The 121,896-nt window shown below is 46.3% G+C and overlaps 1 protein-coding gene across 1 annotated transcript; it reads right to left on the bottom strand.

Annotated features, from left to right (window-relative positions):
• Nucleotides 1-41,487: 41,487 nt before the first annotated feature.
• LOC146829868 (zinc finger and SCAN domain-containing protein 26-like) lies at nucleotides 41,488-110,595 on the bottom strand. Its single transcript, XM_085608531.1, has 4 exons — nucleotides 110,463-110,595; nucleotides 99,563-100,347; nucleotides 86,209-86,325; nucleotides 41,488-44,327 (listed from the first exon to the last, which is right to left on the bottom strand). Exons 2-4 carry the CDS (start codon nucleotides 100,197-100,199, stop codon nucleotides 43,579-43,581), a joined length of 1,503 nt encoding a protein of 500 aa, XP_085464657.1. The 5' UTR covers nucleotides 100,200-100,347; nucleotides 110,463-110,595; the 3' UTR covers nucleotides 41,488-43,578.
• Nucleotides 110,596-121,896: the final 11,301 nt, after the last annotated feature.

Here is a 121,896-nt window from a genome sequence, read left to right on the forward strand (position 1 = left end):
GGTGCACTATGGAGTGGCCCATGAGCATTGTCTGGGGAGCGGCAGGAAGCGCTAAAGATGTAAATAAAAAGAGCAGAAGTAATGAAAAGAAAGGGTATCTATCAAAGAAACAAGCATTTGCAATGCAATCGGTCTCGCCTTTGGGACCTTATACGTATTTAGCTATGCAGCACATTAGCCTGGGCGCAGAAACATCTACTGTTCTTTAACATGGAGGGAAAGTAAGCACCAAACTGCATAACATGCCAGGTATGGGAACACATGGAGAGAAAGATTGCCTTTCAGCAGGAAATTGTTTTTAATACAAAATCAGGGCCTCCGATGGGTCACATCACGGAAAATACAAGATTTGTAAAAAATATTATTGTCTATGGGTGCTCGTGGAAGACAATTTCTATGGACTGGAATCTAGAAAATTCTAAAGTGATTTGGGCATTTTACTGACCTCTGCTGGCTGTTTTCTATCGAGAAAGTTAAATAGAGGCAGTGGCCAGAAAAATTTAAAAAAAGAAAGTCCCTCAACAGAAAGCAATTCTGGTATTTTACTGACCTCTACTGGTCGTTTTCCATAGAGACAGTTAAAAAGAGGCAGTTGAAAAGTTGATCGGTTTCCCTGACAGGATGGCCAGTGGGGCAGGAGCTGCCCCAAACTAGCCTTGAGTGAGTAAAGGGGAGGGTTTACTCATTTTCCTGGCCACACCTCCAGAGTGGACACAGGGGCTCTGCACAAGAGAAGAAAGGTTCTTCCATGCTGGATTCAGGTAGAGAGGGGCACTAAGGGATTGTCTGCAGTACGGCACAAAGGAGCTGCTGCCAAAATGGTAGTGTTAACACTTGGAACTTTTCCCTATTTGTTTTAGGGAAGGCCCAGAAGTCACCCTCTCCTGCAGACAGGCGCCAGGCATAAATGTGGCACCCTTGGGTACCTTCTTTAGAACACTACTGGACTGGCACAAGATAGAATAAGGATTGCACCTACTGTTGTGAACTGTGAGAACCCCTAAAGGCTGGACCTGCTCCCACTTCGACCCAGGACAAGGAAGTAGATTCCAAGAGTCAGGCTGACTGCCTGTTAAGCTACATGGACACAAAAGCTGCAAGAAGTCTATTTTCCTGAAGGAGCCAAGCTGACAAGTTTCAACTGGACCTGCACTGAACATGGTAGTGGCTTCTGTGGAATGAGTCCTGACCCAAAAGTGCTGTTGCGGAGGTCCTGGACCCTTGGCTGGTGTCAGAGTGTACCCCTGCTGCTTACTCCTAAAACCTGGGACTTAGAAACTGTTTTAAAGATTCTTGCCTGGAAACTGACAGAAGACTGGGACCAACCTGCCAATCCAATCTGCTGAGAGTGCATCGCCAGTGGGACTGACTTCGCCATAGCTCTCTGCAGAAAAATCCAATTCAGTGGCCCAATGGCAAGCAGCATCTCACTACATCATACTCTCTCCGGCTACAACCTGCTGCCTTGCCTCTCTGAAGGAATTCAACTTCCAGAAAAGAGTCTAAGTCCGAAGGTAGAAGGTAGAAATCTTCACCGGACCCGATGCTGAACAGCATGCGATCGAAGTAGATGGCTTCCTGGGTGGCACTCTGGACTTTTCCAGCTCTGAAATTTTACTGCCTTAGTCAGCTTCACCATCACCTTATCCTTAAACACCCCATAGCCATCGACCCCGTATTTGGATTCTGCTTGCTGCCTTGCTCCGCTGAGGATCAATCAATCAGAAGTTTGTAAAGAGCAACTACTCCCCCAAAAGGGTCTCAAGGCGCTGGGAGAAGCACAGCTTCCGGATGTTCATGGTGATTCGTCGGAGAGCCAGGTCTTGAGGTCCTTCAAGAACTTGGAGAGGGATGGTGTTTGTCGGAGGCAGAGAGGGCGGGTGTTCCATGCCTTGGCCGTGAGGAAGGAGAAGGAGCATCCTCCTGTTCTGGTCTTCCTGATGCGAGGCACAGATGCAAGGGTGAGCTGGGCTGAGTGGAAAGATCTTTGGTGTGCGTGGAACGAGGGGCGGTGGTTCATGTAGGCAGGTCCAGTGTTGTGGAGGTCTTTGTGGTCGTGGAAGAGAGGCTTGAAGGTGATGATCTTCTCGATGGGGAGCCAGTGTAGGGTCCGTAGGTGTTGGCTGATGTGGCAGTGGCGCTGTAGGCTGAGGATTAGTCTAGCAGTGGCGTTCGGGAGTTTGTGGGTGAGGTTCTTGTTGATCTCAGAGCAGAGTGCGTTGGCATAGTCAACTGCTGCTGATTAGGGCGTGGGTGACGGTTTTCCTGTGGTCGAGGGGATTCCAGTTGAAGGTCTTTTGGAGGAGGCAGAGGGTGTGGTAGGAGAAAGAGGTGACAATTCATCTGGCGGGCCATTTTGAGTTCAGAGTCCAGGATGAATCTGAGGTTGCATGAGTGGTCCGTGGGGGAGGGAGGTATCCCAAGGACCCTACCTTATCAGAAAACTTCTAGATCAGAAGGTAACTCTTTGACTGAGACCAACCTGGTCCTTATATTCAACACACGATCTATCGCGTTCGGCCGTAACTTTTGACTTTGACCTGACCTAGCCCAACTAGATACCTTCAGTTGGTGCTTTGCGCTTTTTGCAGCTTTTTTAACTGAAAATATTTAACATTTAGATCTCCTGCTCCCATTATTGGATGTTTGTGTTTTCTTGTAATTATGTTAAAGTGTTCTCTATTTTTATAAATATCAGTGGGATTTTGACTGCGTTGTGTTTTCTACCTGAAAGTTTTTGGTACTTCCAACTACTTAACAAGTTTTCATAAGTTACGCCGGTCTGCTCTGTGCCATAGTTATCAGAGGTTGAACTCTGGCTTACATGACTGAAACCTTTACTGGACCCAATAACCTTAGTGACTTTACTACTTGTGGTGGACGACCATCTATCTCAAATAATAATCCACTTTTTCACAACAATCCCATAGGAACAGGAAATGATAATAAAATTAATTCATTTATTTAAACCTTTTAAAAGAAATGTAATTGTATTTTAATGTTAAAAAATGAAATATAAATTAGAAATATAATTTTATCATACACTATTTTAATTACCATTTTCTTAAATTGAAAAATAAATGTAAATTATTTTTTTTTATAAATAATTAAACTAAATAACTAATGCTATACATACTTTTTAGTAATGTTTAATACATAATAAATACATAACATTTTTACTTTAAGTGATTTTTAAATACATCTTTTAAAATAATATGAATTTAATTTAATATAGTCAAATTAATTAAATATTGAATTGAAAACTAAGTGAATAGTGCTTGTGCCTTTTATATCAGCTGTTTTTAGAACATCTTTATGCGCGCCTAAGTTTTTTATTCCAAAATATGTATCTTATCTGTTGTTATGCATCTTATTAATGAAATGTTAGTATGTGCGTTTATTATTAGAACATAAATGAATAAAGACTATTTGACTGAATGAAGTAAATAGTGCTCAAGCATTTTTTTTAAATTTGTACTACTTTTAAAATAAATATGAATTCAACGTACATGAATATTTAACATAAAATAGATATATTTTTAAAATTAATAAATGTTACTAATTTTCGCTGTTCTTTACAATAGGGAGATTTCTACCCTGTCTGTGGAACATGAAACAAAATCCAGTCGTAAGTGTCTACTAGTAGTAACATGTCAGTTGTATATATATGATGTCTTACACCACAACATGGTACGGGAGGTGGGAAAATGTATGTCTACACTTTTGAGTATTACATAGAGTAACTTTATTCCATCTAAAAAAACTAGACTATAAAAGTACAATAAAGAAAAAGATTACAATACAATGAATATTCAACAGTGTCTCTTACAGTACATTATAAGAACAGTCCATAAAAAACACTATTATATCCTATCAAACCCCTGTCAGTGACCTCCAAATAACGATGTTACATTTTTTCCAATTGAAATCAAGGGTAAAGGAAGGAGGGCAAAAACCTCAACTGAGGGTCTGCTATGCACTCCCACCTACTTATGTGTCACTTCCAATTATCACAATGTACCAAGAGGAAAGCCAGTATCAATTCAGTTTTGATTACAAACTATAGAAGTACATTGACGTCTATACTTTTGAGTACATTTACACTTATAAATGGTGAACAGCCAAAAGGTATCACCATTATTTAGAGAGTAAAAGTACACATGTAAATTAACCCACACAAGTTTGCCTTTGTAAGTAGCCCCTTATCGCTCCAACAATGGTCTAGCACGGAGTATGATAGTCCAAATCTTCTGTCTCCACAGTTTGTCAGAGGGGGTGACTAACAACAAAACCCTCACTTACTAAACAGCTCATGAGATTCCATGTACACAACGCATCTCTGCAGGCTTCCATACACTGCAATGAGAATCCACCCTTAAATGCCCAGTGACGTTAGCATATGCTTTCCACAACAACTAAGTCAGGCCTACTGCCTCCAATGCATCTTTCACGAGTGACAGATCAGGTCTACAGACTTCAATGCATATTTTCACGAGGTTCAGATCAGGTCCACAGCCTTCAATGTATCTTTTCATGAGTGACAGATCAGGTCTACAGCCTCCAATGCATCTTTTCACAAGTGACAGATCAGGTCTACAGCCTCCAATGCATCTTTTCACGAGTGACAGATCAGGTCTACAGCCTTCAATGTATCTTTTCACGAGTGACAGATCAGGTCTACAGCCTTCAATTTATCTTTTCACCATAGACAGATCAGGTCTACAGCCCCCAATGTATCTTTTCACCATAGACAGATCAGGTCTACAGCCTCCAATGCATCTTTTCACGAGTGACAGATCAGGTCTACAGCCTTCAATGTATCTTTTCACGATACACAGATCAGGCCTACCGCCTTCAATGTATCTTTTCACGAGTGACAGATCAGGTATACAGCCTTCAATGTATCTTTTCACCATAGACAGATCAGATCTATAGCCTCCAATGCATCTTTTTACGAGAGACAGATCAGGTCTACAGCCTCCAATGCATCTTTTCACGAGTGACAGATCAGGTCTACAGCCTCCAATGCATCTTTTCACGAGTGACAGATCAGGTCTACAGCCTTCAATGTATCTTTTCACCATAGACAGATCAGGTCTACAGCCTTCAATGTATCTTTTTACCATAGACAGATCAGGTCTACAGCCTTCAATGTATCTTTTCACAAGTGACAGATCAGGTCTACAGCCCCCACTGTATCTTTTCACCATAGGCAGATCAGGTCTACAGCCCCCAATGAGAATCCACCCTTAAATGCCCGGTGACGTTAGCATATGCTTTCCACAACAACTAAGTCAGGCCTACTGCCTCCAATGCATCTTTCAGGAGTGACAGATCAGGTCTACGGCCTTCAATGCATCTTTTCACGAGGTTCAGATCAGGTCCACAGCCTTCAATGTATCTTTTCATGAGTGACAGATCAGGTCTACAGCCTCCAATGCATCTTTTCACGACTGACAGATCAGGTCTACAGCCTTCAATGTATCTTTTCACGAGTGACAGATCAGGTCTACAGCCTTCAATGTATCTTTTCACCATAGACAGATCAGGTCTACAGCCCCCAATGTATCTTTTCACCATAGACAGATCAGGTCTACAGCCTCCAATGCATCTTTTCACGAGTGACAGATCAGGTCTACAGCCTCCAATGTATCTTTTCACCATAGACAGATCAGGTCTACAGCCCCCAATGTATCTTTTCACCAAAGACACATCAGGTCTACAGCCTCCAATGCATCTTTTCACGAGTGACAGATCAGGTCTACAGCCTTCAATGCATCTTTTCACGAGTGACAGATCAGGTCTACCGCCTTCAATGCATCTTTTCACGAGTGACAGATCAGGTCTACAGCCTACAATGCATCTTTTCACAAGTGACAGATCAGGTCTACAGCCCCCAATGTATCTTTCACCATAGACAGATCAGGTCTACAGCCCCCAATGTATCTTTTCACCAAAGACAGATCAGGTCTACAGCCTCCAATGCATCTTTTCACGAGTGACAGATCAGGTCTACAGCCTTCAATGCATCTTTTCACGAGTGACAGATCAGGTCTACAGCCTACAATGCATCTTTTCACAAGTGACAGATCAGGTCTACAGCCCCCAATGTATCTTTTCACCATAGACAGATCAGGTCTACAGCCTCCAATGCATTTTTTCACGAGTGACAGATCAGGTCTACAGCATCCAATGCATCTTTTCACGAGTGACAGATCAGGTCTACAGCCTTCAATGTATCTTTTCACGAGTGACAGATCAGGTCTAGAGACTTAAATGTATCTTTTCACCATAGACAGATCAGGTCTACAGCCCCCAATGCATCTTTTCACGATAGACAGATCAGGTCTACAGCCTCCAATGCATCTTTTCACCATAGACAGATCAGGTCTACGGCCTTCAATGCATCTTTTCACGAGTGACAGATCAGGTCTACAGCCTCCAATGTATTTTTTAACCATAGGCAGATCAGGTGTACCGCCTCCAATGTATCTTTTCACGAGTGACAGATCAGGTCTACAGCCCCCAATGCATCTTTTCACCATAGACAGATCAGGTCTACAGCCTTCAATGTATCTTTTTACGAGTGACAGATCAGGTCTACGGTCTCCAATGTATCTTTTCACGAGTGACAGATCAGGTCCACAGCCTTCAATGCATCTTTTCATGATACACAGATCAGGTCTACAGCCTTCAATGTATAATTTCACGAGTGACAGATCAGGTCTACAGCCTTCAATGTATCTTTTCATGATAGACAGATCAGGTCTACAGCCTTCAATGTATCTTTTCACGAGTGACAGATCAGGTCTACAGCCTCCAATGTATCTTTTCATGATAGAGAGATCAGGTCCAAAGCCTTCAATGCATCTTTTCACGAGTGACAGATCAGGTCTACAGCCTTCAATGCATCTTTTCATGATAGAGAGATCAGGTCCAAAGCCTTCAATGTATCTTTTCACGAGTGACAGATCAGGTCTACGGTCTCCAATGTATCTTTTCACGAGTGACAGATCAGGTCCACAGCCTTCAATGCATCTTTTCATGATACACAGATCAGGTCTACAGCCTTCAATGTATAATTTCACGAGTGACAGATCAGGTCTACAGCCTTCAATGTATCTTTTGACGAGTGACAGATCAGGTCTACAGCCTTCAATGTATCTTTTCACGAGTGACAGATCAGGTCTACAGCCTTCAATGTATCTTTTCACGAGTGACAGATCAGGTCTACGGTCTCCAATGTATCTTTTCACGAGTAACAGATCAGGTCTACAGCCTCCAATGTATCTTTTCATGATAGACAGATCAGGTCTACGGTCTCCAATGTATCTTTTCACGAGTGACAGATCAGGTCTACGGTCTCCAATGTATCTTTTCACGAGTGACAGATCAGGTCTACAGCCTCCAATGTATCTTTTCATGATAGACAGATCAGGTCTACGGCCTTCAATGCATCTTTTCACGAGTGACAGATCAGGTCTACAGCCTTCAATGCATCTTTTCACGAGTGACAGATCAGGTCTACAGCAGCCAATGCATCTTTCACGAGTGACATCAGGTCTACAGCCTTCAATGCATCTTTTCACCAAAGACAGATCAGGTCTACAGCCTTCAATGTATCTTTTCACGAGTGACAGATCAGGTCTACAGCCTTCAATGTATCTTTTCACGAGTGACAGATCAGGTCTACAGCCTTCAATGCATCTTTTCACCAAAGACAGATCAGGTCTACAGCCTTCAATGTATCTTTTCACGAGTGACAGATCAGGTCTACAGCCTTCAATGTATCTTTTCACGAGTGACAGATCAGGTCTACAGACTTAAATGTATCTTTTCACCATAGACAGATCAGGTCTACAGCCTTCAATGTAGCTTTTCACGAGTGACAGATCAGGTCTACAGCCTTCAATGTATCTTTTCACGAGTGGCAGATCAGGTCTACGGCCTTCAATATATCTTTTCACCATAGACAGATCAGGGCTCCGGCCTTCAATGTATCTTTTCATGATAGACAGATCAGGTCTACAGCCTTCAATGCATCATTTCCACGAGTGACCGATCAGGTCTACAGCCTCCAGTGTATCTTTTCACGAGTGACCGATCAGGTCTACAGCCTTCAATGTAGCTTTTCACGAGTGCCAGATCAGGTATACAGCCTTTAATGTATCTTTTCACGATAAACAGATCAGGCCTACAGCCTCCAATGTTTTTTTTCACCATAGACAGATCAGGTTTACAGCCTTTAATGCATCTTTTCCCGATACACGGATCAGGTCTACAGCATTCAATGTATCTTTTCATGATACGTAGATCTGAAAGTGGAGCAAGTGTAACTCGATAACAGGCTTTAAAGGCATCTTTATTGCTCTCAAAGTGAAAGAGCAATAAAATTGCCTTTAAATCTTGGTATCTCGTCACATTTGCTGGTTTTCAGAGACAGATGTCGAAAGTCAGTTTGTCTTCCTATATTTACTTTTCTTTCTGTGACTGAAGTTAGAGGATTTTTTAAGGTGAACTGTGCGACAACAGAACTGTGGAAAGCAATTGAAATGAAAGGCTGTAAGACGTCCGGATTTTTTAACACAACACTGAAATAGCTGTTCGAACATTTCAAATTTATTTCACTAGTTATGAAGACCCATTTCATAATTCTGCGGTGAAAAAAATATTTTGATAGGATCAAAACAAACTAGAATTATTACTGCTCCTGCCCGATGTCAGTGCTATTAGTGAACTAAGAGGTAAGCCAGGGATCATGTGTACCCTGTATATGGGCTCAATTCTTGTGTTGTATGGAGCAAACATTTTGTCTAGTAAATAAAAATAGTTTTTTTGTAAAGCAGAAATAGTGAACTTGCATATTTGAAGGTGGTCTCTTGTGTGATAATAAAGACACAGGCGGCTCAATCAGACAACATATTTGCCTAGGATCACACAATTTGAGACGAGTTCACAGGTCAAGAACATTTTTTATGATTTTTCGAGCCCTGGTTAGGGCATACTTGAACCTACAAGCGGCCAATCCATATTGCCCCACCCACCAAGAACTAGCCACAAGAAAAAAAACCCGGTGTAAAACCAACATAAATTTAAATACAAAATAATGGATTTCAAATGCAAATGGCTACTTCAATCAAGCATTGGCTGCAATGGACAAGTTCTCAACCATAGCGAAATATACACTCAGCAAGTGCTCCTGGGAACCAAGGAACAACCTCACATGAGGCCAACCAACAGCAACTAGACTTAGGGGCTGGGACGAACACAGGAAGAAGCCCCCTCAACTTGAGCCACGACTTGCCCAGACAGAGGACAGAGGAAGGAACAAGCACAGAAATAAGCAGCAAAGAAAAACAAAGATACAAGCTCAGATCACAAGCGGATGCAGAGATCACCACTGAAGTAGAAGCTGATGCAGGAACCGAGTACTCAGACCTAAGACAGGATGAATGGGACACACTTCTGGCTTTCTACATGCCAGAGTTCGACCCAACTGAGGGCCCACCTGAAGGCACGAATGGCTCAGAGGAAACTGTCCCCACACCGAGGAGCCAGCTCCTCACAACTCCTGAAAAACAGCCGACCAAACGGACAACGGCACCTGGCCCTCCCTGATAAAGACCATTCAATCAATGGTCAGCGTACTAACTTATCACTCGCTCAAAATGGGCATGCAAATAGAAGTGCTGAACACCACTGCAACTCGTGTGTATGGGACTGACCATAAAATCGTGACTTAAATAAACTAATCAAAAGAGCACAAGATAAAACCATGGAAATTACCCCGAGTTGCACATGCACTCCCATCCTGGAAAAAGTAAGCTTCTACCTGAAGATCTGGGGGAGGACCTGGAGGATCTGAAAGCAACAAACAAGATAAAAAGGAGTACTGAGCAAATTATGAAGAGAGGACGAACATTGCCATGTAAAGATGCTTTGTCAATCCAAGCAGCAAACCTCAGAGCTGAAGACCCAGGACAGGTCCATACAGGATATTGGCCACCCTTCACAAACTGGGCAGCCCCCCCAGAGAAGACAAGGCAAGAAGGGCCTCGCTTGACACAAACAGCAGCAAAGCCAACATCGGGGAACAAGTAACACAGCAACCCCCTCGCAAAATCAACCGCCTACAAACGAGGACAACCAACACATCGACACAATAGCATACAGGACAAAATTTAGAAAAAAGCCCAAAAAGGACATCTCTTAACAAAAACATCTCAAAAACAACATGGCTGAGGAATTATGTCTCCCAAACACAACTTGGCACAAGATCAGGGGACTCTAGTAGAGACACTTTGTCAGTGAGCAAGGTGTCTGCAGTACAGTACTTCAATAGCAACCAAGATCAAAAGACACCAAATCCAGGCACAAAGAGCCAAGGGGCAAAAACTACGATGAATGCAACAATGGTGAACCAGTCACTAAAGACAGACACGAAAAACCTCCCCACGGAGGGCACTCTATGTCAAACAAGGAGCACGGTTGACCGAAAATGGGATGAGGGTAGCGCTATGGCCATCCGTATTAAGGGCCAAGGAAAGACACGCCCCACTACAGCTGCACACAAGGGTAATGTCATTCACGAAACAAAGACATGCCCCCCCATCACCCCTGAGACTAGCCACGCCTCGATTCACCCCTCCCCTAACAAGGACGGTCAGAAACAGTAGGGCAGAGACCGACCTTCATCAAGCGCCTCCCGACCACGGTGAATTCTACAACCCACATTCGGAGAAGAATGAAGAATGCAGGAGGGGGTTACCTGGCTTTGTGAGGACGTTCACAAACAGCAGGGCTGAGATTGCCCTTTCTCAAATCCCCCAGGACCAAGGTTCATCCTATTAGCCACACACCATGGAAGAGCTCAAAAGCTATGGGTCGGGGTCACCCGCCCCAGAAAGAAATACTCTAGGGTCCCCACCCTCCATCGTCCTCAAAGCTTGTTTGGTTCCAATCCATACAATGTCAGTGGGGGGAAGCCTGAGAAAATTACCCTAGTAGGTCGCTCCTGGGGACATGAAGACGTCTTAAACCGAGGGAACTCACTCAAACTCCTGAGGCAGATCCCCACTCGAGCTGGGGTCCCACCAGTGAAAATAGAATCAGTCCGGTTCATTAACCCTATTCCTGGGCATTACAGTGATTCAACCAAGGCCGAAAGAGCTAAAAAAATACTTAATGAAAGAAAGGATTCATGAACTATAGTATCTCAGTGGAAATGTACTTGGAACATGGGTACTGGCACCCCTCGCAAGGCCAGAGGGCACTCAGCAAAACAGACATCCTCATTCGCACCTTACTTGGTCCTCAGGATCACCATAGGCACTCCTCTTAGGTGGGCCACCGTGGACAAAGGACCTGACCTACAAATCTGTCCACAGAATCAACCACGAGGGCAGCCTACAAGGAACTAATGGTGATGGGTTGCGGGTTCAATCAATCAACGACCAACAACAGATTGACCCGAAGACCAGAGACTGGACTGCATCAGACGGTATCCAACTGAAGACTCTGCTCGCGTAACGTTCAAAGTCTGAAGAACAAGATCGGAGACCCCAAACACTGAGTTATCTCCAAATGTTCTCAATAAATGCACTCCAGGAAATTTGGGCATCGGAACCAATATCAATCCTGGAATTCACTTACACTTTTATCTCGGCCACGAAAGATGCAAAATCCAGACAATGGAAAGGTGGCTTAGGAGTACATGCATCAACAGCCCTTAAAATGAGGAGCAAAATCAAGCCCCAACACGACAGACTGCCGACACTGCAGCTATCTCTTGCAATCGAGGGAAAGGAACAGGGCCTCATGCTGATAAATATCGACGTGCCACCAAGACGGAAAGATCAGAAGGAGCTATCAAAAAAGATAATAGATCACATAATCAACTTAGAAGGGCAACACCCAGGCACCTCACTAATAGTGACGGGGGACTTCAACAGACGCCGAATATCCCCTAACACACTCATCCGAGCACAGGAAGAAAGGACCAAATGGGCGTATCGCTGGTCCGGACACTAGAGCACCTGGGCCTACGCGTTCTTAATGGCCGCGCCAATGGAGATACCACCAGCCCTCTCAGTTCACTCTAAATCTGGCTGCTTACTAATAGACTACACCTTGGTGTCTCCTCCCCTACTGCACTTGGTTCTCTCATATAAAATGGGCTGAAGACCGGAAAGTGAGCACCTACCCCAGAAGTTGGATCTCGCCATACCTCCCATGGGGAAACAGTGCAGAGCAGAAGTAGCTGGGTCCATTTACTCAATTAATCTCAAAAGAATTAAATGGTTTCCTGCCACAATAGGGAGCCCGGCACTGGAGGCTGTTCGCCATCTGCAAAATTCAAACAGGGCCATGGCACAGCCAGACAACGGGAGAAATTTACAAACACCTACACAAAACAGTTTCCACAAAATTCAAATCAGCTAAAGTGCAGCACAGACAAACAATTCTAAATAGTCAAAAGCTATATAAGACGGACAAACAAACAACTAAAGAGGAAAATTAACAAAGCCCTATGAACAGTCCAATGCCACCCACTAAACGAATCAAATGCAGCAAACCTGAAGGCTGCAAAACTGGACTTTAAGCGAGCAATCTGGGCCATTAAGAGGCAAAAAAGAAAGAGGCCTTCTGGGCAATGCTCATCTGGAACCTTAAACACAACAATTCAAGCACGTTCTGGCACACAGTAAACATCTTGGAAAACCCCACCGACGGCAAGCTTGGCTCAGATATCCTGGAAGTCGCCGGGGTCACTTTCCTACAAGCTCACTTCAACCTACAAACAGGTCCAAACACAATCATGCACCACTGCGAGTCAGACCACCCAGGATCGGACCTCAGATCAGTCTTGACGTGGGAACCAGAGAAGTATGGCACCTTTACAATCACGCCCGAGGAGGTGCAGCGGCAATAACCAAGGGGGCCCTTGCCCTGGCCCAAATGGCATCCCCCAGGCAATACACACAACAAACTCGACACAATGGGCAGAAGCCATGGTGCCACTTTTCAATCACACCTTAGCGTGGGGATCAATTCCACCCTCCTGGAGAGGATACATAATTTCTCCCTTTTTTAAAGGAGGCAACAAACCTGAACCAGGCAACTACAGGATGATTACACCGGGTGCTACTTGAGCACCTTAGTGATTAGGCCAACTCAAACTCTATTATCCCATACAATCAAACAGGCTTCACCAGAAAACCAGGCACCACAACAAACATGATGACTCGGTCTCTCATATTCGACTCCTCCAAAATCCCAACGCTCCCCTTTATCTCTGCTACATTGATTATCAGGCCACCTTCGACCGAGCGGACCATCACTAGCTCTGGGAAAAACTGAAGAATTGGCAAATCCCCTCCTCATCTCCAGAACGCAATAGGAACCCTACACACCAACATCTGGGTCAGAATCAAACTGGGGAGGGGAGGCAACCTTTCAAGGGTGATTCCAACAACAAGCGGGCTCAAACAAGGGTGCGTGCTGGCACAAATGCTATTCAATTTATGTCTTGCGTACCCCCCCCCCCCACCCCCAACACTCTTCCATCAACTAGCATGCCCTCAAATTAGGGTCGATTCAGCAGTCCAATGTTCTGTATACTGATGATCTGGTGCTACCAAGTAGAACAGGAGTCGGGATGCAGCGCCGTATGGAAGCGACCGAGGCCTATGATGAGGCAAACGGCCTGAAAATAAATAGCAAAATAAACAAACTCAGATCTTTGTTGTGAAGTCTCTCAAGGGGAAAGTTAGTTGGTGCCTCGATGGGAGCAGGAGCGAAGAAACAAACTGCTATATGTACCATGGCCTCCTACTTGACAGCAGTGGCTCCTTCAAGTCAAAAAGAAAGGGATCGCTCCTGCCGCTGGCCTGGCGGCAATATTCAAGAACCTGAACGGACACGCAAATTGCCCGATCCCCTAAATCGCTAAAGCGAAAGTGGTCCACACCTGGCCTACAGCAGCGAGGTACTTTGAGGCAGAAACATACTGGTTTTGGCGAAGACAGTAGTCCGCATATATAGGCACATCTTGAAGCTACCTCAAAACACCTCACCAGCCCAGATCGGCCTTGAGTTTGGGCTAACAAAGCAGCCCCATGCCAGACGCGCAGTCTATCAACTTTTGGTAAAAATCTCAGACATCAACGCCATCAATCATTACATCTGGGAGGAGATTATAAAGAAACCAAGCTCACCTGCCTGTATACACCTCAACAACACCACGGACTTGCTGATCTCTGGATGGCGACTGTAAGCCACAAGCAATAAAAAAAACATAGCATCAAAATCATTCAAAATATTAGCATCGCTAGATGACAGGGCAGCCCTAGCAAAACGCTCACATGTCTGGGTCATACTAAACAGCTATAAAACCTTGAGACCCCAGCAGCACCTGGGAAACGTCTAAACCCTAGGACAAAAAGCTCATTTCTGTGTTGCTGCTTGTGCAGTTTCCACTTGCAACCGCATAACTGACCCTGGTTGAGGTCAGGAGGAGACACGACCTGCCGGCTTTGTGGTCTCGCAACTGAAAACCTGGCCCACACCATCTACCTATGCGAGACCACCCTAGACATATGGCGTAAACGACTGCGCTCGTAATGGAACCAGCAAGGGGTGCACGCCCACAGCGAAGCCATGCTGACCTGCTTGAACTCATCAGACCACAGAGCAGTTGCCAGAACTGTTAAGTACATTGAAGGCATAGCAAACGCTTTTAAAAAGGCAGCTGGTGCATAAATACTCCCGGGCACAATACAATGCTCTGCTTCAGCAACTAACCCTCAGCCTTTTCATGAAAAAAACAGACTATTTCCTAATTGGGGCCAGTACTAGCAAATACCATAACTTTAAACAGCCCCTCCCTCACTTGCACTTTGGGCTACTGCTGTTTTCATGATGCACAAAATCCTTTTTACAACAGCGTTCTGCACACTATTAACCCAAGGAAAGCGGTGATCTTTTCAATGATTTACAGGTGGTATGAGCAGGAAGAGATCACCGAGAGGGTGTGAGATCATTATCAATCTTTACTCCCAGACTTTTTACATGGTGACCTGGGGAGGGGATCTCACCTAACTCTGAAGAAGGCCAATAGGATTCAGAGATAAAGATCGAAACGTCCATCAGTGACCAGAGTCGTATGATTAATCATTTAACTGTTCACCTTTTCATGCAGTTAAAGATGTTGGTTAAAGACGGATGGCTAACTTTCCTTTATCACTTGACAGGACACATTGCATGCGTGGAGACGCTTTCGGGCAGATTTATGGTAGAATTGTGTCGCCCTTGCATCACGCATGGTGTCGCCAGGGCAATGCAAACCTTGTCAGATTTCCCAAGCCATGCAAAGCTCCCTTGCTTGGCCGTGCGCGGCTTGGTAAATCCAGAGCAACACAAGGCAGTGCAAGTCGTTGCCATGCATTACCGGGAAGGTGTTACATGGGTGGAGCATAGGTGGAGCGTGGGTGTTCCCACGCATCCATCGATGGATTTTGGCGCATTCTCAGATTTACATGGACTGGTAAACTTCAGAATGTGTCAAAAGTGCACGCCTTCCCGATAGAGGGGGTAGAGTAAAAATATCTTTATTACTCCTTTTTGTTTCCTCTTTGCATTCAGCAGCACACTTCCAAAGAGGAAAACACCTCTAAGCGTTGTTTTTGTGCAAGAAGCTATCCCTTTCTTCACAAAAACAATCCTGCCTGCAAACAAAGACACATAAGCACCATGATGCAAGGGTGCCTGCATTGGCGCTAGGCAGCACACGTCAGTGCAAGGAGAGAGCAGGGATGCACCATATCTTGATATATATAGTGCATTCCTGCCCTCTCCATTTCACGCAGCACACCAAGTTGTTTTACTGCGTTGCACTGCTTCAAATTTTGATAGATTTGGGCACCAGTGTGTGCAGAGACATCAGAAGATCTTTGTTGGGTGGGGGGGGGGGGGGGCAGGGTAACAATGCACATTGTTGGGGTTCACGCCATAACCCCTTTTGTCAAATGTAACTCAGACAGATGTTGATCTTATAGGGTACGATTACACAGGACACAAATAAAAGATCACCCTATAACATTGTGGCCTTCTACAGCTACCAAAAGTAGACGGATGAGATGTACCATTTCTTTAAAAGAAGAGAATGCAGGATTGCCTCTTCCATGCACGGTCCTGGATCGATCTACCAGAACATGCTACTTACTCTGGGAATTCTCTTTCCGGTGGATAATCTATATAACCACAGAATCGTCACCTTAGAATATTCCCCAGGTGTTAAACTGGATCCGGAAACCTTTCTTCAGCAGTGCTCTTGTGTGCCACTAGGTGGCGCTGTGCAGCTCCATGTGGGCTCTGTACTTCCCTGAATGTGACGGCGATGAGACACATAAATGAGCCGCCCATGCTCGCTGACGTCAGTTTTTTTATTTTTCCATTTCCACGCCTTCAGACTCGGAGAATGAACAAATTGGGTAACAGTGTGCTGAATACTAACTTAACTTGGGAACTTTTTAGATGTTAAAACGAGGCTACCCCACAGAACGAAGATGTGGGAGGGCTGCGCTGAATCACCATTTAGAGCATTAGCCAGTAGGAGCATTACCATAGGTAAGTAAGTTGTTCTTCAGATGGATACTTCTAACTGCAGATTCCTCACCTGAGAATAGATTCCAAAGCAGGACTTCTACGGGTGAAACATCTGTGGAGTGCACTTAGACCACAAAATCCAGCATGACTAAGCAGGCAATGGAGAAGCACTCCAAGAAGGTATGCAACGACGCCCACGCCACAACCCGGCAGAGGACAAGGACAGGCACTCCTGGAGCCTGTGCAGTGGTAGCAGCCTGAGCTCTGGTAGATTCAGCTCTCACACCCTGCAAGGGTCTGCTTCTTGGCCTCAGATCTTGTTGGCGTGCACAGTCTCCCTTAGCCGGGTCCTCTCCAGGGCAGCCTTCACTTTGTTTGCCTGGACAACACACAAAAAGCTGATCGTTAACACACTTCCTTAGTACGTTCAAAGTCCTCTTAGGGTTCATCCGGTGGCGGCTCTCCTACTCTTTTGAGGGGCGGGTGGGAGCAAAGAACGCAGGTCAAGTGATGCACGCCCAATAACTAAAGGAATAATGACTTTTGGTAAGACCTCCAACAGAGTCATAAACAACAATTTGTCAAGGAAAATGAGGTGAATGGTGGTTGCACTGAAAGCGTCTGGAATACACTTGCTCAACGAACAGACATATTCTCCATGAGGAAAGGAGTCTTCAAGGTCAGGAGACGCAGCACAGCGTACACATGAGAAATGCCAAGACCAAGTTAGGATCCCACTGTGGCATCACAAACGGCTTGGGAGGGAACATGTGTGTCAAAATTTTAATAAACCTTTTTCCAACCTGTGGTTAATCCACAGAGCAGTCGAAAGGGCAGATAAATAACCTTTAGTGATGCCTACTGCAAGCCCTGCTCAGTCAAAGATAAACAACAGACATTTGCCAACTTTGGTTGCTAGAGATCAGTCTAACAAGCACCACACACCGCCAGAAATGTGTCTGCACATTCATGAATTTTGTAGAATGGTGCTTGGTGGCAAAGAGGACATCCACCACTTCAGGTGGGAGATCAAATTAGTCAGTTGCTGCCACTCAATGTCACACCCAACAATGCAGGATGTCACACCCAACAATTTATGAACTCACACCCAACAATGCGTGAACTCACACCCAACAATGGATGAACTCACACCCAACAATGCATTAACTCACACCCAACAATGCATTAACTCACACCCAACAATGCATGAACTCACGCCCAACAATGCATGAACTCACGCTCAACAATGCATGATGTCACGCCCAACAATGCATGAACTCAAACCCAACAATGCATGAACTCACACCCCACAAAGGATGAACCCACACCCAACAATGCATGAACTGACACCCAACAATGCATGAACTGACACCCAACAATGGATGAACTCACACCCAACAATGCATGAACTCACACCCAACAATGCATGAACTCACACCCAACAATGCATGAACTCACACCCAACAATGCATGAACTCACGCCCAACAATGCAGGATGTCACACCCTACAATGGATGAACTCACACCCAACAATGCGTGCACTCACACCCAACAATGCATGAACTCACGCCGAACAATGCATGATGTCACACCCAACAATGGATGAACTCACACCCAACAATGGATGAACTCACACCCAACAATGCGTGAACTCACACCCAACAATGCATGAACTCACACCCAACAATGCATGAACTCTCACCCAACAATGCATGAACTCACACCCAACAATGCATGAACTCACGCCGAACAATGCATGATGTCACACCCAACAATGGATGAACTCACACCCAACAATGGATGAACTCACACCCAACAATGCGTTAACTCACACCCAACAATGCATGAACTCACACCCAACAATGCATGAACTCACACCCAACAATGCATGAACTCACACCCAACAATGCATGAACTCACACCCAACAATGCATGAACTCACACCCAACAATGCATGAACTCACACCCAACAATGCATGAACTCACACCCAACAATGCATGAACTCACACCCAACAATGCATGAACTCACACCCAACAATGCATGATGTCACACCCAACAATGCATGAACTCACGCCGAACAATGGATGAACTCACACCCAACAATGGATGAACTCACACCCAACAATGCGTTAACTCACACCCAACAATGCGTTAACTCACACCCAACAATGCATGAACTCACACCCAACAATGCATGAACTCACACCCAACAATGCATGAACTCACACCCAACAATGCATGAACTCACACCCAACAATGCATGAACTCACACCCAACAATGCATGAACTCACACCCAACAATGCATGAACTCACACCCAACAATGCATGAACTCACACCCAACAATGCATGAACTCACACCCAACAATGCATGAACTCACACCCAACAATGCATGAACTCACGCCGAACAATGCATGAAGTCACACCCAACAATGCATGAACTTAAACCCAACAATGCATGAACTCACACCCCACAAAGGATGAACCCAAACCCAACAATGCATGAACTCACACCCAACATGCATGATGTCACACCCACCAATGCATGAACTCACACCCAACAATGCATGAACTCACACCCAACAAAGGATGAACTCACACCCAACAATGCATGAACTCACACCCAGCAAAGGATGAACTCACACCCAAAGGATGAACTCACACCCAAAGGATGAACTCACACCCACCAAAGGATGAACTTACACCCACCAAAGGATGAACTTACACCCACCAAAGGATGAACTCACACCCACCAAAGGATGAACTCACACCCACCAAAGGATGAACTCACACCCACCAAAGGATGAACTTACACCCACCAAAGGATGAACTTACACCCACCAAAGGATGAACTCACACCCACCAATGCATGAACTCACACCCAACAACTGATGGACTCACACCCAACAATGCATGAACTCACACCCAACAATGCATGATGTCACACCCAACAATGCATGAACTCACACCCACCAAAGAATCAACTCACACCCAAAGGATGAACTCACACCCACCAAAGGATGAACTCACACCAAACAATGGATGAACTCACACCAAACAATGGATGAACTCACACACAACAATGCATGATGTCACACCCTACAAAGCGTGAACTCAAACCCAACAATGCATGACTCACACCCAACAATGCATGATGTCACACCCAACAATGCATGAACTCAAACCCAACAATGCAGGATGTCACAGCCAACAATGCATGAACTCAAACCCAAAAACCGATGAACTCACACCCAACAATGCATGATGTCACACCCAACAATGCATGAAATTGATGGAGCAGGTAAAATAAAATGTTGTATACCTCCTCTAATTTGCATGATAAAATTAATTTACATAACCTGTTTGAAGTGGAAGTGATGCTAATCAATGTTTGCACCTTGATAAACACCGATACACGAGGGACTAAATTGCGAATAGCATGGCAAAATTAATTAATAATGGTACGCAAACTAACCTTAGATTGTGGTGAAATAGTAAAATTGCATAATTTATATTGCTTTGTGATTGTAATATGGCTTAAAGTTATCGTATGGTAAGTATTATTGCTTTAAATGTCGCTGCAGCTAGGAAAATACTAACATAGAACGGGTTTAGTTCGGATTTGAACATTAGAATCTTCATTTCTATATTTTAAGTACTGTTATGTCTATTTTCGCTTAGTTAAAGTTCGGGCCCACTAGGCCGCAGAACCCAAGGATAGCGTTCTCTGAAGCAGATGCCTCCATGTGCGTGCGATGATTTCTGCGCATGCCCAGATGGCTCTTGAGATCACAAGGTGATTTGAACTCCTGACATCGTGTTCCTTGCCAAGGTCGATTTGTTGAGAACTTGACCGCGAGCCAGAAGATGAACGAATGAGACACTTGGGAGAACACAAAGGATGAACCTGTCAATAGGACCCTTTCGCCTTGAAGAGATACATTTGCCGTTTCCGCCTGAGAAACGGAAAAATAACTTTCAATTTGTGACCCCTTGTGCCAAGTCACCATGAAGAACCATTTTGCGCTGGGAAAAAGTGCAATGAACTATTGATAACCCCGAACTGTCCAATCAGAACATTTGGTCTGCCCCTAAAGTTGCCATATCTTGTATGAAGTAAGGGGGGGGGGGAAGGATATAAGAACCCTTCATCAGTCATTATTGAAGGGAGTTGTTGTTGGTGGCGTTGGAGTTGTGGTTGCGTTTGTCTTTGGGTTAATTTTTCCTTGAGAAGTTCTTGTTGGGTGGTTGTTCTTTAACAAAAATCTAAAATGTATTCTATGCTGTCAGCCTGAGTGTGGGATTGATCCATGCTCCGGATTGATGTATGGACTTTGCTGAGAACTTTTTTTACGCTGCATCCTGTAATTTGCACAATGGTTTGATCCTTTGATGAGGGTCAGGCTGTTTTTCCAGAGGGAGTCTTCACCTGAGAATACAGATAACTCCCTATCTGATCTGAAGCTATAATCATCTGTCTATTGGTAAATGATTTACTGCATTTTTCTTAAGTCTATGTCTAAGAGTAATTTCTAAATGTTTATTTTCTCTTTAATAAATCTAAATTTTAAATAATGAGCTGTAATCAGTAAATGCAAGATTTAAAAGTTTGATTAATGTTTAGATAAACAAAATTGAAATAATAAGAAATGAGTTTGTGGTTCTTAAATTAATTACTGAAAATATCAAATGTTTTCTAGGCTTTAATTGTGTTTTAGCTGGTTCTAATTCACCATCAACCAGTCCAACTAGTTGGTCCATCGACCAAACAGTGGAGTGCCTTGATGATAAAGTCAGGATTGAGAAGACTGTATATAGAATGTATATATAATTTAGTAGAAAATTAGTCCTGATAGATAATAAGGTACCCACTTGGTCCAGCAGCCTTTCTCCTGTGTACAGATTCGAGTGAGTTGTGTGGATGAGAAGCGTGTTGGTGTTATGGGCCCTGCCAATGGATGAATGTATGAATTAACTGTTGTGATTGAGAATCTGTGACAGAAGGAGATTATGTAAATGTTGTCCTCCGCGCTGGATCAGTATTTCGTGGTAGCAGAGATGATGGTTTCTATTGTATTGGTTTGGTGATTATTTATTTATGATTAACACTATATGTTGAGTATTGTTTATGTTCAGTGTAGTCGGAAAATTTAAAGCTGCCGGGAAGTAGGGATTGGATTTATGTGGCAAGAGAAGTCACATGGAATTGAATTAACATTGTCTGGTTTCAAGAATTGTGATAACACGGAATTGTGTTATGTTAGGGAAATCTCCGTATGAATGTGTATGAGTGAAATAGCAATAGGTTTTCTTGTGAAACTCTGGCCTTAATTCTCAGGAGCATTGTAGTCTCAACATGTGTTTTATCCCCAAAGAAACGTGCTTGCCTTTTTGCTTGATAGAAGGGTAAGGTAGAGGGAAGTGCTACTTTATCAGAAAAAACTGAAAATTCTGTGGTAGTGTAGAGGTAAGCGCTGCCTACTGGGAAGACCGAATCCTTGTGTAAATGAGCAAAGCTATCTCTTTGGTTTAGTGAAACAGGCAATGGAGATGTGTTTATGTAGTTACTAACAGATTTTTTTTAGAAAGGAAAACTTAAGAAAAGTTTGCCGATAAATTTTGTAAAGGAGGGGTCAGCGAGAGCAGGAGTAGTGGGAAAGGCGGACGACAGAAAGACCGCGCTGGGATTGGTCAGCTGCGAACGAACAAAGTTTTCACTGATTGGTGCGTTAGTCTGAGACGCGCTAGGATTGGAGTATTACAAGAGTGACGTGGATGCTCTGGATTGGTGCGTTAGTGTGAGCCGCGCTAGGATTGGTCGGAAAACTGAGAAGCCGTGAAAAAGTGAATCGCGGAGCTTCATTGATTAAGAGATTGAAAATTAAAACAAGATGTATTACGATCCACCTGAAAAGGAGAAAAAGTCATGGGTTGGGAAAATCAAAGACCTATTTAGGAAAGATAAGCCGATTGTAAATAGAGAAAACGCCTTCATCCTTTATGGTGGCGAAATATGGTTATCATACACATATCTGGTTGGCTAGCGTTTTAGGAAAATGGTTCATTTAGCTTAGCTGTACTACGAAATTTAATTGATCGAATGATGAGATTAGAACCGAAACCCAGACCTACCCAATTTGAGGCTTTGACTGAATGGGAAGAAGAGATGTATGAAAGAGAAAGGCATTAGAGTGGTAGAAAGTAGAATTATGTATTTGGTAGACATTATGGTCAAGAAAGTCATGATCACAGAATGAGAAGATGGCGAAATGCGAGCATGAATGAAGGCATGTTTCCTCTGAGAAGTGCTGGAGATACATGTGGTAGAAAATGTACGGAGAAGAGAAATAATACAGAGTCAGAAGGTTGTAGATATGGAGTGAGTGAATCTGAGGATGAAGTGCTGGAGAACATATTTTATTAAAAAAACACCTCCATATCAACAGGATTCTTTGATGGTGATGCCAAGTGCACCGCCAAAGGAAACTGTTACAAATAAAAGTTTTGAAGAAATGCCGAATAAATTTGGGAAAAATAATCCATTTAATGATTCAGAAATGTCACAAACGATAAGATCTGAAAATGAAAAGTCAGTAGAGTTAGCTAGAACAACACAGGAATTAACTGAAAAGATTAGAGCATAAGCAAGGAATATGGAAGCAGTGACTGTGCCTGTAACTATAATGAAATGAAAAATATTTATATAGCGCGTAACTACCCGGAGGCCTCGCAGCGCTTTAATTGATCACTGTGGCGGGCCGCAGGGTGAGACTAACACGCTTTTGTGAACAGGTGGGTTTTCAAAGCCTTCCTAAATGCCAACCGGTTATTATTTTCTCTGAGAGGTAAGGGGAGGGAGGGAATTCCAGAGTCTCGCGGCGGTATGGGAGAAGGACCGGCCACCCCATCAGGCTTTGTTGATTTTTATTGTAGTTGCTAGGTGCAGTGAACCAGAGCGAAGGGCTCTAGATGGAGCGTAAGGCATAACTAAGGGGAACAGAATGGCAGGGCCTGTACGATGGAAGGATTTGTGCACAATGCACATAGCCTTAAACTGAGCTCTGGCGGCCATTGGGAGCCAGTGCAGTTCTTTTAGAGCTTTCTTAGCTGACTGCCAACGGGGGATGTTAAATAGTAATCGAGCGGCACAGTTTTGTGTGATTTGAAGCCTATTGGTCACTGATGCCGGAGCACCTAGGTATAGAACATTTCCATAGTCCAGGCGGGAGAGTATCAGGGCCTGAACCATGATTCTCCTCGCCTGGAAAGGAAGCAGAGGGAGGACTTTACGGAGCATTTTCATTAGACCGACGCACGTAGAGGCAGTTTTGGTAGCCTGGATCGAAAAGTCCAACGCTTTATCGAGCCAGATTCCAAGGCTCTTTATCTGAGGTTTAGGAGGAGGAGGAGCACCGAGGCAAGTGGGCCAAATGGAAGCCAGCGTGGACGGGGGAGAGTTGCCCAGTAACATAATCTCCGTCTTCTCCCCATTAAGTTTGAGACAGGAGGACTGCATCCACTTAGCAACGGCCTCCAGACAGAGGCCCAGGGTGTTGGACGACTCCTCGGTGTGGTCCAGAGAGACCACCAGTTGGGTGTCGTCCGCGTAGGTGACAATACGCACACCAAAAGACTGGACTATCTCCGCTAGAGGTCGCATATAGACATTAAAAAGGGTGGGGCTCAGGGACGAGCCCTGGGGAACCCCACAGCTAAGTGGTTGCTTAGGGGAGACTACCTCACCCTCAAACACCTGGAAGAAATGCTCGTCCAGGAAGGAGGTCAGCCATTCCAGGGCCGCGCCCGACACGCCCACGCCTTTCAAACGATGTAGTAGTGTGGCATGGTTAACAGTGTCGAACGCGGCACTGAGGTCGAGTAATATGATGGCTGCTTTTCCTCCCCGATCCAGCACCGATCTAGTTTCTTCCGTCACCGCTAGGAGAGCAGTTTCAGTTCCATGCTGAGGGCGGAAACCTGTCTGAGAGGCACATAGCAGATTACTTGATTCTAAGTAGTCTACTAAGATATTATTGATGTGCCTTTCAAGCAGTTTGCTCATCCAGGGCAGTAAGGAGATTGGGCAAAAGTTGGCCAAGTTGTTCTGGTCCAAGGTGGGCTTTTTCAAAAGGGCCCTAACCATCGCACACTTCCAGGGTACTGGGACAGATTTAGAGGAGATGGAGGCATTAAGGACATCCAAGATGACTGGGCGGATGACATCCATCACCTTATTGAGAGTCTGCGGAGGTGCTGGGTCATTACGAGATCCCGAGGTGACATTAAGAAGCATTCTATCTAAAGTGACGGGATCTAGGAGGGCGAATTTGTCCAGTGAGCTGGGAACCAAGAGGTCAGAATCTGTAATGGTGGTGCACATCGTGTCACCATTGCCAGTAGAAAATGAAGAATAAATGGCCTGGATCTTCTGAGAGAAGAAGGTGGCTAAATTATTACAAAGGGTTTGCGCGCCGTCGGATGACAGACACTCAGGAGGAGGGGGGGAGATTAAAGATTTGGCTATTTTGAAGATTTCTTTAGGGGAGTTTGCAGCTAGGTTGATTTTGGCTTCATAGAAATGGGCTTGTGCAGATTTTATTTGGTTTTTGTAGAGCTTTATTGCGGCTCTGTACTCAGCTTTCTTTGATTGTGAGTATTCTTGTCTCCAGGCTCTCTCTAATGTGGAAATATGGATTTTTCTGATCAGTTATGTCCCCTATCTTGGACCCCAACGGTTTCATGTATGAATCACAAGTACATGTATGTTCCCTCCAGTTCCAGTTATGAAGACGCAAACACATGTGCGTCCACCGTCAACATGTCCTCTTTCAGATCCGCCATGAATAGGCCGGATATTCCATTCCTAAGTATGAAAGGCCACCGGCTTTATATGGTTCACTTATGCCATTTTACAGTCCAGGCAAGTAGGCCCTGATTCTGTCATCAAGCTTTTCTTTCTTTCTGCCTCTGAAGCTCCAGTCTGAGCCTGCATCTGTGACCATGAACTTTGTCTCATTCCCTGCGCGGCTCACGAAGCCTGACATCAGCCTGTTGCCTGCCAAGAAACTGTATTTCACCTTCGAAATTATCTGCTCCGCTCCCTGCCCAATGCATTCCTGTCTAGTAGTTTCAGTAAACATTCTTCCAGCTACCGAGCAAAGGCCCGGCTTCTCTCCGTCTTTATGCAAGTAATTCATAGCCTTATTATTATGGAAGACTTCTGCCCTCGCATCTAGTGTAGACACTTAGACGCTTGTACACGCACTAACAGTCAGTATAGTCAGTATAGAATAAGATTCTACTCTAAGAGACCTCTCTTTTGGATAACATAGTTCTTTAAACATAGGATGTTAGATATGATTTGGGGATTAGGTTGACTTGACCCTCCAGACTTCTGTCGCCACATGTAGAGCTAAATGTCAAGTCCCCTTCACCCCCTAGTCGCACGTCAATCATACGTCATGCTGCTGCGCGCGCATCTCTGCCAAGTATTTCTGCTGACATTGCGAAATTATTTCATAGGTCCACCCATATGTGACATCACAACCAATGACGTTTCCTTGTTACTCCCAATTACGCCTCCTTCAGCTACGCATGTGAAATGTTATCTTTGCTATCAATTGTTACGCCTCTTGCATTTGCTTCACTGTAATGCCTATTGTATAAAAGTGATTAATTATCAATAATGTATGTACTTCACTTCCTGAACCTTCGTGGTGATGGAACTTGGAGCAACCGATTCGAATCGTCCATTGGAATAAAGCCCATTCCGAACCTCTAATACCACGGATTCTGCCTCTTATTTACTGAGCTATTTTTATTATGTTTCTGTACCAAATTAAGTCCCGGTAATTAAATTATTTACCACATGAATGGCGCCCGAACAGGGACACTTTCTCATCTCACGCGCCGGCGGTGCGTTGCAGGCCCGGTCTCCTGCCACAGCTGGACGGACAACAACGCGTACCAGCAGGATTTCCTGTATCTCCCTCCGGTTAAGCGGGGGCGACTGAGGCTGCGATCAACACCCAGACGAGGCGTTGAGAAGTGCGAAGTATCCCGACCAGAGCCTAGCTGAGAGAGCAAGATCCGAGGTATACAGAGGCCCACCAGGTTTCCGAAGCTCAGAAGTGTCCGAAGTTTTCGAGTCGAGTCCAGTCCGGTCCAGTTCAGTTCAGTTCCGTTCCGAGGCCTTCCGTTCCGAGCTACCCGGTGAGTACCATTACTGGGGAGGCGTTCTGGCGTGCACATAAGTTGTGCCGGTCCAGACGGGTTTGGGTACACAAATCCGGTCTGCACTGTTTCAGCAGTGTATCTGTACTGTTTAGCAGTATATCTAGTATATCAAGTATATAAATTCAGAATAACCCAGATAATGCCGAGTATTTTGTTTAGTGATTAAGTTTTCCTTAGATCGTCATCATCATTGTTTGCTCATTTAAATGTTAAATGTTAAATGTGTTTATACGTTCTGCATATTGTGGTATGAATGACTGTTCATTATCGTGTTTATTGTATTAAGTTTGTTCAAGATCAAGTATCAGATCAGTTCTCAATATGCCGCTCTTTTCGAAATTAAGACAGATCACAACTAGAAAAGGGGTACTCGAAGAAGCTGTTCCTATTCCTCCTAGGGACACTCCAGGGTACTTCATGTATCATAAACACGGCTTAGACGCTATATTATTTCTTGATTTATGGGTAGACTACACCAAGGAATTACCAGAAAGTCAGAGGTGGCCCGCAGCTGGGACCTGGGATGCAGAGTGCATCATGAAAGTAGAGGAAGAGTTATGGAAAAGGAAAGTCAGACAGTCACAGAAAGACGCCGTTGAGTTATGGCGTAAAGAATCTCATAGACGTACAGAAAAAGCACTCAGACAGGAAGAGAAAAATAAGGAGAATTCAAATAAAGTCCGAGAAAATCTATTAATTGAAGAAGGTACACGAGTGAAATTAGAACAAGTAGACAGACAAAGAAATGCCCTTATGAAGGGTATGTATCCCCTTCTGGCCGAGGGATTACCTAAGGCTACTCCGGGGATACCAAAAGACTTGCCACCCCCATTATTTCCAATAAAAGTACATCCTAAGGGGCATCCTAGAACCGCAGAAGATGTTTTTCTTTCCTCATATTTAGATGACGCAGCTCCCGAGTATGCTAACCCCGCCCCACATAGACCGTCGGCCGGGGAGGTTCAACGCCAAGATCCTGTATCTGTATCTCTACAACAACAAATCCTGACACAAGTTCCGGCAAGCACATCTGTTTCCACATCTGTTCCTACAGCTACTTCTATAGCTGTGTCCACACCTATAGTTGCTGTATCGCGTTCAACGAATCCTTTCACGCCCGATACCCCAGACGGGGCTACCGGAGGTGCTACCAATATTTTTTCTACGCCACCCAGAATAAATAAACTTACCTTTCAAGAATCAGCACATCCACGTACCCCCAAACTCATAAATGCCCGTACGCTTAAGGAACTGCTTATAGATTGTAGATATGACCCTGTGCCCGGCAAAGAGGACGAAATGATCATGGCATCATTACGTATCAGACGAGCCGCGGTGTATTTAGGGAAGTTACCAGGAATGACTGTGCATCTAGATAATATATATCATTTTGTCCAAACAGGGCGAGATTCTGAATGTATTAACAGAGCTATGGAATACCAGAAAGTGGAGATACAAGGGGAACTGTTACGTTTCCTTATAAATTGTGTGATCAGAAATCAAGACCGACCGGGGGTAGACCCGGAAGCAATGCAAACTCTTACCAGATGGAGCCAGAATATATCAGAAGGGAGACATGATAAGCAAAATTGTATAATAGCCATGTGCCGAAAGATCCGTAAAGAAATAGAACGCCTACACGAAGAGAGATTAGCGGTAGACCAGTTCGAACAAAACGAGGAGGAGGAAGGATCAGGACTGTCCACAGGACAGTCAGAAACCATAGCCTATGTAGGTAGAGGAAGATCTTGTAATAGTACTAGATGTTTTACTGACCCGATACGTCCGATATGTCCAGATAATAACAGAAATTTCCAAACACCTATAATAAATATAAGGTCCCCCGAGCATTCGTTCCAAGCCGCTGACAAAATACTGCGAGAACGAAGGGGTTATCATTTTCTCGATTCTATGGATGAACAAGAATTAGCCAGGTCAGCCGTTCATTGGGTTGACAGTCCCGGAAAGTATGATGATGATACAGTAGCCCACACATTTTTGAATCTCACCCCAGATGAACAGCGTTTAGCTGGGATTTATATGATTCAACAACTTCTTATACTATATAAAAGCCAACATTCAGATCCTGGTCCTTTACCTGATATATTGACTGAATTACTCACGAATAGATGGAGAGGTTCAGGTACTAAGCTAATTAAAGAAATACTAGAATCAAGAAAGCAGTACATTCTTTTTGTATGTCCAGAACATGTCCCACTGCCCATCAAGGAAAGACCGATGTATTACATGGACAGACAGAATCCCTTACGAGAAGTACACCCAATAAAGGGCGAGGACAATCAGTTTAAACGTGTATTTGTATATACGCCCATATCGAAAATAGAATTGTTAGAAATGAAGAAAGTGGTACCCAGTCATGACAAAGACCCAGCGGGTTTCCACCGAGAAATTAAAGACATGTTACTCATGGGAGAGTATACCTATCCCGACATTATGACAATATTAAAGGTATTGATGCCTGCTGGCATTTATGAAAAACTCAAGGAAAAAGAGTGGGAGGTGGGAGACCAAAAGATAGACTGGACAGCATTAGAAAATGAAGAAAAGGCCCGAGGTCCAGGTTCGGGGCTTGGGGACAAAACTAAAGCACTACCAGGTTTACTAGTACAGGTACTGCCACGTTTATTAACTACGAAAAAGGAAGACTGGGGTGCAATTTCAGCCTGTAAACAAAAGCAAGATGAAGACACTAGTGATTTCTATGCACGATTTGAAAAATGCTTTGGTATAAATAGTGGCATAAAAGCAAGTAGCGAATCATACCCACATCTGTTTGTGACAAAATTAGTTGAAAATTCCTTGCCCCAGGTGAAGAATAGAGTATTAAAATTCGAGAGTACCTGGCAAGGTAACACCCCATCACAAATGTTACAAATGTTACAGTATCATCACAATAGAATTAGAGAGGAACAAGATCATGAACAAAGACGCATGAAAGACACGAAAATGAAAATGCTAGTCTCCCAGACAGTTCCAGCTGAAGGACATAAAAAGGGTACGACACATTCCGGTGATTCAGCAGGACCTGTAAAAGGGACATGCAACTACTGTAAACAACCAGGTCATTATATACACGATTGCCCAGTCCTGAAGCGTAATATCGCCACAGGTATTACAAAAGAAAGACCACGGCCACTTAGACAGGATCAGAATGAACAAGGAGCACCGCAGCATGCACAGGCCATGCCAGCTCCACAACAGTCTATACAGTTTGTGCCAGCTGCACCAGCGCTGCCTGTTGCTGCCACACAAACCACGACACGACAGCTGTACCAGACCGCACAGTACGACTATCCTGATTATCAACGATATGCATGAACCAGCCTAGAGAGGGAAGTTGACTTACCCCTTATCGAGGTCCCTGTGGACCAAGAAGGACCTTATGTACATAGTGAATTATTAGGCCAAGATAGAAAATTTTTACTCGATACAGGGGCAAGTCGAACAACCATAAAACGTAGTGAAGTTCCAGGGGCACCCCTCTCAGGCTCACAGAATATTTCCCTTGGTTTTTCAGGAAAACCTATTGTTAATGAAGTATCACCGCCTCTTCCACTTACGATAGGACCCTTGACCAGAACTACAGATTTATTGCTTACTAAATCATGTCCAGAAAACTTGTTAGGTATAAAAACACTGAAAGCTCTAGGAGCTATAATATGTTGTTCTCCGGAAGGAGTAAGATTGTTTTTACGTGATTTCAAAGGTCACTATGTGTCTAGAGACATGGATCCCCGACTGCAGACTTTACCTACACATCTATGGGCACAAGGCCCTACTGATGTTGGTTGCATGAATATTACACCATATCGAGTTACACTAAAGGCAGGAGTGGTACTACCACGAATGCGACAATACAAGTTACCACCAGATGCTGTAGTGGCTTTACTACAAATCATTGACGAGCTCATTGCCCAAGGAGTGGTTGTAGAAACAGACTCCAATGTATGTAATTCACCGATAATTCCGATTCTTAAACGAACAGATCCGAAGGCCCCGCCAGTATATCGATTGGTTATTGATCTGCGCGAATTAAATAAGTGCATTGTGCCACAATTCCCTGTGGTCCCAGATATCTCGTCATTACTGACAGCTATTGATTCTGAAGCAACATTCTTTACTGTAATTGATCTCAAGAATGCCTTTTTCAGCGTCCCTATAGATCCGGAAAGCCAATACTTGTTCGGATTTAGTTTAAATGGACGTAGCTTTAAATTCTCACGCGCACCTCAAGGATTTACAGAAAGCCCCAGCATCTATAGCCAAGCACTGAAACGAGAACTCGACAGTATCCACATGCCAGTAAACACTGCCCTGCTTCAATATGTCGATGATCTGCTGATCACCGCTAGAAGCGAACCTGAATGTGAGAAAGCATCACTGACAGTTTTACAATTTCTAGCCGAAAAGGGGCACAAGGTGTCCCCTTCTAAGCTGCAATTCTGTGTCCAGCGAGTTGTTTATCTTGGACACTCGCTGTCCAAGGAGGGAAGGCAGCTTACACCCGACCGCATTCAGTTAATAGCTAACATGCCAATACCCAAGACACAAAAGGAGGTGCGGGCTTTTATAGGCCTCACTTCATATTGTAGGCAGTGGATCCCTCAGTATGCATTTCTAGCAAAACCACTCATTCAATTGACAACACAGGAGGCAGCCACATCGACTGTTCTCCCTTGGACTCAGGAACATACACAAGCTTTTGAAAGTTTAAAGAAAGCCTTATGTCAAGCACCGGTTTTAGCAACACCATGTTACAATAAACAGTTTACACTCTTTGTTACAGAACGCGAAGGTACTGCCTTGTCAGTACTCACACAGGAACAGGCAGGATCCCACAAACCATGTGCTTATTTTTCTAGTACATTAGATCCCGTAGCTCAGGCTTTGCCTGCATGCCTGAAATCAGTGGCAGCAACAGCTTTAGCAATAAGACAAAGCGATGCCATAGTGTTAGGACATCCATTGACAGTTCAAGTACCACATGCAGTAGAAGTTCTTGTGAATAGAACGCAAACACAACACTTGACTATAGCGCGACTTACGGGGTATGAATTAACATTGTTCCAGCCACATATAGAAATCAGACGTTGTAACACATTGAATCCTGCCACACTCTTACCCGTAATCGGAACAGACCCACTAGCTCATGACTGTATTGACGTTATTACAATCACGACTAAACCCAGACAAGACTTGACAGATGTCCCATTGTCAGATCCAGACCTGACGTTGTATGTAGATGGTTCATGTATGAGAACAAGTACAGGAGAGTTAGTGGCCGCTTACGCAGTCACAACAGACACTGAAATCATTGAAACAAATTGCATAAATACCTTGTCAGCTCAAGCCGCAGAGCTCATCGCTCTGACACAAGCCTGTATTCAAGCCACAAATAAAAGAGTCAACATATACACTGATTCACGTTATGCATTCGGAGTTGTACATGACTTCGGCGTGCTGTGGCGAGAGAGAGGTTATTTAACTTCTCACGGTGCCCACATTCAGCACGGACCCCTCATTCATGCCTTATTAGATGCAATACATCTACCCACTGCAATATCAATTATGAAATGTAAAGCTCATACGAAAGTTACTGATATCATTTCTCAAGGCAATGATCTAGCTGACAGAACAGCTAAACAGACTGCTCAAACTCAAACATCCGACATGACAAAGACAATAGTCCCGACGCCAACACATTGTATGACGATTAAAGATCCCGCTCTTGATGTAATTGACATACAGACACATGCTACACCAGACGAAATAAAGAAATGGACTGAATTAGGAGGGATCCAAACGGATCAAGGATGGATGACGAAGGAAAAATCTGTATGGTTCCTTCCTGATTCAATGGTCCAAGTTATTATTAACACTATACATAGTCCAGCGCATCTAGGAGAAAAAGCTATGCTAGACAGCATCCAACACATTTGGTTCAATAAACATTTACGAGCAGCAGCCAAGCAAAAAGTTCGTACCTGTATGATCTGTTGTCAGTTTAACCCAGGAAAAAGCGTTCCCGTAGAACAGGGTGGATTTCAGTCTCCTGATCACCCTTTTGAAGTGCTCCAGATGGATTATATCCAGATGGAACGATGTCGAGGATTCAAATATGTTCTCGTAGTTGTCTGTGCTCTTTCCCGTTGGACAGAGGCATACCCGGTTTCAGATTACACTGCCCCGACTACTGCCAAACAGTTAGTTCGAGAATTCTTCCCACGATACGGTTTACCACGTGCTGTCTACTCAGATAACGGCCAGCCGTTCTCATCCGAACTAATGAAACACGTTTCATTTTTGTTAGGCTATCAGTGGAAATTCCACTGTGTCCGACACCCCGAGGCAGCAGGTCTCGTAGAAAGACATAATCAGATCCTGAAAATCAGATTGTCCAAAATATGCAGAGAGAAAGGTGTCGACTGGGTAGTAGCCTTACCAGTTGCACTCTTTTACATGAGAATGGTAGCACACTCTCGAACAGGGCTATCCCCGTATGAGGTGATCTTTGGCAGACCACCAAATATGTGGGGGACGCCTATACCACGTAAAATAACTGATATTGACTGTAATATGCTGACAGATTATTTGGCTTCCTTGATGTCTGCACTACAATCTTGTCGTTCACAGGTAGCTGCAGCTTTTCCTGACAACACTGAGGTGAAACCCCATGACATAGTTCCGGGGGATCTGGTCCTCGTGAGGAACTTTGATCGAAAGACTCAGCTGGATCCTAGGTGGAAGTCACCGCAACTGGTCTTGCTCACCACAAGGACAGCCGTGAAGATCGAAGGCAGAAAAGGCTGGATACATTCAAGCCATATCAAGAAATTTCATGGACTACCATCGGATGTAAACGCCACACCTCGTGTGTCTTCACCCATTGACTCAAAACTTCCTTTTGTTGAATCAAGTAGTCACGAACAATATAAACTAAAACTCAGATCTAACCGGTCGGGAAATTTGATTGTTTAAGTCCTCTCCAAGGTGAAGCGGTTGAATTTGTCCCTGACATGTATCCCTTAGATCTGAATAGAGAAAACACCCGAAAAATGTTGAAACGACATGCATACTGTAAATCACTGCGTAGTCATTGCACAGTGACGTTATTAATTTTGTTTTTCTTAAGTCTTTTAATAATTACTGCAAGTATATTGTTGCACATATATTATCCTATTTCTAGACATGTTTATAATGTTACTGCTGAACATTCTTTTAGTGAATTACCTCCGCATGAGTTGTCTTATAGATTTGCGCTGCGCAATAACACGTTTATTAGTATGTTACATCATTCCCATCAGGTTAGCAATGCTACAAATTGTTGGATATGTGGCCGACTCCCTCCCTATCAGAATTATAAAGGAATTCTACCTCTCTTTCCATACCCATTCACACACAACGGCTCCTGTGGAGCATGGTTTAGTTTAATTAATCCCCTAGATTCAAATTCTGCAGTTTATCAAGACAACTGGGTATGGGGAAATTTAAACTTAGTTTTACTTAAAGTCTGCTACCCTAACAAGGAGGGACTTCCCAAGAGAACAGGAACTGATCTAGAAAATGAAGTATATGGATTAGGTAATTTTACGCTTAATCTTATGATCCTAAATGTCGAATCCGAAGCTACTCCAATTTTGCCCACCATGTCAGTATTTCCAGTAAAAGGTGAATTATGTGTAAGAAAGAATGGTTCCATACATATGGGCCATAGTAGATGCACCACTGTAATAGAATTCAGTGATCAAGGCAAGTCGACATTTAGAGCTTCCCGCCATTCCTATTTCATATGTGGTCAGACGGCATATGTACGCCTACCTCTAGATTGGGATGGTACCTGTTACATTGGATTTCTTTTGCCACCTGTTTTCCTAGCTCCTCCTGATTATCACAGAAATACTCATTTAGTACACAATAGAGAAAGGAGAGATCTCCCAATTGTCGATTACACTGAAACAGCATGGGAAAAATACACAGATTTCAATAAAGGTCTCTTTCCCTATATAGGTACCGTTACTAATAGTAAGCTGATACGTAGATTAACTAGAACCCTTGAAGCAGTAGTGAACGAAACTATTTCCGCCTTAGGCAATTTAACAGAAGAACAGTCTGCCATGCGGATTGTTGTGCTTCAGAATCGTCTTGTCCTTGACGTCATCCTGGCCGATAGGGGCGGAGCTTGTAGGGTCATCGGATCAAGTTGTTGCATTTTCATACCAGAAAATTCGCCATCTGTATATAAAGCCATAACTCGCCTTCATAAAATTGTAAGCCAGATACACCAGAATCCAGGCACCTGGACTTGGTCCGGTTGGTTTTGGAGTGTATTATCTACCTTTGGATGGAAGGTCCTATCCTTCCTAGGTATTGGCTTTCTCATACTATTCAGTTGCTGTCTATGCCTACAATGTGGACCAGCGATTTGTGGTCTGTGTGCCACATCGTGTATTCCATCACCAAGATTTCATTCGTCCCAGAAGAAAAAAGAAGAACAAATGATGCTATATGAACAGATCAATGGATTGATGAAGATTGATATCTCTTGACGGGCAAGTAGGGGACAAGGAGGGAATGTGGAAATATGGATTTTTCTGATCAGTTATGTCCCCTATCTTGGACCCCAACGGTTTCATGTATGAATCACAAGTACATGTATGTTCCCTCCAGTTCCAGTTATGAAGACGCAAACACATGTGCGTCCACCGTCAACATGTCCTCTTTCAGATCCGCCATGAATAGGCCGGATATTCCATTCCTAAGTATGAAAGGCCACCGGCTTTATATGGTTCACTTATGCCATTTTACAGTCCAGGCAAGTAGGCCCTGATTCTGTCATCAAGCTTTTCTTTCTTTCTGCCTCTGAAGCTCCAGTCTGAGCCTGCATCTGTGACCATGAACTTTGTCTCATTCCCTGCGCGGCTCACGAAGCCTGACATCAGCCTGTTGCCTGCCAAGAAACTGTATTTCACCTTCGAAATTATCTGCTCCGCTCCCTGCCCAATGCATTCCTGTCTAGTAGTTTCAGTAAACATTCTTCCAGCTACCGAGCAAAGGCCCGGCTTCTCTCCGTCTTTATGCAAGTAATTCATAGCCTTATTATTATGGAAGACTTCTGCCCTCGCATCTAGTGTAGACACTTAGACGCTTGTACACGCACTAACAGTCAGTATAGTCAGTATAGAATAAGATTCTACTCTAAGAGACCTCTCTTTTGGATAACATAGTTCTTTAAACATAGGATGTTAGATATGATTTGGGGATTAGGTTGACTTGACCCTCCAGACTTCTGTCGCCACATGTAGAGCTAAATGTCAAGTCCCCTTCACCCCCTAGTCGCACGTCAATCATACGTCATGCTGCTGCGCGCGCATCTCTGCCAAGTATTTCTGCTGACATTGCGAAATTATTTCATAGGTCCACCCATATGTGACATCACAACCAATGACGTTTCCTTGTTACTCCCAATTACGCCTCCTTCAGCTACGCATGTGAAATGTTATCTTTGCTATCAATTGCTACGCCTCTTGCATTTGCTTCACTGTAATGCCTATTGTATAAAAGTGATTAATTATCAATAATGTATGTACTTCACTTCCTGAACCTTCGTGGTGATGGAACTTGGAGCAACCAATTCGAATCGTCCATTGGAATAAAGCCCATTCCGAACCTCTAATACCACGGATTCTGCCTCTTATTTACTGAGCTATTTTTATTATGTTTCTGTACCAAATTAAGTCCCGGTAATTAAATTATTTACCACACTAATTTGCGACAGGATTGTTTCATAGTCCTAAGAACCGGGGAGTACCAGGGAGCAACTTTAGCTCTGTTTATTAAGTGCAGGGGTTCCTTTGGCAGGACTAGGTCAAGGGAACTGGAAATCCAGTTATCAAAATTGACAGTGGCTGTATTGGGATTGGCCACCTTTGGGGGTAGATGTTCTGTGAGAGCTAGTTTCCACTTGGAAAGTGGGAGAGAGGCCCATTTTCTTCCCCAATGCTTATTGTGAATTCGTAAAGTGGGGGGAGTGCATGTGGACCATGTGAAGGGTACTAAAAAGTGATCGGTCCAAGGTAGTGGTACAGGAGCCTCGACTGTTAGGCTATCTAGATTACTATAAATGTGATCTAGAAGATGCCCCTTGATGTGCGTTGATTGAAAACCTTTCTGGGACAGGTCAATGGACTGAAGGTTAGTTCGAAAACTGTTGGCTATTGAGTCAAGCGGATCGTCTAGGTGTAAATTCAGATCACCCAGCAAGGTGAAATTTGCCGAGGTGAGCACTAGGCTGGTAACTATATCCATCATGTTAGTGATGAAGTTGTTAAGGGTGCCAGGTGGTCGATAGACTAAAATACCAGAGAAAGTGGTGGAAGGGGAGAACTCAAGAGTGAAATGTAAGTTCTCGCACGCTGGCGTGGAGGAGGGAGTGACCCGGCATCTAAAGTTGTCCCTATAGATAATGGCCAACCCTCCACCTCTGCCAGTCTTGCGATCCAATCGTTTAAGAGTATAACCTTGGGGGATGGCCCAAACTGTTGCAGGATCGGTTTCTAGCTGAAGCCATGTCTCTGTTAAGAAGAGGACATCCGGATTGAGCTCCTCTATCAACATGGCCAGCTCAGCATAGTGTTTCGGCAGGGATCGGCAATTGAGGAGGAACATCCTCCATTTCTGCTTGAGGGAATGTTTCCCTGTATTTGGGGTAAGAATGCCCCAATCACATGTTTTACAGTGGGCCTTCGAATTTGTAGGAAAGACTGAGTGTATGCATAATGGGTTGCAGGTAGGGCGCAGTGCGTACAGTGAGGAGGTACTATATGAAAGGAAGTTTCCTACCATGTTAACGGCTAGGGCCGGAAGCTGGAAGCGTCTGGACGCAGACTGGCGCAGACTGGCTTCTCTTTGGCGCCTCTTCGGCGCGTCTAGGGCGCTACCGCTGCGCGTGCCGCTGCGCGGTACAATGGGAGTTGATATAGATTAGGCTCAAGGAACACTAGAGCGTCACCCCACTAAGATGGCCGCCGAATAATGGCAATACCAGGAAGTAGGATCGCCCTGTTCTCCCTCCACATCAATCAGCCCGAATAGCTGCGGTGGACCGGGGAGTCAGTGCACAAATCAGGTCTCACTAGCAACAGCAAATTTGCAAGTATAAAAACGATTTTCCTTCTTTTTTTAAAACACATACAGCAGAACACAAATGGTGCTATCACCGAGAGTGCTAGCGCAGGAGTGATCAATTTCAGGACTATAGGACCAGCGATACCAGTTTTTGATAAACAAAAGGATAATGAGCATTGTTTGACAGTCCCATATAATGGCGGTATGCAAAAGGAGAAAGAAAGGAGTAGTTCAGGAGAAAATGAATGGAAGATTACTGCAGGAATATCAGGATTAAGCACACCTAAGAATCTGAATGTAAACCAGAGTTCAGCAAATAACAGCCTATGGCAACAGAATCAGCCACAGAAACCCCAGAGAAAAGGGTAGATATAATGAGATTAACGACAACCCCTGTAGGACCAACAGCTGAAGAATTAAGTGATTGGTTAAGAAGTTTGCAGAAAAAGGACACAGAACCACAACCTTTAGATGTGGCAACATTAAAAGTAACTTTAGAGGAATTAATTGTAGGGACCATTCCCACTGAAAAATTAAAAGCATATTAAGATGAGGAATTCATGTTTTTATGTAAAAGCATTACTTGTAGAGCAAGGACTTTGCATGAAAAGTTCAAAGAGACAACAAGTGAAATGGGAATAGATTTTGAAAAAATAAGGTCATTACAGAAGCCATACAGAGTAGGTTTTACTGAAAAGGACATTGAAAATGTGAATACTACAGGGAGGTTAACCTAAATTAAAGAGTTAATTGCATTATCGAGAAAATGGGGTGATGTGGACCGATGGACAAGTAGATGGTTTAGAAAGAGAGAAGAAACTGCAGACAAAGCCTCTTTAGCTTTCCCAATGAGAGAGAAAGAGCCAGTGGTAATAGAATGTCCCATGAGAGATATTCCTGGAGGAGGATATGTACATGTTCCATGGACTAGACAGGATATTTAGTCATTTACAAATGATTTTCCAAGGTTGAGAGAGAAACCAGTTGAATGGTATAGACAGGTAGATAGCTTTGTCAAACCTTCAAAAGAGTTATGGATAGATCTGAACGGTCTTTTTGACATAATTGTACCTGCAGATTTATGGACAGAATGTAAGATCACTATAGATTGCCCAACACAAGAGTACCCCAGGGATCCTAAGAAAGGAGCCCCAGATCCAGAAGTAATGAAAAAATATGATCAGGTAATTATGTTTTTGAAAAATAAAGTACCTCCGAAAGGAACTGATTGGGTAAAAATTGACAGAACTCACCAGGAGGAGAATCAGTGCATGCATATTATGAGAGGTTACTGTTAGCTTTTAAGCAATACAGTGGAGATGAGAAACTAAGTGAAAAGGATTTGAGTCTTTTTGTTTACAGATTCGTATATAGTTGCGTGGATGAGAAGCGTGTTGGTGTTATGGGCCCCACCAATGGATGAATGTATGAATGAATCTGTGAAAGAAGGAGATTATGTAAATTTTGTAATCCGCGGTGAATCAACCTCAAACCCAACAATGCATGAACTCACACCCAACAAAGGATGAACTCACACTCAAAGGATGAACTCACACTCACCAAAGGATGAACTCACACCCAACAATGGATGAACTCACACCCAACAATGGATGAACTCACACCCACCAAAGAATGAACTCACACCAAAGGATGAACTCACACCCACCAAAGGATGAACTCACACTCAACAATGGATGAACTCACACCCAATAAAGCATGATGTCACACCCAACAAAGCATGAACTCAAACCCAACAATGCATGAACTCACACCCAACAATCATGATGTCACACCCAACAATGCATGAACTCACACCCAACAATGCATGATGTCACACCCACCAATGCATGAACTCAAACCCAGCAATGCATGATGTCACACCCAACAATGCATGAACTCACACCCAACAATGCATAAACTCACACTCAACAAAGGATTAACTCACACGCAACAAAGGATTAACTCACACCCAACAAAGGATTAACTCACACCCAACAAAGGATGAACTCACATCCAACAAAGGATGAACTCACATCCAACAAAGGATGCACTTATACCCACCAAAGGATGAACTCACACCCACCAATGCATGAACTCACACCCAACTATACATGAACTCACACTCAACAATGCATTACCTCTCACCCAACAATTTATGAAGTCACAAAAAAAAATAAGCATTGAACAAGGAGTCAAGTAGCGATGCGTATCAGCACCAACTCTTTTTACCTTGTACATGAGTGACCTCGCTCTCGCAATGCATCGAGTCATCAACCATGCCCCGAAATTAGAAAACCGACACATCACCTCGCTTCTATATGCGGATGATGTTGTGCTGTTAAGCCAAACTTCAGCAGGGCTCAAAAGACTGCTAGACGTTTCATACATTCACTGCTGGGCAGATGAGATGAACACCACTAGCATCTTAACAACCTCCGCCTGACCATCGTGAACCAATGTAAATATTTGGGATGTTGGCTAGGTGACAAAGGAGGTCACTCATACATTTAAACTCATAAAATCAAAACTAGCCTTGTTGCAATCCGCCTTTCACACAATTTTTAAAAACACTAAGAAATGATCCTTTGAATCACTGCTGCAAATAGTACCAGTTAAACTAGTTTCAACCTTGGCATACGGGTCAGACGCTTTCCCGGGAAATCGGGGGCCTTTTTGAACAACTAACAGAGCACAGTTTTCAAAATTCTATTTAAATTAACACAGCACAGATAAGGATAGAATTTGCACTAAGAGACCAACTGAAAACGCAGAAGGCCTGTATAATAAAGTACCTGCACTCCGCACTGGCAGCAGAGCAAGGCGCATTGAAAAATCTTATCTGGCTTGAAATATCGTGTGCCGACAGCTCACGCAATCCAAACGTTTGGGTCCACACCCTCTCTGAAGCACTGGAGCAAATGGGTTTGGATGTGTGCAACTTTAAACTATCGCACCCACAGTTTAAAACAGCTCTAAACAGAAAAGTAAAAACAAAATCCTTTGAATGTGATCACAGGGCATTTGCTGAAAGAGAACAGGCTGCCCTGGTGCTCATCTGCTGTGATAGAAAAGGTCCTCAAAAATGTATCATGGAACCATTCTCACCATATTACAAAATAAAAAACCCGCCTTTCCAGATGGGCTCCTTCGCATCACTAGACTTACTACCTCCACGGACAACTAAAACCGAGTCTAAAACATGTCGACTATGTGGGCTATTTCAGGAATCGATATACCACCTGCTCTGCATGTGCCCCACCCCACTTGGGGATCGCAGAAGACTTCTTCGGCATCTGTGGATCAACAAGAGGTCACGGACATTATCATTTGGCGTCAGCCAATTATTGAATAATGCGTAGCCCAAGCAGTCTCCAAACTTATACATTTTCTGGACATTACAGATAAACTATTTTAAAAATACAGAACCTTAAAAAATCAGTGGCTTTGTTGCGAACTTCTTGAGAGCTAAAGATAAATTTCACATAGCAATGAATTATGTGATGCACATCTTATTTGACGCAAATCACAGGTTTTTATTAATGCAGCGCAAACAGAAATAACTAGCTTTTACATGGTCTAATTTTGAAGATTTTATAATTTTTATCTTAAATCACATGGCCGTAATCTGAACAGCGCAATCAAACTTTGCAATGTCCATATTACTAAGTCATAAGCTGCTTATCGAAATGTATTTTAAATTATTCACATTACCTGCATTCATTGAACCTGTATGATGATAATTTGATCTCATCTACAGAATACTGTAAAAAAATTATCATTCTTTTAACTCTACCTGGCACTTTTGCACTTCAATGGACTTGATTGTCTCAATAAAGTATTTTTGATTTGATGAACTCTCACTCAATGCATGAACTCACACTCAGTAAGAGGAGAAGTGTGGGCAGCAGCCAGAGCGGCTGACTCGGAGCGCGGGGCTCGCGGTCCGATCGCCGGTGGCAGCTCAGCTCAGCATAATGTGACTCAGGGCAATTGCGCACTTAATCTCCCCGACGGCCACCAGCGCCTTGAAACCCTTAAGGAGTGATATGTTCATGCTTTACAAATAGGAATTATTATTATATAACAAAGCATTAAGTGACAGCCAGCAATGCATGAACTCACACCCAACAATGCGTTGACTCACACCCAACAATGCATAAACTCACACCCAACACTGTATGAACTCTCATCTAACAATGAATGAACTCACACCCAACAATGCGTAAACTCACACCCAACACTGTATGAACTTTCATCTAACAATGAATGAACTTACACCCAACAATGCGCTACCTCACACCCAACAATGCGTTGACTCACACCCAACAATGCATAAACTCACACCCAACACTGTATGAACTCTCATCTAACAATGAATGAACTTACACCCAACAATGCGCTACCTCACACCCAACAATGCGTTGACTCACACCCAACAATGCGTTGACTCACACCCAACAATGCATAAACTCACACCCAACACTGTATGAACTCTCATCTAACAATGAATGAACTTACACCCAACAATGCGCTACCTCACACCCAACAATGCGTCAACTCACACCCAACAATGCGTTGACTCACACCCAACAATGCATAAACTCACACCCAACACTGTATGAACTCTCATCTAACAATGAATGAACTTACACCCAACAATGCGCTACCTCACACCCAACAATGCGTTGACTCACACCCAACAATGCGTTGACTCACACCCAACAATGCATAAACTCACACCCAACACTGTATGAACTCTCATCTAACAATGAATGAACTTACACCCAACAATGCGCTACCTCACACCCAACAATGCGTCGACTCACACCCAACAATGCGTTGACTCACACCCAACAATGCATAAACTCACACCCAACACTGTATGAACTCTCATCTAACAATGAATGAACTTACACCCAACAATGCGCTACCTCACACCCAACAATGCGTGGACTCACACCCAACAATGCGTTGACTCACACCCAACAATGCGTAGACTCACACCCAACACTGTATGAACTCTCATCTAACAATGAATGAACTTACACCCAACAATGCGCTACCTCACACCCAACAATGCGTCGACTCACACCCAACAATGCGTTGACTCACACCCAACAATGCGTTGACTCACACCCAACAATGCAGTAACTTCAGCCCAACAATGCATTAAAAGCATTGCACAGCACTAGCAACAATTGACAAAGTCACATTCCAGTAAACACACACACCTTTGGGGTTTTCTTAACACTATTTTCAAACCAATCACATTCCCCGTTGGTACTGGGAGATCCCTTCTGGTTAAAGATGAACAGTTTAGTTTTGGTGACAGTGTTTACAAACAGTTTAATGTGTATGCCAAATTCTACCTTCTTTTTATTCTACAGCACACAGGACAGGAGTGGATTCTGGACGGGCAGGAATGGTGAACTCCTGTTTTTTTTTTCATCTTTAATCGATAGATACATGTGTTCCGTCGTAGGTCTTATAAAATCCTCCCATGTGTGCAGAACGAACCAACATGAAACTGGTGCAGCACTTTAATGTTTCAGACCCTCCCTTCTGGTTTCTAAGCTCTGGTTTGCATTCTCTAATCGTCCAGCATTATGACAACTTGAGGTCTATTTTGCAGCTTCTGTTGGCGAGGGCCATTTCTTTCCTTGGTGAGTATCAGTCCCGAGTGTATTTTCATGTGTTTTGTAAGGTTAGAGGAGTCACTAAAACCCTTGCCACATTCTTGGCAGACATAGGGTTTTTGCCCAGTGTGAATTCTTATGTGCTTCTTCAGGGATGAGGAGTCAGTGAAACCTTTCCCACATTCAGTACATGCATATGGTTTTTCACCTGTATGCGTCCGCTTGTGTATAGTCAGGTGTGATGACTGGTTGAAACTCTTTCCACATGTATCGCAGGCATAAGGCTTTTCTCCTGTGTGCATTCGCTGATGTTTATTCATGGCAGCAGGGTCACTAAAAGACTTTCCGCACTTAGCACAGAAGAAGTGCTTCTCTCCAGAGTGTATTCTCTCGTGTGTCATTAGCTTTACTAATTGTCTGAAAATCTTTCCACATGCCACACATTTATAAAACATCTTTTTTCCTGTGCTCGTTGTGTTCTCTGTGCTAGAGCTTATGGATTTGTTGATGTCTGTTTCATAATCACTTAGCTCATACAATATGTTCTGTCCCCGCCTTTTCGGCTTCATTTGTGATCCGATCAGTATATTGTTGCGTTTTTCCAATTCTAAACCTTCAAAGATGCTATCGGTGTCTTTTCCAGATAACGATGACTGCAACTCTGTAGTAAATTTATCACAATTCCCCTCTTGGTATCTTGTCCCTGCAGATATGAAACAGAATATGCACATTATCCAGATGTAATATAGTGACAAGAGGCAACACTGAAACAAATATTGCTGTCACAGGGGAACGCACTCACAATAACACTCTCTTTAACACAATCTCAGCACAACCACACAGGAGCTTGGTACTCTCTGAAAACTAGCGTAGGATTGCAAGTCCTTGCGGCTTTAACTTCATACGAGTCTGCCTATTTCTGGCAGAAGCGCAGTGTTTTCTTGTGCTAGACACTCAGGGTTCAGTTCCTCGGTTAAGTGGTATTCATATTTTTTTATTTTGCTCATAGCAGAGTACTTGCCTCAGCAGGATGTATGGATGTAGTGGTACTTGTGGAGTGTGCCCAAGACCCGGGCGACCAGAGCCAGAGGGCTGGGGGGGGGGGGGGAGGAGGGGGGGATGGGTCACATACAGGGATCCTCCTTTCAGCATTGGAAGTTACCATCCCATATACAAAGCAACCATCCCATAAAGGAAGCAACCATCCCATATAGGAAGCAACCATCCCATATAGGAAGCTATCATCCCATATAGGAAACTACCATTCTATATAGGAAGCTACCATCCAATATAGGAAGCTATCATCCCATGCAGGAACCTATCGTCCCATATAGGAAGCTACCGTCCCATATAGGAAGCTACCGTCCCATATAGGAAGCTACCGTCCCATATAGGAAGCTAGCGTCCCATATAGGAAGCTAGCGTCCCATATAGGAAGCTAGCATCCAATGCAGGAAGCTAGCATCCAATGCAGGAAGCTAGCATCCAATGAAGGAAGCTACCATCCAATGTAGGAAGCTACCATCCCATATAGGAAGCTACCATCCCATATAGGAAGCTACCATTCCACATAGGAAGCTACCATTCCACATAGGAAGCTACCATTCCACATAGGAAGCTACCATTCCACATAGGTAGCTACCGTCCCATATAGGAAGCTACCATCCCATATAGGAAGCTACCATCCAATGTAGGAAGCTACCATCCAATATAGGAAGCTACCGTCCCATATAGGAAGCTACCATCCCATATAGGAAGCTACCATCCCATATAGGAAGCTACCATCCCATATAGGAAGCTACCATCTCATATGGGAAGCTACCATCCAATATAGGAAGCTATCATCCCATGTAGGAAGCTATCATCCCATATAGGAAGCTACCGTCCCATATAGGAAGCTACCGTCCTATATAGGAAGCTAGCATCCAATGCAGGAAGCTAGCATCCAATGTAGGAAGCTAGCATCCAATGTAGGAAGCTAGCATCCAATGTAGGAAGCTACCATCCAATGTAGGAAGCTACCATCCCATATAGGAAGCTACCATCCCATATAGGAAGCTACCATTCCACATAGGAAGCTACCATTGCACATAGGAAGCTACCGTCCCATATAGGAAGCTGGAAGCTACCGTCCCATATAGGAAGCTACCGTCCCATATAGGAAGCTACCATCCAATGTAGAAAGCTACCATCACATATAGGAAGCTACCATCCAATGTAGGAAGCTATCATCCAATGTAGGAAGCAACCATCCCATAAAGGAAGCTACCATCCCATAAAGGAAGCTACCGTCCTATATAGGAAGCTAGCATCCAATGCAGGAAGCTAGCATCCAATGCAGGAAGCTAGCATCCAATGAAGGAAGCTACCATCCAATGTAGGAAGCTACCATCCCATATAGGAAGCTACCATCCCATATGGGAAGCTACCATCCCATATGGGAAGCTACCATCTCATATGGGAAGCTACCATCCAATATAGGAAGCTACCATCTCATATGGGAAGCTACCATCTCATATGGGAAGCTACCATCTCATATGGGAAGCTACCATCTCATATGGGAAGCTACCATCTCATATGGGAAGCTACCATCTCATATGGGAAGCTACCATCCCATATAGGAAGCAACCATCCTATAAAGGAAGCTACCATCTCATATGGGAAGCTACCATCCCATATAAGTAGCAAACATCCTATAAAGGAAGCCGCCGTCCCATATAAGAAGCTACCATCCCACATGGGAAGCTACCATCTCATATGGGAAGCTACCATCCAATATAGGAAGCTACCATCCAACGTAGGAAGCTACCATCCAATGTAGGAAGCTACCATCCAATGTAGGAAGCTACCATCCAATATAGGAAGCTACCATCCAATGTAGGAAGCTACCATGCAATGTAGGAAGCTACCATGCAATGTAGGAAGCTACCATCCAATATAGGAAGCTACCATCCAATGTAGGAAGCTACCATCCAATGTAGGAAGCTACCATCCCATATAGGAAGCTACCATCCCATATAGGAAGCTATCATCCCATATAGGAAGCTATCATCCCATATAGGAAGCTACCATCCCATATAGGAAGCTACCATCCCATGTAGGAAGCTACCATCTCATATAGGAAGCAACCATCCCATATAGGAAGCAACCATCCTATAAAGGAAGCTACCATCCCATATAAGAAGCTACCATCCCATATAGTAAGCTACCATCCAATGTAGGAAGCTACCATCCCATATAGGAAGCAACCATCCTATAAAGGAAGCTACCATCCCATATAGGAAGCAACCATCCTATAAAGGAAGCTACCATCCCATATAAGAAGCTACCATCCCATATTGGAAGCTACCATCCCACATAGGAAGCTACCATCCCATATAGGAAGCTACCATCCAATATAGGAAGCAACCATCCAATGTAGGAAGCTACCATCCAATGTAGGAAGCTACCATCCAATGTAGGAAGCAACCATCCAATGTAGGAAGCTAGCATCCCATATAGGAAGCTATCATCGCATATAGGAAGCCACCATCCCATATAAGAAGCTACCATCCCATATAGGAAGCTACCATCCAATGTAGGAAGCTACCATCCCATATAGGAAGCAACCGTCCTATAAAGGAAGCTACCATCCCATATAGAAAGCTACCATCTCATATAGGAAGCTACCGTCCAATGTAGGAAGCTACCATCCAATATTCACACTCAATGATCTTTATTTCAATTTAAAAAACCATAAAAGATTACATTCAGTTCATATAAAAAAACATCATATGGTAACATTTCAAAAGGCACCCCGCCAGACAAGTACCCAGTTATTGAGAATCAATGTCCTAATACAAGACCTTTCTTGGACATTAAAAAGACAAATAAATATAAATAAAATCCCGTCATTGATACGTTTAGTGATAAGATGGCATTTGAGCAGTAATTAAATTCATACATTCATTAAACTAGTACATCTTTTATAATTTAACAATTCTAATCTATTAAGGATCTATCAAAAATATACGAAATTTCATAGCATGCACCTAATATGATACGTAATAGGGCATGATCCCTCTAGTGCAAAACCAGCAAGGCATAAGCCTGGATATAAATTCAAGTAAAACACACACAAGTTCCTATAAATGTCTAAAATTTCAGTCCTATTCTCTTTCTTATTAAATCTACACCAAAGAGATATCTACTAACACTAAAAACTACTGCTTGTGTCGTCTCGCAATATTCTTGCCGCCTCATAACACGATCTAATGCCCAAAAGCTGACAAATGGGTTTAATCCATTTTCTCCTGCAATATGTGCAAGCTGGGCAGAAGATTAATAGATGCAATTCGTTCTCTTTTGCACCTGTATGACATGTAGCACAGCAACCATCGCTTACATCCCAACGCTACGGGCCCATTTGACTGTATTTGCATTTATCTGCAGAACACCGTAGCGAAATTTCAAATGGAGAGATTTAGCCAGCTGTGGTTGTATTTCGTCCAAAAAGGACTCAAATGTATTGAGAGGAACCTTGTGGATAAAGTGCCTAGTTGTGAGCACTGGGACAAAGTGTCTTGATTTAAAGCCCAGAAAGTTAGTTTCAGCAATGTTTTTGAACCCGTAGACAATCCGCAGGGGTCGTCCCAAAACTGCTTGGGTCCAAATTTCTAAAACCAATCATGAACATGATTTAACCATGGCAACCTGGCGCCATTTTTGATTCTAAAAATGTCCTCTAGGCCTTCTCTGTAATGAAGAAGTTTGTCTGTTGACCACAGGTGGACCCAAAACAGTAGTGGCCGTAGAACTGCCTGCTAACCAGTGCGACGAATGTTTAAATCCATCACTACTGTCATGAACGGTGTACGCATAGGTAAGCTCGATAGTTTTCTAAAAAATGTATTCCTCGACCACCATAAAAGTATTCTTTGTTACGCGGCCCCACAGTTCAGCCCCGGCGAGGCTGCAGAGTGTACCCTATATTCATATGACTCAAGGGCAGGGGATACGGCTTTAGACAAACTATTCTCGTGCTTCCTTATTATTGCAGTAATGTGGTTTTACTTTTTTCCATCTGTGGTCTCCAATTCATTTCAGAGTCCTGTGTAAGGCCTAGATAATTAAAATTTAGCACATATTCTACCTTCTCATTTTTGACAGTTAGTTTTTTTTAAAGGATTTGTGTGGATTAACTGCCATATATTTCGTTTTGGTAGAATTTATTTCCAGGCCCTTCTTTTCACAATAAATTTCGAAAGTATTTAATAAGCTTTGCAGACCTTTGGGGGTTTGTGATATTAAGATTGTATCATTGGCAAATAAAAGTGCCGGTACTGGCACCCCCCCCTAACTTGGGAGAATCATGTTCACAGCCCAAGAGGTATTCAGGGATGTCATTGACATACAGCGAAAATAAATTAGGGGCTAACACGCATCCCTGCCTTACCCCCCTTTTTACTTGTATACAATCAGTAAATTCACCATTTGGACCCCATCTAACCCTTGCAAAATTATCCTCGTGTAGTCTTATAATCGGCACAAGGATTTCCCCTGGAACACCCTGATCTTTTAGTGATTTCCACAGGAGATTTCTGAGAATGAGATCAAAGGCTGCCTTAAAGTTTACAAAGGCAATATACAAATGAGCTTCCTTAACTGTAATATACTTCCAAATTATGCAAAGAAATCTAAAAACCTGGTCAATTGTGCTAGTTTTGGCTCTAAAACTTTCCTGGTACTTGGATAAAATACTGTACTCCCCAATCCAGTCACTCAATCTATTTAAAATGTGACGTGCATATATCTTTTGTAAAATATCAATTAAACTAATCGGTCGATAATGCAACGGGTCATGGTGGTTGCCCATTTAAAAATGATTGCAATCTCCGCCCCCTTCCACGTTTTTGGAATCGGTGCACCTGTTGCAACCGAATTACATAAAAGATTAATGTAGGGAGCCCAAACCTCCTTTTCATGTCTCCATAGATCACCTGGTATCTTATCCGGTCCAGGTGCCTTCCCTGCTTTTACTGTGTTTATTGCTACTATTGTTTCCTCCATACTAAAATGTAATGGGGCACTATTTAAAAGGATTCCCTAATCTACTAATCTATAGTCAAAATCATTACTAGAGGATGAATAGAGTTGGGAAAAATGGGTTACCCAAGTGTTTGCAATCCAGGAAAAGGTCCTTATTACATTTCCCCTTTTTGTTACCCTTAGATATCAAACGCTAAAAGGTTGATTGGTCATTTGTTTTGCCTGCAATAATTAGCTCAGTCCAAATGTTATCTTCTCAGTTTTTTCTTGCATGCGTTTGTACCCTCTTGTAATGGATCCTTTTTTCCCTTAGGGTTACTATATCTTTGACCTTTGTTGCCTGGATCAAATCTTTTTTTGCATCGCGGCATTCTTCATTGTACCATGGATTCTCTAGTATGGCTACCTCTGATACCCCCTTTTTATATTCTTTAGGAACCTTACTTAGTATTGGTCTTAATTCTTCTACCAATCTATCATGCATTCCCATAATTGGAATCTCTGTTATGGGTAGGTTTATGTGCGGGGAAACTATTTCAACATAAATGTCCTAAATCTTTTTAATAGTCATTTCATTTCCCATTATCGAGGGCCATCTAAGTGCTCTACGATTGTTCGTTAATAATGGCTCAATTGGACTACAACTAGAATCGCTTTTCCTTAGGGAACTTAACTGAAAGAGGGAGGCTGCGAGTGTCAGACATAAGGGGTAGTGATCACTCTCTGTTCTATCCTCAATTACTAAATCACATACAATGGGCCACAAGGGGATAGATACCAATATATAATCTATACAGCTTTTAGAACTACCCCAGGTAAATGTCGGTGAATTTGGGCTGTCAGAAGGCAATCGTCCGTTACAGGCACGTAGACCATGGCCTGAAACCAGCCTTAATAGCTGTGAAACAGCACATGTGCACGGTACTACTGGGCTGCTGTCCAGTAATGCAATATTATTGGCCGTATCCTCATCCTCAAAAATATTTTCAAATCCAACCACAAGTTCGCATTTGCGGTTGAAGTCACCTCCCACAATTATCAAAGCACTTTGGTTAAAAGTTGATCCATATGTTCAATAACTTCCGATTCCCTACTTGCTAGGTTCGGTCTACTATATATGTTAAAAATGTAGACTTCCCTTTTATCAGGCGCTAAAAGGAATATGCTACTTACCAGTATGCATCTGTTCTTGGCATGTGGAGCTGCAGATCTACAGACTTGTGCATAGATCGCCATCTGGTGTTGGGCCCGGATGTTTGCAGTTTGTTTTTCCTGTTGGAAAGTCTTTGGAAGTCACGAGGTCGGTGACTCCTCCTTTGGATCGTATTGCTCATTGGCTTCGGCTCCATCCTCAGATTGTTTTTCGCCAGCAGGTAAAGATGGAGCGTAGTAATAACAGTGAAGATGCTCATGTGTGTTCTATCTAAATAAGATAAACTGGGACAGATACAGGTAGCCGGGGAGGCGGGTGGGCGTGTGTAGATCTGCAGCTCTACATGCCAAGAACAGATGCATACTGGTAAGTAGCATATTCTGTTTGAGGCATATGCGCTGCAGATTACACACTTGTGCATAGATTATATAGCAGTACCCACCGTTAGCGGCGACCACCCGTATCTGTTGCAGTGATTTGAAATAATGTTTTGAGTACAGCCTGGCCCACACTAGCTTGTTGCTTCGTTTGCACATCAACACAATAGTGTTTGGTGAAAGTGTGCGGTGTTGACCATGTAGCTGGTTTGCAGATATCATCTAATGGGATGTTCCCTAAGAATGCCATGGAAGCCCCTATTTTTCATGTAGAATGGGCTTTAGGGGAATGGATAGCGTTCGCTTTGCTTTATGGTAGCAGATTTGAATGCATTTTACAATCCACCTAGCTATCCCTGATTTTGAGATGGGCTTGCTTTTGTGTGGTGGAGAGAAAGAAAGAAACAGTTGTTTGGTCTTACGGAAAGGTTGTGTTCTTTGAATGTAGTAGAGTAAGGCTCGTTTGACATCCAGTGTGTGAAGAGCCCTTTCTGCAACGGTCTGTGGTTGCGAGAAAAATACTGGTAGTTCTACTGTTTGGTTTAGGTGAAAAGGAGAAATGACTTTAGGGGGGAATTTTGGGTTGGTACGGAGAACAACCTTGTTGTGGTGCATTTGGAGAAAAGGTTCTTGAATGGTAAGTGCTTGTATCTCACTGACCCTTCTAAGGGAAGTGATGGCTACAAGAAAAGCGGTTTTCCATGTTAGGAATTGTAGTTCACATTTGTGCAGAGGTTTGAAGGGAGGCCCCATTAGCCTTGTGAGAACGATATTTAAGTTCCACACAGGTGAGGGTGGCACTCTGGGGGGAATTATCCTTTTAAGGCCTTCCATGAAGGCTTTAATGGCAGGTACTCTGAAGAGTGATAGATGTTGCCTGTTTTGTAGGTAAGCTGTAATAGCTGCGAGGTGTAGTCGAATGGACGTATAGGCTAGATTGCACCTTTGTAGGTGGAGTAAGTAGCCTATGATGTGTTGAATGGACACGTCCAGTGGATTGATAGTGTTGTTATGGCATTAAACAACAAAACGTTTCCACTTAGTGGCGTAGCACGCTCTAGTGGTGGGTCGCCTAGCTTCTCTGATGACGTTCATACAGTCAGGGGGAAGATTTAGGTACCCGAATTCTAGGATTTCAGGAGCCAGATCGCAAGGTTGAGCTGAGCTGGGTCCGGGTGCCTGATCTCTCCATGGTTCTGGGTTAAGAGGCCTGGAGAGAGGTGTAGTTTTTGGTGCGGTACTACAGATAGTTCCAGCAGTGTGGTATACCACGGTTGTCTGGCCCACGTTGGAGCTACTAGGATTAGTGTGAGGGAGTGTTGTTGTAGTTTGCCCACCACTAATGGAATGAGTGGGAGAGGCGGAAAAGCGTACGCAAATCTGCCTGACTAGTTCATCCATATCGCATATCCTTTGGACAATGGGTGTGGGTATCTGGCAGTGAAGCTTGGGCATTTGGCGTTTTCGTGGGTGGCGAAGAGGTCTATCTGCGGATGCCCCCACATTTGAAAGTACGGGTGAAGAACTTGCGGGTGAAGCTCCCACTCGTGGATCTGTTGTGTCTGCCTGCTGAGCAGATCTGCCACTGTGCTTTGGACTCCTCATGCTGAGCTAGGAGAAAGATTTTCTGGGGTATTGCCCATCTCCATATGCTCTGTGCGAGTTGAGAGAGCTGTGGAGACTGTGTGCCGCCTTGTTTTTGAATATAATACATGGCTGTCATGTTGTCTGTGCGGATCAGGACTGCCTTGCCTGAAATTTGAGTTTGAAAAGATTTTAGGGCTAAGAAGATTGCTAGTAACTCCAGATGTTTGATATGGAGTAACTTTTGTTGAGGTGTCCACTTGCCCTGTGTGGTGAGATGTAGTAGATGAGCTCCCAAGCCGGAGAGCGATGCGTCCGTTGTCAGTACTATTTGGGGAATCGGGTCCAGGAACGGTCGACCTTTGGAAAGGTTTGAGGTGTTCCACCACTGCAGAGAGCGATGGGTGCGACCGTCTACCAACACCAGATCTGTTAATTGACCCTGGGTCTGGTTCCATTGGCGCGCTAAGCACTCTTGGAGAGGACGCATCTGGAGTCTTGCGTGAGGCACTATAAAAATGCAAGAGGCCATCATCCCTATTAGTTGCATAAACACTCGAGCTGGGAGGGAGTGTTGTGCTATGAATTTTGCGCGTAGAGCTTGAATGCTTGCAATCCTGGCAGGATTGGGGTAGGCTAGTGCTCTTGAGGTGTCTATGGTGGCACCGAGGTATTGTTTTATGTGGGATGGTTGGCGATTGGACTTCTGGTGGTTTACTGTGAAGCCTAGCTGGTGGAGTAGTTGAATGGTGGTAGATTTGTGTTGTACACACTGATTGTATGACCTGGCTTTTATGAGCCAGTCGTCTAAGTATGGGAAGACGTGAATATGTTGTCTTCACAAATGTGCTGCCACCACTGCTAGGCACTTGGTGAATACCCTTGGCGCTGTTGTGACTCTGAACGGGAGCACTTTGAATTGGAAGTGTTGTCCGTCCACTACAAATCTGAGGTACTTGCGGTGAGCTTTGTGCACTGGAATGTGGAAATAAGCGTCTTTTAGGTCTAAGGTGGTCAAAAAGTCGTTTTGGGAGAGGAGCGGAAGTACCTTCTGAAGCGTTACCATATGAAAGTGGTCTGAGTGTATGTATGTGTTTAGGGGCCGGAGATCTAGGATGGGCCGCAGAGTCTCGTCCCTTTTTGGTATGAGGAAATATAGGGAGCAGACTCCCATGTTTTGTTGGTTGGTAGGAACGGGTTCTATTGCCTGTTTCTGTAGGAGGGAGATTACCTCCTGCTTTAGGAGTATTAAATGTTCTTGTGACATTGGGCGCTGCCTGGGTGGAATGTTTGGGGGGGTAGATATTAGTTCTAGGCACTAGCCTGACCGAATTATTTGTGTTACCCATTTGTCTGAGGTGATGGTAGCCCAGACAGGAAGGAAATGTTGGAGTCTGCCCCCGACCGGAGTGGAATGGTCTGGAGGGAACGGGGGGGGAAGTCATTGGGTAGGCGTTGTGGCAGAGCGGGCGTTGTTTGTTTTGCCTCTGCCTTTATTATTGTTACCCTATAGCCGCCTCTTTGATAACCCCTCGTGAAGGTGGACTGAGTAGGGGATTTGTATGAAGTGGACGTGGTGTCCGAGGAGTAGCCTCTAGGTGTACTTCGAAAGGAAGAGCGGCGAAAGGAGCGTCTAAGAGGGTGTGACTGTAAGGCTCCCATGGATTTCGCCGTATCCGTATCCTTCTTCATTTTTTCTAGGACCTCATCCACTTTTGGGCCAAATTGATGTTCCTGGTCAAAGGGATGGTTAAGGATGGAGGCTTGTACCTCCGGTTTAAACCCTGATATTCTTAGCCAAGCATGGCGACGGAGGACGACGCTGGTATTGATGGCCCTGGAAGCTGTGTCTGCTGCATCTAGGGCACAGCGTTTAGAGGTGTTAGTAATAGTCTTACCCTCTTGAATTAGTTTGTTGGCCCTAGCTTTATATTTTTCAAGGAGGTGGTGCATTATGCTTTCTAACTCGTCATAATGTGCCTTGTCATATCTGGCCAATAGCGCTTGAGTATTAGCGATACGCCACATATTGGCTGCTTGTGACGCAGTACGTTTTCCTGATGCGTTCAGTAGCTTTGACTCTTTGTCAGATGGTGGTGCTTCGCCTGACGCCTGGGAATTTGCCCTTTTACGTGCAGTGAATACCACTAGAGAATCTAGTGGCACTGGCCCTCTGATGTAGGAGGGATCTGTGGGGGCAGCTTTGTATTTTTTCTCGATGCGCGGGTTAATGACCCTGGCCCTAACTGGGTCCTTAAAAACTTCTGGCGCATGCTTTACCACTCCTTTGAGCATAGGTAATATGGAGGTAGACCTATGTGTGGTGTCGAATGTGTCGAGGAGGAAATCTTCCTCCACGGGGTCGGTATGCAAGTCTACCCCGTGATAGTGTGCCGCCCTTTGCAGTAGATGGTGGAACCCCAATGAGTCTTCTGGTGTAGATTGTCTGGAGGGGTAAAGATCATCTTGTGGGACGTTGGGGTTATCCGGGATATTGTAGTCGTCCCATGGGTCTGGGGATCCTGTAGGGGTGGGGTCCCCTGTAGGTAAGTCCTGGGACACATCCCCTATGTCATCATATGGGTCCCCGTGATCATCATCGTGTGGAGAAGGGGTGGGAGAACGATGAGGTTGGGGTGGAGAAGGCGGAGGGGGTGGAGGTGGGGAAGGTGGAGGAGGTGGAAGAGGTGGGGAAGATATTCTGAACGGAGAGGTAGCAGAGTCCTTCCTCTTTGGAGGTGGAGGTGGAGCAGGCTTCTCCAAATGTCTCTTTTTGGAAGTAAGTGTCAAATGTCCAGTTTTTGGATCCTTGGTGAGTGTTTTTTGCAAGGGATCCGGTGTAAATAAGTCCGGTGAGGCTGGTCGGTCCGTCGGCGCCGGAGGCGTCGGGGCCGTTGGCTTTTTAGGCTTTTCTGTGCCGGTTCGTTGTTTCGAACCTGGTTTGGGAACCTCCGGACGCTTGGTCGGCGCTGAGATGGGTTTCGGCCTTGAAGTGTCCGTGCCAGTGGCCTTGTGTGCTTTGGTCGGTACCGAAGGTGGTGTCGGTGCCAAAGAGCTGGGTTTCGACCCTGAGTGCTTCGGTGCAGGGCTCGGTGTCGATATGGAGGTCGGCTTCTTTTTCGGTGCCGAAGCGTGTTTATCGGCACCGACGATCGGCTGGCTCGAGCCCGAGCCGCCGGAAAGGCTTGCTTGGCTTTTTTACCGGGCCTGAAGGTGCGGTGTTGGAAGCAGTGTCCTTGGTCTTGCCTAGGCCCGGAGGCAAAGGTGTGACCGGAGCCTTTTTTGGTGCCGGCAGGGGTGGGGGGGGGATCAGTACTCACGACTCTCTGCGCCGGGGGGATGTCCTCCACATCTGAGTCGTCGGCTTCGGAAGCGCTGACGAGGCCCTCGTCGGTGTAGCGCTCTGGAGCGCCGATGCCTTCTCCGAAGATGTCGTCCGGAATCGTCGTCTAGGAGTGCCCCATAGTTCTTCTGGCTCTTCGGTCCCGAATAGTCTTTTTGGACCGGAAGGACTTACACGCCGGACAGTCTCGAGCCTCGTGTTCAGGGGAGAGGCAGAGATTGCATACCTCGTGGAGATCGGTGTGGGGAAATTTGGACCTACATCGAGGGCACTTTTTAAATGGAGTCCTTTCCATTAGCCAGGACCGGAGCTTGGAGAGGCCCGAAGGCCGCTGTCGACGACCGGAACCGAAGGTCTGTGCCGATGAGAAGGCGCGTCGAGTGGGGGAGATCACGATCGAAACAATACAGAGGTTTAGGGTGAGGACTGCGCGTCGATCGTCGAACTGGAAGCTGTTCAGAACCGGAGCGCGAAGATTACATCCGAGCCCGATGGCGGAAAAAAACAATCTGAGGATGGAGCCGAAGCCCATGCGCAATACGATCCAAAGGAGGAGTCACCGACCTCGTGACTTCCAAAGACTTTCCAACAGGAAAAACAAACTGCAAACATCCGGGCCCAACACCAGATGGCGATCTATGCACAAGTGTGTAATCTGCAGCTCATATGCCTCGAACACTTTATTCCCAAAATATCCTGGCAAGGGGAATCAATTTGCTTAACACCTAGAGTAGTTTTTATCCAAATGGCAAGACCTCCCAAGGCCCTTCCTCAACTGAGGGAATAGCAGCCGTACTGAAAGTTTAAAGCCTACCTTGTAAGGGCTTTCCAAGGCCCAAGTTTCTTGAAATAACACTATTTCACTTTGTCCAATGTATTTCTGCCATACTACATCCCTTTGGTTTCTCTTAACCCCTGCAATATTCCATGAAGTCAATTTGATCTCTGTTTTGCATTCTTCCAGATTTTGTTCTTAGTCTATTCCTTCAACTTCATTTTCTGATCTTGGGACTTCCTCACAGTCATTACACCAATGTTTTGGATCCCACCCAATTTGGTTTTAGAGAAGGGCACAGCACTGAGACCGCCCTTCTCAAATATACGGACGAGATTAGGAGAGGGCTGGATCAAGGTGGTAAGGCAGTGTTAATCCTACTTGACCTTTCCGCGGCCTTCGACACGGTCCATCATGCAGTGCTAATGCACCGGTTGTCGGCATGCGGAATACGGAATAAAGCTTGGTCTCTCTTAAAGTCCTTTCTTTCCGACAGACGACAGTCAGTGGCTTTGGGTGACTTCGTCTACAACCCCATTTCTCTTCCTTGTGGGGTTCCACAAGGTTCTTCCCTTAGCCCCACACTTTTTAACATTTACGTATCCCCTTTGGCCCCTTTGATTAAATCGTTCGGCTTTTGTCTCGCATCTTATGCCGACGACACTCAAATAGTAATTTCTAGGCTACCAGGACAGGAGAGGGCGTCAGGGGAGAGGCTACATGACTGTATGGGTGCAGTGGGAGGTTGGATGTCTCAGAATTGCTTAAAGCTCAACGCAAGGAAGACAGAAGTGATGCTATCTGGCAATAATGTCGATATCTGGACTCCTAGCTGGTGGCCCGAGACTATGGGCACTCTTCCAGTCCCATCAAGGAAAGTTACAAATCTGGGCGTAGTGCTGGACGAGTGCCTTTCCATGCAAGCTCAAGTGAATGCGGTAGTCTCCACCACCTCTTACATTCTTAAGAGCCTGAGGAAGGTGCTTCCACTTCTGCCATCAGATTGCAAAGTTACAGTGGTAACAGCCTTGATTATGTCTCGTCTTGACTACTGTAATGGTCTCTATCTGAACATGCAGGAGGGCAATCTACGTAAACTCCAAATGCTCCAGAACTCAGCAGCCAGGTTGCTTATGGGAACTTCGATGTTTACCCCGATTTCCGGCGCAATAAGAAAACTTCACTGGCTGCCTGTAAAAAAACGAATCCTTTTCAAATCCCTTTGCTTAGTTTTTCGCGCTTTGAAGAATACAGGTTCTCTACATCTGAGACAACAATTTCGCTGGTATGTACCGGCAAGATCTCTGCGCTCCTTGGGAGCAAAACTGATTGTCCTCCCTATCATAAGTAAAGCTAGATGGGGCGGGAGAAGTTTTGTAGCAGGGGCGGCTAGGGCATGGAATGAGGTTCCTTTTAAATTGAGGAACTCAAAGGATCTTCTATCCTTTAGGAAAGCGCTTAAAACATGGCTTTTTTGATTCTCTTGCTTCTGTGTGTTGGGAGAACTACAGCAAGCGCCGGGACACCCTAGGGTAGCTGCGCGCTATAAAAGTTCCACTACCATAACATAACATAAGCAAATTTACAGATAAAATTATCATTTATAATATCCCCCTCGCTACTCTGAACTAATAAACCTATCTCAACATCCACACTATTCGTATCTACCATACATTTTAATACTTCTTCAGAGTTCCTACACACTATAATTCTAGCTATTATTACGGTTGCCTATCTGATCCCTTTGACAGGTATTCATTCTTAGTTCTCCTAGCTCCCTTTTTAAAATACTAGAGGGAATTCCTGCAGCTACCTTGTCAGTGATTATAGGTCCCAAAGCATTAGGGGCAGTTACCAGTATCCTTCCCTGTTGAACTTTGTGTAATTGTCAGTCTTGAAGATCCAAGTCTGACAATGCTTGAAACCTATTAGATGTCATGACTGGTGGAAATCTGTTAGCTTTGTTCCCAGCTTGCGGTTTATAAAAATATCTTAAAGGGAGTGCACTGATCCCAGTGTTCGGGGCAGAGGTTGCGTCACGGTGGTGTAGAAGGTAATGAACCACCTTTGGCCTGCGAAAGTTAACCACAATGCAATCACCCCTTATACTCTTAGCAGATTGCCCTATCCACCCTACTCTGCGAACCATTAAATTCTCATTAATATCCGAAGGATGAAAATTCTTGTGTTTCGTCAACCAATCTACAATTTTATTCCTTAGATCATTCCAATTTTCTTTCTGCCCAACCCTTAGTGCGGGGACCCCAGCCAAAATTAAAACATAAAGGCATGAAGCCGGAGGAAGACGTAGTACCTCCATATTAGGAATCGAAGAGTCAATTACCTCGTCTCTCAGGCTCCTAGTAGGGGCACTCACACCGTCTCCTTTGACTAAGGATGTCATATGTCTACTTTGTGGACCCTGCGAACTTATCACAGTCAACCCATCGGGTAACGCCTCCAAGCTTCTTTCCCCATTGCTAAGAGTAAGGTTATTCACATGATTTCTGTTGGTTTTCCCATCATGCACAAGTGACCTTGAGTCAGCCCGTTCCATTCTAGTTAGCTGCAGACCCCCATTATTACAACTTAAAGTTTTTATCACAGACTCTAAAAGGCTAATTTTATCCCACAGTAGAGCAAAGTTTTTTTTCAACCAAGTCACAGACACCGGTTAGAGCTACTCCCAACCCTGGGTCATTCAATCCAGCATCAAACTCAGTCATAACTCCCTAGGTGTTAATAACACTCGACACTGGTAAGAGCGAAATCATCTCGGTTTGTGTTCCAACTGAAATGGTTTTCAGGGGGAAAGAGGTGCCATTATGGTTACTGTTAGCACGGTCATTAGCTTGAGTGACCTTACCACCCTTTGTTTTTCTTATCGCAATCCCCAGCTTTCGAGCTGCCACGTTTTTTAAGGCCCTAGTCCTAGTGACTCTACTCTACACTGCTGGGGAGTTTCAAAAGGAGTAGGGGAAGGGGTAAGTGGAACACTTGTAACAGTGCTGGGCAAACTTTCTCGGGCAGTGTCCCCCAATGCAGGTGAAAAAATACCAGTTTTTAAATGTCTCTGCAGTATAGACGGGTCCAGGGAAAGGCGTCGCTCAGTCAGCTGAATTTCGTGGGTTAGGAGTGACTCTGCCCTAACCAAACAAGCATCTAGCGTACCTGCAACCCCCTTGCGTTTTTCCATTCTAAGATGACTTTATGGGTTTGACAAATGAAGAGGTCTCTGTATCGTTGCACAGTACCTTTATTCTTCGATGGGTTGCAGAGTTCGTAGGGTCAATGATTGGGATTCAAGCTTTCAGGGAGGTGGCCCAGCCCAGCCTCTTCCTGCCTCGGACCTCCTAGTGCTCAAAACGCGGTGCGCGGCGTGCGCGCCGCAAAGGATGATGGGGGATGTAGTCCCCTGGCAGGGCGATGATCAGGTGTTAGTGTGGCCCAGCAGGGGTCTTGTGTGCCTCAAACAGCGGCAGTCTTGTGTGCCCCAATGACGGCAGCAGCAGCAGGTAAGGATTACGGGCTCCAATATAGGAAGCTACCATCACATATAGGAAGCTACCATCCCATATAGGAAATCTACCATCCCATATGGGAAGCTACCATCCCATATAGGAAATCTACCATCCCATATGGGAAGCTACCATCTCATATGGGAAGCTACCATCCAATGTTGGAAGCTACCATCTCATATGGGAGTCTACCACCCCATATAGGAAGCTATCATCCCATATAGGAAGCTACCATCGAAGCTTCCAAAGGCAACCCGTCTGCGCCCGTCCGCGGCTGGCCGAGACCAGGGACCACAACCCCTGTCTGTCGGTCGGAGCCATTTCCTATAGTCCCCAACTTCTCCATGCACTCTGTACAGACACCATTGAAGCCTGCCGGCACTCCATGAATGCTCTGAATGGAAATGTGCAATGCCCCCACTGTGACTTTGCCTCCTGGTTTATGTTATGTTAATTTATTTTTATAATGCGCATAGCTACCCAAAAAGCGTTTCCCAGCGCAAGCCTGAAAGAAACCCTGAAAAAAAAGAAAAATAAAGAAATTCAGATTATTCAATCAAAGAGGGGAGAGAGTTCCACAGGAGTGGACCGAGGTAAGAAAAGCAGCGGCCACCCATTCTTACAAGTTTGATCCTAGGAATCACAAACTTTTCTTGAATAGAAGAGCGTAGCAGACGTGAAGGTTGATAGGGGCGGACTAAATTTTGCAGGCATTTAGGTGCAGTGCCGGTCTTGATCTTGAAGATTATAGCTCAGTGCTTTAAATTTCGTCCGATTTTCCACTCTGAGCCAATGCAGATCTCTCAAGGCATTAGAGGTAGGGGACATTCTTGGGATTCTGCAGAGCAGTCTCGCTGCAGAATTCTGTACCCCCTGAAGCTTGCGCAACACATCCCTGTTAGCGCCCAGAAAAAGGATGTTCTCGTAATCCAGTCGAGATGTTACAAGTGCCTGGACTACAGTCTTTTGGGTAGCAACGGGGAGCATCCAAATGATTTTCTTTAACCATTTAAGGATGGTAAAACAGGTGGCTGCAGTTTTTACTGCATGTTGTTTCATAGACAATTTATTGTCAATATTGAAACCAAGATTGCAGACCTGAGTGGAGGGCAAGGGTAGAGGCCACATTTCAACAGGCCAATGTTGTGGGCCCCAAAGACCTGTATTTGTTCCAAGAATAAGGACTTCCGTTTTTTCCACATTGAGCTGGAGTAGATTTAATTGCATCCAAGATGCGACATTACTCAAGCCCAATTGAAGGGCAGACGGTCCAGGTATTTCTTCCCCCGATAGGGAAAAAATGATCTGGGTGTCGTCGGCATAAGAAAAAAGCGACAACCCCGCCTCTTCTGCAATTGCTGCCAATGGTTGTACATATATGTTAAACAGGAGAGGACTTAAAAATGATCCTTGCGGTACCCCAAACGGAGAGGAGTAGACCTTTGAGGAAGCCCTGGTTGAAAGCACTTGGAATGTCTGCTTAGATAAAAAAAAAAGAGGACAACCAGCCAAGTGCAGATCCTGAAAATGCCCAGAGATTGTAAGGATTCGATTAATACGGTATGAGAAACCGTATCAAATGCGGCACTTAGGTCTAACAATATGAGGGCCACAGTGTTCCCTACATCTAAACGTTGTCGTAACATTTCGGTAACTCCAAGAAGGGTTTGAGAAACCCGCTCTGAAGTCAGATTGAGAAGGATGTAAAAAGTTAGAAGATTCAACAAGCATGGTCAGTTGTGAGTTTACGTGCTTTTCCAAAGTTTTGGAAAACACAGAAGTAAGGAGATGGGCCTAAAGTTAGCTGGCTGGGTGGGGTCAGCATTTGCCTTTTTCAACAGTGGGAGGACCATGGCACGTTTCCAATCAGGCGGCACCATGGCCTCTTGAAGCAAGGCATTAAGCAGTTCCATAGCAATTCTCAGAGACGGCTGTTCAAATTGAAGGAGTACAGAAGCCGGAGAAGGTCATAGGGAGAGCCCGATTTAATGCTGGCTAAAAAATGTTTTAAAGAGCGAATGTTAAGAGGTGCCCACTTCTCTAGATTTATAAGACTTTCGGCAACAACAGTGGGCTCAGGAAAGAAAGTGGACTGAGTAGGTGCCATTGAACTAGTTCTATCTAGTGTCAGATATATTTGCTCCACTTTATTTATAAAAAAGTTAGCGAGAGTGTTGCATTGCAATTCATCCAAGACAGGAGAGCTAGGCTGCATGTCCGAGCCTGCTAATTTCTTAACCATAGAAAACAGAGCGCGAGAGCAGTTCTGAGGTCTCGAAATAGTAGCGGAAACATGCTCTGCTTGAGCTATTTTACATAAAACTTGGTATTTGTTTCACGCAGTTTTATATATACGAGTTTAGATTCGGGGGAGTAATTCTTCCTCCAATATCTTTCCATGGCCTTACATCTAATTTTTTAAATTTTTAATTGCTCTGTAAACCAAGGAGCAGGGGGACGATGATTATTCAATTTTTTCACAGAGAGTGGAAGACAATCGTTGGTTGCCGTAGAAATCCAATTATAAATAATTTTCGAAGATGATAGCGATATAAGATCAAAGCTAGGGGCATTATTAGACAGAGTTTGATTAAGAGTTTTTATGTCCATTTTTCCCCAGTTTCTGGACTGGGCATGTGTACCAGGTGTCGTTAAAGCCAAATTTAATGGGGCTGTATATTGAAACTTAACAGCAAAGTGATCTGACCAGCATAAGGGGAGAGCAGGCGGGCAGTTAATATGAGACAGGTTGGAGAAAATGGGATCCAATAAGTGGCCACCTGTGTGCGTTGGGCCACTGTTACAAAGTAGTACATTCATTGCAGAGAAGTCCGCAATCAATGCCCTGCTCGTAGTACATTCATTATTATCAAAATGGAGATTTAAATCACCCAAGACTGTAAAGTTAGCCATTTTGAGTAAATGAGGAGCTATCCAATCTGGGAGCGAAGACGCCCAGGGACCAACCGGTCCTGGGGGGGTCGATAGATCAATACCCCGGACAGAGTAAACTGGGCAGTCAGAGTAAGTTTAAAAAGAGCAGCCTCACAATCAACAAAAGGAAAATCCTCAAATTTGCACGCATAACATTTTTTAAAAATTATCACGATGCCCCCTCCTTTCCTAGAGATTCCATCTTTTCTGACTATGGCATAGTTGTCAGGTAAAGCAATGGCCGCGTCAGGTCCTGAGCTTGTGTGTAACCATGTTTCTGTTAAGAAAATTGCATCGGGTTCTTCGCTGCTCAACAAATTAAAAATGTCCTCCTTATGTTTTGGGAGGGAACGACAATTAATATTCCAAAAATTATACATTTTATTTGAGGACAGACCACAATTTCGCTGAGAACAAGCGCCATCTATAATGGAACTGTTAAATGCATTAGAGAAGTGGGTGCAAAAACTGTAAATGCAACAAGAGCAAGAGGTGTTATCCTCTAAGGGACAGAGTAGATACAATCAATGCAGGTCTTACAGCGTAAGCTCAGCAGTTGATCAAAGGAGTATTGAGTTAGATGAGTTTGGGGAGCTACAGTTTTGGCATAATTCGTGGACCCTGGTCCCGGTCGGTTTCGGGCAGGTGCGCTTGCCTTTGGCGCGCCATCGGCGCGCCCGCTGCGCGTCCAGGCCATGGCCTTTAAATGAAGGCAGTGGTCGGGCGGCGTGCAACGAGTGGATCGCTGACCTCAATCAGCACGTGGGAAGCCCAAAATGGCCGCCAGGGACGAATCTTGTCCCTCATTAAAGTCTCAGACTGCCCCGATATCCCTCCCACGCTGAAGATGTTCTCCCTTAATTGTAGATTATTCTCTAAACATTCTACGGAACTTGCGATGTTATTGTAAGATTTAAAACCCGATGCCCTCTTTTTGACAGAGATGTGGCTCCATAATGAGTCTGACTCCACCCTTACGCAGGACCTTCATCCCGACTACTCAATATGTTGAGTTGATCGTAAGACTGGTAGAGGTGGTAGAGATTGTTTTTAATAATAAGTTTAACGGTCACATCATAGCGGACCCTTTACCAGATTGCGAAAGCTTGGCTTTCTCCTTAGAGGCGTCTTCGACCAGCACCTTCTCCGGTCTCCTAATCTGCCGCCCCCCAGGCAGCTCCAGACAATTCCTTGATGCGCTTTCCACTGCCATTGCTGATTTAGCCCTGGGCCCAGCTACCTTCACTGTGCTTGGTGACCTGAATACTCCCGTAGATGATCCCTCTGACAACCTGGCTAAAGAACGGACTGAGAATCTGGCGGCACTTCAGCTCATTGAGAAAGTGCTGACACCCACTCACAGTAAAGGTCACTTACTGGATCCTGTCTTTAGCTCATAGGCCAGGGGCCCCTGCACAGTGCCAGAGAGGGCTCCTGCAAAGTGCATGAAGGGGGTCCCCAACGCTTAGGACCCTGTCAGGAGCTCACAGGCCAAGGGTACATGCAAGGTGCCAGAGAGGCCCCCTGCAAAGTGCATGAAGGGGGTCCCCCACGCTCCGGACCCAGTCAGGAGCTCATAGGCCAGGGGCCCCTGCACAGTGCCAGAGAGGGCTCCTGCAAAGTTCATGAAGGGGGTCCCCAATGCTCAGGACCCTGTCAGGAGCTCAGAAGCCAGGGGCTCATGCACAGTGCCAGAGAGGGCCCCTGCAAAGTGCGTGAAGGGGGTCCTCAACGCTCAGGACCCCGTCAGGACCTCACAGGCCAGGAGTTCATGCAAAGTGTCAGAGGGTATTCCTGCAAAGTGCAAGAAGCAGGTTCCCCACGCTCCGGACACCGTCAGGCGCTCACAAGCCAGGTGCCCATGCACAGTGCCTCAGGAGGGCCGTGCAAAGTACATGGAGGGGGCCCCCACGATCCGGACCCAGTCAGGGGCTCATAGGCCAGGGGCCCCTGCACAGTGCCAGAGAGGGCTCCTACAAAGTGCATGAAGGGGGTCCCCGATGCTCCGGACCCAGTCAGGAGCTCACAGGCCAGGGGTCCATGCAAAGTGCCAGAGAGGGCCCCTGCAAAGTGCATGAAGGGGGTCCCCAACGCTCAGGACCCCGTCAGGAGCTCACAGGCCAGGGGTCCATGCAAAGTGTCAGAGGGTGTTCCTGCAAAGTGCAAGAAGCAGGTTCCCCACGCTCCGGACGCCGTCAGGAGCTCACAAGCCAGGGGCCCATGCACAGTGCCTCAGGAGGGCCGTGCAAAGTACATGGAGGGGGCCCCCACGATCCGGACCCAGTCAGGGGCTTTAGGCCAGGGGCCTGCTGCTCGTGCACTGTGCCGCAGGGGGCCCCTGGAGCTCGGGCCCCCTCACCCCACAGGAGATATTGTTACACCACTGAGCCCGTGCCAATAATGATCTTACAGTGTTGGACTACCATGCTAAGGTACCTCATTCCCTCAAGGTCATTCAATATTACTTCAATCATAAGGGGATAAAATGCAGGCATATGTTCACCTTCCATTGAACTGCCCTCCTCCCACAGATGCCTTATTTAAGACATTGCCCGATTTGAACCATCTGGAAGGAGGGAGATTAGCGGATCGTGGTCACTTTCTAGTCCTGGCTCTAAGACCATATCCTTGACAAGAGCCAAGCTTTACTATTCCACAAAACATAATGGATGTCGTTCACTCGCAGGTGTGTCAGTGCGGCCCTTCAAGGACTGTAAGCCACAAGCACTCCTCATAGACAACAAGCTCTTTCCCAAACCTGATGTTTTTACCGTACGGCATGGCTGCCTCTTGGATCCCCAGTCAAGACCCTCTTCTGCCCTTCTGCGTACAGTCACGTCTCTAAGGGGAGTGAGGTGAAAGCATCACACAGTAAAATATTGGCATCATCATCGCCATCTCTTTCAGACAGAATTCAATCCTCGAGGGTTGATTGAACCGGAGAAACATACACACGGGATCCATCCGGCACATCACCGGGGTACACACACACACACAGCATTCATCCGGCACATCCTCGGGGTACATACACACAGGATCCATCCGGCACATCCTCGGGGTACATACACACAGGATCCATCCGGCACATCCTCGGGGTACATACACACGGGATCCATCCGGCAAATCCTCTGGATACAAACACATGGGATACATCCGGCACATCATCGGGGCACATACACACGGGATGCATCTGGCACATCTTCGGGGTACATACACACAGGATACATCTGGCACATCCTCAGGGCACATACACACAGGATACATCCAGCACATCTTCGAGGTTCATACACACGAGATACATCTGGCACATCCTCGGGGTACATACACACAGGATACATCTGGCACATCCTTGGGGTACATACACACGGGATACATCTGGCACATCCTCGGGGTACATACACACAGGATACATCCAGCACATCTTCGAGGTTCATACACACGAGATACATCTGGCACATCCTCGGGGTACATACACACAGGATACATCCAGCACATCTTCGAGGTTCATACACACGAGATACATCTGGCACATCCTCGGGGTACATACACACAGGATACATCTGGCACATCCTTGGGGTACATACACACGGGATACATCTGGCACATCCTCGGGGTTCATACACACAGGATACATCCGGCACATCCGCTGGATACAAACACATGGGATACATCCGGCACATCCTCAGGGCACATACAGACAGGATACATCCAGCACATCCTTGGAGTACATACACACGGGATACATCTGGCACATCCTCAGGGCACATATACACAGGATACATCCAGCACATCCTTGGGGTACATACACACGGGATACATCTGGCACATCCTCAGGGCACATATACACAGGATACATCCAGCACATCCTTGGGGTACATACACACGGGATACATCTGGCACATCCTCTGGGTACATACACACAGGATACATCTGGCACATCCTCGGTATACATACACACAGGATATATCTGGCACATCCTCAGGGTACATACACACGGGATACATCCGGCACATCCTCAGGGCACATACACACGTTACTTCTGGCACATCCTCGGGGCACATATTATTATTTACTCATTTGTATTGTGCAACGAATCATCCCCAGGGGGATCTCTCGGCGCATGAGAGAAGAACACCAAGAGGTGGAGGAAATGCTTAGAATAGCCAGGTCTTGAGTAGCTTTTTAAAACAGCAGAGCACGGATCTCGTCTGGCAAGGAGTTCCAATGGGTGGGAGCCAGATACGAGAAAGCCCGGGCCGCCCATCCTAGCCTTCCTAACTCTGCGGACACAGAGCAAATTTCGACTGCTGGATCTCATGTAGGATGGTACAGTTCGAGCTTCTTTGTCAAATAGGCTGGGCCCAGCCCGTGGAGGGACTTCTAGACTAAACATAGCAGTTTGAAGGTGGACCTCTTTTTAATAGGAAGCCAGTGTATTTGGCGCAGGAGGGGTAGCGAGGGGGTCCGAGCCGAATTGTTAAGAACAAGACGGGCCGCTGTGTTTTGGACCACCTGTAACTTGGCGGCCAAATCCTCCCTCATCCCAACCAACAGTGAGTTACCATAATCCAGTCGACTAATCAAAAATGACTGGATAAGGGTCTGTCTGTCCGTAAACGGAATCCATGGAAAGATCCTACTGAGCATTCGCATGGTTCCAAAGCAGGCACCAGCCACTGATTTTACCTGCTCATCCATTGCTAAGTTATTGTCAATTTTTATGCCCAGATTCTTCGCCCAGCCTCTGGGGGAAGGTGCATCTCCTAGTTCAGATGGCCACCACTCAGGGGTCCACATCTCCTTTGCCTTGCCATATAGGACGATCTCAGTCTTTGAGGAGTTAAGCTGAAGAAAATTCTGCCTCATCCACTTCGCTATGCTGATCATACAATGACGGAATTTAAGTCTAGTTACCACAGGATTTTCCTCAATAGGGACTATCACCTGGGTATCATCCGCATAAGATATGGTTTCAAACCCACACTCGCGGATGATTGAGGCCAGGGGGGCCACGTATATGTTAAACAGAGTAGGGCTCAAGACTGAGCCCTGGGGGACCCCTCTATCAATGCTAGTAGTCTGGGAGCTAAATGGCCCAAGCTGAACACATTTGGTTCTATCCACAAAAAAATTCTGGAGCCGTTTAAAGGCCCTGCCTCCAACACCAATCTCTCGCAACCGGTCCAGAAGGATCCGATAGGAGATGGTGTCGAAGGCGGCCAACAGATCCAACAGCACCAATATCACAGGGACATCCCTGTCCAAGGACATCCTTATGGTGTCTGTTACCTCCAACAGTGCCGCCTCGGTGCTGTGTGAAGCACGGAAACCCGACTGGGAGGCATCCAGTATGTTGTTCTGCTCAAGGTAATGGTAGAGATGTTGGTTAACTAAGGCCTCCATAATTTTTGCACAGCACGGCAAAAGAGAGATTGGTCTAAAATTCTGAAGGTCGCTAGGATCCGCTAGAACCTTCTTCAGAAGGGGTTTTATGCGCGCATCTTTCCACTTGCGCGGAACAGTGGAGGTTGCAAGCGAGATGTTACAGACAATTGTAAGGGACTCGGCAAGGACTGGAGATAGTGCTGACATAACAGCGGGAGGCATTAGATCTAATGGGGAGCCAGATTTTGCTCGAGCTAATAGAGAGCTCACTTCTTCCCTCGTGACATTAGGGATAAGTTCTAAAGTTGACTGAATCCGATTCTCCGAAATTGAGGATTTACCATGAGCGCCCTCTTCAGAATCATACACACGGGATACATCCGGCACATCCTCGAGGTACATACACACAGGATACATCCGGCACATCCTCAGGGTGCATACACACAGGATACATCCAACACATCCACAGTGTACATACACACGGGATACATCCGGCACATTCTCAGGGCACATACACATGGGATACATTTGGTACATCCTCGGGGTACATACACACGATATACATCTGGCACATCCTTGGGGCACATACACATGGGATACATCCAGCAAATCCTTGGGGTATATAGACAGGAGACATATCCAGCACATCCTCAGGGCACATACACACAGGATAGATCCAGCAAATCCTTGGGGTACACACGGGATACATCCAACACATTCTTGGTGTACATACACACAGGATATATCCTGCACATCCTCGGGTACATACACACAGGATACATCTGGCACGTCCTCGGGCCACAAACACCCAGGATAAATCCACATATTCTCAGGGTACATGCACACTGGATGCATCCGGCATGTCCTCGGGGTGCATATACATTGGATACATCAGGCACATCCTCGGATTACATGCACAGAGGATACATCCGGCACATCCTTGTGGTACATACACACAGGATACATCCGGCACATCCTTGGCGTACATACATACAGGATATTTCCGCATATCTCCAGGGTATATGCACACTGGATGTATCCAGCATGTCCTCGGGCTGCATACACATTGGATACATCAGGCAAATCCTCAGGGTACATACACACAGGATACATCCTCAAGGAACATACACATAGGATACATACGGCACATCCTTGGGGTACATACAAATGGTATACATCTGGCACATCCTTGGGGTGCATACAAACGGCATACATCAAACACATCCTCGGGGTACATGAACACAGGATACATCCAGCACATCCTCGGGGTACATGCACACAGGATACATCCGGCACATCCTTGGGGTACATACACACAGGATACATCCGGCTCATCCTTGGGGCACATACACACGGGATACATCTGACACATCCTCGGCCTACATACACACAGGATACATCCGGGACATCCTCGGGGTACATACAAACAGGATACATCCAGCACATCCTCGGGGTACATACACACGGGATACATACGGCTCATCCGTGGGGCACATACACACGGGATACATCCGGCACATCCTCAGGGCACATACAGACAGGATACATCCAGCACATCCTTGGAGTACATACACACGGGATACATCTGGCACATCCTCGGGGTACAAACACACAGGATACATCCAGCACACCCTTGGTGTACATACACACAGGATACATCCGGCACATCCTCGGGGTACAAACACATGGGATACATCCGGCTCATCCTTGGGGCACATACACATGGGATACATCCATCACACCCTTGGCGTACATACACACAGGATACATCCGGCACATCCTCGGGGTACATGCACACAATATACATCCGGCACATCCTCTGGGTACATACACACAGGATACATCCGGCACATCCTCGGGGTACATACACACAGGATACATCCGGCTCATCCTTGGGGTACATACACACGGGATACATCTGACACATCCTTGGGGTACATACACACGGCATACATACAACACGTCCTCGGCCTATATACACACAGGATACATCTGGCACATACTCGGGGTACATGCACACAGGATACATCCGGCACATCCTTGGGGTACATACACACGGGATACATGTCGCACATCCTCAGAGTACCCAGCTCCAGTCAGTCTGATGCGAGGAAATGCAATGTAGTGCCGGGATACCCTCCTAGTTGACATGTGCACTTTACAAATAGCCATAAAATAACATGGTCAACTTCTACTGAAAGCTGCTGCGCTGCAACGTGCAGAGCTACAAACACCACACAGCCAGTCCACCCACAGGAAGACCATGCTTGTAACTGCTGGAACACGGTTAATTGCAAACCAGCCAAGATCATTTCTGACAAAGCTCATTGTTCCTGAAAAGAGAGGATCTACTATAGCCAGCTGCTCAGGACTATATATACCAGTGAATGAGGCCCTAGACCACAGCCACGTCTCCACTGGAGCTCTCAACATTCCAGTGCTCTAATATAGCCTTATAGCCTGCTGCCCAGGGTCATACACCCAGTTAACGAGGCCCTCAACCAGAGCCAAGTCACTATTTCCAATGGAGCTCTCAACATTCCAGTGCTCTAATATAGCCTTATAGACTGCTGCCCCGGGCTATACATTCCAGTTAACGAGGCCCAGTTAACGAGGCCCTCGACCAGACGCACTTCACTGTCTCCAGTGGAGCTCTCAACATTCTTTATTTATACATTTATAGAGCGCTTGGTTACACCATCGGTGTGTCCCCACGCTAGAGAAGTCTCCGGAAGATGTGGCTGTTACCTGCAAGCCAGGCCGCGTTATAAAGCCATTGACCAGGCCTATCCATGCTGTGGTTGCACAAATAGCCAGGTCTTTAGTAGCTTGTGAAATCTCCTTTCGTGTGGCTCTCTTCTTAAATCCGACGGTAGACTATTCCAAATTTTTGCAGCTCGGTACCTGAAGGAGCTTTCCCCCACTCTAGCTCTGAAAACTTTCGGTACCGTCACCAGGTCCTTGTCTAGAGATCTCAGGCTACGTCCTGGTATGTATCTAGTAATTAGAGGTAACAGATATCTAGGGCCTTTCTTTAGTAGGATGCGGTGGCAGTGGCACATTGCCTTAAACACGACTCTCTTCTCCACTGGTAACCAGTGGAGAGCTATCAAGGTCTGTTTCGAGTTGGATCTTCTTGGCAGGTCAAGTATTAGACGTGCCACCGCATTCTGTACTCTCTGCAATTTGGATAGACCTCTCTTTGTAGTTCCCAGATATAGCACATTACCATAGTCCAGTTGAGAGGTTATTACTGAGTGTACAATGGTTTTCCTGGCATTGGAAGGCAAGAGATCTAAGACTTTCCGCAAAGTTTTCATAGAATAATAGCATTTTCCCGCTACCTTCCGGATTTGGCTCTCAAAAGTTAACTCTGAGTCAAACCAGACCCCCAGATTTTTCACTTCTGCTTTAGGGGTCGGTAGTTGGCCTAAAGAGTCAGGCCACCACGCAGTAGACCAGACTGATGGCATCTTGCCAACAATCAGCACCTCCGTTTTATTTCCGTTTAACTTGAGGCAGTGATTGGACATCCAGTGGGCTACCTCTTTTAGACAATCGGAGAAACGGGCAGCTGCTTGGTCTTTGTTCTGTGAAAGCAGCACAATAAGCTGTGTGTCGTCAGCATAAGATACAATTGACACCTCATGTTTCTCTACACTCTCCGCCAGTGGTCCCACATAAATATTAAATAAAGTGGGGCTCAGAATTGAGCCCTGTGGTACCCCTTGGGACAGGGGAATATTATTGGATAAATATATTTGTTGTGAGACTTGGAAACCTCGTGAAGAGAGGAACGATGTCAGCCAGCTTAGAGCCGTATGCCTAACGCCACACGTCTCTAGCCTGTGGAGGAGCAGTTTGTGGGAGACGGTATCAAACGCCGCACTGAGATCCAGAAGGATCAGTGCGGCTGTCTGTCCTTCGTCTGCATGCATTCTCAGGGTTTCAGAGGCCATGAGCAATGCTGACTCAGTGGAGTGAGCCCTTCTAAAGCCGGATCGGGACGGATGGAGTGGGTCATTCTCATCTATGTGTTCCACCAGCTGTTTGTTTGTTGCTTTCTCCGCAATCTTTGCCACAAATGGCAGTAATGAGATGGGGCGGAGATTTCTAATATGGCCTGGTCTAGTGATGGTATCTTTTTAAGTGGCTTAACAATGGCCTGCTTCCATTTAGTAGGGACAGTGCCAGTTTGGAATGAGCGAGAGATAAGCTCCGATATATATGGCATAATTGCCTTGGCTCCTTCCATTATTATTTTAGGTTGGGCCGGATCCCGAGGGGAGCCGGATTCGATCCCTTCTGCTATGGCTGTAAGCTCTTCTATTTCCATGATCTTAAGGGCGTCCTGCGTCCCCCCTGTAAAATTGGTCTGGCTGCTGCCCGTCAAGCCTATACCTTGTCGTGCTTCTACCGGGAAGGTGTCGTATCTCTTAGTCACCTTCTTCGCGAAGAATTCTGCTACCTTATTGCAGCTCTCGGTAGATGTGGTAGAATCGTCTTTAGTTTCGTGTGTTCTGAGGGACTATAGTATGGTGAACATTTCTTTTGAGAAATTGCTAGCCCTTTCAATTCTTTCTGAGTAAAAGGGACTTCTGGCTTTTTTAATTAGAGCATGATATTGTTTTAGTTCCTTTTTGTAGTTTTCCTTGGCTCTACTACAGTACTCCTTCCTCCATACTCTCTCCAGCCTTTTACATGCGTTTTTGGCTATCTTTAGTCCAACATTGAACCAGGGGGAAGTTTCTTTTTGTCTCCTTGGGATCCTGGTACTCCAAGGTGCAGTCCTATCAAGTGCATCTATAATCCATGTTTCCAATTGATTATTGGTTAGGTTAATGTCTAGATCTAGTATAGGTCTTCTTCCTAGTAGCTCATGGGTGAAGGAGGTAGAGTTGAAATTGTTCCATTTCTTAGTAGTAATTTTCTTGGTCTGTTGGTCTGATTCTTTCCTGTGGGAGGGCACTGTGAACTGGATTAAATGATGATCCGACCAGGGGATTGGCCAGGGTGTATCCACCTCTGTCTCCGTAATATTTGAGAAAATTGGGTCCAAAATATGTCCCCCTTGGTGCGTTGGTGTCTCCACTTTCTGTACTAGGTTATGTGTCAGTAGGTCCCTACATATTGTATTAGCTTCTTGATTCTGTGTGTTATCGAAATGTATGTTCAGGTCTCCTAGAACCAGGAAATTCTTGTGACGGAGAGTTGGGTGTATTACTTCCTCTTCTAGACTCGTAATAAATTGTGCTGGTGGTCCTGGCGGGCGGTAGATCAGAAAGCCGGCTATGGTATTATCTTCCGTAGCCGCTAAGGAAAATAAAAGTGCCTCGCAATTTTCTACGTCTGCTCTTTTGATCGTGTACTTGAGTGTGGATTTGTGGATTACAGCAATACCGCCGCCTCTGTGACCTTCACGGTCCTGCCTTGCTATCATATAATCGTTGGGGGTAGCGCCCAGAATGTCTGGGGTGGAGCATTCATTAAGCCATGTCTCGGTCAGGAAAAGAGCATTCAATGATCGCTCTCTTAATAGGTCATGGATCTCAAATTTGTGTTTAGCTAGTGACTTACAGTTTAGTAATGCTAGGTGTAGCTTTCCCTCTGTATTATTATTCGTTTTGAGTGTTAGGATCATATCACAATGATTGCATTTCATTTCCCTGCTGTCTGCATTTATGGTATGTTTGCATAATGTGTCACATGGCTTCGCTAGTCTACGTAATTCCTCCGCTGAGTATCTGATCCTTCCTTGCGAACCCGCAGGACCAGGGGTTCTGGCCTCTGGGCTCGGTCGGGCGCAGACGGGCTTGCCTTTGGCGTGCCCGCTGCGCACGTCCGCTGCGCGCTCGCTTGCACATCGGTCTTATGAGGAGGACCGGGTATGAAGTCCCACCTCCCCGACCGGAAAGGGAGTTCTGTGAGGCTTAGCCCTGCCCTCCACACAAATGGCACACAGCCGGGGTGGACCGGGGCGGGTGACGAGGCAACGCAACTTGTGCAAAGGTCAGTGCAGAATACTGACAGTACTAACAGTTCAAAATGTTTAAAAGTTTGTATATTGTATTAAAAAAGTAAGAACGTTAAAAGCTATCACATGCAACACACCGGCAATCTCACCAGAGTATCTCGATGCGCTCGCGTGCACATCGGTCTTATGAGGAGGAACGGGCATTCCAGTGTTCTAATAAAGCCTTACAGCCCGCTGTTGAGGTTCTAATTCTGCTTAACATATCATTGCCATTCTGCGTCTTTGATGTTAGAGCCCAGCCCTGCTATCATCCGGATGGCACATACACAACATTTACCTTCGAGCTGCAACTACTTCCACTGTCAAGTGATCGAGCCTCAGTAGGTGCCTTTGTAGATCACAAACTAAAGGCTTTTTCTGGTTACAGAAGCCCACATTGCCCACTAAGAGCTGCAGATAGCCAAGCCCAAAATCCTTTGGCTGGTTCCTACAAACACATTGTCCCCTTTCCGGGCTTTCGTAGACTAATCTTATCTTGGCTTACTTCGGTTACAAGAAGCCTTTTTGTTTAGCTCGCAGTACTTTGAGACAACCTAAATCTGCTGCTAGGACAAGAAAAATGAAATTTTTGCGATGAATACCAAACAACTTTGTCTCCCGCTCAACAGGACCACAAAAAGTAGCCGAGATGTGAGGCATGACATCATTACAGGTAGAACTAAGGCAAAAGATTGTAGTCCTTATTAATTTGCAAGCATTAGCATTTTAAAACAAGCAGTTGGCAAGTTATGATCACATGAGTTGCTCTTTACAAATGTCATTAGCTCAATACCTTTAGTATTTATCAAAAGCACAAAGTATTGCAGTGAAGATATCTGGTATTCAAGCCCTACTCAACAGAAAACAGGAAGAGCAGCCTGGAAATAAGTCAACAATATCTACACGGCCAGTAGCCCACAAAGAACCACTTGTCGCAGAACCTGCGTCTGTGCGGGGTGATCCAGTTGCTGTTGTAAATTAAGGACTTTCGAAGGGAATCCACACCAGGCAGCAGGTACAAGGATGATATCAAAGGCCGGTTCCACCACAGATCCGTACCCACCCCTTTGACTTCCTATGCTGCGTCTCCTCTCCATCTCCCACACAGAGACCAATGTAGCTTTCGTTATTGTGTCCACCAACTCTTCAGTGGAGTAGCAGGGTCGTGCCTGGGTGGACCAATCTCAAGCAGGTCTGTAGGAAGCAACACCCACAAAAGAAGTGGCCAAGAGCATGGCTACTTGAACTCAGCTGAACAAAGGGGTGTGCTGCCTGCCCATCCCCCATCCATGGTGGAGAAAGATGGGCTTGAACCTCAGCAACACACCCGGATTAGCTTAACAACGATCAGGGAAATATAAATATTCATATTTTTTTTACATCGTACTATACCCAGGTCCTGTGGCGATTATCGGGTTACCCCATTAATTTGTAATGACAAAGTCACTACAAGCAGATACTACTGTGAGCTCAATTAACCTCCTTTTAGGGTTTGAATGTTTGCGCTTACTGTTCATGGCTGGTGTGGGGAACACAATCAGAAATGGGAACTGAAAAACAGAACACAATAATGGCTTGTTCAGTAAGTTCAATGACTTCATAAAGAAAACTCACTTATTGTCTTTTAAGTTCGGTAATTGAGTCTCAATAGACTTTAAAACAATTATAGCCAAATGCAGGGACAGTCTGACATCCATGCAGCAGGAAAACATTTTAGGATCATGCGAGTTACGATGAGGCACAGGAAGAAATGGGTGACTCACTCGGACTGTGGCTGACTGTGACTATCAGAGGCTGATTGCGACCATCTGCGGCCCACTGAGGACGACTGCGACTATCTGCGGCTATCTGCAACTGACGACTATCAACGACTGACTTAAGTTGACTGCGGCTGACAGCGACTATCTGCGGCTGACTGAGGCTGACAGTGACTAGCTGCAGCTGACTGCAGCTATCTACGGCTGACTGAAGTTGACTGCAACTATAGACAGCAATTATCTACGCCTGACTGAGGTTGACTGCAGCTATCTGCAGCTGACTGCGTCTATCTGCGGCTGACAGCGACTATCTGCGGCTGACTGAAGTTGACTGCAGCTATCTGCAGATGACTGAAGCTGACAGCAGCTATCTGCGGCTGACTGAAGTTGACTGCAGCCATCTGCGGCTGACTGAGGCTGACAGCGACTATCTGCGGCTGACTGAGGCTGACAGCGACTATCTGCGGCTGACTGAGGCGGACAGTGACTAGCTGCAGCTGACTGCAGCTATCTACAGCTGACAGCGACTATCTGTGGCTGACAGCGACTATCTGCGGCTGACTGAAGTTGACTGCACTGCAGCTATTTGCGGCTGAGTGAATTTGACTCCAGCTATCTGCGGCTGACAGCGACTAGCCACGACTGACAGAAGTTGACTGCAGCTATCTGCGGCTGAATGCAGCTATCTGCGGCTGACTGAGGTTGACCGCAGCTATCTGAGGCTGACAGTGATTATCTGCAGCTGACTGCACTGCCGCTATCTGCGGCTGAGTGAATTTGACTGCAGCTATCAGCGGCTGACTGAAGTTGACTGCAGCTATCTGCGATTGACTAAAGTTGACTGCAGCTATTTGTGGCTGATTGAAGTTGACTGCAGCTATTTGTGGCTGATTGAAGTTGACTGCAGCTATTTGTGGCTGATTGAAGTTGACTGCAGCTATTTGTGGCTGATTGAAGTTGATTGCAGCTATCTGCGGCTGATTGACGTTGACTGCAGCTGTTTGCGGCTGACTGAAGTTGAGTGCAGCTCTCTGCTGCTGACTGAAGTTGACTGCAGCTATCTATGGCTGACAGCGACTATCCGCGGCTGACAGCGACTCTCTGCAGCTGACAGAAGCTGAGTGCAGCTATCTGCGGCTGACTGCAGCTATCTGTGGCTGACTGAAGTTGACTGCAGCCATCTACCGCCGACAGCGAACACCCGCGGCTGACAGCGACTATCTGCGGCTGACCAAAGTTCACTGCAGCTATCTGTGGCTGACAGCAGCTATCTGCGGCTGACTGAAGTTTACTGGAGCTATCTGCGGCTGAGTGAATTTGACGGCAGCTATCGGCAGCTGACAACGACTATCTGTGGCTGATTGAAGTTGACTGCAGCTATCTGCAGCTGACAGCGACTATCCGCGACTGACTGAAGTTGACTGCAGCTATCTGCGGCTGACTGAAGATGACTGCAGCTATTTGTGGCTCATTGAAGTTGACTGCAGCTATCAGCAGCTGACTGCAGATATCTGCGGCTGACTGAAGTTGACTGCAGCTATCTGCGGCTGACAGCGACTATCTGCGGCTGACAGCGACTATCTGCGGATGACAGCGACTATCTGCGGATGACAGCGACTATCTGCGGATGACAGCGACTATCTGCGGATGACTGAAGTTGACTGCAGTTATCGGCGGCTGACTGAAGTTGACTGTAGCTATCTGCAGCTGACAGCGACTATCTGCGGCTGACTGAAGTTGACTGCAGCTATCTGTGGCGGACTGAATATGACTGCAGCTATCTGCGGCTGACCAAAGTTGACTGCAGCTATTGGCGGCTGATTGAAGTTGACTGCAGATATCTGCGGCTGACAGCGACTATCCGTGACTGACTGAAGTTGACTGCAGCTATCTGCAGCCGACACCGACTATCTGCGGATGACTGCAGTTGACTGCAGCTATCTGTGGCTGAGTGAATATGACTGCAGCTATCTGTGGCTGACTGAAGTTGACTGCAGCTATCTGCGGCTGACAGCAACTATCTGTGGCTGACAGCGACTATCTGCAGCTGACTGAAGTTGACTGCAGCTATCTGCTGCGGACAGCGACTATCTGCGGCTGTCTGATGTTGTCTGCAGCTATCTGCGGCTGACTGAGGTTGACTGCAGCTGTCTGCAGCTGACAGCGACTATCTGTGGCTGACAGCGACTATCTGCGGTTGACTGAAGTTGCCTGCAGCTATCTGGGGCTGATTGAAGTTGACAGTCACTGTCAGCCACAGATAGCTGCAGTCAACTTCAGTCAGCCGCAGATAGTCGCTGTCAGCTGCAGATAGCTGCAGTCAACTTCAGTCAGCCGCAGATAGTTGCTTTCAGCCGCAGATAGTCGCTGTCAACCGCAGATAGCTGCAGTCAACTTCAGACCGCTGAAGATAGTCGCTGTCAGCCGCAGATAGTCACTGTCAGCTGCAGATAGCGGCAATCTGCGGCTGACCGACTATCTGCAGATGACTGAAGTGGACTGCAGTTATTGGCGGCTGACTGAAGTGGACTGCAGCTATCTGTGACCGACTGTGACTATCTCCGGCTGACTGGAGTTGACTGCAGCTATCTGCGGCTGACTCAAGTTGACTGCAGCTATCTGCGACCGACTGTGACTATCTCCGGCTGACTGGAGTTGACTGCAGCTATCTGCAGCTGACAGAAGTTGACTGCAGCCATCTGCGACTGACTGAAGTTGACTGCAGCCATCTGCGACGGACTGAAGTTGACTGCAGCCATCTGCGACGGACTGAAGTTGACTGGAGCTATCTGCGGCTGACTGCGACCTATGCACTGTTGTTCTAATTCAGTCCTTATAAAGTTAACTGTGATCTGAAAGGTCAGTAATAATCCTTAGGTGGCAGGGCTTGTGGATAGGAAGTCTTGTGGCTACAGACTGGCATTTGGTATTTAGCCAACACTAACTAGGGGTTAGGCGTGCTCGGCGGCCCAAGATGGATAGGGTTGATACAATGGGGGTTGTAGCATTTACTTGAGAACAAGAGGCTCAGTACGTAGCAGTAGGGGCACACCAGAAAAGCAACAACTCCAAGGGGATTGTTGGGCTGGATGTTTGGAAGCCATGACCAGGTAGTCAGTTGTCACAGAGTCGCGGACCGGTGCCTCGAAGCTTTCTGAGCTCGTCCCTCCTCACCCTGCAGATGCTGCCATGCTGCATGGATCTTTCACTCATGGAGTCTGGGAGAGAGCAGAGAAAGACCCTCTGCTTTGCGGTGCTATGTTCTGGGTTGATCTGGGCAGTTGGATGCATCACTTCATCTCAGGCAGTGGATCATCATGGTAGGGCTTCCCAGCTGCCGGCCACCGGGGAGGGGAGACAGGTGCTCAGCCGGAAGCAGTCTACTTCCACAACAGCACGTTCTTTGTCCTCACACTGCGTCTGGTCCTGAACCCTCCACCTGTTGTCCTTTCATGGGCAGGTGAATGAACTGGTCAGTTTATGATGAAATGAGGAAGGTATTGCCTTTTATCCCTTAGCGCCTGTGGACCTCATGATAAATACGGGCATCTCACGCAGATTCACTACGGTATATATCTGGCGTGATGTCGATTTGTAGAGTGCACTACTCACCCGTGAGGGCGTCCAGGCGCTTGAGCAGGTGAGTGGGTGTACGGTCCCCTCTGAGTTATTAGAAGAGCCAGGTCTTCAGCTTCTTGCAAAACTCAAGAAGAGAGGAGGAGCCCTGATGTGCTGGAGGAGGTCGTTTCAAGTTTTGGGTGAAATGTAGGAGAATGAACAACCTCCTGTTCTGTGTTTTGCCTATGCCGAGGGTGTGTGTGTGTGTGTGAGTGAGAGGGAGGTAGAACATAGGTGTGCAGTCAGCCGGTAAAAGTGTATGACGCGGTTAAGGTATTTTGGCCAATGTTGAGTAGCTTTGTATGTGTGAGCGAAAGGTTTGACTCGGGAGCTCCTTGAAGTGCAGTGTGATGTGGGTGTGGCATTGGAGGTCCAGTACGAGTCTAGCGGCTACGTTCTGGGTGGTCTGAAGTCTTTGTAGGAGTTGGTTGTAGAGTCTGACATAGATTGCTTTGCCATAGTTGAGCCTGCTTGTGATGAGTGCTTGGGTGATGTCTGTCTGGTGTTCTGTGGCAGCCACTTGAAGATCTTGTGTAGCATGCGCAGGGGGTGCTTCCCACGTTGACTCATACCGTCATGGAGGGTTTGTCATCTAGGATGATCCCCAGGTTTTTGCCTGGTGGGTGAGAGATGGTGTTGGTCCTAGCTCTGCCGGCAACTAGTGGAGTTCCATGGGGCGGTCTTGTTTCCAAAATTCAGCACATCTGTTTTACTGGAGTTGAGCTTCAGTCAGTTTGTTTTCATTCAGTCGGTGTCCATGGTGATGCAATTGTTGAATTGGTCCTGGAGGTGGATGTCTTGTCCGTCAGAGAGAGGATGAGTTGGGTGTCAACGGCATATGAGACGCTAGAGATGCCTTGGGATCAGATGATGATGGCTAGTCGCATCATGTAGATGTTGGACAGGGTCGGGCTGAAGGACAATCCCTGGGGGAATCCGCAGATCAGGCTCTTGGGCTCTGATGTGAATGGGGCATTCTAAATCTTTGGTTTCTTCCCGTGAGGAAGGAGCAGACCCATTGGTGTGTCGTTCCTTGGATGTCTTTGTCCTGAAGTCTTCTGATCAGAGTGTTGTGGGAGATGGTGTCGAAGGCCACGGACAGGTTGAGTAGGATAAGGGCCAGTGTTTTTCCTTGGTCCATGATGGTCTTGATGTTGTTGGTGGCTGCAACGAGTGCTGTTTCATTGTTGTGGTTGTTTCTGAAACCTGACTGGGTGTTGTCCTGTAGGCACCTTGTAGCTCAACAGGGGTTGAAAGTTGGTTGTTAAAGTCTGCTCCATCACTTTGGCTGGGTACGGGAGAAAGGGCATTGGTCGGAAGTTGCACAGTTAGTTGCATAGTAGGGCATTGACTTATGCATGTTTCCAGTCTTCTGGGAATGGGGTGGACATGATGGAGGGGTTGACAATGTGTCTGAGGGTGGTGCTAATAGGTGGTGACCCAGGTTGCAGATGTGGTGGGGGCATGGGTATTTAGGGGCCACTGAGTCCTCATGATTTTTGGTGTGTTGTGCCTGGTGAGTGGTGTCCATTCGGTCAGGTGGTTGTCTTGGGTGGTAGTGGGTAGATTGGCAATGAGGTGCCAGGGTCCTGTTGGTGTGGGAAGTTGCTGTAGATGTTTGTGATTTTACAGTGGAAGAAGCTTGATAGGTTGTTGCAGAGTTCTTGGGAGGGGGAGGTGTTCTTGAGTGCTGCAGAGGGTAGGGTGAAGTCCTTTATGATCAAGAAGATCTCCTTGCTGCTGTTGGAGCTTCCTTCGATAAGTTCAGCTAGTGCACGTTTCTTGGAGTCTTGTATTTAGTGGGAGGTGCGTCTGAGAGCAGACTTGCTGGTGGATCTGTCGGAGTTGCCCTCTACTGCCCTTCAAAAGTGGCAGCAGATTTAGGAGCAGGGCATTGGGTACGGTTTCTATCTCTGTCGATCTTACCAGGTCTCTGAACACTGTAGCTTCTTCACCAGCTCCCAGTGGTGCTGGTCATCAATTTGAGGACCTTCCTTCGCACTGCGGAGGCCTTTCAAAGAGGCAGATGATACTGTATTCTTGCAAGAGTTGTCTCAACAGGTGCCTATATGTTCGATTTGTTCTGGCATACTTCTCTGATAAATTGTTAACAATGAAAGTACCCCAAGGCTTCTAAGTAATATCTGGTTTGTTACCTAGAGTCTTTCAGAGTAATATCCGGCTTCGAAAAATCCACTCGCCCACTCGCAATTGCAAGAGAAATTTTAGCAGGTCGAGCTATTTTTATCACGGACTCAACCCTGCTGGCCAGTAAACTTACGCTGGAAGAAGCAGGTGTTCTGTTCCTTCAGCAAGTGAATGCGCAATTAAGACCCCTTTAAATCTTGTTTCATCTTGACACATTTGCCGACTGCTCAAGGACAGAGGTGAAATGTCATTTGTCTTTATACTAAGTGTTGCTCACGTGTTCCTGGAAAATGGGGTTTACTTTTCTTTCTGTTATTACAGTTAATGTTTTTTGTCAAGTGAGCGATTTGACAATTGTGAAACAAAATGCAGTAAAATGTCCATTTTTTTCTCTAAAAAACATTTGAACAGCTTGTAAATGAATAGTACAAGCAGATCAGGAATTATGAAATAACTTTTTTTGTAATTCAGAAGCGTGATGCAAACAAAGATTTAAATTGGAGGAATACTAAATCAGAACACTTTAATTGGTGATGTGCAAATGACAAATATTTGCAGAAACTTTATTTCCAAACATTGTACACTATATAGTTTTAAAATCACGTTGGTGACAAATTCTGTGGCCATTTCAATGTGAAATCTGCTGATTGCACATGACAGTGGGCTGCTACTTTATGCTTTAGTTATGCATTTATTAAAAGTGATAGTTTTTGAACCTGAAGTGAGGGACATTCCTGGCCAAGCCCTGATGACAATGCATTTAATGAACTAAGAGGCAAGTCAGCAGTCAAGTGTATCTTATATGTGGCTAGATTTGCATTCTATATGGAACTAATGTTTAGTCTATTAAATCAAGCAAAAGAGTTTTCTGTACAGCAGACGTGCTGAACTTGCATATTTGAAGGTGCTCTCTTATGTGATCAAGATGAAAATGGTGCCACAGTGAATTAAAATACTTGCCCAGGATCACATAATTTGAAACCAGTTTATGGGTCAAGAGCATTATAATGAGGTCGGCGGGCCGCAGCTCTTACTGACCTTGTGATCTGGACAAGTGGACAATGATCACTCGTGTTCAGGGTTACATCATTCTGGGTAAATCACCTCTCACGGAAGAACTTGTTACATACATGCTGCTCACGGGCTGCCTGAAATGATGGACTAAGGAGCCTGGCAGCACAGGGCAGGACCCTACTCTCGTGGGCAAAGGCTGGGCACACACACGTGATTCTGTCTTCCAAGTGCGAAGTCACCCCGATGGGGTAATGGCTGATCTGAATTAGGCACACAACACAGCATGACAACTTCAGACTGTGTGCATGATACCTCAAGGCTGTGTGCATGACAACTTCCTTCAGACTGTGTGCATGATACCTCCAGGCTGTGTGCATGACAACTTCAGACTGTGTGCATGATACCTCAAGGCTGTGTGCATGATACCTCAAGTCTATGTGCATGGCAACTCCAGACCGTGCGCATGGCAACTCCAGGCCGTGCGCATGGCAACTCCAGGCCGTGCGCATGGCAACTCCAGGCCGTGCGCATGGCTAGTTCAGGCTGTGCGCATGGTAACTTCAGGCTGTGCGCATGACAACTTTAGACTGTGTACATGACTTTCAACTCACATGTGCTCCAGAGTATTGAAGGATTTTTCCAGTCAAAAGATTTATGGAGGGAAAAACACACAGCCATCATGGTAAGAGAGCCGGGACTGACTGACAGAAGTGTGGCTCCTGCTGACATGGTAAGGGAGCCGGGACTGACTGACAGAAGTGTGGCTCTTGCTGACATGGGAAGGGAGCCGGGACTGACTGACAGAAGTGTGGCTCCTGCTGACATGGTAAGGGAGCCGGGACTGACTGACAGAAGTGTGGCTCTTGCTGAAATGGGAAGAGAGCCGGGACTGACTGACAGAAGTGTGGCTCTTGCTGACATGGGAAGAGAGCCGGGACTGACTGACAGAAGTGTGGCTCCTGCTGACATGGTAAGAGAGCCGGGACTGACTGACAGAAGTGTGGCTCTTGCTGACATGGGAAGGGAGCCGGGACTGACTGACAGAAGTCTGGCTCTTGTTGAAATGGGAAGAGAGCCGGGACTGACTGACAGAAGTGTGGCTCTTGCTGACATGGGAAGAGAGCCGGGACTGACTGACAGAAGTGTGGCTCCTGCTGACATGGTAAGAGAGCCGGGACTGACTGACAGAAGTGTGGCTCTTGCTGAAATGGGAAGAGAGCCGGGACTGACTGACAGAAGTGTGGCTCTTGCTGACATGGGAAGAGAGCCGGGACTGACTGACAGAAGTGTGGCTCCTGCTGACATGGTAAGAGAGCCGGGACTGACTGACAGAAGTGTGGCTCCTGCTGACATGGTAAGAGAGCCGGGACTGACTGACAGAAGTGTGGCTCTTGCTGAAATGGGAAGAGAGCCGGGACTGACTGACAGAAGTGTGGCTCTTGCTGAAATGGGAAGAGAGCCGGGACTGACTGACAGAAGTGTGGCTCTTGCTGACGTGGGAAGAGAGCAGAGATTGAGATATTGCTGCAGACTCGTCCCCAATAATTTGTTTTTGTTTCATGTTGAGCCCCAGCTCAGCCCAGATCACTCAGTGAGCTGGCCACTCCCCTTCCGCTGAGGCTACCAGCTCTCACTCACTATATCCAACACTCAGTGGTGGTGTTCGGGCCTGTGACTGAAAGTGGCATGGCTGCTCCACGGATGGCCAATGGTGAGAAGGCCACCGAGCTCACCGTCTGAACAGCACCGACCGAGCTGCCTCTTCTTTGGCTGATCTGGCCATGATCTTGGCGGCACTGAAGTCTGAGGTGGATGAAGCCAGAACTGAAAACAATGTCCACAGAAACATTCATATATTCAATCAGGGGATGGCGACAAGTCGATGACCATCTCTCGCGCCAAGCAGCTTGTCTGGTTGCCCTGACCCTTCTGATGCCACACCGAAGGTTTCTCTTCAAAGACTATGTCCACCATCCCCCAATCCAAAGTGGAGAAATGAAAGATCACAAAATCTAGCTCGTTTCATTGGTAAAAGAGGACCGGTCACCTATGGAAGTCCTGTAAACCTGAGATCCTTGGGCAGGGAGACGCAGAGGCCTGGTAGGCAGAGGGCTTGGTCTACCCACACATCTCAGGTTCTTGCTTTTGAAAATGAATCCAAACACGTCCTGTCGGAGATCCCAAATACTTGAAAGCAGTGGTTCCCAGCCCTGGGTCCGAGGACCCCTGGGGGTCCGCAAAGCCTCATCAGTGGGTCCGAGACTACTTAAAAAATTACATAATATTAACAGATTAATAAAGTGTATATTAATAAAGAAGCTAAAGGTATAATTTAAAATTTTTAAACGTACTGTAAATGTGAAGGAATTTGAAACTGGAGGCTAAATATTTCTTTAGCATCCTCAGATTGATTCATGGGAGCAGCGCGAGTGCGCCAAACAAAATATATTATGGACAATGAGTGGCCTCAATTTAATTTAGAAAAGCTCCAACCTTTCCATTAAAATGACATTTTGATTTTTTTCAATTAAATGTGTTTGAAAATTAAATAAAATGTGTTATCATTTGTGTATTAGTTTGATGAATGCTTTTTTCTGTATATTGTTTTGCGGTTCGAATGACCCGCGGGGTGTCCCCGGGTTCCAGTAGTGATTAAGGGGGGTGGGGGGGAAAGGGTTGTCAAAAGGTTCTGAACTACTGCACTAACCTATCTAACTTTCTTAAGCAGGTTTCGTTGCCCGGTGACGTCACATTTGACGGCTATCCTGTTGTTTGTTTCTTTGGGTTTCCTCAGGTTTAACTTCTTTAGCTTTAAGAGTCCAGGAAGCACCAATGCTGGATGTCCCAGCCGAAGGCCCTTCCCTAGAATCGATGAGCCGACACGCATTGCACTGCTTGCTAAGACTAGATGCTCAGGTCATAACTAAAGCCTTCTTACCTCTGGGCATGGACAGAGACTTCCCGCTCTCCTCGGTGTCCAGGTGAATCCAGACGGGTGAATCCTCCGCGCCTTCATCCAGATCAGGCGTCTCTTCTGCTTTCACAATCACGATCTCTGAGTACAACAAAACGGGAACAGAAATCAGAGAAAGCATCTGAGGAGGCACAGTACATGCGGAATGTGCGTAGCACTACAAATATAAGTGCACAAAATGAAATACAGCGACAATGTGTGCGGTGTAGGTACTGTCGCTGTTTTTCCAGGATTCCTGCAACGCCGACAAGGAGTGACCAGCTCTTCTGCAGAGGAGTAACAAGGGAGACCAAAAGAGGGTTCCAGTAATGAACAGGGTGCGCAGAACTGCTTGCCTGGAGCCTTAGAAGTGCACAAAGAAGGTTAGAGCCAACAGTGTCGTAGGGTTTCTATTTTCTCAGTAGGACTGCGTTTTGGGCAATAACCTTGAAAACTATATGGGACGGAGTCCGCTCAGACCATCAGAAGATGTTGCCCCGGTACCTGGCGAGCTCACAGTGCGCAATCCTGGCCTCTCACCGGAGGAAAACAGCCTTTACTCCGAGGTTTTACTTCAGATTACATTTACCACACATGTTTTACTTTAAATAGACTGTTACCACCCAAAACTTAACAACGCAAGACTTTACCACTCAATTAAGCACTAGGTGGCAGTGTTTCACCTTTTGTGCCAAGATTTTAATGCTTAGAGTTGGTGTGGGCTAAGGTTCCTGTGTTTAGGGTCAGGGCATGTGTTTGTTTCGTCCATATAGGATTTGGATTTGGGTGTTTTTAGGTGAATTTTCCTAGTAATATCCTACAATATCATAATATTTTAATATTCTTTTTTGTTTTGCACCTCTGAAAAGTATGTGAAATACTGTCTCATTTTATAGTCTCAGACTCCCCAGCGCGGTAACGCACCGTTACCACGCGGGCATTACTACGATGTACTTTTCTCCGCATTGTTTAGTGCGCGTTTACCATTACTACGCATGCTGCTACATAGCATGCTTTTACTTCTCAAATGCTTGGAGTACGCATTACTTTACTACGAGCTGTGGGAGTTACGATGAGACAGGACGTGCAAAGAGGGAGTGTGCATTTTTTAAGGGTTGGTGTTTGAGTAGTAGTTTTTTTAATTTTAGGGTAGTGCAGGGGGTACTGTTTTAGGGTTTAGGGTAGTGGTGTAGTGTTTGTGTAGGGTAGTGTTTAGGGTAGTGTCGGGGGTCGTGTAGGGTAGTGTTTAAGTGTAGGGGACGAACTGGGGTAGGGGTAGGGTCGTGTAGGGGGTAGTGTTTTAGGGTTTAGGATAGTGTCAGAAGGTTGTGCAGGGTAGTGTTACAGTGTAGGGGATGGACTCACAGTAGGGGTGGGGATGTGCTGGGGGTAGTGATTTAGGGTAGTGTTGTAGTGTTTGTGTAGGGTAGGGTTTTAGGGTTTAGGATAGTGTCAGAAGGTTGTGCAGGGTAGTGTTTCAGTGTAGGGGATGGACTGGTAGTAGGGGTAGGGTTGTGCTGGGGGTGGTGTTTTAGGGTTTAGGATAGTGTTGTAGTGTTTGTGTAGTGTAGGGTAGTGTTTTAGGGTTTAGGGTAGTGTCAGGGGATCTTGTAGGGTAGTGTTTCAGTGTAACGGACGGGCTGGGGGGTAGGGTCGGAATGGGGGTAGTGTTTTAGGGTAGTGTTGTAGTGTTTGTGTAGTGTAGGGTAGTGTTTAGGATAGTGTGAGGGGGACGTGAAGGGAAGTGTTTAAGAGTGTGTTGAAGGGATTAGAGTAGTGTTGAGACGTTTGTGGTGTGTAGGGTAGTGTATTTGCATTTAGTATTTTGCGTAGTGTTGGGGAGTTTATTTATTAAATGTATTAAAAAAATACCTTTCTAAGTGTTTGGGTGTTAATTAAAAGAAAAAAAGCAATGTAAAACTATGCGGTGTATTAAATTACATACCCGACTATTAATTTTCAAAATATATTTCAAATTACTCCCCCACCCAAAACCCCTATTTCACTGCAATCCCGTCCTAGGGTTTAGGTAACGTTTAAAAAAAAAAAAAAAAAATTAAAACTGGTTCATCTTTGCGTAGTAGTGGTATGCAAAGAAATTAACAGCGCATTAAAAGCAGATTCTTTTATTTTAAATGCTTTTGAGTAGCAATGGTTTGCGCATTAAAAATATGCGGAGTAATGGTAGTTGCGATGTAAAAACATCGCACTAAAAGCATGCGTAGTAATAGCAGGCCGAGTAGCGTCATATATTCCCCCAGCGCACACCATATTTAGAAAGATGCAATATACAGCAACGAAAACCAAAAAGAGTGCCTATAGGTAAAGTAGGTAAAGATTTAAGTACCCCTTGCGATTTAAATACACTCTGAGGAGGACTTTAATAAAACAGATGACTGAGACTGCACTGATGACTGTGTTGGACGATCTTCGAACGCATTCGACACGGTCAACCAGAAGGTCCTTCTGGCAAGGTTGGAAGGAGCTAGGGTGGTGGGTGTGGCGTTGAAATGGCTTCAACCCTACCTGTCCGATAGATGTCAGGTAGTAGCCCTGCCCACCTATCAATCAAAGTTCGCCGATATTCGACATGGGGTCCCTCAAGGATCTGCGATCAGTCCTGTATTATTCAGCGCGTACATGCGTCCCCTGATTGCCGTCATTAAGTCCCACGATATAGGTTTGGTGAATTATGCTGACGATACTCAGCTTATTTTGTCTCTGGAGGGCGATCAGTCCACCACATTAGGTAATTTCCATGCCTTTGAGCAGGACATGGCACCTTGGCTGAAAAATAACTTCCTGCAATTTAATGTTGACAAAACTGAGATTTTATGCTGTGCTGTTGGGAAAGTGCTGTATTCTCTTCCAATTGACTTTTGGCCTGTCCCCTCAGATACACCACTGGTGCCCTCTGAGACGGTTTGCAATCTGGGAATCTGTTTCAGTGAGAAGATGAGCCTAGAAACTCAAGTCAACAAGATTGTTGTGAGCAGTTTTTCCCTTATTAGAGTACTCCGGAAGATACTTCCGATGCTACCAACACAAGCCCGTGCACTGGTGGTAAGGAGTGTCAAGAGCTATGGCACCATTGTTGCCCCCTTGACAGAGCTGACTTCCCCCACTTGCGGGGGTCGTTCTCTGCAGGCTTTCATGAAGAGACCCTCTGTTTCTTATCTCCTGGGGGATGGGAACCTTTACCCTGGGTGTCAGTTTGGGGACCTTTCGAGAACTCCTGTGCTTTACCCTTGTCCCCCCCACTCTTCTGCTGGGGACCCTGCCCACCTTTGGTGGAGTCTCCCCATACACCTTCCTGTGGACCCTGGTACTCATCCAACGGTCAGTCTCCATAGCAAGCTTCCTGGGGTCAGTCAGCTTACTATCAGTCAAGTGCTGGCGCAGCTCCTGAAAACAGAGTAGACAGGCGCTCCCGTGAAATAAAATTGTAGAGCCTCTGACAATCTGTCACATTACTGCCCTTCACCAGCCATCCAGCCACCTGAAAAAGAAGCCACGCATTCCAACCAAGTGCCTGCATACGCTTTCCTGTACTTTGCAGGAGTGCGGCCATACCTGGTGAGAAGGGCTTCCTTCATGTCAGCATAGATGAGGCTCTGCCCCTTACCCAAAGCCACTAAAGTGTCCCTCCCCTCTTCTGGGAAAATATGCCACAATCCTGCTTCCCAATTCTTCTGAGGGACCCCATTCATGTGTATGCCTCATAACCCTGAAACCACCTTTGTATGCCATCACCCTTTATAAATTCCTTGCCTATATTCTTGGGGATGAGCACAATCCTATCTGCCTGTACTGAGTAATGGCTGCCACCATCTGTGCTGGGCCTTCTTCTTAGCTCCAGCTCCTTAATACCAAGCTCATGATCCAAGATCATCTTCCTTTTCTCCGTGGCTATTCTTTTGTCTTCCCTCTCATTCTCCAGCTGGAGGTTTTCCAGTCCAGTCTTCCATGCCTCCCGCCTGTCTTCCAGCTCCTCTGGGGAAAAGCTACAGCTGCCAGGCCTGGAGGGTTCCCCCCTCCCAAAGCACATCCATCCTAGAGATAGGCTCCTCAGCTTCCACACTGAGATCTCCAGATTGCCTACTGGCATGTCTGGCTTCTACCCAGGCCCTCAGCGCCTTTTGTAGCTCCTCCTTCCTGGCGTGGCCCCTGAATTGGACTTTGAGGTTCTGGCAAATAGCTTTCAACTCCTTCACATTGTAGGTTTCTAACCTGTCCTCCTCAAAGGCCACTTCCAAGGATGCACCTGATGATCCTCTTAACTTAGGCGTGATGCAATGGAAAGTTCAAGTTCAAAACTGCTGGGATCTCAAAAATAGACCACAAATAAACAGAATGTGGTATGTAATAGTCTGTGTTATGGTAGTAGTGCACACCAATCAGTGTAGGTCAAGGGCAAACGCAAGTCCTATCCTCACCGCTGAAGACAAATCATGAGAAAAAATTGGCATATACTCAAAACGGATAGTGTGATAGGCTCAGACATTCCAGTTGCCCCTCTAATAACATTTAGAAAGGCTAGATCACTGAGGGATAGTCTAGTCCAAAGCCACTTCTATACTAGACCTAGTACTGGTGGGACCCTAAGGGAGCTTAGGGTTTTTTCCCCTTGTGGCAGATGTAAGGCCTGTACAGGAAGTAGAAGAACGCTCACATATGAAGTCACTGATTTAAAAATAACTAGAACCATAAATAAATTCATCACATGCAACACTACTTATGTAGTATACTGCTTGGAATGTCCTTGTGGATTGAAATACATTGGCAGCACCATACACCCTATAAAGATACGGGTATTAGAACATATGAGGGCGATAGCCAAAAAAGATGAAACCTATCCAGTCGCAAGGCACTATGCAGAAAAACATAACAGCAACAGGGATCTGTTGCGTTATTATGGTTTGGATATGATTGCCGCCAGTATTAGAGGTGGGGCCAGGATCAGAAAGTTGCGTAGACTTGAATCCAGATATATTATTGACCTAGGAACCAAGACCCCCAAAGGAATGAATATAGGGGAAGAATTAGCTGTACATTTGGGTGACTGAAATTGAGAACTGTATGTTATCAGCAATTGTAAGGTTTTCTGGGCAGGATTTGCAAGAAAGTTGTCTTTAATTGTAATTTGAATTTTAATCTGTGAATCAATTTGTGTAGGTTAGACCTATATATATGCCTTGTGATTTATTGATGTGACGGTCCAAGTGATGCATGCAATTTATCAAGCACAGAAAGGACTTTGCCGATACACGGCATGATTGTACTATGGTTATGCCCTGATCTTGAGGTCATAGGTGGTTTGCGTAAGGATGCCGATACACGGCCAAATTATTAAGCGCAACTTGTTTGAATCATGAGAATGTCCTGATTTCATTGAACCATGTGTCTAATGATAAATCACTGTAAGTATAATACTTACTTTAGTAGGCTTATTTAGCGTATGACATTTAGATTTAACCACTTGTTAGACGTTCCAAGATGGCGCCTGTATTAGTACGTAATGAGTATGGTCCTATGTCAATTTTGATTGTGCTTTGACTCGCATCATGTGACCGGATACTGATGATTTCTTTTAAAATGCCGTTATTTGGCGCGTAATTTTGTAACATTGGAAAAAGGCAGTAGCCGAAACGCGTCATGTTCTTTATGGATTGCATGAATTAAAAACTTTGCTAAAACCAGAAAGACCCCTGCGAGTGCTTTTCCTGATCGAGAAAGGGAAGAAGGAAGGAGCGTATATTGTACGCGGTTGCACCTCCGCGTTACAGCACCCGTCCGAGAGTGCGCTGGCCCAAGGTGCAGTGGAGCAGAATATATATATATATATATTTATTTGTCTGTGCAAACAAGACCAAAACGATAAAAGGCCAACATACAGTAAAAATAAATAGGCATTTTTAACGCCGGTAGCTCCGTCAGGGGCTACCGCAGTGCTGATAACAACAGAATCAAAAAGTTCCAGCTGACCTAGTCAGTGTGGAACTGCGTTAGGGTCAGCAGACTCAAACAGTACCTTTGGTTCCGGTTAACTGCGTCAGTGCGGGCCGGTCGTGGCAATTGTCGCAGTTGTGATGTGAAGCATAGCAGAGCGGCATGCAGTGCCCTCCACTCAGGGTGCAGGCAGTGGCTCGGCGACGGTTGTCCAGTGGTGTTGGTGAGACCAGGGCTGCGGTGCAGCGTAGGGCGGTGCTTCTGGCGGTGCTGACAGGTTACGTGCAAGCGACAGTGCCGGTTGCTGGGAGCTGGCGTTGGTCAGCTCAGACTGCGGTGTGGGACAGGGCGTTGCATCGTGTGACTTACGAGCAGTGCCCTCAAAACACAGTGCAGTCACGACTGTCGAGGTCAGCAGGCAGCGACGTCGTCGGTGACACCAGGACGGCGGAGTGAAGCGAGGAGGTGCAGAGTGCGGTGCCCACAGGTCGCATGCAAGCAGCAGCACGGTGTCGATAGTCGTCGCCGGTGAGACCAGGGTTGCGGTGCGGAGTGCAGCGGTGCCCTCTGCAGTGCCTTCAGGACACAGATCCTGCAACGGTGTTGGTGACTGTGCAGGCTGCTTTCCCCCTCTGTGGTGACTGAAACCCACGGTTCTAGAGGCAGTACCTAGAGGTTAGTGAAGTCTTTGCAATCCCAGAGACTTCAGAACAGGAGGCAAGCTCTACTTCAAGCTCTTGGAGATACTCAGCACAAGTAAAGAAAGCTCACTCTAGTCTTTTCACTGCCCAAGGCAGAAGCAGCAGCTGCAGGCCAACCCATCAAAACAACAACACAGCAAAGGGGCAGTACTCCTCCTGGCAGCTCTTCTTCTTGGCGAGTGCAAATGTTCGGGGGGCGGGGTCCAATATTTATACTCAGTCTCTCTTTGTTCTCTTGGGGAGAGAGTGTCTGTGCTCAGTCCAAACCAGTTTGGTCCTCTCTGGCCCACCTTCCCAGCAGGAGGTTGAGACAGCATTGTCCAAGGCAGACCAGCCCACTCCGGTGCAAGCAAATCTCCTCCCACTACTCTAAATGCAGCCCAGGTCTATTCAGCCCAGCCCTGAATAATCCAGGAAAGGCAGGACACACCTCGACCCCCCCAGTGGCTGACTGAAGAGAATGCACATCCCCAGCCCCTGTCACGCCAAAGTCAGACAGTCAATCCACAACCCAGCAGAGGCACACAGGATGGCTAGGCAAGAAAATACATAAGTTTCTAAAAGTGGTATTTTCAAACACAGAATATAAAAATCATCTTTACTAAAAGATGTATATCTGCATTCCGAGTTCAGGCAAACTAAACTCCATTTTTCTGTAGTATCCCAATGAGAAGATATACTCATAGAATTTTACCAAGTATTCCCCATTCTATCCTATAGGCCAGACAGCCTTTCAACAGTGACAAACGAATTACACTGTAGTTCACTATCAGGACATGTCACAAACACCAGGACATGTCCTACCTTTCACATACACAGCACCATGCTCATAGGGGTACCTTGGGCCTACCTTAGAGGTGGCTCACATGTAATAAAAAGGAAGGTTAGGGCTTGGCAAGTGGCTGCACTTGTCAAGTCGACTTGGCAGTAAAAACTGTGTGCAGACACAACAGTGGCAGGTCTGAGAGCTCTTTGAAAGGCTGCTCATGTGGGTGGCTCAATCCGTGCTACAGGCCCATCAGCAGCATTTGACTTACAGAACCTTCAGTGCACTTTACTAGGGACTTACTAGTAAATCAAATATGCCAATCAGAGAAACACCAATTCATAATACAATTTACAATAGGAGCACTTGCACCTTTACACTGAACATCAATGAGAAAGTGCGCAGAGACACTAAACCAGCAAAAGAAAAGGGTCAAATCCAGGAGGCCAGAATGCAAAAAGACTGGGGAAACACGCCAAAAGATGCCAGATCTAACATGAACCATCTTGGAAATGTTTTGCCACAAGATCTTTGAGTAAAGAGTAAGATATTTCCTTCATTGAGAACACTTAGTCCAGCTTAGTTTATGTTTTTTTATGCTGAGAATGAATTACAGTGCATTGGTCCACTCCTGACTTCCCTGATATTTCTGTACAGTTATCTGGTAAAGCTGATCAGGATAACTGGTTGGTATGAGATTGAAGGCAGTGGGCAAAGATACTGAGTTTAATATTCTCACAAGGGCACAGCCAACCAATCAGGCATCCAGCTTGGTTACAGCAAGTTATCTAATATTAAACCGATGTGAATTCCCAGATGAAGGCACAGTACTATATGGGTCCAGGTCTTCAAGACGTGTTTCTGTTACGTTTACTGGTTGTCAGTGCACTAGAGTCTGTTTAAGAGCTATGAATGACCATGGAGTGGAACGGGTGTAGATGTCTGATACTCGTGTAAAGACTCAAATGAGATTCAGGGCGTACGTCCACACTGACTAGGTGCGTTGTGTTTTTATGAGGGTTGTGGTCTTGTGCAAATTCAACACTGCATGTGACGGACTGATCAGACACTCACTTTGGCGACTGACTGGAATAATAAGCAAACTTTGTCAGTGAGATTGACAAATAATTGCAAAGCGACGCTAAGTGTGTGGAGGAAGCCAGGGCATTTGCCTGTTCCGCTGTTATCTTCAAAAGTGATTTTTGGGGGATACATGGGGAGGAGGCTATTACCCTCTCAGTTGGATAACGAAGACCGCTCTCCCATATTCTATGAATCTAATCACGTGGTCTTTGCCTACAGTGCTTAATAAATATAATTAAAATCTATGCTGCAAAAACTAAACAGATAGTGAGTCCGATGAAGATCAAGTGGGAAAGTAATCAAGTAGGTACCAATTATAGGGCTACATTGGAAGTTACTTGGTACTGCTGCGCAGCTCTCTTAGTTAACAAAGGCCGGTACACTGGTATGTCAGATGAAGAGAGCAGCCCTAGTGGCGATACGAGGTAGGAGGCAGATTTAAACGCAAATTCATGGGCTGCCAACTGCACCACTGAAGAATGCATCAAACACAAAGAGAATCTCACGGACACATCTTGGTTTTCCTACTGCAGTACGATTGGATGCTGATGAAGCCACTCTGTGGAGGATGTGGAGGGCTTCGGAAAGCTGCCCTGGTGGAAGCCATCAGACTGAAAGTGGGTATGTTTTCTGCTGGCATAATTCTCTAAATCTCTGCTAATCTGGCACCACCAACTGATGATGAGAAGGCCACACATCACGCTGAGTCTTTGGACGCAAGCTCTGGAATGAGATTAATACAACCAACAAATGTGATGCTGTGTTTACCCCTAGAAGGTTCCCCAAGCTAGAGCTGGTGGTATCTTTTTAAAGAGAATAATCTCAAGTAAGTGTTTAAAAAAGATCCGAGAGTAAGAGGTGTTTCTGCTCCAGGTACACTAGATTTGCAGTTAGGCCAACAACGAGTAGATGTTGCTCCATATTATGTTATGCAGTCACCTATATCAACGATCCTCTTTAGTTGCATCTGTGCCACGGGATGAGTGATCGATGATCATCCGTAGCTGTACCTGTACCACGGGATGAGTGATCGATGATCATCTGTAGCTGTACCTGTACCACGGGATGAGTGATCAATGATCATCTGTAGCTGTACCTGTACCACGGGATGAGTGATCAATGATCATCTGTAGCTGTACCTGTACCACAGGATGAGAGATCGATGATCATCTGTAGCTGTACCTGTACCACAGGATGAGTGATCGATGATTAGCTGTACCTGTACCACGGGATGAGTGATCGATGATCATCCGTAGCTGTACCTGTATCACGGGATGAGTGATCGATGATCATCTGTAGCTGTACGTGTACCACGGGATGAGTGATCAATGATCATCCACAGCTGTACCACGGGATGAGTGATCGATGATCATCCGTAGCTGTACCACAGGATGAGTGATCGATGATCAGCTTTACCTGTGCCACGCAACGAATGAGCAATAATCACTATTAGTTGCAATGGTACAACGCAAGGAGCGATCAATAATAATCTTTAGTTGTACTGGTGCCATGTGATGAGTAATCAACGATCACTGCACTGATGCCACAGAGTGAGTAATCAACAATCATCTTTAGTTTATACCTGTACCATGTAATGAGAGATTAATAACTGATCATCTTTAGTTGCACCAGTGCCACGCAAGGAGTGATGAACTGTAATCTTTAAATGCCCCAGTACCACACGATGAGTGATCAACGATCATCTTTAGTTGCACCACTACCACGCGATAAGTGATCAAAGATAATCTTTATTTGCCTTGGTACTACGTGGAGAGTGATCAACGATAATCTTTAGTTGCACCACTACCACGTGATGAGTGATCAATGATCATCTTTAGTTGCACCGGTACTACGTAAGGAATGATAATCTTTAGTTGCCCCAGTACCACACGATGAATGATAAATTATCATCTTTAATTGCCCCAGTACTACACGATGAGTGATCAACAATCATCTTTAGGTGCACCACTACCACGTGATTAGTGATCAATGATCATCTTTAGTTGCATCGGTACCACGTAAGAAGTGAGGAATGATAATCTTTAGTTGCCCCAGTACCACACAATGAATAATCATCTTTAATTGCCCCAGTACTACGCGATGAGTGATCAACAATCCTCTTTAGTTGCCTTGGTACCACGCGATGAATGATTACTGATCATCTGTAGCTACACCTGTACCACGCGATGAGTGATCACTGATCATAAGTTACACCGGTACCACGCAATGAGTGATCAACGATCATCTTTAGTTGCCTTGCTACCACGCGATGAGTGATCAATGATCATATTTAGTTGCCTTGGTACCACGTGATGAGTGATCAACGATTATATTTTGTTGCACCAGTACCACGCGATGAGTGATCAACTATCACCTTTAGTTGCCTTGGTACTACATGATGAGTGATCAATGATCACCTTTAGTTGCACTGGTACCACACAATGAGTGATTACTGATCATCTGTAGTTACACCGGTACTATGCAATGAGAGAGCAACAATCAATATCAGTTGCCTTGGTACCATGTGATGAGTGATCACCGATCATCTAAAGATACACTGGTACCACATAATGAGAGATCAATGATCATCTTTATTTGCACTGGTACATTGCGATGAGTGATCAACGATCCTCTTTAGTTGGACCTGTACCATGTGATGAGTGATCAACGATGATATTTAGTTACACTGGTACCACACGATGAGTGATCAATGATCATATTTAGTTGCCTTGGTACCATGTGATGAGTAATCAACGATCATATTTTGTTGCACCAGTACCACGTGATGAGTGATCAACGATTATCTTTAGTTGCCTTGGTAACACGTGATGAGTGATCGATCAAATCACCTTTAGTTGCACTGGTACCACATAATGAGAGATCATTGATCCTCTTTAGTTGCACCACTACCACGTGATGAGTGATCAATGATCATCTTTAGTTTCACCGGTACCATGTAAGGAGTGAGGAATGATAATCTTTAGTTGCCCCAGTACCACACGATGAATGATAAATGATCATCTTTAATTGCCCCAGTACTACGCAATGAGTGATCAACTAATCATCTTTAGTTGCCTTGGTACCACTTGATGAGTGATCACTGATCATCTGTAGCTACACTGGAACCACGCGATGCGTGATCACTGATCATCTGTAGTTACACCGGTACCACGCGATGAGTGATCCCTGATCATCTGTAGTTACACCGGTACCACGCGATGAGTGATCAATGATCATCTTTAGTTGCCTTGCTACTGCACGATGAGTGATCAATGATCATATTTAGTTGCCTTGGTACCACGTGATGAGTGATTAACGATCATATTTTGTTGCACCAGTACCACGGGATGAGTGATCAACGATCATCTTTAGTTACACCAGTATCACACAATGAGTGATCAATGATCATTTTTAGTTGCATTGGTGCCATGTGATGTGTAATCAATGATCACCTTTAGATGAACCGATGCCACAAAATGAGTGAACGATCATCTTTAGTTTATACCTGTACCATGCAATGAGAGATCGATCACTCATCATCTTTAGTTGCACCAGTACCACGCGAAGAGTGATGAATGATAATCTTAAATTGCTCCAGTACCACGCAATGAGTAATCAATGATCATCTCTAGCTGCACCACTACCATGCGATGAGTGATCAGCGATCACCTTTAATTGCAACGGTATAACGCAATGAGTGATGAACGATCATCTTTAGTTTATACATATACCACGCAATGAGTGATCAACAATCATCTTTAGTAGCATTGGTACTTTGTGATGAGTCATTAACGATCATCTTTACTTGTCCCTGTACCACTTGAAGAGTGATCAACGATCATCTGTAGTTGTGCTGGTACCAAACAATGAGCGATCAAAGATCATCTGTAGTTGCACCAGTACTGTGCAATGAGTGATCACTGATCATCATTAGTTGTGCCTGTACCATGCAATGAGTGAACAACAATCACTTTTAGTTGCAGCGGTAGCACACGATGAGTGGTCAATGATCACTTTTAGATGCACTGGTCCACGCGATGTGTGATCAACAATCACTTTTCGTTGCATCGGCACAACACGTAGAGTGAGCACTAGTTGCGCCGGTACCACGTCATGAGTGGGGGCATTATAGGTACTTCAAACCGAGCCACTCGGAGTGTTGAATGTTGAAGGGGTGTTGTATATGGACTCAAGAAAAGCAGGGAATTGTACAGATTTGTTGGAGAGTGTGGGAGTGGAGGCCAATGTAAAGTGTATTTTATGAGGGTTACAAGAAGTAAACCTTTGGCCCCCATTGATTGAGAATGATGTGATGAGCCTTGGTAGATGAATTTAGGGGGAAGTTTAAGGCTGCTCAGCAGGGAGCTGTGCAACAGTTCGTTCTTGCATTTTATTTTAATGAAAAACACAAACCGTGTTTCAGTTGTAAAGAGTTAGGATGAAAAGTGATGCAAGGAACTGAAGTAGAGGTTATTGAGTTGGTGATGTTTTTATAAAACGTCTATACACTAAAATACATGAAGACAGATAGAAAAAAGTGAGCACATTCTTTATTTTTGTATTTAGAACCTGCAGGTTTTAGGAAAGGGGTGTCCAACATAGATCCAGGAGAGCTGGATGCATAACTGATCTTTAGGATAAACACTGACTACGTACATTAGTTCTAATTGGAGGAATAGTATGTAAGTGTACAGTATTCAGAGTGGATGTCCTGAAGATCTGGCATGGATGCACTGCTCCTGGACCTACGATCAACTCTCATGGATGTGGTTTACTTCTGCTCCTTGCCTTGATGCCACAGCCCACCTCGATCTGTAACCTCATAAGGAGTTATACGTACCGTCACTCAGGAGTTCTTGTGGACCGTCTGGTGGACACGATTCTGGATGGACATCCTCCTGAGCCAAGTAGCCCTCAATCAGTCGGACGGCTCTGGCAAGGGACTTGACCTGGTGATGGCTCAGCCATTCCCTGGCCCCTGCTGGCAGGATCTGGACAAACTGCTCCATGATGATGAGTTCCACAATTTCCGTGGCACTGCGGATGTCTGGTTTCAGCCACCTGTGGCCCAAGTCTTGCAGCTGGGAGGCCACGCTCAGTGGTCGTACGCCCGCTCTGAGGGTCAGACTACGGAACTGCTTTTGGTACCTTTCTTCATCCAAGCCCAGATGGTCGAGGAGGGCCTGTTTCAACTGGTCATAGTCCTCAGCTATGCTGACTGGCAGAGCTTGATAAACCGACTGTGCTTCAGCTGACAGAAAGGGAGCCAGACACATTGGCCACACTTCCTTAGGCCACTGGGCACACTTGGCTTCGTGCTCAAAGGCCTCCAAGAAGGTTTCAGGGTCATCCCTGGGTTCCATCTTTGCAAGTTTTATTCCTCGAGGAGCCTTGGGGCCTTGGACTTGTTTGATGCTTTCATACTGCTCTTGACACCACCTCAGCCGTTCTTTTTTTAGTGGCTCTCCCATGGCCATAGTCACACAGAGTCTACTCTGATTTACAGAGGGGCACAAACGTCGACAGTGGCTGGACAGGGCTGGGAAAGAGGTAGGCCTCTGCAGAGAAACACTGAATCGTCCAGGAAGCTGCTGTTTCTGAGCAGTGTTAACCTGTCCTCGGTACCTGGAAAAATACAGAAATAGGTTACAGGCTATCAAATATGGATCAAGCAAATTCCCCTAAGAACATTATTTTTGCATTTTCTCTCCATGGAAATTTATTGTGTCTATTCTACAGGGTAAGAACTAAAACTACTTAGGTTAAGGGAGCGCTTTATCATATATAACCACGGGTTATAAAGCTCAGCAGTTGGGAATCTATACGTGGCCAGGGAGATGCTGCTAGACAAGAGAATGAAAAGGCCTTGCTGAACAGCAGTAGCCTGTGTGCAGCAAAAAAAGGTTAATCAAATTATCTTGATTTTATATATGTTGTAGGATAGGAGTAGGCAGAATTCTTGTTCCAAAAATCACACTGATAATACAGCAGCTCTTAGTCTGACCTAAACATGGCTGATCACACTGATAATACAGCAATTCTTCGCCTGATTCAAACATGGCTGGTTACACTGATCATACAGCAATTCTTCACACTGATAATACAGCAGCTCTTAGTCTGACCTAAACATGGCTGATCACACTGATAATACAGCAATTCTTCGCCTGATTCAAACATGGCTGATTAGACTGATAATACAACAGTTCTTCGCCTGATTCAAACATGGCTGGTTACACTGATAATACAGCAATTCTTCACCTGATTCAAACATGGCTGATTAGACTGATAATACAGCAGTTCTTCGCCTCATTCAAACATGGATGATTACTCTGATAATACTGCAGCTCTTTGCCTGATTCAAACATGGCTGCTCACACTGATAACAAAGCAATTCTATTACCGGACCGGAGGCTTCGGATTAGGTTTTCTCTTTCTTTACTGCAATTTTAACAGCAGCCAATTAAAATGTTTTTAACATATAATGAAAACTACATTTCCCAGAATGCTTAGTATAACCTACACAACCAGAGAGACTAGCCCTAAAAATGACTCTCGTCCCATGACTACTTTCTCTTTCTTTGCTGCTCGCAATGAGTTAAGTGCTCTGACTTTTACCCTTCAAATCAAATCAAATCAGGGACATTTATTCAGCACACAAATCACTCGAAAGTCTCTTGGCGCTTGTGGACAGCTCTGAAAGGCCGGCTTATTCAGTTGTCAAACAGCCATGACTTTAACTTCCTGCAAAAGCAGTTGTGGTCTGTGATCGTGCGCAAGTTTGAGGGCAGTTTGTTCCAAAGAGCAGGTGCAAGAAAGGAAAAGGACCTTCCTCCATTTCTAGTGGTGCGGGTTCTGAGTGGTGTAAGAAGTGATTCGTTACTGGATCTCAGGGTCCTACGAGGCTGGTACCAACTTAGCTTTTTGGCCCAGTAACCCGGGCCTCTTCCGTACATATTTTTGTGTGTTAGACAAAGATTCTTGAAGCAAATTCGCTTTCTGAGAGGGAGCCAGTGTAGACGTCTCAGGCTAGGGGCCGAAAGAGATCTTGACGGGACGTGGAGTACTAGCCTGGCCGCGGTGTTCTGCAGAATCTGAAGCCTTGTAAGAAGGTCTTCGTTGATTGAGGACAACAGGGCATTGCCGTAATCCATACGGTTAATTATCAATCCCTGACTTAGAGGTTTTCTGGCCTCCATCGGAATCCATTTAAAAACTTTTCGTAGATTACGCATCATGGCAAAACAGGAGCCAATTATATAGTTGATCTGATTTTTCATTGATCGTTTATTGTCCATATGGAATCCTAAATTCCGTACCGTGTGTTTTGGGATTGGACAGGGGCCAAGGTTCAGGGGCCACCAGTCATGTGACCAGTGCTCATGAGCGTTGCCAAAAAGCACAATCTCGGACTAGCCTCAGTTTAATTGAAGGTGATTTGGGCTCATTCACTTGTCAACTTGGGACATGCAGTCTTTGAATCGCGACTTTGTTTCTGCTAGATCTGGGCCAAGGGTGATCAAGATCGGAGTAACATCGGCGTACGATACAACATCGAAGCCGTAAGATCTGATCACCTTGGCCAGCGGGGTCACGTAAAGATTAAAAAGAGTCGGGCTCAGAATGGAGCCCTGTGGCACTCCCATCCTGACTGGTCTACTACATGAGACGGTGTTGCCCACCTGTAGCGTTGTGACTCGGTCCATTAGATAGCTCTTGAGCCACTTTAGGGCCTTCTCCCTGACACCAATCTCCCAGAGCCGATGCTCTAGAATGCTGTGGGAGATGGTGTCAAAAGCGGCGGACAGATCTAGCAGGACAAGAATGGATGACTGACCTCTGTCCAATGTTAGCCTGATGTTATCTGTTACTTCTACCACAGCTGTTTCTGTACTATGGGCGGCCCTGAGACCCGACTGAGAGAGGTCCAGTAGTCCATGGCTCTCAAAGTGGATGACGAGCTGTTTGTTGACCAGTGACTCAAGCATCCTCCCGAAATGAGGGAGCAACGAGATGGGACAATAGTTCGAGGGAAGTTTTGGGTCTGCAGTGGATTTCTTTAAAATTGGCCTGACTCTGGCAGCTTTCCATATTTTTGGGACCTCGGCCTGCGACAGTGACCTGTTAAATAGGTCAGAGAGGCTATCTAGCAACACCGGTGCAATGATTGGAAGACATTTTGGTGGCACGGGGTCAATAGGCGAGCCCGATTTTATTTTTTGCATGGCTTTTGCCACTTCCTCTGTATTACATTGGGAAAATTCGTCCAAGATATGAGGGGGGCCTGGAAACACAGTAGATTGATTTTCTAGAAGGTTGTTATTTTCTTGGGGCGGAAAAGAGTTATGAATTGCAATGATTTTATCGTCGAAGAATTTAGAGAGAGAATCGGTCCAGTCCTGCGAGTTGGGGGTTAGTAACTGAGCAGGAGGCATTGTAAATTCTTTTTGAATTTGGTAGAGCTCCTTACTGGAGTTTACCGCCTCATCTATCCGGTTTAGGAGAAACAGTTTTTTGGTGTGTCTGATATCCTCCATGTAACTACGATGGATATTTTTATATGTTTTGCGATCAGTCGGATCTTTACTTTTTCTCCATTTCTGCTCTGCTGTCCTGCAGGAGAGCTTCACTGTCTTTAGTTGCTCCATGAACCAGGGAGCGGTCCTAGATTTAACTTTAACCCTGGTGAGGGGAGCAATTTTGTCTAGAGCACCTGTTATTGCTCTCTCAAAGGAGGTTGCTGCCCGGTTGATGTTGTCCTTATGGCTATAATGGGAGGAGCTGAAATGTGTTGCAAAAAGAGGTGAGGTGAATTTACGCCATGACCTTCGCCATATTGGTTCATTCCTAAAGTCAGTTTTGATCATATGTACTGGAATAGCAAATTTTAATAGGTAATGATCTGTCAATAACAGTGGGGATGGAGATACTACTGTAATGTCTGAGGAATTTGTAAACAGTAGATCAAGCGTATGACCGGCGATGTGGGTGGGACCTGTTACTAACTGGGCTAATCACAGTCTGCTCACATTTGTGATCAGCTGATCTGTGTCTGGATCCTGTCATTTCTCAGCATGATAATTAAAATCACCTATTAAGAAAAAAAGATCAGAGGCCAATACTTGGGGGGCGATTATCTCGAGTAGTTTGTATGAGAAGTCTTTTTTAGGGCCGGGAGGTCTATATACTAAGGCTCCTCTCCAAGCGCCCCCGGACGGTCCCTCTATCCTGAAAACACATGGTTCTAATTGGTCTGAGCTCATAGTTTCTAAGGAGGTAATGCTCACGCCGGATATAGCGGCTATGCGTAGACCTCCTCCTCTTTTCTCCTTTCTCTCCACTCTAGTTATGTCATATTGGGGTGGAAAGGCAGTTTCGACATCTGCGCAGGCACGCTCATGGAGCCAGGTTTCTGTGACAAACCAGATGTCCGGTGATTCCATGTCCGTGAGGCTCCAGATCTCGACAGGATGTTTTGGGATAGAGCGTGCGCTGGAACATGTCGCCCTTAGTGGTTTAGGGATTTTTGTGTAGTTTGAATCACAAAATATTTGGGTTTTGCTGAATAAGGCCAGTTCATTTAAACATGATATACCTTGTGCCCTGCTGATGGTTGCATCTTCCAGTGTGACTGAAGGTCTGGAATGGAAAATATTTAGATCTTTTATCTCTTGTCTAGAATATTTTAACATTGCCATCTTGATCACTCACCAAATTGACAAACCAAGTCAGAAATGCTGGGACAAGGTGGGAGGAGAAGGGGTCCTGGCAGCTGGCAGCTGTCTGGCGCAGATGGGGCAGACGGGCGCGCCTTGCCCCGCTTTTTGTAGGGCTAGAGGATAATTGCGGGAGCTAGTGCGCCAACTGCACTTCCGGTTGGCAAACCGGAAGTGATGTCAATGCCTTCTCGCCCCTCCGCTCAATCGGCACAAGCTGTGACGGACCGGGACTGCAGGCAGCTGTTGAACGGTTGGTGGACTAGGATAAGCTAAAAGTACATACGGTGCAATTAAGAATATAATAATTAACAGCAGCAACTGTATACAGAAAACAGAGAGGATGGAAGTTTCCGTTTTATCAGTTAGACTGTTTTAATTCGTGGTAGCTAAGAAGACAGGCGCAATGCCAGGGATAGACCCCCACGGCCTACACTCACAGAGTGTCCGCAATAACTCACTGTTTTAATATTGGATGCCAATGGGTTTATGCTTATTGCTTTGGTATCTGTTTTAAGTGTATATTTATTCAACTGCGCGCGTATAGCAGGCAGGGCTGTGTCTTCACTTCCGCGCGTCTTGAAGGCTGGGTGCAGCGCAAGCGTTTCAGGGTGATCGAATGGTGACAAGTGCTTCCCGGACGCGTCTCGCCACCACCTGAGTGCCTTTGCCCCAGCGGCCCAAGCTTACTGCATACTTCCTCAGCAGTCCGAGGTGCATTCCCTGATACGGGCCCGCATTTTGTGTGAGCCAGATGTCAAGTAGCACAATTGCGCTTGTTTTGGGCTATTTTTGGGCTACGAGATGCCCAATCTGGTTTCCTCCTGGCGTTGCGCGCATTTTCAAACACGCACCGGAGCAAAGGTTGTTTCTTCTTACCCATTACTGACACCTGTCCTGGGCTGAATAATAAGGAAGGCCCAAAGCCGAGTGCAAGCTTTTTGGGTTATATTGGCTCTTTGACGCCCTCTGGTGGGGAGGATTTTGCTTCTCTTTCCTTTACTACGTAATACACAGCAGCCAATCACATTTTCAACTACATTTCCCATAAGCCCCAGTAGTCCCGTGTCCACCAATCATCGGGGCATACCACATACATATAAAGCCATGTAACGATAATACTTCCTCTTTCTTTGCTGCTGCAGTGAAGTCATTTTGTCATTATTATTGAATGCACTTGCTACGCGATTGTATATGACGATTGGGGTGCAGTTTTTGGTCAATTGCAGCCGGTAAGTGGGGGCGTTGCCACCCGCTGATTAGTTGCTTTGGAGCGGGAGAGGAACGCACGGTAGACGTGCTACTCGGCCTTGTCCTCCCTCATTGCGGCTGACTTGCGCATGTGAAGTGAAGCTGAAATCGGCTCACAGCACAACCGCACGAGTGAGCAGCCAAGCCTGTCCCTGGAGAACGCCCGACGGGGCGATAAAAGCATTGAGAACGTCCCTGCCCTAGAATAGACAGGTGCCTCCCTCCACATTCAAATTTGCGCAACTTTATTGGGGAACTTTGGACCCTAACTAATCCACATAAGTGGATTGCACCTGATTGGGACTGACTCTCCCCCGTGAACTTCCTTGGGTCCAAGTGAAGTATTTGTGACAAAGTGACTAATAGGGCATATCAGGAAGATATGGGGGAAGACTATCTGTAGTACACAGAGGTCCCCTTTGAGCAGGATACGGAGGAGCGACTGGGAGAGGCACTTAATAATCATGGGCAATGCTCAGTGAATCGGGCATTAATTAGAGCCTTACACCCCTTTACTCAACCACTCCAAAAACATGTTGTTAGACCCGGCCTCGTGGCATGGCCATCCCTGTCCCCGCACCACATAACCGGACCCATGCACCTCACGCAGCCCCCGAGCACACGGCCTTGCCGATCCTTCCCACCAGAACACACACACACCCGACCCGGACTTCCCCGTCCGTGGCCTTCCTCCTTTCGGCCACACCGGGCCCGCGTGCCCACTTCATGCACCATGATGGCCGCCCGGCCCCAGCGCGACCCTGGCCTAGAGGCGCCACTCCGGCTGGGGGACATCGCGCTCCCATTGGGAGGAGAGAGGGAGGAGCAGTTTCCATCGCACCTCTGAGCTCCCCTGGGAAGGTGGGTTTCGATCGGCCCGCCGGCCTCCCCGAGGGCTGGCTCCACGCCTGCTGGGTGTCTGGGACACCTCCCGACCCGGCCCTGAAAGGATCAAAAGACACTGGCAGGAAACCCCGACAAGAGACCCCCAGGTGACAAGACCCCTGCCTGCACAGACTCCGGACATCAAAGAGGAGTCGTCCTATAACAAGGGGTGCTCTGGGACTATCCGGCAGATTCGCCTTTGGAAACACCTGAGCCCTGCTGAGTGACTCGCGGCTCCCTGAAGATCGTAAGACCTCCGAACTTGTGCTTGAGCCCTGCTGAGTGACTCGCGGCTCCCTGAAGATCGTAAGACCTCCGAACCTGTGCTTGAGCCCTGCTGAGTGACTCGCGGCTCCCCGAGAAGATCGTAAGACCTCCGAACTTGTGCTTGAGCCCTGCTGAGTGACTCGCGGCTCCCACAGACTCTCTTGGTCCCGCCGGACCCCGACGACGACAAGCGTATCCCCCAGCTCGAGGATTGTGAGCTGTGCGCCGGGTAAGCCGCTGCATTTGATCCATATCCCCAAAGACTATCCCGCTACCTCCTACCCCCCACCCCCCCCGAGACTCTGTGAGCCCGTGCTCTACTTGTATATATTTGCCTTGCTGATCATAAAGATCCTACAACTCCGATCTGATAAAGATTTGTTCTTAAGAACTCACAGTGTGGTGTCTCTTTGTCATGTGGTGCCGAGTGTACGATCCTAGATACGAGATTCCTCCCCTGAGGAGTCTCCCGCCAGTGCCTGGCTACGATACCTTGAGGGTTTATCTCAGGCTAGTCAGTGCCCCCTCCGGGCCCCTCTGAGGTCGCCTTCTAACACATGTCCTTCGTCAACTGCTGGGCACGGCGGGGGCACGTCGAATCGTGACTTGGCTTGGCATGATGCGGGATTTGCCCGCAGTACTTTAGCGGACCCTCGGCTGAGGTGCTCTCACAACTGGCGCAATCGGTCCTACAAGACCGCCAATACGGGAGTACAGAAGAGGCGGGACCCTCTGGGTGTTCCAGAAGCTCCACCGCCATGACGGATCCTTCCACGTCATCGTCGGAATCTCCCTCAGATCAAGGGGTAGTCCCAGAGAATTCAGGACAGGCCACCAAGCGTGTGAGCAATGTGCATCATACACAACCGGATTTACCACCTAATAAGAATCTCTTATTTGACCAAAAACAAATCATCCACCCGAGATCTCCTGAATGGGTTCCGTGTGTGGAGGTGGCGCACTATGTACAAGCGAACCTGCGCCGAGGCTTCAAGAAAGAAGTGCGCAACACATTGTGCTCCGCATGTCCACGCCCCTCACTACTAGGGAAGATGGCGGACAGTCCGTAACTCGATCCGAGCATGGCCACATTCAAGGAGCGTCTAGACAGAGCATGGAGAGGCTGTCAGGACAAGGTGCTAGATACTTCCGGACCCCTTACGAAAATACTTGATTTGGCAGGGTCAAACTAAAGATGCTGAAACCCAACTGGACCCGGGGGAGATATTGGAGTGGGCACAGGGGGCCCTTTGCCTCCTAGGCAACGCCAACTGCGCTCTATCTACTGAACGCCGTACGTCAGTTTTGATGCACATAGACCCTTAACTGGCAGTTCTGACCTCCAGCGAAGCAGGCACTTTGGCCAATGGCCTTCTTTTTGGCGATAAATTTGTAAAAAAACTGAGAAAGTATGTGTCGACATTTGCAGCCTTAGACAAGGCGCAAACATCTCTGAAAAAGTCTTTAACAGGAGGCTTTTTGTCAGGACCAAACGCTATTGTGGCCGAGCGCCAGTCTGTGGCTTTCAACAGGTTGCAAGCGGATAGGCTCCCAGGGGAGGAGGAGTCCCCCAAAGACAGTCAAACTTCTACCCGACCAGGAATCGAGGTGCCAGGGGTCGTGGCCGCCGTGGAGGCTACCGAGGCGCTGATACCACTTACGCAGGTGAGCCTTCTGCCTCAATCAGATGTCAGGGTAGGAGGGGCGGAGTCAGTTTTTGCACAATTGGGCAATGATTTCTCAGTAGCCTTGGGTTTTGCAGACGGTTCAGGGATTTCACCTGGAGTTTTATTCAACTCTCTACCAGAACCGCCAGCTGTTCCCTCTTCATTGTTCCCGTGAAGCGATGTCTTCTACAGACCACGAGGTTCAGTCACTTACAACCAAAGGAGCAGTGACCTCACAGCTTGACACCCCAAGGGATTCACCATTACAATAGTTTTGGTTCCCAAAAATAGATCAGGGTTACCAACTCGTGCTCAATCTAAAAGAATTCAATGCCTGGATCGTGTATGGCCACTTCAGAATGGAGGGCATTCCCTTACTGGAAGGCGATTGGCTGCAGGGGCGTAACCCAGGCCACCGCAGCCCTGCGGTGCGGGGGCCCCAAGCTCCAGGGGGCCCCTTAGCACAGCACTCTGGCTGCAGAGCTCCTGATTGAGCCCAGAGGGGGTCCCTCCATGTGCCTTGCAGGGTGCCCCCCTCGAGTTTCCTTACACCAGTGATTGGCTGGTTCATCTGACAGAGGAGGTCAAGACAGATGAGTTGGTGGCTGGAGCACAGGGACGCCTGGAATGGCAGAGCCATTTTTGCTTCAGTTCCATAGATGGTCTGTGCCCCTGGGTCGGAGCTTGGCGCTATAGGGTAATTCCATAGGCTGTGTGTGCCCCAGGGTCTCAGCTTGGCACTATGCGGTAATTCCATAGGTGGTCTGTGCCCAGGGGCGGAGCTTGCCGCTATAGGGTAATTACATAGGTGGTCTGTGCCCAGGGTCTGAGCTTGGCGATATGCGGTGATTCCATAGATGGTCTGTGCCCAGGGTTGCAGGTTGGCGCTATGGGGTGATTCCATAGGTGGTCTGTGCCCAGGGTTGCAGGTTGGCGCTATGGGGTGATTCCATAGGGGGTCTGTGCCCAGGGTCTGAGCTTGCCACTATGGGATGATTCCATAGGTGGTCTGCACCCCAGGGTCTGAGCTCTGGCTGCCCCTCTCCTGCCACCGCCACCATGAAACCCTTTCGAATCACGGCCATTGCAGCGCCCTGAACCCCTCGGCTGGGTATACGCTGTGCAAACGCCTAAGCACATAACAAGAGAAGCAAATGACACGTCAAGCTGGGGCCCCATCTCTGTATATGACTTAGCACCACCTGCATCTAAAAGTGGGCGCTGCGTCACTGCACGACTTCCGGGTCTCCCCAGCGGGGGCCCTTCACTCGACTCCATCCCTAACACAGGCACACGCAGGGCTTTATGTGGACCGGGTCCTGCCGGTGCTCAGCACCGCCAGTTCTAAAACGTCCCGGCCCAGGGCCGCCGCCTGACAGAGGGCCGACACGTGTTGGCATCAGGGCCCCGGGCCCCAGACACCCGTGACGTGAGCAGGAGAACTTCTGAATACTGAGCATGGACCCTCGGGCACGAGCACAGGAACTGGCGCAAGAAGTGAAGAACATGTAAAGAACATGTAAAGAACATATGCTCTGAGACCCCCAAGATTCATCTCTAAGCTTTAGTGCCAAAAAGAATTAACTTTACAACTCCAGCATCCAGGCCCAGGATGTAGGGTCCCTCTGCCGCCCCCACACTCCCCAATGCAGGGTCCCTCTGCCCCTCCCCCCGCCACCCCTACACATGATGTAGTGTCTCTGCTCCTCCTCCCAACACTCTATAGGATGTAGAGTCCCTCTGCCCCCCCCCCCTCATACCCCGGGATGTAGAATCCCCCTGACACCCCCACCCCCACGGATGTAGAGTCCCTCTGCACCCCGGATGTAGGGTCCCTCTGACCCGGATGTAGAGTCCCTCCGACCCTGCCCCTCCCCGGGATGTAGGGTCTCTCAGCCCCCTCCGCATGTAGGGTCCCTCCGTCCCTGCTCCCGCCCCGACCCCGTCCCAACCCTACCTGCGCTGAACCGCGGCCCCCCCTCCCGATGCCTTCGCCACTGCGGACAGAGCTGGGAGGAATGAGGAATAACATCACCGGCCGTACGTGTCCCCAGCCCGCAGGCGCCCGAGAGTAGTGACTACATAATGGGGAATAACCAGGGACACTACTACCCCGCCCCTCCATCACAGAATGAGGAATAACAGCCCCGGCCGTACGTGTCCCCAGCCCGCAGGCGCCCGAGAGTAGTGACTACATAATGGGGAATAACCAGGGACACTACTACCCCGCCCCTCCATCACAGAATGAGGAATAACAGCATCGGCCGTACGTGTCCCCAGCCCGCAGGCGCCCGAGAGTAGTAACCACAGAATGGGGAGTAACCAGGGACACTGCTCCCCCCCCCCTCACAGAATGAGGAATAACAGCATCGGCCGTGCCCCCCATAGCCCGCAGGCGCCCGACAGTAGTGACCACAGAATGGGGAATAACCAGGGACACTGCTCCTCCACCCCACCCCTCCATCACAGAATGAGGAATAACATCATTGGCCGTACGTGTCCCCAGCCCGCAGGCGTCCGAGAGTAGTGACCACAGAATGGGAAATAACCAGGGACACTGCTCCTCCCCCCTCACAGAATGAGGAATAACAGTATCGGCTCTACTTGTCCCCAGCCCGCAGGCGCCCGAGAGTAGGAAGCACAGAATGGGGAGTAACCAGGGACACTGCTCCTCCACCCGACCCCTCCCCCACACACAATATAATGTGGAATAACCGCTCCTCTCCAACCCGTGGACTGGAGACAGGTGGAATGGAGAATGAGAAATTTCCTAGTTAGCGCGAAGGAAAGTTTCGATTCTAATAAGGAGGCGGAGGCGAGGATTATGCATTTCTTTCCTCACTTTTTATTAACCAGCATGTTTAAAGACACAAGAAAAAAACATGACAAGACCACAACTCCCAAGAGCCTCGGGAGTAACCATGGCCACCAGTAGTCCAATCACAGGCGATGATGAAGACCATAAACAGTTGCAGCCACCGTAGTCCTTCCTCTTTCTCTGCTGCAGGAAGTTAAGCCCTGCGGGTCCTATTGGAGTCGGAACCTAGGAGGATATATATGAGATATTGAGGACTGACTATGAAACCACAACACATACCAAAAGCAATCAGACTGTGTATGGTATCAAAACAAAAAGCAGTAAGCATACCATTGTACGATAATGCAATAACATGATATAGCATACGAACATAGAAAAATATATACACAGAAAGTATTGAACATCACTAAGATCCAATGACAAGAGAAGACTAAAAGGTTACTACTTCCCTGATACGAAAAACTCTGGACCCACCCTGTTCTTAGAGCTACTACAAAAGCTTACCAAGGGTGGGAAGGCATAAGAGAAACATGCCCGGGGGGATAATCCTCTCCTCCGCCTCCTTATTAGAATTGAAACTTTCCTTCGTACGGAGGGTTATGCACATTCAAAGCCTACTTACCACCAATGCGGCCGCTTCATGGATTGGTTTAAAGCAGTGTTTCCCAAACTGGGGTCCGTGACACATTCCCAGGGGGTCCTCAGGCAGCAGTTTTAAAAGCACTCCAAAAGTCCTTGTAGAAGTAGCAGTTTTCGAGCAACAATAAAAGTGTCAAGATAACACCAGTGATTAGTGTACCTGCTGTAGAGAGATGAGAGTTTTGTCCAGTGGCAGGTTTGCTTTATCTAATGTAGCACAGAGGGTTAATATGCCTGCTGCAAAGAACGCGTACCATGCATTTTAAAAAACAGTATTTTATGTGCATAGGTCAGTGGATTACTTCTTTTGTCACAGAGATTCTTTTGTTACTCTTCAGCTCATAAGAGAAAATCATAATCTAGCACAGTGACCTATAAACTGTCATCAAAGAGCTGCTTCACATCGCATGGTACAAGTTAGTAACTTATGTTTTTTCCCAGTCTTTCTTTATCCTGATGCTGCTAAAGGGGTTTATTTGGGTGGAAATACATTTTTATTGTTAAAGTCAATGCTAACCACTGTGTTAGGTTCTGTATCCTGGGTTTGTGCTTTTCCAGACCAAGCACTCTTTAAAAATGCCTTCCAGTATGATTGACATGTGAATCCTATGCCTTGAAGTCCCCTTTGCCTTCTGTAACATTTTCTCTACACTGATTTACAAGTATGATTCATTGTTTCTATATGTGTGTGATGTAAAGTGTTCTGACATCCTACAATGGTATGAGAGATGCTATAAAACAAATGAAAACATGTGACAGATGTGCTATGGAGAAATGAGACACTGTTGAAGGGTGATAATAAGGGAATCATTGAAGAACCCCAACAAAGATTGTTGTATCCTGGTGCATAGTAAGGTCATCATTTACTATTCATTAAAAGCTCATACAATTCAATATATAATGATAAACGTGTTGTAGAATGCACCATTGTATCCTAAATTTTCTTGGGGGGAGAGCCCCCCAAAGCCCCCTTTGTAGTGGTCAGCCTCACTCACTGCACTTGGTGTGCACTGTATGGGGACTGGTCTGAAAACGTTTGCCAGGGCTGATTTGGGTTTCCACTCTGGCCCTGGCAGGAGCCTTGTACTGCGAAATAAAAGTAACCATTTAAAAGGTAATCACAAAAATGCAGCACCAACCTTCCCATTAAAATGTTCCCATTTTTTGCAAACTCTTTCAATATAAAATACTAAAATCCTTAGTAATTTGAGTATTTGTTTTGTGTGCACGTGTGTTTTTTTTATTCCGAATTAGTCTTTTAATGTTTGGAATTTAAATTGTACATATTGCTGGGGGGTCCCCGGCTTCCAGTGTTGAGTCAATGGGGGTCCTCAGGAGTCAAAAGTTTGGGAACCACTGGTTTAAAGTAAAACTTTTTAAAAGTTGAATCTGAAGACCAATCCGCCGCATTCATAATGTCTTCCAATCTACCCCCTACCTGAATGGCCTTGGAAGCCATTGCTCCCCTGGTAGAGTGTGCGCCAAACTCACTAGTGTCAATACCAGCTTCAGTCATAATCCACCTGACCCCTCTTGCAATGGTCGGTGAAGACACCGCCTTGAACGGTTTCTTAATGGCAATCAGGAGTTGCCGTTCACCCGGAGGCCGTACCTCCAATGTCATATCCTCATAGGCCTTCAGGCACCTAACGACGCACAACTTCGGGGAATCCGGAAAAGAAGGATAAGTTACTGACCTTGTACTCGTTTTTGTTCTCCTCGAGATGTTGAAGGTAACTGTTATATCCAGTTGACTGGGCTGAGCTGCCTGCTGGCTGCTCCTGGTGGGGTCTCCCTCTGGACCTGAACTGATCCTGATCTGGTCTTGTTCTAATCTTCCTGTGATCTTGTACCATCTTCTAATAAACCTCTTTAAATCATCTCAACTGAGTGGACTTGATCACGACAGTAACCCCTTCCGGTGTAAAAATCCGTGCGGTGAGATCCAGAGCTCTTACATCTGACACCCTTTTACACGAAATAAGGCATAACAGCATTGCCAGTTTCGCCAAGATTTTCTTTCTAGATAGATACTGATTGTCTTGCCAGGATATCACCAAACGTAGGACCAGATTGACGTCCCAGAGGCCAGCAGAACGAGGCTCAGGGGGTAGAGAAATCCTAATGCCCTTCAGGAGCTTACACACGCAGGGGTGTTCCCCTACCGGAGTGTTGTCAATCGGAACATAGCCTGCTGAAATGGCAGATCTGAAGGAGTTAATGGTGCAATAAGCCAGTCCTTCTCGAAAAAGCTCAGTTAGGAAGTTGATGACATCCAAAACACTGGAGCCCACGGGATCCAAGTGCTTCTCCATACACCAACGTACCCATCGCCTCCAAGCTGATCTGTACCTCTTGATGGTCCCCGGGGCCCATGCCTGCTGGATGAGGAATTCAGCCTCTTGCGAAAGAGATCCGTCTGACCAGCGTCGCCTGAAATCCTCCACGCCATAAGATGAAGATGGCCCTGGAGCTCCAGGGGATGAGGATTGCCCAGGGGGTCCGATAAGATCCCATCGAAGAACGGTAGACGTATCGGAAGGTCCCTACTCAGCTCTAGGAGAGAAGGGAACCATGCTTGAGAGCGCCAAATCGTGGTTATCAGGATTAAGGAGGCCTTTTGTCGACGAACCTGTGCCGCCACCCTCTGAATGAACAAGAATGGTGGGAAGGCGTAAGCATCCACCGCCTCCGCCCCGGGATCCGGTCTCCAGCTGAAGTACCTGGGAAGCTGGGCGTTCCATCTGGAAGTGAAGAGATCCACTTGGCAGGGTCCCAAGAGGCCATCCGTGATCTGAAGACTGTTGCATCCAGTCTCCAATCGCTGGCATCCCGGAAGTGCCTGGAGTTCTAGTCCGCCACCGAGTTCTGAGCTCCTGGGAGGTACTCGGCCGTCACCGAAATCTGGCGTTGAAGGCAGTAATGCCAGAAGTCCTTGACTAGTTCCACCAGAGCCCTGGACCACGTGCCACCCAAGCGGTTGATGTATTGCACCGCCGTCGTGTTGTCCATCCGGAGGAGAACACAGCAAGAGACCTTGTCCCTCGTGAAGGACCGAATAGCAAAGGAGCCCGCCAGAAGCTCCAGACAGTTGATATGAAGGGAAAGCTCCTCCTCCGTCCACCTGCCCCCCACGGAGGTCGAGCCGCATCTGGCTCCCCAACCCAGGCAACTGGCGTCCGACTCTATCACCAGATCCGGCTGCGATCCAAAGATCGCTCTACCATTCCATGCCTCCATGTGGTCGATCCACCACTGGAGTTCCACCCTGGATTCCTGAGTCAGATAGATCAATTGAGAATAGGTAAGACCCCTCCGCTTTCAGTCTCTGTAGTGCACGGTAGTGCAGGGGCCATGGAAAGATGGCCTGAATCAAGGATTATAACAAGCCAACAATCCTGGCCAGCTGCCGCAAGGAGATCCTGTCCCTCCGGAGGACCTTCCTCAACTCTTTCTTGATTTTTCCAATCTTCTGCTCCGGTAGATGCAGGGTCGCCGTCCTGGAATCAATCCTGAAGACCAGAAAGGCCATGCTCTGCTGCGGGACTAAGTCCGACTTTTCCCGGTTGATGGTAAACCCCAAGCTCTGAAGGAGGGAGATTGTAATCTGTAAGTGGGAGAGTAGATGCGACCTGGACTGATCCATTATCAGAATGTCGTCCAAATAAATGATCCACCGAATGCCCAGAGTTCGGAGATGCTCCACCTTGAGGAGCTTCGTAAAGCACCACGGGGCTAAGGACAGGCCAAATGACAGAGTCCGAAACTCGAAAACCTGTGCTCTCCACTGAAACTGGAGGAACCTGCAGTGTGGAGGAAAAATGGGGACCGAGAGGTAGGCGTCCTTGAGGTCCAGACGCACCAACCAATCGTCCTGCAACAGAAGGCCTCTGAGGAGATGGATCCCCTCCATTTTGAAGTGGCGATAGACTAGCCACTCGTTGAAGGCCTTGAGATTGATAACCGGTCGGTAGCCCTTGTCCTTCTTTTCTACCAGGAAAATGTTGCTCAAGAAACCCGTGGGATGGTGAGGAAATTCAAATACAGCCCCATCTTTCCTAGTAACACCATTACGCTGTTGCCCTCACTCAGGCACCTTCAACCTCCATAGCGTTTCTTTCACGTTCTGTACTGTTGCACATATTACACAACCTTTCCTGTTTCCCTGAGCTAAGTCCATTCTGAGACCCGGCTCGAAGCAACTAATCCCCCAGATAACCATCTATTGACCCTTGGTGACCGTTCTTGGCCTCTCCAGTTGTTTTACGAATCACCATCTTCAACACGCAAACACGTCCTGTCGTAAATTAATTTAACCAAGGAAAGGCTATGCCGCCTGACCTATAGGGTCGGGTAGAGAACATGACCTTAGGGAAGGAATTTCTATTACCCATTATCCTGTATCTTGTACAAAGAATGTTTTCTTGTGGATGATTTGTATTTTTATTGCACCTTGTGGGGGTTGTTGCTTTAGGGGATTCAAGCGTTACAAAAGACTGTGAGCCACTGATTGAAGTGGCAGTCTCCTGAGAACCTACCACTGATGTACTTCTAGGACAACTGTACCTAGCTGCAGCTAATAAATTGAAGTTCCTATGCCAAACAGAGTGTTCCGTGTCTCTGTAATTTGGAAGGCGAACTCAGAAGATTTCAGGCGTACCCTGCGCCGCCAGGCTTAATGAGCCCGGTTCTTCAATTGGTGCCCTCTGTGAGGCCGCTTCAGAGGTCGTGGGTCCAGCCCGAGGATCGTGAAGAGCCCCGCAAGTAAATTCCGAGGACGCGCACCACGTAATCGACCCCAGCATGTCGTAAGTGGACCGAAGGTTTTTTACCGTGTGGCTTCTCCCTTCCAACGGCTGCGAAGACCTGCTGCCCTGACTGCAGCCACGCTTTGGCTCCCTTGGTAATTTGTATCGCGAGACATCAGACGGACCTATGTTGGCGTACGAAAACATCTGGTTAAGTTAAGTATAGTGGCCACTCCTTTGTCTTTGTTTTGTCTTTGTTCAACTTTTGCAAAAGCCGAAACCGAGGGGTGAGTGTAGTTTTTGTACTATAAAGTGACTAATTAACCCCTTGAAGTTTGTAAAGAAACTATTGTGGTAGCGATGCCTGGTTTCAGTAAGTTTGGAAGATGGTTTTGTTGTAATCGTGATAGGGCTTCCCGACTGGAGGACTCTTGTCCAATTCCTCCGGCCGGAACTCCCACTTATGAAGTATATTCTAAACATGATATTGGCCCCATAGCTTTTAATGAGGCATGGGTTCGCTATACTAGGAAAGATGGTGTTTTACGATGGCCACAGAACGGCAGTTTTGAGCTCAATATTTTAGATAATTTGGAGAACACTTTGTTTAACCGAAAAGCCCGGCCGGCTATGTTTGACTCTTTTCGCCTATGGTGTAAGGAGGCCAAACAGCAAGAAATAAAACAAGCTAAAAGAGATAGGAGGGATATGTCTATTTTACAAGCTGCGCAACAGTTTAAAAATAATGAAACCGATCATGCGATTGAGGTCTCAGATAGGCAACATCGTATGGCGGTAGATAAATGTTATCCAGTGTTGCCAACTTCCCCTACGGAGAAAAATGTGGACCCTGAGAAGGATCCTTTAATGTCCCATCTGTTGAGATTACCCCCGCCCTATGCGCAGGGAGCTAATGTACCTTTTGGATTACCGCCTGCCCCCGGAGCTAATGCGCCTTTATTATTAGCACCTGCCCCGCCTGTTCCGCCTGTTGTCCCACCTGCCACTCCTCAATCGGTTCCTGCACCCCCACCACAGCTTTCTCCGGTATTACCAAGCTCTCCCTTACCTTCGGCTCCCTTCGTAAATGTTACTCCCTCTTCTGCCCCGCCTAATATTCTTTCTCCTGTCCTAATGACGAATTCTCCCTCCGCTCGGAGGCGAATGATCGATACCGTTTCTGGCCTTTTGTCCCCTCTCTTTGGGACATTTCAAATGACCCCTGTTCCTCCTCGTAGACAAACTCGTAGTCAGCTCCCAGGTCCGGAGGAACGGGAAGTGCTAGATCTTCAAGCCCGAAGGTGGATCACGAATGGCCCACAGTATAGTGTGCAAGATATTATGGTCACCTTTCAGCAGTGGGAGGCACTATGTGTAACATTTTAAGTCAAGAGTGGGTGGAGATGGGATTGGGACGAGCCCCTCAGGGCCTGCTCGATGTACAGGCCGAGTTTGATAAAGGGCTGATTGTGGGCGCAGAGGTTGAGGACGCAGTAGGAACGCTTGTCACTTTTAGAATGATGCTTGCCTGCCAGTCCTTGCCAAAACGCGATTCCTCCGTCAGGCGAAAATTAAAACACTATCCCATGAGAGAGGTTCCCCCAGTGTGGAGAGAGGAGGTTGCAGCTCAGGGTGCTAATCCTCTTATACCTGCTCACTTTCAACGCGTGTGGGTACACGTTCCGTGGAAACGATCTGAGGTATTGGCCCTTAAGCAGTCATTACCGGACCCCCGTAAAAATCCTGCTGGGTACTGCAAAGAGTTGTCCCAAACTGTCGATGCATGCATTATGAATTTGGCCGATATAGACATGCTAATGGGTAATGTGGTCCCACAACCGTTATGGGCTAGGATTCGGAAGGAGGACCATGTGGGGGAACTGGGGGGTGATTGGGCTGCCATACTCGCCGCGGACAGACCCCAAGTGGGTGGTGCCAAATTTGAGGCTCTAATCCATTATCCATTATCAGAATGTCGTCCAAATAAATGATCCACCGAATGCCCAGAGTTCGGAGATGCTCCACCTTGAGGAGCTTCGTAAAGCACCACAGGGCTAAGGACAGGCCAAATGACAGAGTCCGAAACTCGAAAACCTGTGCTCTCTACTGAAACTGGAGGAACCTGCAGTGTGGAGGAAAAATGGGGACCGAGAGGTAGGCGTCCTTGAGCTCCAGACGCACCAACCAATCGTCCTGCAACAGAAGGCCTCTGAGGAGATGGATCCCCTCCATTTTGAAGTGGCGATAGACTAGCCACTCGTTGAAGGCCTTGAGATTGATAACCGGTCGGTAGCCCTTGTCCTTCTTTTCTACCAGGAAAATGTTGCTCAAGAAACCCCTGGGATGGTGAGGAAATTCAAATACGGCCCCATCTTTCCTAGTAACACCATTACGCTGTTGCCCTCACTCAGGCACCTTCAACCTCCATAGCGTTTCTTTCACGTTCTGTACTGTTGCACATATTACACAACCTTTCCTGTTTCCCTGAGCTAAGTCCATTCTGAGACCCGGCTCGAAGCAACTAATCCCCCAGATAACCATCTATTGACCCTTGGTGACCGTTCTTGGTCTCTCCAGTTGTTTTACGAATCACCATCTTCAACACGCAAACACGTCCTGTCGTAAATTAATTTAACCAAGGAAAGGCTATGCCGCCTGACCTATAGGGTCGGGTAGAGAACATGACCTTAGGGAAGGAATTTCTATTACCCATTATCCTGTATCTTGTACAAAGAATGTTTTCTTGTGGATGATTTGTATTTTTATTGCACCTTGTGGGGGTTGTTGCTTTAGGGGATTCAAGCGTTACAAAAGACTGTGAGCCACTGATTGAAGTGGCAGTCTCCTGAGAACCTACCACTGATGTACTTCTAGGACAACTGTACCTAGCTGCAGCTAATAAATTGAAGTTCCTATGCCAAACAGAGTGTTCCGTGTCTCTGTAATTTGGAAGGAGAACTCAGAAGATTTCAGGCGTACCCTGCGCCGCCAGGCTTAATGAGCCCTGTTCTTCAATTGGTGCCCTCTGTGAGGCCGCTTCAGAGGTCGTGGGTCCAGCCCGAAGATCGTGAAGAGCCCCGCAAGGAAATTCCGAGGACGCGCACCACGTAATCGACCCCAGCATGTCGTAAGTGGACCGAAGGTTTTTTACCGTGTGGCTTCTCCCTTCCAACGGCTGCGAAGACCTGCTGCCCTGACTGCGGCCACGCTTTGGCTCCCTTGGTAATTTGTATCGCGAGACATCAGACGGACCTCTGTTGGCGTACGAAAACATCTGGTTAAGTTAAGTATAGTGGCCACTCCTTTGTCTTTGTTTTGTCTTTGTTCGACTTTTGCAAAAGCCGAAACCGAGGGGTGAGTGTAGTTTTTGTACTATAAAGTGACTAATTAACCCCTTGAAGTTTGTAAAGAAACTATTGTGGTAGCGATGCCTGGTTTCAGTAAGTTTGGAAGATGGTTTTGTTGTAATCGTGATAGGGCTTCCCGACTGGAGGACTCTTGTCCAATTCCTCCGGCCGGAACTCCCACTTATGAAGTATATTCTAATCATGATATTGGCCCCATAGCTTTTAATGAGGCATGGGTTCGCTATACTAGGAAAGATGGTGTTTTACGATGGCCACAGAACGGCAGTTTTGAGCTCAATATTTTAGATAATTTGGAGAACACTTTGTTTAACCGAAAAGCCCGGCCGGCTATGTTTGACTCTTTTCGCCTATGGTGTAAGGAGGCCAAACAGCAAGAAATAAAACAAGCTAAAAGAGATAGGAGGGATATGTCTATTTTACAAGCTGCGCAACAGTTTAAAAATAATGAAACCGATCATGCGATTGAGGTCTCAGATAGGCAACATCGTATGGCGGTAGATAAATGTTATCCAGTGTTGCCAACTTCCCCTACGGAGAAAAATGTGGACCCTGAGAAGGATCCTTTAATGTCCCATCTGTTGAGATTACCCCCGCCCTATGCGCAGGGAGCTAATGTACCTTTTGGATTACCGCCTGCCCCCGGAGCGAATGCGCCTTTATTATTAGCACCTGCCCCGCCTGTTCCGCCTGTTGTCCCACCTGCCACTCCTCAATCGGTTCCTGCACCCCCACCACAGCTTTCTCCGGTATTACCGAGCTCTCCCTTACCTTCGGCTCCCTTCGTAAATGTTACTCCCTCTTCTGCCCCACCTAATATTCTGTCTCCTGTCCTAATGACGAATTCTCCCTCCGCTCGGAGGCGAATGATCGATACCGTTTCTGGCCTTTTGTCCCCTCTCTTTGGGACATTTCAAATGACCCCTGTTCCTCCTCGTAGACAAACTCGTAGTCAGCTCCCAGGTCCGGAGGAACGGGAAGTGCTAGATCTTCAAGCCCGAAGGTAGATCACGAATGGCCCACAGTATAGTGTGCAAGATATTATGGTCACCTTTCAGCAGTGGGAGGCACTATGTGTAACATTTTAAGTCAAGAGTGGGTGGATATGGGATTGGGACGAGCCCCTCAGGGCCTGCTCGATGTACAGGCTGAGTTTGATAAAGGGCTGATTGTGGGCGCAGAGGTTGAGGACGCGGTAGGAACGCTTGTCACTTTTAGAATGATGCTTGCCTGCCGGTCCTTGCCAAAACGCGATTCCTCCGTCAGGCGAAAATTAAAACACTATCCCATGAGAGAGGTTCCCCCAGTGTGGAGAGAGGAGGTTGTAGCTCAGGGTGCTAATCCTCTTATACCTGCTCACTTTCAACGCGTGTGGGTACACGTTCCGTGGAAACGATCTGAGGTATTGGCCCTTAAGCAGTCGTTACCGGACCCCCGTAAAAATCCTGCTGGGTACTACAAAGAGTTGTCCGAAACTGTCGATGCATGCATTATGAATTTGGCCGATATAGACATGCTAATGGGTAATGTGGTCCCACAACCGTTATGGGCTAGGATTCAGAAGGAGGACCATGTGGGGGAACTGGGGGGTGATTGGGCTGCCATACTCGCCGCGGACAGACCCCAAGTGGGTGGTGCCAAACCTGAGGCTCTAATCCATTATCCATTATCAGAATGTCGTCCAAATAAATGATCCACCGAATGCCCAGAGTTCGGAGATGCTCCACCTTGAGGAGCTTCGTAAAGCACCACGGGGCTAAGGACAGGCCAAATGACAGAGTCCGAAACTCGAAAACCTGTGCTCTCCACTGAAACTGGAGG

Source organism: Triturus cristatus, chromosome 5_2, assembly GCF_964204655.1.
Source record: "Triturus cristatus chromosome 5_2, aTriCri1.1, whole genome shotgun sequence".
Lineage (NCBI taxonomy): Eukaryota > Metazoa > Chordata > Amphibia > Caudata > Salamandridae > Triturus > Triturus cristatus.

Coding starts and splice junctions, on each gene's coding strand:
- LOC146829868 (XM_085608531.1), bottom strand. CDS start 100,199: ATGGCCATGGGAGAGCCACTAAAAAAAGAACGGCTGAGGTGGTGTCAA. Junction 86,326..99,562: donor ACAAGAACTCCTGAGTGACG/GTACGTATAACT, acceptor TGTTGTACTCAG/AGATCGTGATTGTGAAAGCA. Junction 44,328..86,208: donor GTCTCTGTCCATGCCCAGAG/GTAAGAAGGCTT, acceptor TCATATCTGCAG/GGACAAGATACCAAGAGGGG.